Source organism: Musca autumnalis, unplaced genomic scaffold (assembly GCF_047663935.1).
Source record: "Musca autumnalis isolate F117 unplaced genomic scaffold, ASM4766393v1 scaffold_4, whole genome shotgun sequence".
NCBI lineage: Eukaryota > Metazoa > Arthropoda > Insecta > Diptera > Muscidae > Musca > Musca autumnalis.
The window spans coordinates 147,951,137-148,095,315 of NW_027411977.1; the positions used below are offsets into that span (position 1 = coordinate 147,951,137).

A 144,179-nucleotide genomic window follows, 5' to 3' on the forward strand; every position below is an offset into this window, starting at 1 on the left:
TTTGGAAAAAACGTTGTCTTTTTATCCAAATAAGTTTTTTGCCCATTCCGGTCCCTAAATATTATCCGGCCATGACCAAAATCAATAGGCTTCTTCCTCTGTGAGACCCCATTAACCCTCATAATTTCGTGACGATCCGATCAAAATTGCGACCTGTAGCGTGATTTCCAAAAAAATTATAAATGGAATGTATTACCGACTATTGCGTTATCTCCGTTATTTCGTCACCTACGCCGACCTAGTTTGCATCATTGTAAAGATGGAATCTTCTACTTTCATGGGCAGGCTATGCTTTTGGAAAGTCCTCAACCAAAGCTGTGATATTCGTTAATGTAATTAAACTCGCTAAACTGAAAAGTTGGGTTTTATTTGCGACTATTGCAATATCTTTGCTGTTTGATCACCTACGAGAACCTATTTTACATTATTAGAAATGTGATATTTTCTACTTTCATTGTCAGGTTGTACTTTTGGTGTACCCCATACAGAAGCTGAGATATTCGCTTTGGAAGAAAACGTTGTCTTTTTATCCACATAGGTTTTTTGCCCATTCCGACCCCTAAATATTATCCGACCATCACCAGAATCAATAGGATTCTTCCCCCCCGGGACACCCATCAACATCCGAAATTTCGTGACGATCCGATCAAAATTGCGACCTGTAGCGTGATTACAAGGTTTAGATGGACAGACAGACGGACGGACACACATAGCCAGATCGACTCAGCTCGTCGAGACATTCATTTTGGTATATATAAATAAGTATGGGTCTACGACCATTATTTCGATGCGTTACAAACTTTTGGCCAAAACCAACTTATAATACCCTCCCCACATAGTGGTGAAGGGTATAAAAATTCGAAATTATTTTGAAGCCTGTAGTTAATAAATTTAAAAGATCAAGGTGCTCTTTACTATATACATATTGTACATACATCTGTAGGGTATAACGTTTAAGTAGCCGTCTAAAAAAAATTAAACCTGGACCTAATGCATTTAGAGAAATTTACAACATTACTGGAACTAAGCGCAAGTCTTGTTTGAGTCAAGTTTCCTCGGGCGGCATAATAATGGATAGTTCGAGTGGGATTAATATTTTAAAGGATCATTTTTCTTCAGTTTATCAGTCATCAGTTCCGAACAGGGATGTTTCAGAAATAGAAACGACTATTAGAAGTAGTCTATCTAATACATCTGAGTCCATTTGCGTATTTGATTCTAATTCTGGTTCGTTGAGCAATACAAATTCAAATTTCACATCTTTAGGCAATTTGGTAGAAGAAGTAAGATTATTGAATAATAAAAAATCATCTGGTCCCGATAACCTGTCCAATTATATTATAAGAAAACTGCCCTCTTTGGCTTTAGAATTTTTAACCATAATATTTAATAATTGCATTAACAATTGCTACTTTCCTAATAATTGGAAAATAGCAAAAATTGTTCCGATCGCTAAAAAACCTGGCAACTGCGATATTAATAATATTCGCCCAATATCAATGCTTTCGAATTTAGGGAAATTATTCGAAAAACTAATTTTAGGGAAGATGCGGAATGAAGTTGAAGAAGGATATATTCCAGAGTATCAGTTTGGATTTAAAAAAGGGCACTCAACCACTCATGCATTACTGAAATTCCACGACGATGTCGTGAGGAATTTAAGAGAACGTAAATGTACGGTTGCTGTGTCACTAGATATCGAGAAAGCATTTGACAATGCTTATCATAACGGAATCCTCTTCAAATTGGTAAACCTGGGGTTTAACGGACATACTATTAAGCTTCTCTGCAGCTTTTTCGATAATCGGAAATTCTTTGTGGACTTAAATGGTAATATAAGTACACTTGGATGTATACATTGCGGGGTTCCACAAGGATCTATCTTGGCTCCATTTTTGTACACCATTTTTATTCATGACTTCCCACATATCTGTGATGATTCTAGAAGTATTTTATACGCAGATGATTCTTTGTTATATGCACATTCCGAGTCCCCCACAGTTGCTTTATCCAAAGTCCAAAATCACCTTTCTGTAGTTAGCGACTACTATTCTTCCTGGGGAATTAAGATTAATGTTAGAAAATGCGAAGCCTTGTGTCTCAGAAATGCTTCGGGAAAATGTGCTAGATATGTCGTGCCTGAAAGTAAGTCCTTGAAACTGATTTTAAATGGAAATGAAATTCCGTTTAAGAACAGTTTTAAATATCTGGGTGTTCATTTCAATAAGCTAGTCAAATTTAATGAACACGCCAGAATATTACTACGTAAAGCAAATAAAGCAAAAGGAGCTCTAGCCGGTGTTTTGTGCAATAAAGCAACGCCTATTAAGACAAAGCTCTTAATTTACAAGACCTGCATAAGACCTATTCTAGTGTATGCTTTTCCAATATGGTTTAGCATTTCTCCTTCGGTTGTTCGAGAGCTTGAGGTTTGTGAAAGAAAGGTGCTCAGGCTGTGTGTGAATAAGAATTTTCAGAATCCTACGAAAAGATACTCTAATTGTCACATTTACTCTGAATGTTCCATTATACCTATTGGTTTATATGCACTTAACTATCTTAGAAATTTTGTTGATAGCTTGTCCAATCACGAAAATACATTGGTTAAGGACGTTTACAATCACCAACGTGAATTTAGCTGGTCAGATACCAACTATTTGTCTCCTGTTGGCATCATAAGGGAAAATATACCGAATGATTTTAATCCAACATCTTCGCTCCTCGCTGATTTTTACACTAACACAACTCCTGGCTCTCATAGAGGCTAGTTTTTTTTTTCTTTTCTGCATCTTTAATATTTAAAAGATTTCGTTTTGTATTTATTTTTTTTTATTTTTTATTTAATTTTAAGTTAGTATTAAGTAAAATTAGTTTAAGTTGTTTTTATGGAAATATCCACTATTATTTTAGACAAAGTGTCGGGAGCAAACACTGGTAAACTACTAATACATGTTCATTTTTGAAAACTCTTCTACGAAGCAAGTTGCTATTAACCTCTCAACGAATTAAAATAATACTTTAAAATTTTAATATATCCTTGTTATATGTCAAATATTTCCTTATAATTGTGTAAAAGTCTCAATAAAATATATCTTGAATCTTGAATCTGTAGGGTATAAAAATCGATTTTTGTAGTTTTCGACTTTTGATGAAAAATTTAAATATGCGATAAAAATTTAATCATAAATGTTAGAATCATATAAAGTCAGGAATTTATTAGGAATATAGTGAGAGTATTTTCTCAATCAAAACCCAAGGGATTGACATATAAGGATACATCTATATTACCCTCCAAAGTTTTTGGCACTTTTAAAAGAAGGAACGATTGCAGGAAAACTATACGTTTTAGAGAAAAAAAGTTATTTTTTTCAAGGCTTAAAAACGTCTCGAAAATATAATTTTCATAAACAATTTTAAGTTTTCTCGCGAAGTGTTGCGGAGGTGGTACCGGAAGGAATTGATCTCTTTTGGAAATAGATCTTATAAGTCGATTCCGTATTGCGACGCGAGACGTCGCGTTGCCAAACGCAATTTTTCCATTACATATGGCAATATTCGCCTGACGTCTTCAAATTTTGTCGCCGTAACGTTCATTTTCTGGCGACAACAAATTAGCTGTCGCCGTGCATTTTTACAAACGAATAAAAACGAAAAATTGAAACGTAAGTAACATTGGCATTTATTTTAAGTGAATTTATTTAATATTATATGATTTTTTTTTGTGTTTCAGTACTTATAATGGTAAAGATTACTACAAAACAGCAATTTGAAACACTGGTTGAAAAAATGGAAGCCCACCTAAAAGCTCGTGGAGTCAGACTTTTTGGCGAAACCAAAGCCACTTTTGATGAGGTGTGGAAGGATGTTTCGGAGAAATTAAATAGTTATGGTCCACCTAACCGTACACCAGATGAATGGCGCAGAGTGTGGACTCATTTTAAATTAAACTTAAGAAAAAAATGTCTCAAAATAAGAAGAACATTACAGCTACAGGAGGTGGACCATCACAAGAAATTTTTTTGTCGTCAATGGAGCAAGCGGTAGCAGACTTCCTGCAAATGTATATGGTTTCAAATCCTGCAGGTGCGATCTACGGAACTGAAAAGACGTGGAATGATAATAACAGTGAAATTGGACAATCTGCTGAAGTAGAAAATTAAAGACCTCAAAATGAAGTAGAAATTGACTACGTACGCTCCACTCGCAGGAATCGAAATAAACCGATGACCAAATGATCCACATTCTTTACCTCACATATTAACAATTAACACTTTAGGATTTTTTCAGAAATGCTAAAATATTACTTGCCAACAAAACTTTTTAACTAAAATATCCTTTTCTATTCAGATATAAATGGCGAACATCTTTCTTTGGTCCCATTATACATACATACATATGTACATACGTGTGTTCCGTCACTGCATCCGACAACGCCCGGGAAATTTTTTTTTGAATAAAAATAGTTTTTGAAATTTTGCCTGTAAGGGCGAAGATCTTTTTTAATGATTTTTTATTAATTTTCTCGTTTAGAGTTAAGCTTGATGATCGGAAATTATTTGCAAGTGAAAAAGGAAAGCCAAGGACTCGAACCCACATAGTCACCAAATTACGTTACCTGGTTTCATTGATGGTAAAGCAAATCTTCGGACGTATCGACTATGTAATGGCTTCTTTGTCCTAGAACTTATCGTTCTTCAAATGCAAATGTGTTTTTGTACATTAACGCGGATACTTGGCCACAGAAATGTATTTTCTTCACGACAAACGCTTTTTTGCGCTGCCTTTGAAGTTATGAGTTTTGGCTTTGAACGCTAACACGCCGTGACAACATTTTTGATATGTTTTCAAGGACGTGGGTTCAAATCCCAGCCGGGCTCAGCCTGTTTTTTTATTTTTTTTTTTTTTGAAATTTTGCCTGTAAGGGCGAATATCATTTTTTATGATTTTTTTATTAATTTTCTCGTTTAGAGTTTCTTTCACTTGCCTTTTTCACTTGCAAATAATTTCCGATCATCAAGCTTAACTCTAAACGAGGAAATTAATAAAAAATCATTAAAAATGATCTTCGCCCTTACAGGCAAAATTTCAAAAAAAAAAAAATAAATAAATAATAATAAGCAGGCTGAGCCCGGCTGGGATTTGAACTCACGTCCTTGAAAACATATCAAAAAATGTTGTCACGGCGTGTTAACGTTCAAAGCCAAAACTCATAACTTCAAATGTTATGTGCGTAAATGTACAAAACACATTTGCATTTGAAAAACGATAAGTTCTAGGACAGAGAAGCCATTACATAGTCGATACGTCCGAAGATTTGCTTTACCACCAATGAAACCAGGTAACGTAATTTGGTGACTATGTGGGTTCGAGTCCTTGGCTTTCCTTTTTCCCTTGCAAATAATTTCCGATCATCAAGCTTAACTCTAAACGAGAAAATTAATAAAAAATCATTAAAAATGATCTTCGCCCTTACAGGCAACATTTCAAAAAAATAAAAAACAGGCTGAGCCCGGCTGGGATTTGAACCCACGTCCTTGAAAACATATCAAAAAATTTTGTCACGGCGTGTTAGCGTTCAAAGCCAAAACTCATAACTTCAAAGGCAGCGCAAAAAAGCGTTTGTCGTGAAGAAAATACATTTCTGTGGCCAAGTATCCGCGTAAATGTACAAAACACATTTGCATTTGAAAAACGATAAGTTCTAGGACAGAGAAGCCATTACATAGTCGATACGTCCGAAGATTTGCTTTACCACCAATGAAACCAGGTAACTAATTTGGTGACTATGTGGGTTCGAGTAATTGGCTTTCCTTTTTCACTTGCAAATAATTTCCGATAATCAAGCTTAACCCCCTGTTTTTGTAACTATTTTTTTTTCGTTCGTCTATATTCGTAATAATTCATACATCCATAGCTCAGCTCCTAGATGACATACGGAGCTAATTTTTCGTAGACGCGTTCCATATATGGTTAAGAATTCCTCTTTTAAAAATCAGAGCTCTACATTTGTGCTGAGGCGAATAAATCGATCTAAAAAATTTGACAATTCGTGTGAGAAGAATAAATACTTTTACAAAAACAGGGGGTAACTCTAAACGAGAAAATTAATATAAAAATAGTTTTTATTTTGATGTTATTCCTCTTCTGTTAATTTGGAAACAATCCAAATTTTAAACAGTTTTTCCTGTATTAACTCCAGAACTTTGCTTAATACCTTTGACAATGTGGGTTAAGCCATCCAGAGGTCTGCAAAAAGTCTTAAAGCAGCACACACTTTAAGGAGTGGCTGTATTGCTGTTGATTTGTGGATTTTTTAAAGTAATTTTTAATGCCTCTAATATATATAGCATTTCCAAATTAAATGAAACCTTTTACAAATTGAATGAAACTTTTTCCAAATTGAATGAAACCTTTTCCAAATTGAATGAAACCTTTTCCAAATTAAATGAAACTGTTTCCAAATTAAATGAAACCTTTTCCAAATCAAATGAAACCTTTTCCAAATCAAATGAAACCTTTTCCAAATTGAATGAAACCTTAATTTTTATTGAAAGAAAAAAGTCAGAATATTTTGAAAAGAGAAAGAAATAAAAAATTATATGGGGTTTCAACAATTTTTTACCTAAATTCTAATCATAAGTAGTCACATAAAAGTGCAACTCGCTGTATGTTTTGCTTCCTTGAACTTAAACATTTTATAATTTTTGGGCATCAATTAAGGTTATAGCGAAATAATGCTTAAGAGAAAATTAAGGTTTAAAAAATTGCTAATAATAACAGGGCTAATTGTATTACTTAATGAAGTGGTTGAGGATTTGCTGCTTGTGGAATTCTCATGCTATGTTCAATCACGTCAACGTTATTACGATCTATTGTCTGATCGCGTAGTACCACTCTGGTACACAATTTTATTTTTGAAAATGCCTTAACTATTGGGTTCAAAATTGCTGAATATGGCATTAAAAATTTAAAATTACACCGGTTTAATTCTATCATTATGTGTTTTCGTTTACTTATTAAGTTATTGCATAAAAATAATCCTGAAAAAACTTTCAAAAATAAAATTGTGTGCCAGAGTCGTACTACGCGATCGGACAATAGATCGTAATACCGTTGACGTGATTGAGCATTGAGCAACGCAACAAAATCGATTATTTGTCAATCAGGTCGTACCTAACATTTTGTGAGCGACATTTTAAGTACATTTCGAAGCTGAAAAAGGTCATCTTGTGGTTTTTTATATCGGTTCTTAAAATAAGGTACGAAAAGGACATTGAAGGAAGCGAGTTAGAAAGTCGAAAAACTCTACGAAAATAATCCTCATTCGATTTGACTGAAGACAAGTCATTTCATAAATAAGCTAAAACAACTGTTAACAAAGATATAACGTTAATTTCAGATGCCTTATATGGTCTTCACGAAAGAAACTTAATCACGCCATAACTCGGAACTTCGACTCACGGCGGATCTGGCCTTCGGGATTCATAATATACTCACCAAGGGCTTTCATCCCCAAAAGGAATTATCTCTGCCCCAGATTTTCACCTCCATTTTGTGTCACAGTGTTATTAGGAATTTTTTAAACCTAAATTCTCTCTTTAGGATTATTTCGCTATAACCTTAATTGAATTATGAAACATATAACATAAACATTCAAGGAAGCAAAACATGCAGCGAGTTACACTTTTATGTCACTACTTAAGATTAGAATTTAATTTAGAATTTCGATAAAAATCCATATAATTTTTTATTTCTTTATCTTTTCAAAATATTCTGGCTTTTTTCTTTCAATAAAAATAAAGGTTTCATTCAATTTGGAAAAGGTTTCATTTGATTTGGAAAAGGTTTCATTTGATTTGGAAAAGGTTTCATTTAATTTGGAAAAGGTTTCATTTAATTTGGAAAAGGTTTCATTCAATTTGGAAAAAGTTTCATTCAATTTGGAAAAGGTTTCATTTAATTTGGAAATGCTATAAATAACAGCGTCTTTTGGAAGCGGAAAATAGGCTTTAAACCTAAAAAATTAACAATTATTTTGATGAATGTTGGAAACCAAACATACACACAATACTGATGGCAATTCTAAAGGATTCGATTTATCTCTTAAGGGTCGTCTGATAGATGCTACATTAACTATATTTTCTTCACTATCATCAAAAAATAGTTTTAGAAAACTATAACTTTTGTGTACAACTTGTTCCGAAATTTGTTTCTAATTGATTCAACTTGTTATCGATGATTATTTTCTATCGCTTTACATAGAACATTTTTTTAATTTTGTCTCAGAGACGATTGACGACGCGACATGACTCGCGTCGCAATACTGAATCGACCCATTATTTTGGGGGTCATTCTTTTCACTCTCCAGTCATTTCTGTTGGTCTGGAAGCATGGACTTGCCCACGAAGAACATTATATCGCTGTAAACAGGACCACAAGGAGTAGCATGGGTATATTTTGCCAAAGGATCTTCGAACAGATCCTAAACTGCACTTAAACAAAAATGTTGCTGTTTAGTGGTGGAGGTACCCTAAGGATTAAACTACATTTGGACAAAATTTTAAGAGCCCAAATCGGTTGCTCCTTTCCATGTACCATATTAGTCATTTTTTTTCACTATTAAGAAGGAGGTACCGGAAGGTGTGGACCGAAATTGCCCATCAGCAAACTTAAGATTGGACAATGCTTGGACAAAATATTACAACTGTCAAAATTTGGACCGAATATCAAATTTTAACTGAATTTTGGATATCGTAATATTTTGTCCAAATGTTGTTTTACTTCAAAAATAGTAAAGATCGATCTTCTCCTCAGAGTACTTCCCCCACAAAAGTTCGAACGTTTTGTTTAAGTGCAGTTTAGGATCAGTTCGAAGATCCTTTGGAAATGTATACCGATCCCAAAATATGGTCTATTACCAAAATGACTATGTCAATCCATTCCTTCAGGTACCTCCTCACAACACTTTTGAGCTTTAATCCTCCTAAATACATAATTATTGGGAAAAGAATTTTGGCTGTGTAGTCGGTATGTGATTAGAATTGCCAATAGATAAAAGTTTCAATTCACACAGGCTGAGAGTATATCTTTGTCGGTAAAGCTGACTGATATTTTTTTTACTTTGTTTTTTTTTTATTATTTTAATATCGTTAGTATACAATAAGAAATATCGAAAAAATGTTACTGATAAAGCCCATATACAATTCTTCTTGTGTGAAATGAAAATAGTGTTCCTACCTACGCTTTCGTAAACAGCTTCACGTAAATTGTGGAATTTGTATCCTCTCTGACTCTTGACTCTTTCGTACAAATTCCAATTGGACGGTGATCACCCAGATGGTCCAACTATCTTTTTTTCTTCCTTATAAAAGACAAATAAAAAGGCATTAATTTCAGCTGACCCGAACTTTTTATAATCACAATAATTAGGCTCAGGGTTTAAAATGCTAACGCCATATTAGAAAAGGCACCTAATATTTGGAGCTTTGCCTGCTAAAGTTTCTTCGAAATATGTTTAGCACCAATGAACAACGGCAACATGTAGCAACAAATTTCACAAAAATATTGCTAGCGATGCTGATGCTATTTGATATTGTGTCTATAATAAAAAAGCATCGGACAAGCATACTCATATTTTGCAGCACGCATGATCAACACACATCAGAAAAGAAAATAATGGCTATATTACACCATATGCTTTTTCACATGTATGACATCAGCTGGTCTGTATATTAGAATGCCGAAAGGGACAACATACATGTGAAAAAGCATATGGTGTAATATAGCCGTAAGCAACAAAGTTTCAACGGCTTATAGCTCATTTAGACTAGCCATAAACCCTCGACTGGATTTAATAAATCCAGTACAAATCTCATTGCATTTAGATATACATTTTGGAGGATTTAAATGACAGTCAGCTGATTTTTGTTCATAGCACAATTACCAAGGTAGTTGCATCAGCCCATCTGATCGAATTTGAAACGTCAAAAGAATTTTTTGTAAATTGAATTCGTCCCAAAAACATACGTCAAATTACAAATTTATTGTTTAATACCATGGTAGAACAAGAAAAGGTAGCAGCAATACCCAGCTGACTGAACTGGGTTGTAGTGTTAGTGTCAAATTCCATTCGACATTTTATGTATTTATTTCTATGTTCGATGTATATTAGGGATATATATTTTTGAAGAACAAATTTATTCATCAGAAAAAAAACTATTTCCCATAAAGACGGCTTCATATCATTGACATGTAACCTCCTCCAGCTCCGAACGACATGCCGCACACTAAAACACCGCTTATAGAGGCGGTACAATATTTGTTAATATGTGTGGTATTTTCTTAAACTTGAAAAGAATGAAGCCCTAATAAACATGTGCTTTTTTGTTTTCAAAAGCAAATGATTGAAACATCTTCTCTTTTTTCAATGAATTACCAGCGACCCGAAACATTTTTGCAAGTATTCTACTTTCTGCGAGAAATTATGCATTTAGTGGAATGATATGGGAACATTCAAATTGAAAATCTAACGAGTTTTCATTCATGTTTTCCAAAATATTCAATAAAATGTGAAAAATTATTAGTTTTTTAAATTCCAATAATTTATAGACATTTCCTTGTTTTGTTTACATTTACGTTGACACTAAGGTTTACAAACAAAAACAAATTCCTTTGTGGTTGTTGTTCGAGTTGTATTTGTTGTAGTATTAACTTTACCTTGTATTTGTTCTACCATGGTTTAATACTGAAAATGTTAGCACATTATGCTACTAATGCTAACTAAAGAGCAATTAAGAATATTTCTATCGCAGTTTGCCCATATAAAATAAATAAACGAACTATTTTATCGTTTAGACATCGTAAATATTAGTCCAATAGTGTGATTCTCTAACTCATTTTTTGAGTTAACGACAAATGTCGGTAAAATTAAAACGCAAAATTATGAATGAAAAGTTCAAATAAAAGTTGACAACACTGTTGCTAACGATAGAACTTTACTACTACTTTCTCTTGGTCGCTAACTTACCGAAAAATATCGTTAATTACCGAATTTATAAGCATTTTAATTTTACCGATTTTTTCGGTAACTCAAAAAATGTGTTAGAGAATCGCATTGCAGGGGCTGGATTCTTGTTCTACGAAAATTTAAAATGAAAAATATTTTCTTTATAAAATTTTTCATTTGACATCAATTTCCTTTATAACCCTGCGTTTACACATGACAGGACAATTGAGTACATGTAGGCGTCCAGGCAACTGCAAAAACAGTTGTAAAATTATGAATGAAAATAGATTTCTCTTTGTTTTCCGTTCACATATTTTGTTTTTGTTTTGTTGCATCCCAGTCCTGTTGTCTTTTTTATTTGAAATGGTTTTGTTTACATTTGTTCAAAAATGCCCATGTTTACTGACTATTAATTATCTGACAGTGCCGGGGCAACTAGCCAAATGTTTGTATGTATTAGTAAATCAGAGTTGTATTTGCAGATAGTCTGTGTTGTGTAAACGCCAAGTTAAAGTTTTCATGTCAATTTTTCATAGAACAAGAATTGAGCCCATGGTTGCTTAAAATCAACTTTATACATCAAACAAATTTAATTTTTCCGCCTTGTTTACAAATTTTTACATTCTCATTATTTATAGTGTAGCAATTCACCGATGCATCTACCTTGTTTCTTGTGTCAGATTGCAACTTTTTGTATTTTCTAGCAACATGTTGCAAAAAACAGAGTTGTATACGAGGATTTATGCCAGATTTAAAACAAATCCACTCAATACGAGAATTTATTTTTGTATGGGAAATCTGGTAGATTTTGGCTGGATTTAGGAAATAAAACCTGATATTGTGCTAAATCCGGCTAATGAAATCATATCTAATACTCCGGTTACACTTGACCGGATTAACCCAGTGGGTTTGGATTTCAAATGTCAATCCCATAGCGCAAACGTCAATTAAATCCTCTCGAAGTGGGTTAACCCGGCAAAAATTCTAGTGTAACCATGATTTCAGCAAACAATTATTTTTGAGATCAGGGTTACCAGTGTAATGCATTAAAAATCACGATAAAATTAATTCCACTTTTTCGTTCAAAGGACATGTGAATTTTTGGTGAAGTCGTTCAAAATATATTTTTTTATTTTTAAACAATAGGTCTGTACGATAACCCAAAAGTTTGTTCAAATTTGTAAAAACTTGTACAGAATGCTGTTCGATAACAAACTTGTAAAGTAAAAGAGAGCGAATTTGGAGAGAATTGTGAGAGAATTTTGGAGACTTTTGTTACTGAGAACTTACAAGTTTTTGCAAGCAAAACTTTCCTTGTAAGAATTTGCAAGTTTGATCAGCTGATTTAAATTCGAATGTTTTGTGGCGGACTTTGCAATTCTTGACAAAAACATATGCTTATATTATTACACCATGGAAGCGGATATATTCGCATAAGAATTAAACCTTAAATAATCTGAACATAAGTTTTGGCCATTCCGACCCCTGAATATTATCGGACCATCACCAAACTTCTTCCTCTCGAGGATCAGAGAACTGCGTAAGAAGCTGATTTTGACACTCATGAGACACATGCTAAAAACAAGTGTATGTGCGGCTTGCTACTCTAAAAAATAAATGCATGTGTTGCTTGCCATTCTCAAAATATGTACGAGTGTTTTACTTTTTACGCAAAAGCAACGGTCTTGGTGCGTCGTAAGTGTTTTTGTGGTGGTGGAAAAAATACTGAGTGCAAGAAACCACATGTATTAAAAAGCAAAAGCCCCAAAAAACTTGTGTGTGCTCAATTGGCTTACGGGGGCAAGTGACTCATTGATGATCTCTGTCGAGGACCCCCATCAACTCCAAAATTTTGTGATTATCCGACCAAAATTCCGACCTGTAGCCTGATTACAAAAAAATAGAAAAATGGGATGCATTACCAACTTTTGCGATATCTCCTACTTTGCATTAATGTAAAGGAGATATTTTCTTCTGCCATTGACGGGCTCTCCGTTTGGAATGCTCTTGCTAGAAGCGGAGATATTCGCATAAGAATAAACGTTGAATTTTCTCCACATAAATTTTTTTGCCATTCCGACCCCAGAACATTATCCGACCATTACCAAACTCAATAGGCTTCTTCCTCTCTGAGACCACCATCAGCCTCCAAAATTTCGTGACGATCCGATCAAAATTGCCACCTGTAGCGTGATTAAAAAAATGGAAAACTGAGATATCTATTGCGATATCTCCGTCGTTTTACCACCTACGCCAACCTACTTTGCATAACTCTAAGTTGAGATTTTCTACTTTCAATGGCATTTTTTGCTTTTGAAAGGCCACCAGCCGAAGCTATGATAGTCGAGTAATTATTGCCGGGAAAGTTATCGTACAGACCTAATAGCTTGGTTCCTTTATTTTTTAATGGTAAGGGCCATTATTACATGTGTTTTTTTGCTATCTGATGGGTTTGAAAATGCAAAATAAACTAACTTGGAGGCATTAAAAATATAATTATCACATTGAAAGTTAATGACAAGAAGCTCCTCCCTGAAATTCCATCATCACTTTTAACTTTAAGTTAACCGGAACGCTATAAATCTGTTCGGCAAATCCAAACTATAACAAAAGAAGACTTATAATAATGGGGTAAAAGTAGCAAAAGAGCGAACTGTCAAAATTGCTCTAACGTAACAAGTTTGGCACAAAAGTAAAGGAACGGAAAATAGTAGATCTGCCAGCAATGTCAAAAAACAAACATGTCTGCTTCTTTTTATTTTGCTTTGACAGTGCGCTTTGTTTTTTTTTCTTTTGTCTTAATTGTCAAATAAATGTCAACTCAGCAGTTTGACAAATTTTCCACTTTTTACACCACGAAATTTTTCGAGCAGAAAGTAGTAGTAAAAAAACTTTAACGTAAAGGAACAAAGCTAATATTTACAAAATAGACGTTCCCCCATGATGAAATTATAGCTCTGTTCCAGAACTAAAAAGTTTTTACAATTTTTACGACTTTTACACATTTTGCGTTCCCGCACACAAAATTTATATGAAAATCGTTTACGACTTTTACAACTTTTACGACTTTTACCACTTTATAAAGTACGGGAACAGGCCATATATTTTTTGTTATTGTGAATAAATTGCATGGAAATGTAAACAAACATTTTGACATTTTGAAGAATTTTCGGCCAAAAATGAGTTGTTGTTGTGCGTTCACCCTGGTACATATCATGGTGGAATAAGAAGGTGTTACATCAAATCATGTCAAACCAGCGTTGCCAGTATTTTTTAGCCTCTTTTCCCCAACTTGTCCAAATCTTTTCCCCAAAATTCCCCAGATTTTATTGAATTTCCTCAAAAAAATCCCCAAAAATTTTTTTGCAAATAATTACAAAAAATCAAAAGTAGTTTTCTTTTACTGTTGAAATTCATATCAATAAAATTATTCTATACACTTATATATGAATTAAATTAAACTTCACTTTCAAGTGATTCAGAATCATCAATCTCATTGGATTTATATAAATTTTTTCTAATGAAAGCAGCAGCAATACCCAGCTGACTGAACTGGACTGTAATGTTAGTGTCAAATTCCATACGACATTTTATATATTTATTTCTATGTTCGATGTATATTAGGGATTATTATTTATTGAAGAAAAAATATGTTCATCAGAACAAAAAATATTTCCCATAAAAACTTCTTCATATCAATGACATATAACATCCTCCAAGTCCGAACGACGTGCCGCACACTAAAACACCGCTTATAGAGGCGGTACAACCTTTGTTAATAAGGTGTGGTATTTTGATAAGTTTAAAAAAATGAAGCCCTAATAAACATGTGTTTTTTTTTTATTTGAGGGCCAAACCTATAGCTCTGCGTGTGTGAAATACATGTATTTTGTTTTTGTATTTTTGAACGCACACGCAACACGCAGAGCTATAGGTTTGGCCCTCAAAAACAAAATATTGTAACAGCTTCACTTTTTTCAATGAATTTCCAGCGACCTCAAACCTATTTGCAAGAACTCTACATTTTGCGAGAAATTATACATTTAGTGGAATGATATGGAAACATTCAAATTGAAAATCTAACGAGTTTTCCTTCTTGTTTTCCAAAATATTCAAGCAAATTTGAATTTGCTCTAAAAATGTTGTGTTTGGGCGCACTTTAAATTTTAAAAGGAACTTTGTGTTCTTATTATTAAAGCAAACCTGTAGGAATAACAAAAAAAGGGTTATCTGTCAGATATCGGCCAACATTTAACTACAGAAAGGGTATAATAACGGGCCTAAGCATATTTATCTCTTTTAAAATTGGAGCCAGGGTGCCACCGTGGTGCAATGGTATGCACACCCGCCTTACACACATAAGGTCGTGGGTTCGGTTCCCCGGCCACGCAAATCAAAACACTTTTCAACGGTGGCAAAATACCCCTCAGTAATGTTGGCGACATTTCCTGAGTATTTCATCCATGTAAAACTTCTCTACAAAAGTGGTGTCTTAGACACGCCGTTCGGACTCGGTGATAAACTGTAGGTCCCATATTATTGAGCTAATATGAATCGGGGTGCACTCATTGATATGATAGAAGTCTTCCTTGTCCCTTATTGGATGTATGTGGAACAATTATTATTATAATTGGATCCATGAATGTTAAATAAAGTTTAATTTCATCATTGCCCATCAATCCAGAAATCATTTCGGCAGTTAAGTCCCCTTCAGCAGTAGAAATGATGGAAAATGTTATTTCAATTCAACCCACTGTTCTAGTACGCTGTCAGTCGTTGAACCGCATGATAACACTTCAAATCTGTCATAAATTATTACAACTGTAACTAGTTAGTATATGATGCATGTTATTTGTGCGTCACGCGTGCACTGCTACTATTCACGTACTGAAATTAAAAAAAAAAAAATCAGATAATCTGAAGTAATTAGTCAAAAAAGAAATTCCCCAAAATTCCCCAAATATTTTTCAGATTTCCTCACAATTTTCCCAATTCCCCAAGTCGAAAATTTTTTCCCCATTTCAAATAAAAATTCCCCAATTTGGGGAAAAATCCCCAATACTGACAACGCTGTGTCAAACGCCAAATTTGCTCACAATAATTCATTACTGTGAATTGCTTGTTTACATTTTGTATGTGATTTTATTAACAATAACGCATTTTGACTACTGGTATGAAGATCAGCTGTTTTTGGCGTTACACCTTATTATTCCACCATGGTACATATAAAAGAGTTGTACCCATGGAGAGAACATATGTACAAAATATTGTCAATATCTGTTCGCGTATAGGTATAGCCCCCATTGAGCGGTACGGGCCAATATAACATATTTTAAAGATTCCAAGCACATTTACCAATCTATTTGTTTGCATTTTGGTATTTTATGTTCTCCGTAGGTAGAAAACCGTTTTGCGAAATATTAGCAACGTATTTTCTCGTTTTGCTATAGCCCCAATATGAGGGGGCACCCCATTTGGGATATTTAAATGGTGTTAGGTAATTATTGCCAACCGTGTTTGGTATAAAAAACAATTCAGAGCATAGATCCTTGCTTTGGCCCCTCCCCCCAAGCATTCACATGCGTTAATAAATGAAAATGAAAATGAAAAAAAAAATGTTTGGGGATTTTTTATTTTTAGTGTAGTGTCATTGATATAACATACATTTTACAAATTGAACGATTCGACGGAGGATATGTTTATCTTATTACACGGTTCTGCAAATGAGTATATCACCTAAAAGCATCTGGTGCAACTATGCTTTGTTTTAGGTACTTAACGATGTCCTGAGAAAACTGCTCAAATTTGACCACTTTTTCTATAAAATGTGAATGAAATTCGCAAGAATAGTTAAAAACTATTAAAATCAACATTTCTTAGTATTGGTGAATCCATTTTGGGATAAACGAAACCAACATTGACGTCTAATGCCGGTTCTTCTATCAAATTTTCAAAAATATAAATACAGTATAATCTCACCACATGTTTCGGCGGTGTCCGGATTATCGAATTGTCTGGATTACCGAGTTATAACAAAAACATACAATTGTTTACGTTTAAATCATTAATAATGGACTTTTACTAGATAATAACGTGACATATAAGGTAAACAAATTCATATTAAGCTAATATTATGGGTTGCTACCATTTTCAGACCGGAACCAGCTTCCCTGGCTACAATATTTACGTCTTAATTCCTCCAGAGTATAGATGGGATTCTACCCGGTATTTACCCAAAACTTGGGTAAATACCTGCTAAATACCAGCTTCCCTGGCTACAATATTTACGTCTTAATTCCTCCAGAGTATAGATGGGATTCTACCCGGTATTTACCCAAAACTTGGGTAAATACCTGGTAAATACCTTTTAAATACCTTTTCAGGGTGTTTATTTGGGTATTAAAAAAAAACAAATTGAAAATTTTTATTTGTCAATCGTCTAAAAAAATATTTCAAATAAAAGTTAGAACCGCTAAAAAAGTATTGTACCTGTATAAAATACACGAATCTATCTGATTTATCTATGGATAAGGTATGCGTTAAAATGTGAAGACTGTTAAAAATGAAAAAATAAAATTTAATCATTTTTAAGATAGGAAGACCTAAAAATGAACGAGTATGGAAGCATTTTGCAACAAATCCAAGCAACTCAAAGGCAGTTCTTTGCAGATACTGCAACACGGTTTACAAATTCCCAAATGTTAATAAAATGGCAAAACATTTGGTCAACTGCGTCAAGTGCCCAATTACGTTAAGAAGTGAAGTAAGTGAAATGATTCCAAGTGAACAGAACACCCAATTGCAAAATTCGAACCACTACAGTGATGTTTCCACCATCAAACTCGAGCCACAAACTATGCGATGAATACAAAGATAGCCTTCAAGAGAAACTTGCCAGAGCAATTATTGTATCTGGAGCTCCTTTTTCAATGGTTGAGCATCCACTTTGGCAGCAATTTTTCGAAGAATTGAATCCTTCATTTAAATTACCAAAAAGCAAGACAATAACCAGCAAGTACTTGAACAAGATATATCGACGCCTCCAAACAATAGTATGCTAAGTCGACTTAGCATGTTTTCAAGTTCTTTACATTTTTATATTTAACGTCCTTTAACATAAATTCTGTCAAATTTTGGTAATGATCGGACAATCCGAACAGAAGTTATAAACAAATATTTACTTAGCATAGTACTCAAGGTCAAAGAAATTTCCAAACTTTTGGAGCTTGTCCTGCAAAACTCGCTTTTCAGAATTAGCAAACTATTATTTGGAGGTGTCGAACGTACTTTAACTTAAATTCTGTCTAATTTTGGTAATGATCGGTCAATCCGAACAGAAGTTATGAACAAATATTGACTTAGCATAGTACTGAAGTTCAAAAAAATTTCCAAACTTTGAAAGCTTCTCCTGCAAAATTCACTTTTTAGACTTAGCATACTATTATTTGGAGGTGTCGATATGATGAAACTTCGAAAAACATTACTGAGCAAGTGAAGGCAGCAAGTTACATGCATCTGCAGTGTGACGGTTGAAGCAATGTGCGCAGTGAAGGTGTAATCAACTTTTTAATCTCAAAGCCCGAGATGGTGTTTGTCCGAAGCTTGGCAACTGAAGACAACAAGCACACCTCAGCATATATCGCCGAAGAAATTATTAAAGTAATGAATGTATACGGTGAGCACAAGTTTATAGCTCTCACTGGCGATAATGCTGGGAATATGCAGGGTGCATTTAAAGAGGTTCAAAAGGTATATCCTCAAGTAGTACCACTAGGATGTGTAGCCCATTACCTTAATTTGCTCAGCGAAGACTTTTTAAAACGTCCCACTCTGAAGAACTGTTTTTTACTAGTTATTGATATAATCAAAACTATTTAATACTGTAAGGTCCTTTCATGGACATTTGCTAAGATCAGTAAAGAAAAAGGATCTGGAGAACAGCTAAAACTCCCAGTTAAAACGAGATGGGGCAGTTATGCTACTTCATTAAAAAGCTTAGTGAACAGTAAAGTATCCCTTCAAGCCTTGGCTGTTCATGAAAAAATAACCCTGAGTTCAACAACAAAATCATCATTACTCTCGGAAGATTTTTGGAACACGTTAGACATCAATTTACAACTCTTCCAACCTATAGCTGAATGGACAACCTTTTTCGAATCAAATCAACACAATATACATCGTGTGAATTTTGCATTTAAAGACATTCGTAATAAGCTGCAAAATACATTAACAGCAACAAACGAAATTAATGATGACGAAAAAAAAGAATTATTGTCGTCCTTTGATAAAAGGATGAAAAAGCGATTAAACCCATACATTTGCAGCAAGTTTACTTGACCCCAATAGCGTTGGGCATGACTTAAATTCATCTTAATTTTTAATTGCGATGGAATTTATTCATGATATGGGTTTAAAATTTAATGTAAATGTAATGACGGATCTAGCAAACTATGTATAAAGCTAGAGAGGATCTATAGTCAAAAGATTTTGTATGGAGCTGCGTACAAGAAATATCTCCTACTACATGGTGGAACAGCGTTTGCGTCACAAAAGAACTTAGAATGATAGCGGTTCGTATTTTGACTGCTCCATGCACATCAGCAGCCACAGAACGCTCATTCAGCACTCACAGTTTTATCCAGTCCAAAAAGAGAAACAGGTTAAATGCAGATACTGCTGCAAAAATATGTTTCATATCTCACAATTGGAATCTCTGCAATAGAGCGAAAAATCAAAGGTGTAATTCCCAGAAAAATATATGCCCTGAGGAGGAAATCTTAAATTTATCTCCAATATTGGATGAATCACCATCCACGTCCAGTGGTATTACCCACTCTACGCCTAACTCTTCCATAATTTGTATTGGGAGTGATACTGATAGTGACAGTGATGTTATGATCTAATATTGCAAAAACACTGTGTTTAAATAATATGTTTAATTGTTCATTTTAACTTGTTCTGTATGCCGTTTTAATGTACAGTAATAAAATTTACTATTAAATGGACCATGTAATATTTCAGACTGCATTTGGTCCCAAATTACTTATATAATAATTTTTACCCACAATTTGGGTAAATACCTGGGTATTTACCCATTTTTACACAATATGCCCAAAATAATGGGTATTTACCCATTTCGCAACTCTACTCCAGAGTAATTTAGGTGAATCCGATCGTCATAAAATTTCATTTCATTTTTGGGTCAAATGGATTTTCTTTTGGTCACTCTAATGTACATACATTGATTGATTTACCTTGTCCATGGGACTTGAGCATATTATGAATCGCGATAGAACTTCAGAATTCAAATGCACTCAACTCATTATGGGGAATATTTATCGATTTCTATGAACATCACTAAATGACTTCAACATTGTTTTATATAAATGTTATGGCTTACGAATAATACAAAATATAATTTAAATATATTGGTTGCATAATTACGAGAATGCAATGCAAAAATCCTTAGTTACCGGTGGTTTTGAATGTGAAAGAAAGAAAATAATTTTTTTTCGTTCATATTTATTAATGCCTTCTATCTTAATTTGATATTTACATTATTTTTGACATACAGTATGCAAAGTTCATATTCGTACACCCATAAAAAATTAATAAAATCGTTAATAATTCCATATTTTATGTGCAAATATGAAATAATTGATAGGAATTACCATAACGAAGTCAGATTTTATAATAACAAAACAAATTTTTAATTTATTCCGTCATTTAGGTATAGATGTCGCCTGTGTGGGTGGCAAAGTTTGTATTCGTACACCTATAAGCACTATATATTTGGAGTTTTTAAGGATTTTCAAAGCAAAATTCCGCAATTTGTTGTTCTTTTCTTCTTTTGGAATGCCTCTGCTATAGAAATATGTAAAAATAGCCGTAATTTTATTAAAAATGTTGCATGAATAAAAAGTCGGACGAATATTTGGAATACTTAAGAAAAATATGGTAGATATGATTAACTATTGCAATTTATTCCCAAATTTTGGACGAAAATAGCTAAAAACAGTCCTTCTGTAACAATATTCGAGGTCTAATATGAAAATAAATGCTGTCAGCGTTAGGAAATGCAAAGAAATGTAATCCGGTCTTAGGTAAAGTAAACACATTTTTGGTTTTTACTTGGTAAAAATCGCAAGTTTCGTTTTATATTTGACATAAAATGTATAGAAGTTTTAGAATACGGATTCGAAAATCATTTTATGTCGAAAACTGTGAGAAATTATGAAGAAAAATTAAACTGTAGAAGTTGTCATACTGTCTGCGTACGACTGAAATTATACGCTTACTATGAACGAGGGTTATGGATGCCAAAATTGCGAAAATAATGGTTTTTACTTCTTGAAAATTGTATTTCTTTACCGGAGGATCCAAAATGAGTACAAAAATGTCAAAAGAATGAAGTAAATTGTCCAGGAAAGAACGTGGGGTAACCTTTTGAAAAAATGCATTATTTTCGGGGAAATTTTCTTCCTTAAAAATTTGTTATTCATCGTAATTTCCGATATCTCTTGACATAAAATGATTTTCGAAGCCCTATTCTAAAACTTCAATACATTTAATGTCAAATATCAAACGAAACTTGTGATTTTCACCAAGTAAAAACCTAAAGTGTGTTTACTTTACCTAAGCCAGGATTACGTTTCTTTGCATTTCCAAACGCTGACAACATTTATTTTCATATTAGACCTCGAATATTGTTACAGAAGGACTGCTATTAACTATTTTCGTCCAAAATTCTAGAATAAATTGCAATAGTTACTCATATCTAACAAATTTTTCTTAAGTATTTAAAAAATTCGTCCGACTTTTTATTCATGCAAAATTTTTAATAAAATTAACGTTATTTTTACATATTTCTATAGCAGAGGCATTCCAAAAGAAGAAAAGAACAAAAAATTGCGGAATTTTGCTTCGAAATACGAATACGAACTTTGCCACCCACACAGGCGCCATCTATACCTAAATGACGGAATAAATTAAAAAATTGTTTTGTTATTCTTAAATCTTTCTTCTTTATGGTAATTCCTATCAATTATTTCATATTGGCACATAAAATATGGAATTAATAACGATTTTATTCATTTTTTAGGTGTGTACGAATATGAACTTTGCATACTGTAATTTAAGTATAATATTAATTCAACAGGGTTCACCCAGTGGTTCGCCCATATAGTATAGTTTTTAGATGTGGTAAAATAGTAGAATAATAAGTTATAATATAGTTGTTATGGATCATATTATGTATATATGTATGTAGTTCTCAAATGAAATCTTGTGGGGCCCTCCTTCTCAGTCTTGTGAAAGTATGGGAGGTTGACATCAAGTTTGCGGCTAAAGGGTTTGGTTGATCATCTATTCTCAATTTGTACTTTTGAATTTGATATATTTTTTCTTCATGGACAGTTCTCATGTTTAGTTCTTCGTGTAATCTCTTGTTGGTTATATAGTGAGGAGCTCCAGCAATTTTGCGCAGTGTTTTGGATTGAAATTTTTGTAGAAGTTTAATTGTTGTATTGGAGGCGGTTCCCCATAGCTGGATACCATATGTCCAAATGGGTTTTATAATACATTTATATACGAGTAACTTATTTTCAAGTGACAGTTTTGATTTGGAGCCAAGTAGAAAATTCATTTTATGGATTTGCAAGTCTAGAGCTTTCCTTTTTGTTTTTATATGAGTGTGCCATTTCAGTTTGTTGTCTAAATGTAGACCGAGATATTTTACTTCTTTTTTCTGTGGAAAATAATAGAAAATAATATTAAGAAAAAAAGAACTCATTTCCTCGTTTATGTCAACGCTTTAAATGACATAAACATTTCTAGGTAAAATATACCTGAAATACATTACAAGGACCTTTCTCACTAAGTCCTATAGAGGAAAGGACGACTCAACATCGATTTTTCAGGGAAACAGTCTACCCAACCCTAAGTTTTAAATACTGTTCAATGGTTGAACGATAGAAAAATAATTTGACAGATTCAGATAGTTAATTCCATATTGACTATATAGCTGATGTAACAGTAGATATCTAGTATGTTGAGATTTGGACTGAAAACATTGAAAAACTTAAATGTTCCTATTTATACATCAATTGCTATTGTTAAGAACGAAAACGTCTATGAAATAAATAAGAATCTAAAGCTCAAGATAGGACATTAATGTCCGGATTATCGAGATAAGAAAAATATGTGATGTCCGGATTACCAAGTCTACAATGTAAAAAATTATAGTGTCCGGATTAACGAGTATCCGGATTATCGAGACTATACTGTATATGAATATTCCAATGACTTTCTGAAAAAGTCGCATATCTCGCAAACCTGCACGAACCTGCAGCTAATTTTTGGTTTGTCTATAGAAAAATATTCTACATCTAGCAAATGTGCGATTTATTTTGCAATTCACCACAATACATTGAAAAACCTCCAAAACTTATAAAAAAATAATGTAGTAGACTTTTAAAAAACATATTTTTGGGGAACGAATAGCAACCAAACTAAATTAGATATTACAAATCTATAAACATCAAATAATCAAAAAATTGTCGAGAATTATAACAGCAACAAACACTATATTACTTAAGCAAAGCTAGAAGAAATTTTTTAAGAAAATAAATATTGTAAAACAGTAGTGCAACTTTTAAGTGCATTGCAAGTGCGGGGTAAATCGCAAAACTGAATATGAGGCATTAGTCATGGGATACTTAGCAATAGAATTCAACAAGAATCTCATTAGTTTTATGTACTTTAATTTTTGAGTAAATTTCCACTAAAGTTCCCATATTTCGGGCTGTGCGGTGCAAGAAACCAAGCTCTACAAAAACTGTAGCTTACAACGTTGTGAGGAAGGATCGCACCAGAAGTGGAGGTGGGAGATTAGCTTTCCTATTGCACCAGTTTGTCCAATACAGACCTATCTCGCTTAAGCCTGCCTCTAATGACCCATACATGGAATGTATGGGGGTAGCAGTTAGGTGTGGAACTGCCGAGATAGAGTTGCTGAACGTATACATCCCGCCGAGAAATGTCTGTATCTCAGATTACGAGCCTGACATTAGCCCGCGCATAATGAGATGTGGCATTTGGCCCTCGGAAACGAGGGATACAGCGGTGGCTGAGCAGATTGATAGCTCTACGTTTTGCATGGTCAATGAGGACGCTCCTACCAGAATTAGAGGAGAGTGTCACAGTTCGCCAGACATAACCGTCGTGCCACCTGGTGTGACAAATGACGTCACGTGGCAACCCGCCATTTGCCTTGGATCAGACCATCTCACCATTATTTTCTCCTTTAGCAGAACACCCGATTTCATCACCTCTAAACGCCGCAAGTTCGTCAATCATAGGAAAGCTGATTGGCCGAGATTCAGAGAGTTAACCAATCACCGCTTCAGAGAACTGCCCAATCTTTCTGATGTTCGGGTAGAGCAAAGGATGTTCCGAGACATCATCACTGCTGCAGCCGCTCGCCATATCCCTGCTGGTCGAATACCCGATGTAAGACCAAACTTCCCAGTAGAGGCGGCGGGATTAGAAAATAAGCGTGATGAGCCTCGTCGAGCCAACCCCAATGACCCCAGAGACAGTGCGCTGACACTGGAAGTTAACAGGCTGCTCGCCGAACATAAGCGGAACAAGTGGTTAAATCATCTGAAGAGTTGCAACATTGGAGCCGGTATAAATTAATTGTGGGCAACGGTTAAATCACTCTCGAACCCTGGAAGGATGGAAGATAGGACCTCAGTCACTTTTGACGACGTTGACGGACCCGAAGAGGTTCGAAGTTATTTCAATCGACATTTTGGCGAGCACCCCGAGAGTGACAGGGCGAAGAGGAGAGTATTACGTCGCATCAGATCTCTTCCTGCCGAGGATGAACCACCACAGTTTACAATAGATGATGTTGCGAATGCAATCAGGAACGCTAAATCATCCAAAGCTTTGGGCCCTGATGGAATCTCCATGGTAATGCTGAAGCAGCTGGATGAGCCGGGAGTGGAGTATCTCACTAAAGTTCTCAACTTGTCGCTAGCCACCCTCATTGTTCCCGAAGTCTGGCAAATGAGCCGGGTGGTCCCGCTACGGAAGCCAGGCAAGGATGCCAGCAAAAGTGAATCGTACAGGCCGATTTCGCTTTTGTCGCCCGTAGCAAAGACCCTTGAGGCCTTAGTCCTTCCCAGTATCAGGAATAGCTATCAAGTTGCCGATCATCAGCATGGATTCCGTAAGCAGCACAGCACGAAACAACGCTGCACGCCATCTCCACATATATTTGTCAAGGACTCAACCAGAGACCGCCGTGTGATAGAACAGTGATGGTGGCGCTTGACTTATCAAAAGTCTTTGATATAGTCAGGCACTCCACGCAGTTTGAGGACATTGAGCAGACAACCCTCCGGCCAAGCTCAAAAAGTTGGATAGTCAACTATATGTGTGGACGCCAGTCGTACGTGGAATTCAAAACAAGAAGTCCAAACCCCGTAGAGTGAAACATAGAGTTCCCCAAGGTGGGGTGATATCTCCGGAACTGTTTAACCTCTACCTTTTCTGAATTCCGCCCCGTCCAGACGGCATCGAGATCGTAACGTATGCGGATGACTGGACGATCCTGGTGTCAGTTTGGAAGATATTTGAATGTCGTGGTCGACGGTGGCTGAATTCTGACCACAAACTGCCCCAAAACTTTAGGGGTCACATTCGACACTACTTTCAAGTAGTGCGCGCACGCCACAGCTATCTGCGACAAACTGGAAAGCAGGAACAAGGTCCTCAAGTCCCTAGCCGGCAGCACTTGGGGTGCAGATAATGAAGCCTTGTTGACCACATATAACGCGATAGATCTGTCTGTGGTAAGCTATGCGGCTCGAGTTTGGTCCCCGGGATTATGTGATACGAATTGGAAAAAGATTCCTCAAGTCTTAAGTGGATCATCTACATGAGGAGGCAAAGATTCTTCCAGTAAAGCAACACAATGAGATGCTTTCGTTGGGTGTTACCGTGAGAGCCAACCCAATCACTAGCTGCTGGCTAGGCCCGACAGATTCAGGCTTATCAGGAAGGATATTAATGCAGTAGAGAGGGAGGTCCAACAATATAGGAGAGAACCCCTAGATCAACAGGCATATCACACAGGGTTAAATAGTATTCACACGCAGTTGCTAAGGCCATAAGCAAATATAGTGTGAATAAATTCTTCGGAGTACATCCCCCATCTATCGCAGCTGAGGAGTGTCAGCTGCCACGACAATCCAGAGTAGTTTTGGCTCAACTACGCTCGGGATATTGCAGTCGCCTAAATTCTTAGTGCGCGGAAATCGACCGCGCCGTGCAAGACATTTGTCCAGTATGCGGCATGGGCCGCACGACACAAAACACCTTTTCAACTGCCCCGCTAAACCTACTCATCTAACTCCAGTGGATCTGTGGTTTCATCCCATCGAAGCAGCCACTTTCCTTGAACTGGAGAGCCAGAGCCAGATTTAGAGTTGTGTCGTTCCGGAACAAACTAGTTCAAAGGAACTACTCCGCAAAAGGAACGACCGGTACTAGGTCCGACTATGCGGTTCAGTTAGTTCCTTTTGCTCCCTCGTTCGTTTTTCTCCCATTCTTTTTGCTCTTCTCTTTCAGTTAGTTCCATCAGTTTATATAACATCAGTCCTCTCTCTCCCTGTCTTTTAGTCATTTCTTAGTGTCATTTCGTTTTTTATTTCTTACTAAACTGATCTTGCCGAATTAAAAAAAAAACAATTGAAGTATTTTTAATTAGCAAAACGATTGTAAATTTGTTTTAAATATTTGTAATCTACCATGAAGAAAACCGAAAACTATTTTTCTCTTGTGTTGATGAAGAAGAAGCACGAACGATATGAACTGAGTGAACGAATATGAGTGTGGGTATACATACATATAAAGGTTGGTACTAAAAGGAACTATGGAACTAACTAAACGACCTAGTTCCTTTTGCGGAACGGAACGGAAAAGATCGAACCGTAAAAGGAACGAGATTGCCCAACTCCAGCCAGATTGAACAGAAGAACGAACATACAAACATAATAATAAACACTGTTACAACAACATCTACAAATACCAGAAAATGGTATATCATCACCCAAAAAATCGAAAGAAAACATTATAAAAAAATTTTATGAGAATTTATTTTCTAAAGTTTTTTTATGAATTTTTCTTTTCATAATCGAATTTATTATGTTTACATCTAGTGATATAGAAAATCGAATTGTTTTAAGATTAATTGACTTCCCTTTTTCTTGGAGAAAAAATGCAATGAAAATGATAATAAAAATAAAAAATGCTTATAAATTTGTTGTTGTTGTTTAAATAGATTGGTACTAATTAGCGGCTATTGTGCAGACACAGCAACTCGGAAACCAAAAACTATCCGTATACAGATTTTGTCCGTTTCCCTGCAGGGCAATTAGACGTTTTTGCACAAATTTCTGTTCGCATCTGGAATTATAACCGTTTGGCAATTGGCAAATATTGTTACAGGTATTTGAGCTGAAAATATAAAAAAAAATCCAATTAGAATTTAATATATTATTTACTATATACATTACATATTAACAAATAATATTTTTGGCAATTATAGAAAACATGTATTTTTAAAAATTCAAATGCCTTATTTGTTCTTTGCTTATACTCGCTTTGTTTCGTCGAGATGTGAAAACCGCCTACGACGAATATTTCGCACTATTACATGAATTTTTAGCCAAAAAACTTATAATACTGTTTCCACATTATGGAGTAGTGGAACCGAGGTCTGATTTAATATTTCAAATTCAGTTTTGGGAAGAGGAAAAAGTCAGCGGGAGTCAAGTCCGGTAAATACGATGTAAATGTTGACGGCTTTATGTTTGGCCAAAAACTCACGCACAATCATCGATGTGTGAAAATCTCTTATTGGGTTTTCCACAATTCCGTGCATATCTGACGAATTTCTTCGCGCAAACGGCGCATATCTTTAAGGCAGCATTCCTTATTGAACGTTCGTATAGATGGAGGTCGGCTCCCCACAAGAATTAACACTTATTTTTGTAGGTGATGATCGTAAAATATTTGGGAGGGAGAAATAGAACACTAGTTCAACCGATTTGGTCCAAGTTTGGGATATCGTGATATTTTGTCCAAACTTTGTTTACGTCATATCGGTCCACAGCTTCGGGTACCTCCCCCATAAAACTTAAAATTTTTTCGCTAAAATCGTGCGCACAATAACAGCCTGTTTCACTATGTCGAATGAAAAATAAAACGAAAGATTAACTACTTAACTGGTGTATGATTTTAAAATTTTGTAGTTGGTCTTTAGTCATTTACCAGATATGACTTAAGCAAGAATGCCATGCTTCTTGTATGTCGAGGCCTTAATTCACAATTTTACGAGTCAAAAGTAAGTTAACACCCTAACAAAACTTACGAAATTTTTGTATTTCTCTAACTTGGAATTCTTTTCATCGGCATTTGAGCTTATTTTCATCACATTCGAGAGTCGACCCGCTTTCGGGTAATATTATGGGTCCAGGGATATGACAACAATATCTTTCACAGATATTGACGCGATATTAATACCTAAGGTGTATATAACGGATGGTCAGGGATCTGATGCGCTCGCCCATATTTATGAATAACATGTTGCTATATTTTACTCCTATATATAAAAGATCATTAATCATAGTCTCTTGATCTGAAATGCATTAGTTACTTACAGAAAAAAATTACAGAAAGTTAAATAAAAGTCAATTTTACACCAAGATTACCCGAAAGCGGTGTTACGTATCCAATGTGGAATTATCACCGGATTTCACCAAAGCACTTGTAGATTTATAGTTTCGAATGTGAAGGAAACAAGTTTAAATGCCCAATAAAAGGCATACCAAGTTAAACAAATACAAAAAAATCATACGTTGTTTGGGTTATTTTGTTAATTTAGCACTAAATACCTAAAAAAAATCATTTATATTTTATATGTAACATACCCTTATATCAGTGAAATAATGACAATTAAAGTAAAATGTTAGGTGTTAACGTTCTTTTGGCTCTGACTGTATGTACAAGATGATGTTGAAGATGGTGTTGAAAAACTTAATTACGACCAACAAGCTATGACTGATTTATAACAAACAAGTTCGGCTGAAGTCATTATTTGAAAACACATGCTCTGTTCCAGAACCTGCAAGAAGCTACTAATTTTAATACGATAACATTTTTTCCTTTATGTTATCGAAAAAATAGTAAAAATTAGTAGATTCTTGCAGTATTGGAACAGACCAACAATTTCATGACACATTATATGCTGTTTATATTAGAGCTTATTGCGGGGTTAACCTTCATTATCAGGATTTAACTGCTTAATCTGGTCAACTTCATCAAGATTTACCATACAATTTTAAATCTTCTCATGACCGGATTTGTTTGAGATCCTGCACAAAATCTGGATACTATTGTCATGCAACACTGTTATTGTACAAAAAAATGCAACTCATTTGCCAAAGTACGAAAAGTTGCAAGTGTTTTCATAGATAGTTTGTTTACATTTTGTTTGAATGTCAAACAAAAAGAAAATTGGAATTTTGTATTAAAAAATAAAATTGAGATGAATTCGCACAGAGGTAAGTAAATATTTACTTGAATAAGAAAATAAAATAGCACTTCAATCTATTTACATGAAATGTCTGCAGAAAAATGAGCCGTTGGTCGAAAAACAAAAGATGTCAACAGCGACTACGCATTTAACCGCCAGCAGCAGAAACAACACGAACCCATGCTAGGAGGAATTTGCTTACTTCGTCCGCTTTTTACAGATTCTGGGTGATGATATTCCAATCTTACAAATCTTATTGGCACCCACCACAGTAAGATTTTCTACTGCGTACAAACTGTAAACGTCGAAAAGCCATATCATGGTAATGTACAACTGCCACAAGTTAATGGATAAAGGATGGAGACGCTATTGGACCTTTTAATAAACCTGCATTCAGCAATTTTAGAATCAACTCTGGCAGTTGTGCATAAAATTACACTGTGCTACACGAAAAATATTCAAGGGTTCTGACGCAAAAATTCCATGGTGTTGGGGTCCGTGGACAACGATAATGCCTTTTGTTCTTTTGGGTCACTTCGTTCTTTGTTTTATAACGGTAATTGTAGTGAAGAACGGGGGTTTTGAAATTCCAAAACGTGGAGCGATATGGTTCATCTTCGAACTTGACCTGCCCCGAAAGAAAAAACCCATCTTTCCAAAATTTCAGCCACCTATCTCAATTTTCGGGAATGATAGTGAGATTATCGCAGACGAACGGATGGACGAACTTGCATAAAAGAAAAAACTATGAATAGAAGAAGTCCGTTGTGAAAAATAGAAGATATGCTCGTTTGAAACTGAAAATTTCAAAAACCCCGTTCTTCACTACAATTACCGTTATAAAGAACGAAGTGACCCAAAAGAACCAAAGGCATTTTCGTTGTCCACGGACCCCAGCACGATAGAATTTTTGCGTCAGAACCCTTGAAAATTTTTTATTCAACTTTTGTAACACAGTGTTAATGACCAGCTCACTCTAGTGTGGACCGGGAAAAGAGAAACAGTCTATATGTATTTAATATTGACTAAATGAAATAGTTGTTAAGACGATGAGTGATATTATTTTTGTTTCGATTTCCTACTCCAATTTTTTCCATTTGATCCAAAAACCTCATATAGATGAATTTGTATGGCGATCACTTAACGTTAACTCCAACGATGCACTGATTCGGTAACGTTAACTCCTTCTACCAGAAGGATATGTGTTTCCATAATAAGTTGTATTTGGCAAAGGTGCATTTTCACGAAAATTCTCTAAAATTTGCATTTATGTTCCAATCGATGAAAATGTTTTACCAGTTCATTGTTGCGGCTAAAAAACTAATACTACAAAAAATTTTGAAAATCGGATCAGATTTTACATTTTTATTGTACTTTTTATTCTTTACTCTTTATTAATGAAATACAGAATAAATATTTTAAGTATGTGTATTTGTTAATTTCGCTGGTTCGGTACTGCCATCCATCAGTCTGAATATCTCTCAAACCTGCCAGGTACAATTGTTGATCTAGGGGTTCTCTCTTGTGTCTCTGGACCTCCGTCTCGAGTTCACGGAAATCCTCCCTCACTCCGAGGGCCTATCCATAAGATGGTAATTTGGATGGTCTTGCCTATAACATCAAAGCAAATATTGCATCAAAAATTGTGCCGACGCACCGGCACGATCTTGAACTCCTCATCCAAATGGTCCACTGAAGACATGAGACACCCTGTTAGTGTTTTCAGTTCTGGAAGATTTGCAATTTATCCCATTTCGTTTCATTTACGTTGGCAAACCGTCATATCGCGTTTTATGTGGTTAACAAGATATTTTTAACCACACCCCAAGTGCTGCCGGCTAGGAACTTGAGGGCCTTGTTCTTGTTTCTCATCTTATCGCAGATAGTTGCAGCATTTGGGACGACTTACACATGCTATCGAATGTGACCTTTAGGAATATGGGGTAGTTTGTAGCCGGAATTATTGAACTATCGACCGGCACATTCAGTGGGAGCTTTATTTGCGCCATCAATGTGGTGTACATTGTACCTGTTGACTTAGTGGTGATCAATGCGTTTAGCCTGTCACAAATGTTATCAACTGTGGGATCTGACGCCATGAGCGTACAATCATCCGCGTACGTAATTAACTCAATGCCATTGGCATACTTTCTTATTATTTTAACACGGGCATGCCATAGGGAGTAAGTACTTATTTTTTGGCACTTAAAAGTAAATAAATAAGTACTTTAATAAGTAGTTACGACTTGAAGTAACCAGGGAGTAACTACTTATTTATCTACTTTTTAGTGGCCAAAAAATAAGTACTTACTTCCTATGACATGCCCGTGTTAAAATAATGAGAAAGTAGGCCGATTTGTAATGAGCATTTTTGCTGGGTTGCGTATGTTCATCCTTCTATTCCATTTTAAATCCATTGTTGTCTTAGAATTTAAACAATTAAACAAACTTTTATGTAGTTTTCTTTTAGGTTTGCTGTTTTGTATGTATACACAAACAAAAATCAGCTGTCGTTTATATCCTCATAAAGGCATATATAAACGGTTAAGATTAACCCACTGGATCTTTAAATCCCACAGGGTTAACCTTCAATAGTATAAACGCCCTATTATACTCTTTCAATATACATACTATTTTAACGAAGCTCTTGCTAATTATGGCAAATACACACGAAGGTACTGTAGAACCCAAATTTCAATTACCATGTGTGTCAAATGCGTGTCTAGCTGTAGAAATTCTTCAACTTTTTTTTACTCAGAAGATGTTACTAGCGAACAATATGTTTTGGGAAGCCTTTAAAAACTCAGATCTGAGTTAAATTTTAAACTTATGAATGTCTTAAGTCCTTTATACGAAAGAGTACGAAATTGCATTTATTTAAAAAAGCAAACATATTTATACCCAGAAATCACATCATTTTATTAATATTGTTTATAACGACTACAGCTTGTTGTGTCCGAATTCCGTCGGTCCCTTGACCGACGTTACAAGCGATTTCAACTGTACCTTCATATTAGGAATACACCAAAATATGAACCTGTATTGGTTGATCATTTTCTTCATGGAGCTCGTCCACCCATTGAGAATCCGAAATACCAACTAACAGTCACTACATTAGTTAATCGTTTAAAACACTTCACATCGAGCGGTATCGTAGTACCTTTCAATCTAAGAACCTGCAATACCTCTTTTATGGGGGCTATATTAGAGCTGGCAAACTATTGATAATCCCAATAATGGAATAATGAGGCTAAAACCTTTAAAATTCCGAAAGTTGGGTCGGCAGGTCACGTACTGATGTAGTTCGGTACTATATCAGAACGTGGACCTGCACTGACAAATTTCTGGCGGAGAGTTTTGTAGTCCCAACGAAGACTAAATACCAAATTTCAACAATTTTGGTATGATAATGTGGCTCAAACCTTCAAAATACCGAAAATCGGGAGTGTTATGTGGGCTATATCAAAACGTGGACTCATAAAGTCAATTTTCAATACCAAACATCCTAAGAATAATTGAAACTTCTGTACCAAATTAAAAAGCTCTATGTTAGATAGCTGCGGGTTTACTGAGGGGCCGTTCTAGGGGGTAGAACGGGTGTGGGTTTCTATATTGAAGACCAGGAAACTAGGATCTCCCTTCGACTGTCGGATCATAATACGATCCTCCAGGCCGAAATCCGAGCAATTACAGAGTGTCTGAACTGGTTTAAAGCTAACACAAAGGCAATCACTGTAAACATCCTAACGGACAGTAAAGAAGCAATTAAAGCTATAACAAGCAAGACGGTGAAATCAAAAACTGTCTTGCGGTGTAAAAAGTGAATCAGCGACTACTGCAACCATGGTTCGGATAACATTATATGGGTACCGGGTAGCTAGTGCCTCGTCAACACACGCCAGGGAGCAAACTACGATAAGCCTAGATATTGCTAACCCATTAAAAGCGGCGCGTCTAAAGTTAAAGTTAAACAAGTAAGCAAAGGCTATAGTCGGACGGGGCCGACCATGTGATACCCTACACCACAACCTCTACGAATTAGCTATGTGCAACCACTTTGCACGCTGAATGTCCGGGTATGATCCCCAAGCCTGGCCACATCAAATCAAACGGTAATAATGCCGATACTTTTTGAGTATTTCAGCCTTGAAAAACTTCTCTACAAGTGGCAACTTAGGACTCGCCTTTTGGATTCGGCGATAAAAAATACGTCACATATCAATTACATAACATGAATCCATTGGTATAAGATAAGCCTCCCTTGTCCCTACTGTGATATTTGTGGAGAAATTATATAAATTATACATTTCTAAACAATATGCCAAAACTGGAAATTTCACATTGATTGTGGGTTTATTAAAGATCTATCGTCCTCACATATGCTTGGTAATGCAAGCAGTTTTGGCATTTCGAAAATAGTTTATTGTGGTTATATACATATTTTATATCGATAGAAATACCTAATAATGAATAGAAATTCAAATAATTTGCATGCAAACAAATTTATAAATCCCAAAATTATTCATATTCAATTACACACCAAGTAAGATAGTATAAGTCAGCTCCGCTAACGGTGATATATGTATGTATGTATGTACCTTCAGCATCTGACCAAAAAAGAAACAAACACAATAATTATGCCGTATAAAAAAAATTATAATTTTTTTATTTTGTAGGTAATCAATTGTAGTAAGCTAGCTTCTGATTTTTGAAAAAGTTTGAGAATTATTTTTGGATATTTTGGACCATTATCTCAGGAAGTATGGACTTACTCCGTAAAAATTGTTCCGTTGCAATAGGTACCGTGAAGAGAACCTTCTTCAAACAATTCCAATAGATCCAAGACTGGTCCTCAAACTGCATTTTTCCCAAATTTTGTGTAGGAGGTACTCGAAGGACGGGACTGATATAATCCATATTCCAACCTGATACATTATTAAATGAAATAATAGGATTTGCAAAGTTTGGACCAATCAGAAAATCCCCTTGAGAGTTATCTTGCGGATTTGCCATTTTAGTTAGGTTTCTTGCTTGTTTTCAGGGTTTCTTGGACCTTTTCGGCCATAATCTCTGGAGGTATGGACTTGCCATTGCAATTGTACCGTCGTAAAGGGGGCCGCAAGGACAATCTCCTAAAAAAATCAAAACGATTCGATAGGACTCTTAAATTTCACTTTTCCAAATTTTGTGTGGGAGGTACTCGAAGGTGTGGACCGATATAGTCTTACCCGATCTATATCTAGAAGGAATATTAATTAATGGAAAGTTTGGACCAAATCGATTTCGCACTTCGACAGTTATCGTTCACACAATTTTTCAGACAATTTTTTAACTTTTGTGGGGGAGGTGCCCGAAGGAAATTAAACTATGTTTGGGCAAAAAAATACGAAGTGCAAAATTTGGTTTGAATCGGTAGATCCGTTCGGGAGTTATCGTGCGCACCAGTCAGCTAGACAATAAGACAGATGAAAGGACAGTGCTAAATCGACTCCAAATTGTTTGAAACGAATTTCGTCCAAAAAATAAATAGAGGGCGAAGCGATCCCATGCTGCAATATTTGTATAAAAATTCAATTGGACAACTGAACTGAAAATTTCTATGTCATGATTGAGATAATTTGTAGTATGAGAGAAAATTGTGGTTCTCTACACAAAACCCATTATATATTAGGCAGTAGGCCATAATTGCGGCCTGGAGTTTGATTACAATTTATAATGGACAGACGGACACACGGACGGACGGACACACATCTCAAAATCGCTTTATCTCGCCGAGATATGAAGATTGGTATACCACATTGGGGGTCTCCGACGAATATTTCGCAGTGTTACATGAATTTTTACCAAAACAAACTTATAATAACCTTTCCACATAATGGTGTAGGGTATAAAAATGCCCATATATCCCTCTGAAACATTGAAGAGAAAGGAAAAAACTTAAAAATCCTATGGGGGAACCCGGACGTGGATAAAACAAAGGAACTACTTATAATGAGTAAAAAAGACATTCGTAGACTGACAGGTATCCTTGCGGGACACCTACAAACGCACCCGCACAAGATTGGTTGTGCAGGAAGCAGTGAATGCAGAGCATGCGGAGAGGATGAGGAAACATTGGAACACTACCTCTGTCATTGCCCAGCTTTCGCGACGCTATGAAATCAATTTCTGGGAAATAGCACAATAAAAAGAACTCAACCATATTATCGCAAGCGAGATCAAAAACTTAAGAGATTACGTCAATGGCACAGAATTTCTAAACTGACAAATTGATTTATTTTTTTTTTTGTAATAAATTAACCAAAACAAACATTATCTCAAATTTTGGCTTCCGTAATTAGCGCGCACAACAGGCCTACCCTGGCTTAGGTGTATGTCCATACGTTGATGTGGCGATTCTTATATCGTCCCTCTTTTCAACCTAACCTAGCCTAGGGCGGACATAACGCCCAATTATATTTTAGGCATAAAGTCCGGGGTCAGCGCGGACATAACGCCCAAAATTAATTTTGATAATTGATATAGAGAAGATCCACTTTGTTCCATAAGTTTTCAGATAGACATCATTCAGGAAACGACCATATGAGATGCAAAATTGTCAAAAATTAAGTAAAAAAGTATCAGTGAGCTGTTTCGACAGAGATATACCCTCAGCATCGGATCTAAAAAAGGAGTAAACACAATACTTCTGAGTTTTTGGGCCGATTTCTGAGGAAGTATGGACTTGCCCCCGAAAAAGACATGTTGCAAAAAGACGAGTCCTTAAGCTGAACTTTTTAAACTTTGTGTACCTCCCGAAAGAGTGGTCCAATGTAGTCAGTATTCCGATATAATTCGAGACTGTAAGAAATAATACGATGGCAACGTTTGAATCAAATCGGGTTCTCTCTTCGAGGTTATCTTACGTACTACCAAGTTTAGTTGGTGCTAGCAGGCTTTTTTGGAGCTTTTGGATCATTATCTCAGGAAGTATGGACTTGCCCCCGAAAAAAACTGGCGTTGTCGTAACAAGGCTCTTTGGAAGAACTTGTTGCAAAAAATGTTAAAGCGATCCGAGACGAGCTGTTAAAATGTTTGAACTTTTGTGGCGGATGTACCGGAAGGAGTGGGCCGATATGGTCTATCTTTGAACTTATACTAAGTTTGGACAGAATATTACGATACCCAAAATTTGAACCAAATCGGTATTCCAGCAAGGAACGATAAAGCTCTTGTTGAAATAGTACGATAGGCGGTTGTGACCCTTAGTGGGCACATCCGATGTACTTTTCCTTTTTAATTTTTAATTAAACAAACTACTGTATTATATCTCTATTATTTTCAGATGATGTCACTACTTCTGAAGTGTTCTTTGCATGCTGAAAGCCCGAACACCATTACATTTTCAGCTGTGGCAAAAACCCCTCAGCGTAAAGTAAGCGTCATTTCCAGAATAGTTTAGCCATGTAAAACTTGTCCACAAGTGGATCCGTTAGTCGCCAGTTGATATGCAAGAACTCTTTCTAGTCCCTCCAGGCATATTCATGTGAAATATCTACACATTTAAAATAGGAATATAGATTGAAATGCCATATGTATTTATTAAACCAGCAGTAAAATCGCGACTTCACATTGCACGACTTCCATTTTTGCTGGGCAATGGAACTGACAGTCTATATTTCGAGCATTACTAACTAATATTTAAAGTAAATTCGCTCTTAGTCCGTATAGGAAAATATTTGTATTTTATCCGACATAACAATTCCAATATTTTTTACATTTTGAAATTGCCAAGAAATATTATTAAACTAATAAGCAAATATACAATTATGTTGGCTAGTGTATAAATTAGTACTTACGCGCATAATTCAGTTTTGACCATTTGTCGGGCCGTACTTGCTTCGTTGACCACAAACATCCAGTTCCCTTATAAAAATAATGACAGAAAAACGAATAATATGAGATTAACAGTGATAAATTCAGTTTGTAAATACAAAATACCTTTACTGTTTAATGCTGCTTGAGGTGTTATAAATCGTGATGTCGTCGGACAAAGTGTCATACGTCCAGGACTTTGCCGTCGAACGCGCGACTTGCTGCCCTTATCAACACCCACAATATCCAAGAGATCCATGTTGAGCGATACATCACGGCTCGTTACGTGATGTTTTGATGCATCTTCACCATCGATGGTATCGATAATTAGAGGGCTTTCCGTTTTGTTTGAAGTGGCCTTCTTACTTATGTCACGTACTATCCGCTTTAACCACAGCGTGGGATTGTTTGGCGTTGTCTTTGTATTACTACTACTGGCAAAGGAAGACATTTGATTTTTATTGAAATTTAGACGTTGGCCTGCTGATGTGTACAGCAGAAATCTGAAAAGAAACCAGAAACAAATTATCAAGTTGAACAATTTATCTTGATTTCAAATCACTCACGTAGGACCTTCAGTTGTTGAGGATTTCGTAAATTGATAGGGATCGTCAGTGTAGTGATTGGATGTACCACTTCCACTGCCATATGGCGGCGTATCGTAGTTATAACCACTGAAATCTTTGCCATTGTTGTGTTGAGGGAATATGTAAGCCGGGTCATAAAACACTGGTGTATCATGCCATGCCACTGCTGCGAAGTCATCCCATGTCTCATCGACCAACAGGTTTTTTGCTTCGTATCCCCACTTTTGTACAAGGTGTTTAATTACATACCTGCAAGAAATAAAGTAACTTTACATTAGACACAACTTTCTGTTTGGTTGGATGAACATAAACGCTTACTGATTGAAAATTACATGGTTAGCCCAATGCATTGGTCACGCCTTCAAACCAACACTCATTTATGAGCGCTAAAGCAACACTCAGTCGCATTTGAATAGGTTGGTCGAAAACCAAAATAAAAACTACATATTTCCTAAACGAATAACTTCTCAATAGAAATACTACCAAATAAAAATGACGCTTAACAATATTGTTTGGGACAGCGAGTGTGTCGACTAGTCGTTCGACGATCATTCATGTCACGTGCCACATGATGAGCATAAGAAAGTGTGCTTGCCTGTATCCCCCCTGTTGTTCGAATAAGCCGGCTCTTAAATTGTTGTATTTAAATTAACTTGTTTATCGGCAAATAAACATTTTGGCTAATTTCTAAATTATTAATATGCACCGTGAGTCTGAGCAGACGTTTTGTGTTTTGTTGCAAAAATAAACTAAGGCAATATAAAGAAAAATGCCTCATTTAGCATCATTTTAAGATCGGCCTTATAACGAAGCACTGTTAAATATTTATGTGCGAAAGAAGTGGGTGTCATAGAACTCTACCCACTGAGGATCAAAAGTTCAGTAAAGCTAATTCAGATAAAAATATGATCAAGTCAAAGTCAAAAAGCCTATATCATTCAAAATTCTAATTAGTATTAATCGAAACCTGTGCAATATTTTCCTGCCGGTAGAATTTGTGAAACATCCCTACTTTCGATTTTTTACGTAAGGATGATTTTTGTAATTTGAGCATCTACTCAGTACAAATCGTATAAATAGCGGGTTTATACATTCACTATTGCATATCGTCATTTTTCGTATCCCACAAGTAAAACTAATTAATAAGCCCGAAACAAAACAGCAATCTTTAGAAGAAACAATTGGTTTGAGTGGATACAAAAGTGTAGTATAAATTATGCTGGAGAATACTTTGATACTTTGAATAAAACCACTTTTTATAATAAACTAGTGGACCCGGTGAGCTTTGTCTCGCTGACGGGTATTGATTATGTGAGTTCAACTATGCTTTCTATGAGATTGCTATCACCTTGCAGAGGTCAAATGCACATTGCAGTTAATTGTTTGATTTTAAGTATTTAGGACGACGTAGAATGTTTGCTGTATTATTAGGTGTAATTTGTAAATTGTGCATTATGACTTCAATATATTTCTCGTCCTCATATATTTAAGAACCGTGATCTTTTACTCAAGAAATTGTAGATATTGTAAGTAAGAATTATGTTCAGAACCACGTTGAGATTTGTGTCGAAAAAAATGGTTTTATCCAACCGAATATTTAAATGTTAATGTCGGATGAGTGATTCGGCAATATTTAAAAAATACAGTCGCTATTCCAATTGAGGGAACTACCTCCACGATGTCCATAATGTCGTCCATCTGTTGAAATGAACATAAAGCATACAACATTTAAGATAGAGCTTTCAGAGAACATTATACAACTCCTACGACTTAAAATCTATATTGCTCCTAGGAATTTTGGTATTGAAGACGGATTATATCGGTCCATGTTTTGAAATCACCCATATAGAACGACACGGCCATATATCCGGTATTTTGGTGCTATATGCTCTTTTGTGGGGGTAGAAACCTTTCTTATATAATGTTTTCGGTAAAGCTCCACGTTGCGATAAAGCATCAATAAAATGACATTGCCCGATATTTTGTATTTGGTCTCCGCAAAGCTTTTTTACACAAAATTGTAGGTCGAATTCTTGAATCACGAAATCTGGTAAATCTTGGACATCTTTATACAGTTCACAGATATAATTTCGAATTATCTGACTCGCGGGACAGCATTTCACAACACAAAGACAATTTTGTCAATACATACGTTTACAGCATGTGAAATTAACACCAACATGTTTTAATTCCCCAATAATTCACCGAAAATCATTGCATTGACCGAAACCACTAAAAATCTTTTGCAATTTGTAATTTTTCATTTAAATTATTTCAATGCAAATTAAATTGATTGCTGTAAATAAAATATTTTTAGCTTTCATGTATTGACAAAACTGATGTATAAAATATGTACATTTTCGCTAAGAAATGCAAAAATCATAAGTCAACAATAAAAGACCCAATTAAATCTGTGGAGACAATTAATTTTCTTAAATTTTTTGCAAAATTTTCGAGAATTTTTCGCAATTTTTTTAAGGTTTATCCTTTTCTGCCATGAGACCATTCCGAATTGATGCGAATTATTAAAATTACTTCTGCCGTTCTTGAGTTATAAGCGTTGTAACTAACACCACTCCTTTTATATGTAGATATGAGGGGTGTAAATATTAGAAGCTTGTAGATCCTATCTTATCCCAATCAATTTTCCTGGTTTATAATCATTAGTTCAAATATTTTTTTTCTCAGGAAAATATGTTGAAAATCCTTTACAGTAGCTTCAAGTTTGACACAGTACGCAGTGCATTGATTTTAATATGGTATTTCTAGTTCTTCGTGTGTGGAAACTAGGGTAATGACTTTTCTACTTTTTTTCTCAAAAAATATTTCCTGTTGCAAGAATAAACGAACTTTTGCAAATTAATGACTAAAATAACGTTTATCTCATTTAAGTATTAAAACCAGTAAGGAAAGGAACAAAGGGCGGGACCGGGTTTGACACAGTACGCAGTGCATTGATTTTAATATGGTATTTCTAGTTCTTCGTGTGTGGAAACTAGGGTAATGACTTTTCTACTTTTTTTCTCAAAAAATATTTCCTGATGCAAGAATAAACGAACTTTTGCAAATTAATGACTAAAATAACTTTTATCTCATTTAAGTATTAAACCAGTAAGGAAAGGAACAAAGGGCGGGACCGGGTGGGAGAAAATAATGGAGAAAAATGTATTGTTGTGCTTCCTAAAGTGCTAATATCTACTATAATTTTGAATTTTTTCCTATTATTAACAAAGTTGTAGCTGAAAACAACAGTAAACTAAATTAGTGCTCATATATTGGTTATATGGTATTAAAATCTACTGTAATAATATCCTTTGTTTGTTTGTTTTGTCGAAAATTCATATATATTCGTCGTAAAGATAAAGCGATTTTGAGATGTGCGTCCGTCCGTCCATTAAAAATTGTAATGAAATTCCAGGCCGCAATTAGGGACCAATCGTCACGAAATTTTGCATGGAGGTCGTGTTCCCACAAGAATAGAAACGATTAGTTTTTGGTGGTGATCGTGAAATATTTAGGGGGTGAAATGGACCAAAAACTAAATTCTTATCCGATTTTGTATCGGTTCTGTAGGTCCCAATGATGGCCTGATCGCGAAATGTTAAGTAAGGTTTGGGTTTTCGAAAAAGATGAAGCCTGCAATTTGACATGATGATCAGATAATATTTAGCGGGTGAAATTGACTAAAAATTTGTGTGAAAATTGGTACATTTTTTAGCATAATGACTATATCTTTATTCCTGGGAGATATGTTCCATGCCCTTAAGTTATATTCAGAAGAATAAATCTTGAACGTTCCATTGATGCCAATTACGCTTATACATACAGGGATCCCATAGTTTTAATTGTGTGTAGTGTAACCATAACCACGCTGGTTATATTTATTATATCGCAGTTATATTTTAATACTGACACATTTTTGCACGACGTAACAGGTTTGGTCAAGGAAGATGTCAATAATTTTGAAAAATAATCGGAAAGTATTTATCGGGTGAAATTGACTATTGACCATTGTTGGAAAAATATCCAAATTCTATTTTTGGTCCAAATTTTAAATTCTGGTGCAATATTCGGACAAATTACGAACACGAAACATGGAAATCAACTCTTGACCTCTCCTTCGATTCAAATTAAATCAATAAAAAAGTATGCAAAAATAGCAATTAATAATTATTTCAATAACATAAGGTGTCGCAATCATATAAAATAAATTCCGTGGAAAACAGTGCTCAGAGGATGTGGTGTAGGGTATCACATGGTCGTCTTCGTCCGACTATATCCCGCTCCTACTCGTTTGTATTGTATATATCTCAACCTTTAGGCTAACGACAAAAATGTACCTTATCGAAATAATAGTCTCACTTTTCATATGTTTTGACGAAATTCGCTTCAAACAATTTGGAGTCGATTTAGCCCAGTTCCTCCACATTTTGAATTTCGCAATATTTTGTACAAACTTTAAGACATATCGGTCCACTCCTTCGGGCACTTCCCACACAAGACTTCAAAATGGTGCGCAAAATAACTCTCGAAGGTCCAAACCGATTAGGTTCGAATATGGATTATACCGGTTCCCACACAAAATTAAAAATATCCGATTTCACCGAAACTTTTCCTTAAATTACTTCCAAACATACATATATCAAGTACTTGATATTTTTTGAATTTTGAACGGTTTAGTGTGTAATCAATTTATGAAGCCGAGAGAAGAGGAAGAAAATCGCACTTGTGTTGCTATTTTGACCATTGAGAACCGTTTCTACAGAGTTCGTATGTTCTACACCATTTTCAACTGTAATTCAGAAAATAGCAGTTGTAATTCAGAAATTCCATTTTAAATTCAGGTATTTTATTTGTAATTCAGAACTTCCATTTGAAATTCAGGTATTTTATTTATAATTCAGAAATTCTATTTGAAACTCAGATATTTTATTTGTAATTCAGATATTCCATTTGAAGTTCAGATATTTTCTTTGAAATTCAGATATTCCATTTGAAATTCAGATATTTTATTTGTAATTCAGATATTCCATTTGATATTCAGAAATTATATTTGATATTCGGAATATTGCATTTGAAATTCAGAATATTTTTTTTGAAATTCAGAACCCTTCAATTAGTTTTTCAGAAAATAATCAATTTATGAAATATAATTTATATATGATGTGGTTTATTTACATCATCAGAGAGACATGCTAGAGTAATAAAGTAATTCTGAATTTCAAGTGAAATATTCTGAATTTCAAATGAAATATCTGAATTTCAAATGGAATTTCTGAATTTGAAATGGAAATTCTGAAATTCAAATGGCATATTCTGAATTTCAAATGGAATATCTAATTACAAATAAAATATCTGTATTTTAAATAGATATTCTGAATTATAAATGGAATTTGTGAATTAAAAATAAAATATCAGAATTTCAAATGGAATTTCTGAATTACAACTGCTATTTTTTAAATTACAGCTGAAAATGGCATAGAACGTTGTTTATTGAGATGTAAGGTACATTTTGTAATTGGTTGTTTGCTTAAATATTGATCGATATCACCGTCCGACAATTTTCAAAAAATTTGTTACTCTTGAACCGGACTATATACGTTTGAAAGTATAGGCAAAATGGAGTATAATGGTATTTTTAATTTTTCGTTTTCTCATCGTTTTGACCTTCTAGAGGTCAAACAAATTTCAAAGGTCAACATTTTTCAAAAAAAAAAAATATTTTAAATACTTGTAATCGTCTTACGATGCTGGTATTGATGTCGTATTATAGAGGAGAGTATAGGCTTTATATAATAATTATAAATTATAGCATTCCAGGATAAAAAGGACATCAAAAATATCCTTGAAAAGTTAAGTCAAAAGTATTTAAAATATTTTTTTAAAAAATGTTTACCTTTGAAATTTGTTTGGCCTCTAAAAGGTCAAAACGATTAGAAAACGAAAAATTAAAAATGCCATTTTACTCCATTTTGCCTATACTTTCAAACGTATATAGTCCGGTTCAAGTGTAATTTTGGCCGTCGGACAGTGTTTTAAAACTGTAGACCAAAATCCGAGAAAAACTCATAACGATAATTTGACCTTGGCGATTTGTACCTTGAAGATGAGGTTGAATGGATTTTATGTGTTCGCAATTATTATTCTTTAAGACGAGAGCTACAAATTTGCTTCTACGAGTGAATCCAAATTCTTAGCGGTTTAGAAGATATGAGCCTGACATATGATCCCTTTTGACATCAAGGCCTCAGGTTGTCGGCCCCATAGCCGCGAAAGTTGAAGTGATAGGGAAAAACATCGGGACACGTGTCTTCTTATTTGTTTTCTTCTATCACGCTGCGGTATCAGAAAATGGTTAATAATTTTCGTGTCGTATAGTGTTATCCAAAACCGAAATAACCCGGCTTTCACGAAAAGCCGCATAAAATATAAACCAAATCAGATATAGATCGTAAAGATCGATGAACATGTTTCATTTTTATTTATAGTTAAGTGAAGGCATCTAATTTTGAGTCGAATGTATCTCTTCTGATTCTCACAATTAAAGAAAATTAGTGAGATGCAAAACGATATGTCATTTTTATACCCTCCACCATGATATGGAGGGTATATTTGTCATTCCGTTTGCAACTTATCGTAATAATCATTTGCGAAGCTATAAAATACATATTAAGGTGGTTTTAACACAAAGGGAAACAATTGATTGGTGTGTCTTTTTACTTACTAAATGTTCCTGAAACAAATTTTTCAGCAACTTTTCCTTTATATAACTGTCAAATTTTGAAACATTTGTAATAATTATGATGTCGTAATAATAGGCATGATGTCGGATTTTTTAGTCGGCACCCTCATAAATTGTTTAGTTTTGTTAGATTTTAAGATTGTTAAGGTTTGAGCACAATTGGAATATGTTAACACGTGCCACTGGGTCGTCGAAGTTTCCATGGTAATTTGTATGGGACTAGAAACGAATTTTCATGAAATAGCTCTACAGACAACGTTTATTGTCCTATCGATGAAAAAATTTTGTGGCTAAGAAACTAATCTTAAAAAAATTGTAAAAATCGGCTCGGAATTTAATATTAGCAATATAGGGCCCATGGATACTTTAAGGCCCCAGTGGCACATGTTAACATATTCCGATTGTGCTCAAACTTTGGCAATTTTAAAATCTAACAAACCTAAAAAACTTAGAGGCACCGCCTAAAAAAATCCGACATTGATTTTTAAATCCACCCTGGTACATATATTCTGATCAGCGTGAAATTCTAAGTCGATTTAGACGGATACGAAAATTACGCACATCCGATTTTGTATACAGCGAATCAATCGCTTCATATATCTATGCAAATTGTGCGATGTTTCACTCAGCGGGTAAAATGTGCCGTCAGTTGCTTCACAAAAATGCAAAAACCTTAGAGTGGGTAAATCCGATTTCAGTAGCACCTCCGATTTCAGTAGCACATCCGATTTCACACCCTTCAAAAATACGTCAATATACACATATTACAAATAGATTCGTCATGAACCGCGGATGTGCCTAAGCCACCACCATTTATAAATGTGTGTACATGTTAGAGATAGCCAGTGGGCGCTTACTGAGAGCAAGGGAGCGTAAATTTCAATGTAAAACACATTGAAATGTGTGCTCACTTGCTCTCAGTGCATGTGTTTGTTTTTTTTTGTGGCTTTTGGGTTTGTATTTGTTTGCACCCAAACATATACTTGTTTGCAGGACCCAAACATATGTTATGTTTGGGACTGATTGCAAACAAATATATGTTTGCTGCAAAATATGTTTGGGGCATATGTTAGAAAGGCCTTTTTTCCTCCGTGTATTTACAAATCAACTTTACTTTAGCAAGGGCATATCGCACCGAATAACTATTTATTCTAAGGCCACTTGCAATTGAAAAATAATCTAAAAACACTCTCACCTCTTCAGGGAAAATGTCAAAATGTTTAGTTTTTACACCTTTTTTTGAACAATAGTGGAATTCTGTAACTAATCTTTTGTGTTACAGACAAAAATCGGTAAAATTTAAATGCAAAATTATGAATGAAAAGGATGAATGAAAGTTGTCGGTAGGAATTAGCGACAAATTTATTTTGATCGCTAACTTACCGAAAAAAATTCGTTAATTACCGAAATTATAAGCATTTTAATTTTAACGATTTTTAACGGAACTCGAAAAATGAGTTACAGAATTCTACTACAGGTGCGATATGATCTATATTTAAAACAGTTGAGGTGAATTTGAGTTCAATTTCAACACACTCCACATTTTATTTTGCTCTCTGCTGGATTTGAACATGCGAATTGTGAACATACACACTGTGCCACGTGCACTTCTTCGTATTTTTGCTTGTAAAAAATTGTTTGAAACGGTGAGCGTTGAACACGCAACTTTCGTTTTTATAGTCGGACCGTACTTTTTTAGTGTGCCACCGTACTCATTACATAGTAATGACTAAGGTAAGTAGTTTTGTAAAATTTAAAAAAAAAAAATAAACCATTATTTTTCAGCTTACTGTTATTGTAGAATGTATATAATGTGGCTTCAAAATTTTTTGCTGGAGAATTGCTATTGGAGTTCTTTTGTGGTAGCCAAGTTTCATTTAGTAAGATTAATCAGAAAGCGAATTCAGGTCTTAGACTTCAGTTGCCGTCAAAAGCTTTGTGCGATGAATCCACCAAAGAAAGAAGGAAACGATAAAATATGCGTCGCGAAGCTTGAATAAATATATAAAGATAAATATTTGTTTTTTAATTAACTGAATTAACCGAATACTTCGTATCTTCAAATTTGCAATAATGTCCGTATAAATAGAAGTTTTAAAACTCCGCCGTTGTCTTCTAGCCATTCACATCCTATGTGCCAGATGAGCTGAAAAACCACCAGCGAAACAATCTTAGCATATTGGTTGGGTGTGTGGGACTTCGCAAGAATTCACTTTTTAAATATAAACTCCTTAGGTCATGTTAGCTCGATTAATTCAATTAATTAAACAAAAAAATGTAATAAATAATTACCTCGGTCCTAATAAACAACAATAAATGAAATATTTGTTATTTATTTGTGATTAAAAACATGTTTTGACAGCAAATGAATGCCGGTATCACCTTCCGCCTTGGATAGCCTAGTAGCGGATAGCAGAGTAGCACAGTCAATTTGAGGGGAAAAGGAAAGTCAAAGTTTGGACTATATGTTAGGGTGGATTGTTGTACAGAAACCACGAACCACTACAGAAGAACAATACGTTTTTCTCGACATTAGTCTTTTGCCCATTCCGACCATGAACATTATCTGATCATGTCCAAAACCAATAACTTTCTTCCTATCTGGGACCCATCAGCCCCCAAAATTTCGTAGCTTGATTACAAAAAAAAAAAGAAAAATGGGATGTGTCATACGTTGTATTATTGTAAAGGTGAGATTTTCTACTTTAATAGGCATTCTTTGCTTTTGGAAGGTCACTAGCCAGAGCTGTGATAATCGACTTTGCAATTGAAATACCAAAAATGAAAACTAGGGTTGGATTAGCGACTATTGCGATATCTCCGTTGTTTGTCAACCTGCTCCAACCAACTTTACATTGCTGTAAAGGTGAAGTTTTCCACTTGCATTGCTTTGCATGTGGAATACTCTCAATAGTAGCGGAAATATTTGCATTAGACCGAAACCTTGTGTTTTCTCCACATAAGTTTTTTTGCCCATTCCGACCCCTGAATCTTATCTGACCCTCACCAACATCCATAGGCTTCTTCCCCTCCAGGACTCTCATCAATCCACAAAATTTCCTGACGATCCCATCAAAATTGCTCCCTGTAGGGTGATTACAATGTTTAGGTCCGTCGGATGGACACACATAGCCAGATCGACTCAGCTCGTCGGGGTCGGAATGGACAAAAAACATATTTGGAGAAAAAGTCAACGTTTTTTCCAAAGCGAATATCGCAGTTTCTATATGGGGTATACCAAAAGCAAAACCAATGAAAGTAGAAAATATCACCTTTCTAACGATGCAGAGTAGTTTGTCGTAGGTGGTTAAAAAACGAAGATATCATAATAGTCGCAAATAAAACGCAACTTTTCATTTTTACGATTTTAATTACAATGACGAATATCGCAGCTTTGGTTGGAGACTTTTCAAAAGCAAAGTCTGAATATGAAAGTAGACAATCCCATCTTTACAATGATGAAAAAAAGTAGGTTGGTGTAGGTGGCCAAATAACGGAGATATGACAATAGTCGGTAATACATCCCATTATTCCATTTTTTAATCACGCTACAGATCGCAATTTTGATCTGCTCGTCGTCTGAGGGTTAATGGGTGTCCTATAGAGGAAGAATCCTATTAACTTTGGTGATGGTTGCATAATATTCAGGGGTCGGAATGGGCAAAAAACTTATGTGGAGAACATTCATTTATTGTAATTGTTCCACAAATATCCCAGGCGGAACAAGGGAGACTTCTCTCATATTAATGAGTGTACCCCGATTCATATTATCTCAATGATATTGGACCTAAAGTTTATCGCCGAGTCCGAACGGCGTGTCCTAAGACACCATTTGTAGAGAAGTTTTAAATGGCTGAAATACTCAGGACATGCCACCATCATTACTGAGGGGTACTTTGCCACCGTTGAAAGTTTGATGTTGCCTAGCCGGGGAATCGAACCCACGACCTTCTGCGTCCATGGCGGGTGTGCATAACTTTGCACCACGGAGGCAACGTTTTATTCATATGCGAATATCTCCGCTTCTAGTAGGCGTATTTCAAAAGGAAAGCCCGTCGATGGAAGAAGATAAGATTTCCTTTGCATTGTTGCAAAGTATGTTGTTGCAAACAAAGGAGATATCGTAGTAGTCGGTAATTTTTTCACGTCGCAATTTTGATCAGATAGTCACGAAATTTTGGTGGTTAATGGGGGTCCCAGAGACGAGGAAGCTTATTAAGTTTAGTGATGGTTGCATAATGGGTGACGTAGGGGATGGAAGATACCAAGGAAAGGTCCTGGCCGGTTTTAACATGGCAAAGCCCAGGATTTATCTTGGTCCCTCTTTCATCTCAAGTGGATACTGGCCTCCCCGTGGTGTCACCTGGGGAACTGCTTTTAACATCCGTACATGTGCCGCGCGTTCACCCATAAGAACGTTAAAAACTTGGGTTTGGGCGTCGGGTTAGTAACCCTCCCCTAGAAAAAAAGCCTACTATGAAAAAACGAAAGAAAAGAAAAATAAACCCCTCTTATGTTGACGAACAGTACAAGGCCGATATTACTGCCGTACAGGAAATACGATGAATTGGGAAAGGAGTCACAACAACACCTAAAGGTGACGCACTGTATTATGGCTGACATGACGTAAAGCATGAGCTTGGTTGCGGATTCGTAGTTAGTCGGAGGCTAAAACATCTGGTATCAAGCTTCACCCCAGTGAATGAAAGACTTGCTGCAATTCGAATAAAAGCTAAATTCTTCAACATCAGTTTTATTTGCGCTCATGCTCCCACTGAAGAAAAGGACGAACAGACCAAAGATATATTTTACGAGCGCTTAGAAGAAACATATGACCGTTGCCCTGCCCATGACATTAAAATCATTCTAGGCGATTTTAATGCCAAAATTGAAAAGGAGAATATCTTTGGCTCAACAGTCGGGAAATTCAGTCTCCACAGTGAAGCATCTGACAACGGTATGAGGCTGATAGACTTTGCAGCTGCAAAAAACATGGTAGTTAGCAGTACCAGATTTAACTTCTCGATATTCATAAGGGCACCTGGCTGTCTCCAGATCAGAAAACAAGAAATCAAATTGATCATGTTGTGATAGATGGAAGACATTCATCGAGCGTGTTGGTTGTACGATCGTTCGAGGCGCAAACATTGATTCGGACCACCACCTTGTTGCAGCAAAGGTACGCACCCGCTTAAACATAGCAAACAAAGTACGAACAGACACAACGCGAAAGTTAGACATCGGTAAGCTGCAATCACAACAGATAGTCACAGCATATTCCACTCAACTAGCCCAATTGCTTAATCAAAGCACTGCTCATTCCGATAACATATCAGCGCAATGGCAAATCATTGCCCACTCCATGCAAACAGCCGCAAAATCCATACTTGGATACCAGAGACCTCCACCAAGCAATCCATGGTATGATCAGGACCGTCGCGCTGCCGCCGAAGAGAAAAATGCGGCATTTAGGGCTACTTTACAATCCGTAGCAACGCGTAGCGCACGAGGGTGATACAGGGAGAAAAGGAGAGAGGAGAAATGTCTTTTCCGCAGGAAAAAGAGAGAGATGGAAAAGCGGGAGTGTGAAAAAATCAAGATGTACAGGAGCCAGAATGAAGTCCGAAAATTCTACCAAAGAGTCAAGCATCAAACTGATGGTTTTGTTACAGGCACATCCTCCTGTAGAGACCAGCAAGGTAATTTGGTAACTGATACATATAGTGTACTCAGGATATGGAAAGAACATTTTTCAAAACTGTTGGTATCCAATAGCAGCGAAGACGACGAAGAAACCACAGTCCCAATCCCACAAGATGGTATTGAATGTATACCGCCCAGCCAAGATGAGGTAAAGACAGCAATAAATCGGCTGAAGAATAATAAGGCAGCAGGAGCCAATGGATTACCAGCCGAGCTGTTCTAAACCGGAGGCGACGCTGATAAGGTGTATTCATCAGCTAGTTAGCACCATCTGGCAGGAAGAATGAGTACCCGACGATTGGAACCTGAGTATCCTGTGCCCCGTCCACAAGAAGGGAGATAAGACTGTATGCTCTAACTATAGGGGCATAAGTCTACTCCCTATTGCCTACAAGATCGTGTCAGGGATATTGTGCGAACGACTAAAGCCTATGGTCAACGAGATAATTGGACCATACCAATGCGGCTTTAGACCTGGCAAGTCCACCATTGACCAGATATTTACCCTGCGACAAATCCTGGAGAAGACCCAAGAGATGCAGATCGACACCTACCACCTTTTTGTCGATTATAAAGCAGCCTTCGACAGCCCGCGGCATTCAAAGGTATTCCAAGCCATGTCTGAATTTGGTATCCCCGCAAAGCTCATCCGGCTTTGAAAAATGACTTTAACTGACACGAGGTCCTCAGTTAAAATAGGAAAGAACCTCTTCGAAGAGTTTGGTACCAAAAGAGGTTTCAGACAAGGAGACAGCCTTTCGTGTGATCTCTTCAACATCCTGCTGGAAAAGGTTATACGAGAGGCAAACGTCAAAAGAAGTGGCTGATGATATAGACATCATGGGCCGATCAGTAAAAGAAGTAACTGATACCTTTATGAAGGTCGAAGGAGAATCTGCTAAAGTGGGTCTGGCGGTAAACGATGAGAAGACCAAGTTGATTGTGTCGACGCTCAATGCGTCCATTTAGCTCGGACCGACTATGGAAGTTGGTTCCTATAATATTGAGGTAGTAAAAGACTTCGTCTACCTCGGCACCTCCGTAAACACAACAAACGACATCAGTTGTGAAATAAAAAGAAGAATTGTATTGGCCAACAGATGCTACTTTGGTTTAAGTAAGCAATTTAAAAACAAAGCCACATCTCGTCAAACAAAAATAGCGCTCTACAAAACACTGATGCTACCCGTGCTGATGTATGGCTCCGAAGCCTGGGTACTTGCGCAAACAGACATGGCGGTGCTTGGTGTGTTTGGGAGAAAAATTCTTCGAAAGATCTACGGACCAATCTGCGTTGACGGTGAATATCGACGTCGCATGAACCACGAGCTGTATCTGCTATACAACGACATCAATATTGTTAAACGTATCGAGATGCAGCGATTGCGTTGGCTAGGCCATATCATAAGAACGAGCGATGATGAACCCGCTAAAAAGGCGTGTAAACACGGACCGCTTGGCGGTGCACGCAGAATTGGCAGGCCAAGGAATAGATGGCGCAAACAAGTGGATGATGAGATGAAAAGGCGCGATATTCCAGAGTGCGAAGCAACAAATAGAGAGAATTGAAGATCTTTTCTTAGTTCCGCCTATGGAACAAATGTTCTGTAATGGGCCAGCTAAGTAAAGTAAGTAAAGATGGTTGCTAATATTCAGGTGTCGGTATGAGCAAAAAACGAATGTGGAGCAAAATTCAACGTTTTATTCTTATGCGAATATCTTCGCTGCTAGTAGCGGTATTCCAAAAGGAAAGCCTGTCAATGTAAGTAGAAAATATCACCTTTACAGTAATACAAGTTAGGTTGGTGTACATCCCACTTTCCACTTGTATACCCTACACCACTATTTCAACATTTTGTTCTATGCAAAAACCTCCTCTCCTAGAAGCAAATGCCTTTCAATAGAGAAAGAAACGTTCACCTTTACAAAGATGCAAAGTAGGTTGTCGTGCTATTTTTTTAATTGAATTGTAATGACGAATATCCAAGCTTTGGTTCGGTGCATTTCAACAAAAGAACAGTCACTAACATTCTGAGGTTTAAATTGATTTCTATTGTGTTACCAAAGTGGTCAAATACTTGAGGTACAGAGACTCTCAGATATCCCTATTTCCAATTTGTGGAATTGTATTTCCAAACGGATATCTGTATTGGCATTGAGGGTAACATATCAGAGTTATTGCAAAATGCACTAAGCTATCCCAATTTAAATATTTTGAAGTATTTTTTTAATGACAAATAACTTTGCTTCTCTTATTTTTCTCTTCTACAAAGCTTCCAATGTATCAAGTGCATTGTCGACCGTAGTCAAATATAAAATTATTAATTATTTTGGTTCAGTCAGCCCTAAAGCAGTTGGTATAAAAGCTCCATTAAAATGTTACCATTGAAAAGCTTACGAGTATGCACAGGGGTAGTGTTGAAGGCTATCACATAGTCGGCCCCGTCCCGACTATAGCCTTTGCTCACTTGTTAATTTGGCAAACGTTGCCTACACGATACTAGAGTTAGTTATAACGTGCACTCAAAGTACTTGTACTTTTCAAGTATTTGCTATATTATTATGCACAATGGGTTATTTCTTATCCAGAATATCATATGTGAGAAATGCGTAACTTGGTTTATGCCAAATGAAACAGTTTTTATCGGCATGCAGGTATCTAATATGAAAGATATGGTGAATTGCATGCATTGATTGGGACTAAACCAAACGCATTCCGGTATGCATACGAGTACATATGTATGTATGTACTTAAAAATATGTCTGTAATGTAGTAAGCACCTGCATTGCTGTGAAATTAAATCGTCTACACCATTACTAATTCAATTTCTCTTGGAATTTCGGGTTTACAAATTTGTCGTGTGCCCACATACCTCACGACTTGTCTCGAATGCCATTGACGTTTTATGCAAATCACTGTCAACAAAAACAAATCGTAAATATGTCATGTTCGAGATCGTTTCAAATAAATACCGATCGTCCAAGAATGTTTATCGTCGCATATGCTTACCGTGATTTACTAACCATAGCCGTATAAATAAAAATATACATATGTATGTATGTGATATCTAAAAGCTGTTATTAAGAAATTACCAATCAAACTTAACGTTTGCCAAAGAATATTTAACGGCCACCCATTTCATGTTTTTAGTTACTGACAGAGCGGCTGCTGCGACTGAAAATGAAATTGATATGGAAACAGGTTTTATTTTTATTTAAGTTAAAACTCTTTATAAAGTTGGCATGTGAAGGAAAATAGTCAACACTTCTTAGTTTAATTTGTACAGCAGCTACTATAAGGAAAAAAACCCAGCTAAGATAATAAATTTGAAAAACAACAAACACATATGCCATATTTTATCTGTGATTTTTCGAGCTGTCAAGTCAAGTTTAGTAGGTCAAGGAAGATTGGACAAATTTGTATCCAAGCACAGTGTTTAGAAGCGAAACAATAGATTTTTAAATACAAACTGATTCCAATTTCTAACTTGTCACATTATTGGGGTACATTATCTAATCGGGTAAAATATACATATAGGGAAAAGTCACAGCCTGTCAAAAGTCATTTACGTAAAGAAAGTTTGATAACTTTAAATGCGATTTCTACTAAGTCGATATTGTAATTATAACCTACCAATTATCAAGGACCACACCAAAAAAAAAAAAAAAGAATAAAAATTTAAATGTGTGCATGGTGGTATTCTTGTTATCGAAAATACAAAACGTGGGCTCTCCATTTGCAGTATAAACATAACAATATTGCTCAATAGAAAAAAGTCAAAGCTTTCTCTAAGATTCAATTCTACGCCGAGTCAGTAAAATGGGCGTTATGTTACGTTCTAAAAACGCAAAACTGTGATATATGTAAAATGGCAAAACATCTAAACAAACCTATATTTGAATTACCATTTTAACTTGCATTAGAGTCTTAATTAGGGTGATAACATTTATACGACCACATTTCCCAATATCACATTTTATGAGTTTTTATATAAAACCTCACGCAATGTGATTAAAAAAATAAAACAATTAAAAAAGCGGTAGCCAAATTACATTCAAGTAAAAACTTAAAAATCTCAAAAATCGGGCGGTATCGTTATACGGTATCTATTCCAAAAAGTGAACCTAATTTTAGTGAAGAAGTTATCTGACCACTAAATAGCAAAATTAAGCTAATTCGGTCAGAAAATGTACTTAAACCCTCCAAAATACCTGAAATCGGGCGGTACCGTTATGTTGTGACTATTACAAAACGTAGACCTATGTACACAATTTCGGAGGAGACATTTTTGACCACTTTGAACCCAAATGCCAAATCAGACCGAATTTGGGTAGCAAATGTCGATAAAAATTATAGCTAACTCAGTTAGAAAAGGTAGCTAAGACTGGAAAATATCTGAAAATGGGTACCGTGGGAGCTATTCCAATATGAAGTCCTATGTCTATCATTTTGGTGGATAAGTTTTTGGGTCGCTGAGAACTCTTAATGCTAAATAACAGCCAAATCGGGCAAAAATGTAGGTAAAAACATTAAAAAACTATTCTGAAATGTTGGCAAAATTACAGCCAAAACTAAACTACAGCCAAGAATTGTGGAGCAGTTATCTGACCAATAGGAACACTAAATTCCAAAATACAGCCAATTCGGTCAGAAAATTTTTTAATTTTTTTAATTTAATTTTAATTTATTTGACAAACACAGTAACCTAGCCCCTAGGGCCGTGAGCGGTTCCAAAACAGCTATACAATAACTACTCTCAAAATGTAGTTAAAAAATGTAGAAATGTACCTAAAAACTCCAAAATATCTGGAGTCGGGCAGTACTGTCATGTGCTAGATATTCCAAAACGTGTTAGGCGGAAAAGTCTTCTGATCACTAGGAACTCTTAATGTCAAATTACAGCTAAGTTGTTCAGATTGGTCCGTTATACAGTTGTGGAGAATTTTCAGGCCACTGGGAACTATTAATTACAGCCTATTTGTACTCAAATGAAGCTAAAAACTTCTAAACACATGAAATCAGAGGGTACCGTTATATGGGCACTTCTCTGAAACATTGGCCTAAGTCCACAATTTTAGATGCAGCAGTTACCGGACACATAGGAACCCTAAATGCCAAATTACAGCCAATTCGGTCAAAAAGTAGGTAAAAATTTAAAAATACCTGAAATTAGGCCGCTCCGTTAAGTCCACAATTTGTGGGGGAACAGTTTTCTGACCACTAGGTACCCTGAAATATGACTCAAAACGTAAAAATACCTGAAATTGGGTGGTACCGTTTACCACTATACCAAAACGTGGACCTACATATGTCTACAATTTTTTGTGGAGAAGTTTTCGACCACTATAAAACCTTAAAGCCCAATTATAGCTAATTCGGTGTGAAAATGCAGCTAAAGATTTGGTAAAGAAGTATTTGACCACTATAAAAACATGAAAATGCCTGAAATCGGGTTGTACCTTTAAATGGGGGCTTTTCCAAAACGTGGACCGATATAGCCCAACATCGAACTTGGACTGCCTCCAAACAAAAGACGCAGATTACCACAGTCGGACGGTGGGATGAAGAAAATATATGGGGATTTCTGAGTGAAATCGGACACTTTGGAAAAATTTGGTTTTTGATTTCCTTTATGTTTTGCTGTTTTGATGCTGCTCCTTAGCAAAATATGTCAGTACATTTTCAGATTTGTTTGGGCTAACGGTTGCGGGGATATCGCCGAATTCTATAAAAACTATATGCAAAGAAATACTCATAACTTCTTTAATATTGGTCGAAATAGAAAAAAATTGTGTTTATCAGCTATCTAATAAAAAAAGAAAAAGAATTTTGTACAGTGGGGTCGCGAATTTAATTTTTATCAATAATTGTACTCCTCTATTTTCTGGAATTTTTTTTGTATTAATTAATTTTGTATTATTTACAAAAGTGTTAAGTCCTATTCGGTAGTGTTATTCGAATAATTATTAGTTTTTCCGTACAATTCTTTCTCTATACCAGTATGAAACATTTGTAATTTTATCAAAAAATAAAAAGTTACATTTATTAATACTGGTTTTGTTGTTTTATTTAGAAATTTATCTTAAATATCTTAAAAACATTTTTCGATTTTGAAAATGGTTTAGTAATTCTTGTACCCGTCGGAAATTAAACTAACTAAACTGATAGTCAAATAATTACAGCTTGGGAATTATATGAATGGGCATCCGAGCCGAATAATCAATCTATCAAATATTTAAGTGATATGCTCTCCAGAAGATGATTATTTAAATACGAAAGAGGATTTAAATGTGAGATGTGAAATGGCTAAAACTCTCGCGGGCAACCCAAAACTTCATTCAGTAATACCCACTAATGCTAATGCAACATATCTGGGAGATATCGTCCTATGGGGGCTATATGAGGGTATGGACCTATACCGACAAATTTCATGTTGAAAGTTGTATACCCTTAACGAAGACTAACTACCAAATTTCAGTCATTTCGGTGGCATATTGAGGTCACAACCTTCAAAACACCGAAAATCAGGAGATACCGTTCTATGGGGGCTATATGAAGACGCGGACCTATACCGACACATTTCATATGCGTTTATTACCCCAAATGAAGACCCAATTCCAAATTTCAGCCATTTCGGTGGGTTAATGTGGCCACAACCTTCAAAATACCGAAAATCGGGAGGAACTGTTCTATGGGGGCTATATGAAGGCGTGGACCTATACCTACACATTTCTGGGGGAAAGTTTCAAACCCCCAAAGAAGACTTAATTTCATTTACCATTTCGGTGTGATAATGAGGATAACATCTTCAAAATACCGAAAATCGGGGAAATATCGTCCTATGGGGGCTATATTAAAACGTGGACCTATATACATATTTTATGGTAGAAATGTTTCTTAGCCTCTGGAAACACAAAATACAAAGTCACAACCGATTCTGTGGTCAAATGGGACTAATACATTCAAAATATCTTAAAGTGACGCGTACTATATATGGGGCGTTATATGGGAACTATACCAAAACGTGGACCTATATAAACAAACTTTGATAGATGATGATGTTTTTTACCCTCTGGAAACACAAAATACCAAATTTCAACCGATTCGGTGGTAAAACGGAACAATTATCTTAAAAATTCCTTAAAACGACGACGCGTCACGCTTCACTTTGTTTGGGGGCTATACGAAAACGTGGACCTACATAGCCTGCTTTCAATGCCAAAAGTCCTACGTACATATAATAGATTTTACCAAAATGTCATCCATCTACTTCAATCCGTTCGGACGCTAGAGTGATTTTCACAGACGGACAGACATGGCTATTCCGATGAAGAATTGCACGATGATCAAGAATATATGGGGAAAAACAAAAATTTTTTACAATCGATGAATCCTAGTTTCACCCATTCAGTATTCGCGAACTGTTAACATATGCTATATAGTATGATATAAATTCTTTAAAAGGAAGTGTTTTAGGAGGAATCCCATAAGGTTGACCATTAAAATTAATTTACGTGGAAGCTGTGTTGGCATCAATGTAGAAAAATAGGTAAAAATGGGTTGAAACCAACAAGTTTTTTTATGCTCCCTTCCGATTTCTGGCTTAACCTTACATTTTATAGACATATGCCCAAAGAAAGACTCAAAGAATACTTCATGGGCAATATGATACTAGTGTATCATTTTTCGATATATCCACTGCATCCACCTAAAATTGATGCTGACATTTTGAAGCCGGAATTTCGGGGTTTTTTGAATTGTTTTAATAATTTGGACGCGCAACAAGATAATATTCAAAACTCATAGTAGGATTACAAAACTCGTGGTTTTACGTCATTTAATGCATAGCTCATGAGTGTGCTCCTTACAGCATCTTAGTAAGTAGAGTCTAAAGGCCAATATTTGATGCGTGAATTTTTATAAAAAAAACTATTTTTTGCGTTTAAAATTTACAAGTGTCATTCAATTTCCTTTGTACCCCGCGTGAATTTAGTTTTTTTACGCGACGGATCTAATGAGCCCATCCGCGATCGAATCCATCCACTAAAACCGCGGATATATATACCCTGAAAATAGGAAAATCAGCAAAAATTTATTTTGACAAATCCGCGTACTAAACCGCGATTTTCTTTAACATTTTTTACATAAATGGAATCCTTTACTCGCGATTATAATATTTGCGAAAACGCTTGTCATAAAAAAACAGAGATACGCGAGTAGTATGGGTATTTCGCCAAAAATTGAATGTGGAGGCACATCCGCGGTTTTTGAAGAATCTATTTGAAATAAGTGTATATTGACGTATTTTTGATGGGCGCTGATGAAACCGGATGCGCATCAAAATCGTATGCACATTGCGCGACTTTTACCAACTTTAAGGTTTTTTGCAGTGCATGATGCAACTGGCGGCACACAATGGCCGCTGAGTAAAACATCGAAATATGCATAAATATTGAAAGAGGTTGATTCGCTTTATCCAAAATCGGATGCGCATCAACCGACTTTAACTAATTCGCGAATTACAGGCTTTTTAATTTTCATATCTTTTAAATGATAGTAATTTCAATATTACTCTTAACTTCCTTTCCTTATAAGTTATCACAGTAGCAGTTAATCTTTCACGATGGTAAACCATATATTTTGATAAAATTTTAGCAGAATACTTTAATTTATGTATTAGATTTTAGCGAAATAGTTGGATAATTCTCAAATATTTTTTTCTAATTTTTCGAAACAAACCAAAAAATATATTTGTAACAATATTTTCCAACAATGAGTTGTTTCTTTTTGTTGTTGTTATAATATGCAATTTATAAAGCCAATGTTTATAATTTTGGTTTCACATTTTTTTACGCGTTGTCTAGTTTCTGTACGTATTTTTAATTTAGTTTTTTAGAGGTTTATACGGGCTCTGAGTTAGTATAATTTAAATTTATTGCCAGATTTTTTTAATTTTTTTGATTTTCCGCGAAAATAAAAACACATTTTGAAATTTTGGCGCATCTACGGGTGGATATCAAATGCTGTTACTGATATATGCTTACCACCAATTTCGTGAACGCGAGCAGATTTGAAACCAGATTTTTTTCCTTTAACTCTATAACAATAATCGTAAATGTGCTCCCGAAAAATTTTTTTTTAATTTCTTTCAAATGGAATTGCAAAGGAATTTTGTTATTTGCCATATATAGTTTCTGGGGTCTACAATGATTATTTCGAGTAGTTACAAACGGAATGACAAAATTAATATATCCCCCATCTTATGGTGGAGGGTATAAAAATGAATACAAGAAGTTATTTGCATTTTCAGGGTTGATTGGTATTATTTAATCGTGCATTGCGGGCATCTTTCTACAACAGTGTACCGGAAAAAATTCATTTGCAAACAGTTTGCTTTTCGAGTTAAAAACTTCAATCAATCTTCCAAAGATTTTACCCATCTCATTGCGAAATTTCAGATTAGTGTATCTATGTTGACGTTTGTGTTTTCTACCCACTGTGAATACAAAACACAGAAGCACACCATGTTTAAATAATAGACACATATTAATATAATAGATTAGTAGTCTGATTAGTAAATAGTTACAACTGCTGATAATTAGTTTATAAACCCGTTTTTGCTGAGTGATATCTTCAGCTATGATGATAATAAAAACAAACATGAAAATTCTATAATCCTATGAAAATGTTTCTGTATATGCCCACTGATTTAGTTTAAGATAAGTTACCAAAGGAGCTAGATCTGTGGAACGATGAGATGTTCTTTAATGTTGAATATTTAATATGGTCATTCTTAATGGCCTGTTTCACTAAGACGATTCGAATAGAAGTTCGTTCGAAATACTACTAGACTTCGGTTTTTTTTAAATGCTTGATTCGTTTTTGTTTTCAATCAAACAAACATTTTCTAAAACAGCAGGAGTTTGGTAATAATTTGAACGAATTTGAATTCGAATCGTCTTAGAGAAACAGGCCATAAGGTTTTTTACAATATGTACAGGATCCTAATACTTTCATTCGAGGTCGGGAAAAGAAAAGACCGATCTGCTCAGTGAACCCGATATATTGTTACTGTTGTTACCATTAGTTACTGAATGCTTTATTTTACTTAAATGTTTACAGTTAGTTGCATAAATGAATACTTGCTAATATTTAATGAGGATATTTGTTCAGCAACATTGAGCAAGTTCAAATGCAAACCCATGGTAGAATCACTACAGGGTAGGGCACAGCAACCTGCTGATACCAATTTATTTCATTCTTTCAAATCAATATACATAACTTGTATATTTTTGTGTATTTTGTTGTGAAAAATAAACCCAAATATTTAAGAATTAAAACAAATCAAGTCAAGTGGTAATGTTAATGTCATTATTCCATTCTAAATCTGATTTCGATTTTAAGCTAGCTTATGGTACTGTGCCGCACCATTACACACAAGCATTACTGTTTATTTTTAAAGAGAAGAACGGCAACTAAATATGCAAATTGTTCAAACATCTAACGTTTTTATTAAGTTGATCTTACGATCGACGACGTTAACTCAAAATTCCCCAAATAGTGCCGGAATAACACGTTTTTTTGTTTATGCTTGCCCGGTCATTTATCACTTTGACTTAATGTCTTCTTCATGGGGGCGACAATGATAATAAAACGCACTCAGCCAAATGTAGAAGTGTGGTAAAGCGGTTTTTGAATTTTAGCCAGTCAAAGTTACTTTGTTGCAATATGGCCTCCAATCCGAAGATGTGGGAGCTAATGATTTACTTGTCTCCATCAAAGAATTGAATTTATTGTTTCTGGTTTCAAACAAAAAATGTTTAGATAATAATAGCTTTGAATCTATTTTTAGACACCATTAAAATTAGCCATGTAACGGAGATTACATAACTATGCAAAGAATGTGTAATAAAGTGAGTTTTGTTTGTTGTTGGCATTAACTTACGTTGGATAGTTGTCGATATGTTCACAGTAGGTTTTTCCTGGTCGCGCACACGATGGCGTCTGGCCGGGTGGTGCCGGTAAAAATTGACATGGAGGCGCACCATATAAGCCACAGGGCGGTGTTGAGTGAGCTGAGCAAATTATAAATGTAGTACTGACTAATATCTGAAAATAGAACAATGAATATGAAGAAGTTTTTAGATTGTATAAGCCAATTATATTAGTCATATCTGTACGAAAAATAGAATGAAATAGATGCGAGGGGAACTAGAAAAGTTTCCGGACTAATAATATAAACACGAATATTTATCAACAGTTATATTGTTTTCTTAAGTAGTCTCCATCATGATTTACACGCTTTTTCATGCGCTCAAACCAACTATTGAAGCACTTTTTCACCTCCGAGTAAGACACCTCCAAAACATGGTTTTTGAACGCTTCCATCCTCCATCTTATAAACGTCTTTTGAAGCACCGTTTTTTTAAGCACTTCGCAACGATCGACACGGAATCCAGCGAGAAGAGCCTATTTTGGTTCAATATCAACTGTTAGTTGGTGGAATAATGCCCAAGGATGTCTCTATCTCAAGGTATAAAACATGGTGATCTTGCGTTATCCGTTCACGCACGGCTTAATTTTTTTCTGGCACAACGGCCTTTTTTGGACCCTCTAACGACCTTCGTTTTTTGACGATTGAATTCATTAAACCAGTTTTTCATAGTGTTAAGGATGGCCCTTATCGATATACTATGATAATCCACGTCGTCCATTTTTTGGCTAATTGTTTTTCTTCAAGTCACTATAAACAATTTAACACGTGGTCGTACGTCAAACAGCTGAGAAAGTTTATGCTAAAAATTGTCAAACTTTGGAAATGGCAACACTGCGTGCTGCTTAAGGCGGAAACTTTTGTAGTTCTCCTCGTATTCATATTTGCGGATTTCAAAATAAGTTGCGGAAGTCCGAAATGTAAACCTCTACTAAGAGCAAAAATAGTATTTATTATTACTTTCGATCCCTGAGAAGAGTTTCATATTCCTAGATGGTGGGGTCCTATTTCACCGTTCGGACTAAATACTAGTCTAGACTAGTTAATAGATTATACAATACGTATAGTACATTGAGTCTACCAAAAATATGGTTGTAAGTGATACTTCATACAAGTATGTTGATATAAACGATATTGAAGCAATCAGAAACTAGATCGATCATGTTATGATCGACAATTAGAATTTACAATGTTTTAAACGTCCGACAGGTTCAATATGTTTTTCCAGGTTGAACTCGTTTTAATGTGGGAAATGCAAGCACTCGCTAGTAATATACGGGAAAGAGAGTGTGGTATAACGGTTCCCCAGACGATGCTATTAAGTTATCAATGAATAGCTTGCAGAATAATAACACCAATTCTACAGCGGGGCTTCTACGACAACTACTCTCATCGGCGGCTATCTCAGTATACATATCTTCGCATTCAGAACGATATATCCCCAGATGTTTGTTCTTGATACTTTTGGTACGTGTCGAGACGGAAATAAGGGTTTGAAAAATCTAGATCAATATGGGTGTGTTCCGTCTTTTATATTCGTATTCAAACAAACACACTTCAGTGAAACGCAACATCAGATGTAGAAAGCTTGTGTATATATGATCTAGCCTAAGTGATGGAAGGGATTACAACTTTCTCAAATGTAATTCGAAACATTTTACTTGTAATACGAAACATTGCAGTTGTAATTCGAGAATTCAATTTGTAATTCGAATTCTTTCATTTGAAATCTAATCTATTAAAAATCGATATAATCGATGGTAAGCACTCCCGTCGTGCACTCTGAAGGTCGTGGCTATAAACAGTAGGTCTCATATCATTGAGCTAATATGAATCGGAGTGCACTCATTGATATGAGAGAAGTTTCCCATCTCCCTTCTGGGATGTTTGTAGAACAATTTATTATCATCATTATTATTATTATTATTATTATTATTATTATTATTAAAGTTCAGAATGTCTTCTTTAATATTGGTAACTTTTGTTGAAATGCGTCCAACCAAAGCTGGGATTTTCGTCGTTATAATTCAAATAAAACAAGTAAAAAGCGTTATGTTTGATACCCTCCGCCATAAAATAGTAGTTAGTTTTCTTTCCTGTCCACATTTTTATCATCAGAAAATGTATCAAGAAATGTCTTCAATCGGTTGGCTCTTTTATATGAGGGCTACATCAAAGTGTGCGAAATTTTTTTTTGTGAAGAAGTTTTGTAATCACTAGGAACCTCAAATATCAAATAACAAGCTATTCGAACAAAAAGTAGCTAAAATTCTCAAAATACTTGAAATCGGGAGGTACCGTTATATGGGGCCTATACCAAAACAAGGACCTGTATCGGTAATTCCAGTGGAGAGATGTTGTGACCGCAAGTAACATCAAAAGGCAAATTAGGCTAGTTCAATTGAAAGTTGTATCTAAAATTTCCAAAATAACGAAAATCGGTAGGCATCGTTATATGGGAGCTATACCGAAGCATCGAACTACGCTGCGTAAATTGTTCATACTCGTACAGGTTTATTCTGTGTATCGTGGTTATCTTTTGAGATATCACAAACACATTTTATACCGTTAAAAGAAAACTACCGAATAATAGAAATCCAAATAATTTGTATGAAAAAATAATTACAATGGCAAAATTATTATAATAATTAATAATTGTTCCTCAAACATTTTATGAAATATGTTGAGGTGGGTGTATTAATGTGAAAAATTCTGTCGTTTTCAATTTAAGTTGTTTATGCCATAGATATACCACACTATAATGTGAAGTTAAAATCGAATGTTATGCTAAACGTATCTTATTTTAGTAATATTATGATTTTTGTACCTAAATTAAAGTTAACTACTTCAATAAACTTCTAGAATCTGTTATTTTTTAAATTTTAGAATCATTTTTGATTATGCAATAGAAAACATGTTCCTTTTTATATAATTCTGATATCTAAGGAAGAAGTGTGGTAAAGGACGGTTTTAGAGTCCTTTGGTGTATGCAGCATGTCGATGGCGAAGCTACACCATGGGTGGCTTCGCCACATTTTAGACATTTTTTAAATTCTCAAAAATAATATTTTAAAAACAAAATTATAATTATTTATATATCAAAAGTTATAGTCAAGATATGGTAATATTTTTACCAAATATAATATTTGATTTAACGGTGTCGATATGTGCCGAAGCTGGCCCATGCTACCATATATGGGTATTTTATGAATTTTGTATGCCAGATTTATGACCACAACGGTTTCAGCATTAATTTTGGAACACAATTGAATTGTGTTTCCGACCCTAGGTACATATTTGGAGTCAAAAAAGGGAACCACGTCCACTTCTCAAATAGGTTATTTAACAAAAATTGATGACCACGTCCACTCTTTTCAATACATTATTTTTCCAAAACTACTGAACCTAATTTCATGAAAATTTCAGAAAATGTTCAGGTATAACCCTTGGTGCAAAATGCTATATATTTGTTGATAAATTTCGTCGCTATATTTGCTAAATTTATGAAAGAATCGGCTTGCAAGCGAATTTTCGAGGCAACGGTGGTTGCGATCAAATGTTCTTACTTTGGGTCCCGAAGTCCCCAGCATGGGCACTTTTTAAGTAAAAATCTTAAGTGACCATATAAGTATATCTCGAAAATTAACGAACCGATTTCATGAAAATTTGTGGAATGTGCCGTGGTACACGTAGGCATGAATTTCGGAGGTGACATGGTATCTCCTCTATTAAGAACAAGTAAGAACGGCGTTAAGTTCGGCCGTGCCAAACTTTTTATACCCTCCACAATGAACTGTATAGAAGTGAATAAGAATAATTAGTTTCCTTTCGTTTATGAAAGTACTACGCTCTTCCGCTTATTACAGGAGTAGTTTATTCCAATTAATAATACTCCCTTCAAAAGAACTCATATGGGGCGTCATTGTAGTTCTTTGGTTCTCATTTATGGAACACAGTTGTACAAATGTACGTTCAAAGCGTGGACAGAAAAACCCATTTTCAAAAGCAAACATCCTAGGAGTAATCGTAACATCTATACCAAATTACAAAGATCTGTCTGGATCTTGATTTCAACAAGCGGACTTAGAATTTTATGCTGATCAAGAATATATATACATTATAGGGTCTGTGACCAATATTTCTATGTGTTGCAAACGGAATAACAAATTTAATTATACCCTTCATGTTATGGTCTAGTAGGTAGTGTGTTCGGCTACAAAGCAGAAGTTCGTGTGTTCAAATTCAGTAATATAATAAAAATACCGATCTAGGGCGCCAAAAGTGAAAAAAATCACATACGCCAATTTAAAACTTATTAGTGCAGTATTGATCTAAGGTGTCCATTGAATCTAACGGAAGTTAAAATAATTTGTTTTCCATCAGTCAGAGCGGAATAACGGTTAATTTTTTGTTGAAAATTTATGAACTGGTTTTCATAATATATTTTAGTAGTAAATTGGCGATCGTCTCTTGCAGTCTTCCTACAAAGTAATTTTAAAGCTTTATTGTAATAAATATTTCTTGAAGACAGGTGAATTAAAATATATTGAATATATGATGTTATTTATTTTAAGTTGGATTTTACACTTAAAACATGTGACATCCGATTTTTTTTCTACTTGAGTACTTTGTTAAAGCTATAACTAGGGAGTGTCGCAGGATGGCGCCTAGATTTTTTATTTCATTTTTAGTACACATAGTTATTAACAAATTTGCAAAATTTTAGCTGCAACAAACTGCAACAAATTCTTTTATAATCAGTTTTAGAAAAATGTCAATTATGCTATTATTTTGTATATTTCGCACCATATCTCCAAAACTGTTACATTTTTCGTTGACTTTCCTTTATAAAAAATATCCGCTTTACTGTAATTCGTAACTCTTCAGAACATTCCATTCTTGTAAAATGCCTATATCACGCTGTTTTTGGCACATTTTTCAAAGACAATTTGATAAATATATCAACAATGCATTGATATCCCAAATATGAAAATAAACAGCTTGTGAACATTGCTTGAAATATGTTTTGCATAAACTATGATACGAAATACCGCCTAAACAACATGAAATAAATATTTCAGAGTTTCAGAATGTTCTAAAGAACTACTGAGCACATTATTTTAAAATTTTTTGCTAAAGGTTACTTGTTTGAAGTCCCAATAGTTTAGCTGCTACTGACCATAATTTCAGAAATAAGATAAACTTTCGTATATTTTATCTATTATATAATAAAAACTGTCATATATATTAATAAATTAATTAAAATGATCCTGTTTGAACTAAAATTATCCATGTCATGGATAAACATACGATAAAATATTTATGTTTAGTTTTGGCGCGCTAAATCGGTACTTTTTTCCACTGTGCCACGCCTTCATATAACCTCAATAGAATGGTCCCTCCCGAATTTTGCTATTTTCAAAATTTTTCCTCAATATCCCACGGTAATGGCTGAAATTTTGTATTTGCTCTTCGTTCCAGTTATATAACTTTCTACTTGAATTTTGTCAGTATCGGTGCACGTCTTCATATAACCCCATAGAACGGCCCCTCCCGATTTTTTGGTATTTTGAAGGTTTTTGCCTCAATATCCCACCGAAATGTGTTTCTTCTTCGTTGGGGGTATACATCTTTCCACCAGTATAGCCACGGTTACAAAACAGTATAAAGTTTTGCTATGACTCCATGTAGGGGTACTACCCGATTTAAGATTATTTGAAGAATTGGTTGTTAATTGGAATTTTGTATTCGGCGCAGATAGAAAACTTACTCGCAAAAAAGTATCCATATATATGTATGTGTGATATAGACTAACCCCCATGGACCAATTTTATATATTTCGAGTGTTTTTGTCAAATTTTCGAACCAAGATTGCTGCAATTTGGTATTGTATGTAGTCAGAGGATAGAAAGAAAAATGATGACGCCGTGTGGCCTCTTTTAAAGAGTGTTGCTATATTTTCCTTCTGAAGTGATGTAACTTTGTATTTTGGAATCACAATAGTATTTTGGAATCCACACAGAAAACTTCCAGTATAAAGTATTATCATCAGTTAAGATATTATTCTCCTCCAAGGAATTACGTTTAACGTAGAGGAAAAGCTTCGTACCTGAGAAGTGTTTTTGAGAGAAAAGCTTCGTACTTGAGAAGTGTTTTTGAGAGGAAACTAATTTGTGGTTGTGGATGCATTGATAAGCGCAATGGAATGGTTCTGTTTGTTTTTGTTGTCAGTTAAAGCTCATCAATAATCCTATGTGACCAATAGGGTTATGACTTTTTGACATTTCTCCTCAAAAATGATTTCCTGTAGCAGGGATGAATGAACTTTTGCCTATTAATCACTATGCTATGCTAATGGAATAAACGCATTGAAATATAAAAAAGTTCACGCACAAATCGATTTTAAAAAAATAATTTTTTGAAAAAACATGAAATTAAAAAAAAAATCAAAAAATTATTTTTTGTTGCACGAATGAATAAAAATAAGCCTACTAATAACTATAATAACGTTTATTTCATTCAAATATTAAAAAAGTCGCGAAAAAAGTCACTTTGAAAAAATTTTAAATTTTTTGTTTTTTGTTAAAAAATTATATTTTTGAATAAAAGCGTTTACGACATTTTTACGATTCTTAGAATTGAAGAAAAATAGTGAGAAATAAATTTTATGTCATTTTAATTATCTCATGTGGCTCTAAATTTTAATTATATATCTGTTTTCAGTGACTTCAAAAATTTGTCCATAATTTTGATAAATTCAAATTTTAAAATCACTTTGTGCGTGAGGTTTTTCACCGAACCACCTTATAATTAAGATTTTATGTAATCTTATGGCAAAACTCATCACGCTAAGATACAGGGATGAGAATTATATAACCAAATCAAAATTTTCAGTAACAGATTTTCTGGGCTGACAATAGCGTTGCACAGTGTCCGATTTTCCGAAAAACCTGGCCAAAACTCTAAAAATGAATGGATTTTGACCTAACCTTTGGTTCTTATCAATTTTTACTATAGGTCCTGGAATACACCAAAACTCTATATCTTACCTTAACTCGAGAAATATGCAAATTAGAAAAACATTTTAGGGTTAATGTCGTACTTCATCAAAGTTTTGGCAAAATTGTCATACAAATCATCATTTTAGAAGAATGGCGTCAAAGACAAAAATGTTCTCAGCTAAATTGCACTATAAGTACCAAAGAAATGGAATCTCTATTTGCATTACATACCAAGGAAATATCGGTATTAATTTTACCAAAAAACCAAGAAACTAAAATAGGGGTGCAAGCTTCCACAATTTCTACAGTTTTGGAAATATTTGAGTTAAGATCACTTGGAATCCTTGCACTTTAGATGTATAATGTCTTTGGGAACTTTACTGACAAGAATGCAAGGAATATTTGTTTAAAAAAAGGGGTCCTCTTGGTCCCTTTTTCCACAAATCTTTAAAATCTCCTATAAAATGTGGTCGGATCAGACCAAAATATTCTAGAAATTTGTTCGTCATAAAATTTTACTATAGGTCTTAAAATATATCAAACTATAAATTATGCCCAAACGCCAGAAAGTGACCCTATACTATATTCTGACATTCTGAATGAAAGAAAATCTGTATATCACCTATATTTTTGAAAATTTAACATAGCTGAAGCCAAGGTTTACCCTTTCAGAACACGCGACTTGTGATTGTATATTATACAAATTAAGTATTTTTGGATAAAATGAAATGTTTTTGGACGTGGCAAAAAATATTGGCCTTAAAAGATAATTTGCGGGGAAGCTGTGGCTATATTTATGTTAAAAAATGGGTTGAAGCCAACATGTCTTTTTTTGTTTTCTCTCGATTTGTGAGTAAACCACACTTCTCTCGATTTTCCTGTCAAAGAAAAAGTAGAAGCAAACTAAATAAGGATCATCTCACTAATGTATTACTTTTCAAAATTTGAACTGCTTCTAAATGATGCTAAATGATGCTGACTTTTTGAAGCCAGATTTACAGTGTTTTTTGAAATTTTCTTCTAAACTCATTCCGCAAACAGGTTTTTCAAAAAATCGTATATAGGATTGTAGTACTTGCGATTCTGAGGTATTTGATACGTATATTGTGAATGTAGTCTGCACAGCTTCATAGAAATCTGCATCCAAATGCGGAAATTTTGTGCGAACATTTTTCTAAAAATCATAATTTTCGGGTCTCATATTTGTAACATTTTAGTTTTTCACGTTCCGGATCTAATAAATCTTTCCCCGTGAAAATCCATCTACTAAAACGCGAGTTACGAGAAATTCCAAAGTAGAAAAATCACCTAAAATTGGTTTTGAAAATATCGCGTATTTTATCGCGTTTTCTGCGGATCGTTTCCACTGCAATGAAAACACTAGTGCAGCATTTTCGTTTTAGCGAAAACAGAGATTTGAAAGCTTCACTGATAAGGAAGCTACATTCATTTTATCCCAAAAAATGGTGTTTGATGGTACACCCACGGTCCTTGATTGATCGCCTACAAATAGATATATATCGATGTAGATTTTCATGTTGGACACTGAAATCGGATGCGGACAAAAATTTTATGCACTTTGCGCAAATTAGCGATATTTTATAGGTTTTTTAATGCTAAGATGCAGCCGATGCTACATCTTAGAGTTCAAATTATATTTCGAAAAATATATACAACTTAATAGATATGGTCTTGCTGTACATGAAAATCGCATGCGGACAAAATGATTTTGATAATTACGCGATTTACACGTATTTTAAAATGCATATAAATTAAAATGGGTTATTTGACCTCTATTTTCATTTCAGAAGCTTCGTGATATATCCTCATCAACCCAATTACCTTCCCTGATGGGAAAGCTTTAATACGAATGTCAATAAAGCAAAATCCGTCTATTTTATTTTGGGATTTAAGCAATATGAGAGAAGTATTCCTATAGATTTTTACAATATATTCTACTACATAATGCATGTGAAAAAATATTTTTTCAAACAAAAACTTATTTTTTTGACCAAATTATTTGCTTATTTTGGCTGTAGCATCGAAACTGGAACACCAATCTGTATGATTGTAGTCTCATTTGATTCGCCGTGAAGTTTTGATCCACAAAACATTTTCATGAAATTTTATGACCACTAAATGGGCCTTAATTTTGAAAAAAGTTGACTTATATTCAATAATTTATCAATTTTATGCACATTCCGCGAATTCTGTGTAACATTTTGCAGGTATTATGCAATCTACTCGCTGAAGTCACTTCGAGAGAACTTTTTTGTAACAATTGTGATCATTAAAATAATAAGCGTTTTTATAATATTTTCTTTCTTAGAAAGCGAAATAAAAGCGGCATAACTTTTGTCCGCAACAACCAAAAATTGGCTCGCGACCAGATTCGTAATGGGAATTTTTTTCTTAACCTACATATCAAAAATCATTGATGTAACGCGAAAAAAATGTATCCTTTTTTCTGAAATGGAATATGAAATAATTTACAATATTCGTGATATACCTGCAAGACAAAATATCACATAAAAACGAAAAGTGCAAATATGTGCAGGATGTTTCGATGGAAATTGGTAAAAAACCCTTCCATTTTTATGAAATGATAAATTTCACGGCCCAACTCGATCTTACTCACAACTATTTTCATAATTTATTGTGAAAATTGATCTTGAAAAAAATTAACAAGTACGGACATCAATTATTAAAGAAAGCACAATTCATTGGCGACACTGAACATCTTAAATACGTTTCACATACCTTTTATTATAATTACAAAAAGAAAATATTTAATAACCGTTGTTTATTTTGCAAATTATCATAGATTTATAAACAACTTAAATATTAAAAGAAATAAAATTCCAAATAGGGTCACTTCGACCTGCTTTTATACCCACTTATTAAACAAGAAATGTATATATTTTTTCATAACTACACGTACTGGGATCCTATAAACAATATCTGACCCTTTTTAGTGTAAAGTGATAATTATACCCTACACCACTATGTGGGGAGGGTATTATAAGTTGCTTTTGGCTATGTGTGTCCGTCCGTCCGTCCGTCTGTCTGTCCGTCTGTCCATCTAAACCTTGTAATCACGCTACAGGTCGCAATTTTGATCGGATCGTCACGAAATTTTGCATGTTGATGGGGGTCCCGGAGTGGAAGAAGCCTATTGATTTTGGTGATGGTCGGGTAATATTTAGAGGTCGGAATGGGCAAAAAACTTATGTGGATAAAATGACAACGTTTATTTCCAAAGCGAATATCTCAGCTTCTGTATGGGGTATACCAAAAGCAAAACCTGACTATGAAAGCAGAAAATATCGCCTTTCTAATGATGTAAAGTAGGTTCTCGTGGGTGATCGAACAACGAAGATATCACAATAGTCGCAAAGAAAATCCAAATTTTCATGTTTGCGATTTTAATTATAATGATGAATATCACAGCTTTGGTTGGGGACTTTCCAAAAGCAAATCCTGACTATGAAAGTATAAAATTCCATCTTTACAATGATGCAAACTAGGTCGGCATAGGTGACCAAATAACGGAGATATCGCAATAATCGGTAATACATCCCATTTATCCATTTTTTTGGAAATCACGCTACAGGTCGCAATTTTGATCGGATCGTCATGAAATTTTGCATGTTGATGGGGGTCCCGGAGTGGAAGAAGCCTATTGATTTTGGTGATGGTCGGATAATATTTAGGGGTCGGAATGGGCAAAAAATGAAAAGACATTGTTTGTTTCCAAACCGAATATCTCAGCTTCTATAGGGGGTATACCAAAAGCAAAACCTGACAATGAAAGTAGAAAATATCACCTCTTTAGAGATGTAAAGTAGGTTTTCGTAGGTGGACAAACAACGAACATATCGCAATAGCCGCTAATAAAACACAACTTTTCATTTTAACGATTTTAATTATAATGACAAATAACACAGCTTTTGTTGGGGACTTTCCAAAAACAAAGCCTGGCTATGAAAGTAGAAAATTCTGTCTTTACAATGATGCAAAGTAGGTTAGCGTAGGTGGCCAAATAACAGAGATATCACAATAGTCGGTAATACATCCCATTTTCCACTTTTAAGGAAATCACGCTACAGGTCGTAATTTTGATCGGATCGTCACCAAATTTTGGGTGTTGATGGTGGTCCCGGAGGGGAAGAAGCCCGTTGATTTTGGCGATGGTTGGAAAATATTTAGGGGTCGGAATGGGCAAAAAACTTATTTGGATAAAAAGACATTGTTTTTTTTTCAAACCGAATATCTCAGCTTCTATAGGGGGTATACCAAAAGCAAAACCTGACAATGAAAGTAGAAAATATCACCTTTTTAGCGATGTAAAGTGGGTTTTCGTAGGTGGACAAACAACGAACATATCGCAATAGCCGCTAATAAAACACAACTTTTCATTTTTGCGATTTTAATAATAATAACGAATATCACAGCATTGGTTGGGGAAAAGCAAAGTCCGACTATGAAGGTAGAAAATCCTATCTTTACAATGACGTAAAGCATGTTGGCGTATATGTCCAAATAACGGATATATCGCAATAGTCGGTAATACATCCCATTTATTAATTGTTTGTAATCACGCTACACGTCGTAATTTTGATTGGATCATCACGAAATCTTGGGTGTTAATGGGGGGTCCCACAGAGGAAAAAACCTATTGTTTTTGGTAATGGTCGGATATCATTCAGGGGTCGGAATGTGATGGTTGATGGTTGGCGAACTTCCCACTTTTGCATTTTTTATTTGAGTTATTCTGACGATGCACTTAAATGCGTTTCAATAAAATTGACCTGTATTATTGAAGACATTCAGAGCAAAGGCGCTAAGCTTTTCTAATTTTAATATTTTGAATGAATTTTATCGTTCAAAAGCTTATGCACAGGGGTAGTGGTGTAGGGTAGCACATAGTCGGCCCCGCCCCACTATAGCCTTGGCTCACTTGTTTTTTTCGATTTTTGGCCAGGTTTTTTTGGAAAATCGGACACTGTGCGTTGGTAAAAATTCTAGATTATGATAGTTCCTAACATCGGTATTGTTAATGATTTTTAAAATATTGCGGAATTTCGCAACTTCTTTTTGTTTCGTGTGTTTGGAGCGAAAGACGGTATTTTTCTATTTATAATTACAATGCTTGGACAAACCAAATAAATCGTTGGAACAAAAATAGACATTTTTGTTTCAACAAAAGCCAACAGCAAGCGAAGAGCAAAAGAGAAAATGGAATGGGTTATTATTTTTGTTCTGTTTGGACGTTAATGCGAGAAAGGCTACGAGCATTTTTTTAACCACTGGCTTGTTGAATAAATAAATCAATGTTTTATATGTTTCTTAAAGCAATGGTGCTTTTTAGTAAATAAAATGTCCAACACATTTTATAATTTGAATTTTTAAAATTGAATCGAAAATGGTGAATGGAAATATTTTATTGGACAAAGAAGAAATCGCATTTAAAAGTTTTAATAACAGAAATGCATTTATCGTACCTATTTATTACATTATATAATCATTTGATTCCAGATACCTATTTCCCGCTAATGAGTTTATCGTTGACAGGGGAATGTGTTTCATTTCACAATTAACGAAAGGCGTTCAACGATGTTTCTGTATTTTACAATTATAAGTTTTTTGTTTTCTTCTTTCTAAAGGTGTTACACTACATTATTATTTCAATAAGTGTGTTATGAATTTCTTGTACGATTTAGAAATGTGTATGTACGTATGCATCTGTTGTTGCATTTCTATGCATTTCAATAAAAGAAATAACCACCATCATTTGTGAACGAGTGTGTTTGCTTCTGTTTTTTGTAGCATTGGGGTTTGTGTTTATTTTAAATCCAAACATGATTGTTTAAGTCTGGAATACTACCCCAATGGATATATATTTTTTTGCATCCAAACATATATTTATTTGTTTGGCCTTAAACATATATTTTTTGTATACTAGTTTGTAGGACCAAGCATATGATATGGTAGGGACTGTTGCAAACATATATATGTTTGTTTCAAAATATGTTTGGGACATATGTATGTTAGATCGACCTTTTGTGCTCTGTACAATCGAGCCCTATGTGAATGAAAAAATACGTATTCAAACGATACAGTCGTGTTTTTTTGCAAATAATGCGTTTCTGAAAAATAGGCATAAGATTTATGTATATTTTCTGAAAATTTTAGGAATATAGGAAGGACCTCGTTTTTTCTTCATAGTATGTTGGCTCAGACCCAGAGCAATAACAATCACCTGATATTTTAATGATTAACTTATCTAAATGCCATCATTGAACCGTATTATGGAATAGAAGTCGTAGGAATTTGAAGTTTCTCGATCAAAAATACCCCATTTTCAGTAAAATTTCAAGTTTATTGTGCACCATCTCTCTTCATTCCTTCTTTTTTTTTTAGTTTTTTTTTTTTTTATAAAATTAAAAAGAAATTGTCAGTTTATGCCAAATTGTTAACGTATTATAGACAAGCTTTTATAAGGTCTTATTTCCCCGGTATTAAAGTCATAGTTCGACCAATTTTAGCGTTTTAAACTTGAAATAGCTTTTATTTATTCCAATTTTAAAGAATTGTGACATTAGCATTCAAAATTTACATTTTTACTCAAGTTATTAAAAAATGTGCTATTCCGATGAAACAATTTAAACTGTACAACTTTTGGGCTGTTTGAAAGAAAATTAAAAAAAATTATAACGGTACGTTATCGAAGCCAAACCTTCTGTTGAAAGATACTTCATAAAATTACAAACCAAGATATATAAACTTTCCCGAGGTTAGTCCGCGGATATCGACTAAACTGAAGTAACAAAAAGCAATTTGAAATGTTCTATTGACATGAAACAGAGTGTATATAGAAAATAATAAAGTAAATTCACTTATGTGCGTAAGTAGCTATTATAGTAATATTTTGAGCTTTTAGAGACTTATTTACGGTGGGCGTAAAACATGAAATCAGTTGAATTAGAATTAACCTAACTATTATAAGCAATTGGGGTATAGAGGCGTGTTTCATTTAACATTGGCTAGTATTGTAGCTAAATTGCTGGCCAGCATAACCTGGAATGTTTAGAAAAGTGGATTTTTTCCTAAAAGGTAAGGAGAATCTCAATCTTCAACTATTTGGCGTATATGCCGCAAGAGATGAAAATACCAAGTTGAAGATGATATCACAAAACGTGGTATTCGAAATTGGTGAAGTAAAGTAGAAGATCGACGCGTTTGAAAATATATTCCTAGTTCGTAAATACATTGTTGTTGTTTTCTTAGACCATTGAGGAAGTACTTACCACATAAATTAATGTTAATCCATTATAACTAAAAAGATGACAAATAATACTCTTCATTGTTCATACATGTGTCTGTCTGTATATCTGCATTGGTATTTGTTTCGCGCCTAATCACCTGCAAAATAAAAGAAAAACGAGACATAAAAATTTCAAGAAAACAATAGGTAAAACAATTAACTAAATGACAATAATTAAGTTGGCGATACAAAAAGACCTTTTATTTTTATGCAAATGGATAGGGCACAATATTAGCTTCCCATACATTCACACATATGTATATGTATTCATATATACATACATATATATGTATATGTGTATGTGTAAATGTGCCTTCACAATAGCAATGGGTGATCAATTGTGGCGATCTGTAAAAAATCAATCAATCAATCAATCGCCCCCATTGAAAGAAAGAAAACATTGGCAAAATAAGGTGTTAATTTGTTCGAGGCAATAAAAGCCACAAAGTGCGTTAATGTGTCACACAAGGGAACCAAATGAACGTTGGAACATAACAAAATAAAATGAAGCAAAGTTGGCGTTTATTTTCGAGTTTAGTGCTCGTGAAAACTAATGAATGATTGGCTTCCAATTTTGTTTGTCTTTTGTCCAATTTAAAACATTTATTTTTTTATTTTTAATGTGGAACTGAGTTCCATATGAACAGCCCGTGTTTCTATACACTCAGCATTTATGCTAACGAGGCAAAATAACTCAAGAATTGATGAACGGGTTTGGTCCAATATTTGAGCCAGATTGGTCCACTCCTTCAGATACATCCCCCACAAACGTGAATAAATGTTCGGAAAATTTGTGCGCGCGATAACTCTTGAAATAAGTAACCGAGTTTGTCCGTACTTTGCACATAATGAAATTCTTTTGGGTACCTCCCACACAAAATTTCGGAAAAGTTCACTTTTAAACCTCTCGAATCGCTTCGATTTTTGTTGCAGCCACTTGTATTCGCTGCCCCCATTACGACAGTAAAAGTTTTTAAAGGACATGTCCATACTTCCTGAAAAAATAGCCCGAAAGCTGTAAACAACCCCTACGGTATTATGGGGCGCAAGATTACTCTCGAACGAATCAGCCGGTCGCACGGTGGTCGAAAGCACTGATCTAGCGGCGCGAAATTAATAACTTGCAAACGTATTGAGATACGTCACTGAAATTTGGCACAAACTCAGTTTGTACCTGTGGGTAATAATGGGCCAAATATGAACAATATCGGCTGATGTTTTGGTATAGCCCCCATATAACGGTACCTTAAGATTTTCGGTATTTTGAGCATTTAAGCCACAATTTCGTAGCAAATTACCTGTAATTTGGTACTTAGGGTTCCTAGTGGTCAAAAAATAATTTCACCAAAAATTATGGACATAGGTGCACGTTTTGATATATTTTGAATATCATGACCACATTTTTAAACAAACTTGGCTGTAATTTTGCATTCCGTGTTCTCACTGCGTATAAAATCTTCTTACAAAACATTTTCAACACAGATTTATGTTTCGATGTAGCCCCTTTTATGGTACCCCCGATTCGTTAAATTTGTACTTGTTATCCCATATTTAATAACATATTTAGCTATAATATGGTATTATAGTGTCTCCGGGGGTAGAAATCCTCCTTGCAAACATTTCTCAAGATAGGTCCATATTTTGATTTAGCTCCCATACAAATGCACAGTTAAATTTGTATGAATTTCATGCAAAATCTCTTTTTTTAAAAGTGCAGTCATCAAAAGATTTGCAAATATTTGCAGCCCAAATGTGGTTATTCCGTATCCAGAGAGTCCAATTTCTTTCCCCAAAAAATAATCGAACATAAGTTCGGCTAAGTTTACAAGATCCACTCTATGGAACAAGCGCGTACAACCCATAAAAACACAAAAAAATGAATTTTTTGAAAATTTATTGCTATATAACTAAGTACCTCCAGACACCAAACTAATTTTTATAATTTAAATCTCACCCTCTGCTATTAATTGAATATAAATCTTGTCCAGTTTCATTACGAATGCATTTAACATTTAAACAAATATGAAGTTAATATTTTTGCAACAATTTTTTAAAATCTGATGCAACAAAAACTCTTGCATTTGATAGTGAATAACTGAGTGAGTGTTTACAACAACAAAAATTAATAAACAAAATCTTTGTCTGCGAAGTGTCTGTAATCGATACAATGGAAAATAATTCGCAATTTTATAGTTCGATTTTTTGACTTTTGCGCCGCTAGATCAGTGGTTTCGACCAGTGTGGGTCGGTCCGAAATTTGTCCTTCGTAAACTTTTGACCAAATTTAGTATAAGTTTGAAGGTCAGCCCCACTCCTTCGGGTACTCTCCCACAAAATTTTAAACTTTTCGATAAGATGGTACGCGCTATATCAGTTCTCGAAGCACCCAATTTGGTCCAAATATTAAATTTCGTAATATTTTGTCCAAATATTATTTGGTTTCGAATATGGTCCATATCGGTCTTATCCTTAGGGCATCTTCCCCACAAAAGTTCAACATTTACGTTTAAGTGCAGTTTACGGTCTGTTCGAATATCCTTTGGCAATGTATTCTGATGGTACTCTTTGTGGTCCAGTTTACAGCGACATTATGTTTTTCATGGGCAAGTCCATGCTTCCTGACGTAGTGGTCCGGTGACTAACTGAAATGACTAGAGGGCGCGCTATCTATCGAAAAGAAATTACTCCCCAAATAAGATCCACTCCACGTTCAGGTACCTCATCCGAAAAACTTTTGAGCTATAATGCAAATATATACTTTCTTCGGCAAGTTGGTACGTTCAAAACGGGCAACAAAATCTGAAAACCTCCTAAATACATAATTATTGGGAAAAATGATTTTGATTGTGTAACCGGTAGTTGATCTGCCCACAGATGTAAGTATAAATTCACATAGGCTGAGGGTATATCTCTGTCGGCAAAGCTGACTGATACTTTTTTACTTGTTTTTTGTTTAATTTAAACCTTTACCGTACTATGTGTTTATCACTTGTACCGACCACAAAAATGAGACACACCCGTTCTTCTTAGCGATTGACACTAAATAGACCTTAAAGCAGGTAAAATTGAATTTTTCTATTGTTTTTATTCTAAAATATACCAAGAAAATAAAACAAAATCAAAATTCTACATTTTTTCAATACACTTATAAATACGAATTGACATACGACATAATCATTTTTTTTTTAAATAAGACATAACTGCCTTAAATGGTTTCTGCTAATAACATCAATTAATAAATCAGATTTAATGCAGATTAAATTACTACTTTCATAAATCTGATAATTGTAAACAGGTGATAATAAATATTTATCAAACGACAACTATCATTCACTTTAATTGCAGGTTTTCAACACAGTCACAATTGTTTCCACAACGAGATTATTGAATGTGAATTATTGCTGTCATAGCACCCAGCACGCTTCTTAGTAGATTATCAGCGATTTAAGTTAGTAGGAACCCAGCTTGGTTGCTTGCATCCAGACACTCAGTCATTCAATCAGACTGTCTGGTATGTTCAGTCAATCAGTGTTCGTATTGTCAACGACACTTTGTCGTTTTATTCAATGGAATCAAACAAGTTTAAAGTATACTGATGCTGCACAAATCTGCATATTAGAAAATTTATAAGATTTAGTCGTGAAGATATTTTTTCTGTGATTTCATGTTGATGATTAATGAATGGTATTGCAAATACCAGTGCAAATAACTAAAAGATGATGTATTCACAGGTAAAGATGAAGCAATAACGATAAGCATACAGAAATCAAAGTGTTTATAGCTACATATTTGGATGCATTTAACGGAAAATGATGTTCATACATTTTCATAACTATGTGTTAAATTGCATAAAAGCTACGGTGTGAATTTATCACACAGTGCATGGTTGAAGCATTTGAGAGGCCTGGGAGAATGTTATACTTTAAAATTATTTAAATTTTCAACTGAAAAGAAGAAAATTTCAGAGTATAATGTAGAATTTCAAAGTATACCAAACTAAGGACTAAACTTAACCATAGCCGGAAATGCAGAGAATTTTAAGATTACACGCAGAAAAATTTATGTTAGAAATATGTTTGGATCCAAACAAATTTATGTTTGGGACCGGTTGCAAACAAATATATGTTTGGATCCAAACATAATATGTTTGGGTCCAAACAAATATATGTTTGCAACATTTTGTAACATATTTCAATTTGATATGTTTGGGTAAAACATATTTTTTATGTTAGAACATTTTTTTCATGAGTGGAGAGAGGATGTTTGTCAATGAGAGTAATAACAGTGCTCTCGCGTCTTCGGAATGCTGTTTTATAATAAAGAGTTGTGTGTATTGTATAATAGAAGACGTAGAAGCGAAGAAGGGGGCTTTGGTGCTTTGATGGCGTGTATGCGTCAAACTCGTGTGTTTCTTGTTTTGTTGTTGTTAAGAGCAGGCGAAGAGGATAAGAAGAAATGGTATGAATTATTTTGTTTTTTCTTTCTTCAGTGTTTTAGGTGTCTTTGTAGAGTCAAGACGGTAAAGTGAGTGAATAAATCAGTGTTTTTTGTTTTCTTAAAGAAATTGTGCTTTTTAGTAAATTAAATGCCCAATACATTTTATAATTGAATCGGATAGTTGAATGGAATTATTTTATTGGACAAGGAAGAAATCGCAGTTAATATTGGTAATTACATACATACTTATGTATATTTGAAATACGGCATATCCATATTTGTTTATTACATTACATAATCATTTGATTCTAGATGCCGATTCCCCGCTGATGATTTCAACTATGAGGACAATTTGTTTTATTTCACAACTAAGGAGAAGCGTTCAACTACGTTTCTATATATTTTTCCTTTTTAAATGTGTGACTATTTACAAATTATTTCAATCAGTTTTTCTTTTATTAAAGTGTGTTATGTATTTCTTTGGAATTTTGTATGTACCTATGTATGTGTTTGTTGTTCTTTTGCCTTTCAGTAAACAACCTCAACATTTGTGTGTATACTATAGAGCACTGATGGGCAAATTGCGAGAGACTCATGTATTTTTTACACTTTTGTGTGTGAGGCAGAGCATTTCTGCCCATCAGTGCTATAGAGATAGCCAGTGAGTTCTTACTGAGAGCAATTGAGCACACATTTTAAAGTGTTTTACATTGAATTTTACGCTCCCTTGCTCTCAGTAAGCGCCCACTGGTGCATGTGTTTGTTTTTTTTTTGTGCCTTTGGGCTTGTATTTTTGTGCACCCAAACATATAAAATGTTTGCACCCAAACATAAAATTGTTTCCACCCAAACATATCTTTGTTTGCACCCAAACATATATATCTTTGCACCCAAACATAAATATCTTTGCACCCAAACATATATATGTTTGCACCCAAACATATATATGTTTGCACCCAAACATATATTTGTTTCCACCCAAACATATATTTGTTTGCAGACCCAAACATATATTATGTTTGGGATTGTTGCAAACATATATATGTTTGCTGCAAAATATGTTTGGGACATATGTTAGAGAGGCCGTTTTTTTTTTGCGTGTAGATAACACTGTACAACCTAAAAAATAAATACCATATGAAAGGGCAGCTTATGAACGAAGGCCCTTAAATAGAAGACAGGTGTGTGTTGAAAATTTAGGTAATGGTAATTTTTTTGAAAAAAAAGCCAAAAATTTGTTAATGTCTGCCAGATATTTGTACTATATGTCTTTGAATCCATCATAATAAAAAAACAAGTTCGAAAGGCGTTAAGTTCGGCCGGGCCGAACTTTTTATACCTCCAACCCACACTGTATTGAAATGTAAATATGAACAATTAGTAACTACTAAGCGCTTTTTCAACGTTAAGTATAATTCCTTGGAGGAGAAAAATATCTTAACTGACGATAATCACTTTATACGGATAATTTTCTGTGGGGAGGTTTTCTACCCATTGATATTCCAAAATACCAATGTTGCAACACGCTTTAAGAGAGCTCATCGTTGTTCTTTCTATCCTCTGACTAAACACAATACCAAATTACAGCAATCTCGGTTCGAAAATTTGACAAAAACCACTCGAAATACATAAAATTGGGCAATACCGGTCCATGGGGGTTAGTCTAAATCCTACATATATGTATGTACATTAGGGTGGTTTTAAAAATCGATATCGGAGTTTTTTTTTTTGCTTTATTAAATGTTATGATTGCCAAAGTTTGAGCACAATCGGAGTATGTTAACACGTGCCACTGGCGCCTCAAAATTTCCATAGTAATTTGTATGGGTCCAAGGGTTAATTTTCACAAAATTGCTCTAAAGGCCACATTTATTGTCGAATCGAAGAGATATTTTTACTAGTTCATTTCTGTGGTTAAACAACTAATCCTAAAAAAATCTGAAAATCGGCTGGATTTTAATATAAGGCCAATTGGCCAAATATGATGCTATTGGAACAATAACAAATTCTTATCCTATTTTCATAATTTTTTATAGGATTAATTGTTTTGCAATGCAATGAACTGGTAAAATGTTGTCATCGATTGGACAATAAATGTTGCCTTTAGGACAATTTCGTGAAAATTCACCTTTGGTCCCATACAAATTACTATAGAAACTTTGAAGTCCCGAATAAAAAATCCAACATCGATCTTTTCCCTTTGAGTTAAAACCAGTTTAATGTACATGGATAGTCTTGTTGCTAGTAAGTCTTCTATCTTCTGGGAACATACAAATTCAATTAACAAAGAATTCGGTAGGAAAATGTGACTAAAATCTTCAAAAAAATCTTAAATTGGGTGGTACACTTACATGGGGTCTTCGGCAAAACGTGGACGTGTGTTGTCTGATTTTTTGCAAGATTTTTGCACCCAACGCAGACTAAATACTAAATTTCAGACATTTCAGGGCGATATTAAGGCCACAACTTTCAAAATGCGGAAAATCGGGAGGTACTGTACAATGGGGGCTACACGCAGAGAAAAAAATATGATTGATCCAACAATATTCGAAGAGCAAAATATGTATTGTAAAGACATTGTTAAATTCCAAATGTAGTATAGTGATTCCAACAATTGGATTTTGTTAAATCCAAAAATTGTTTTTGTCAACTGGACAATAGTTCTCTCTTTTCTTCGACAATTTTTTCTCTTCTCTCGCTATTCGATGCCGTGTTGAAAAAAACAATTATGGAGAGTTTTGTTTGTATGACATGATGCCTTTATCTTTGTTTTTGTGTGTATGTATACCAACAAGGAGACTCTTGTTTTTATTTGTTTCTGTTTTGTTTCATTCTTCTATCTTCATTGTGCTTTGAGGTTTGGTGTTATACCGGAGTTTGTTATGGTGTTTAATTATTCCTTATGTTGTGGTGGGTGCTTGTGGCTTTTTGTTTGTCTTTGTTGTCAGCCAATGCAGCAAGCCATGTATTGTGTTCATCAATGATTGCAATATTATACGCGACATTTATATCCAAGTTATGCGAAAAGTGTATATGAGAAGTATATACACTCAAATCAAAAATTTCTGGGCTGGTTTTCTGGGTTGACAATACTTTTTGTAAACAAAATTAGATTATAATAGTTCCTACAATCGGTATTGTTAACGATTTTTACAATATTGCGGAAATTCGAAAGTTGTTTTTGTTTTCTATTTTTGGAACAAAAGATGGTATTTTTCGATTTGGATTACAATGTTTGAACAAAACAAATACATTTTTGGAACCAAAACAGATATTTTTGTTCCAACAAAAGCGAAAAATATTTTTTCTCTGCTTGTATATGAAGACGTGGACCTATACAAATTTCAGGTGGATAGTTTTATACCCCTAACGAAGACTAAATACCAAATTTCAGTCATTTCGGTGGACCTTCAAAATATTGAAAATCGGGGGGCACCGTTCTATAGGGGCTATATCAAAACGTGGACTTATACCGACAGGAATGGCAGATATTGCGGCTAATAAATTACTGGAAGAATGTGTTGTAGCCCCAAAGTTGACCACATACTAAATTTAAGCCATTTCGGTAAGATAATGTTGTTAAAATCTTAAAATAACGAAAATCCGGAGGTACCGTTCTATGGTGACTGCATCCAAACTTGGACCTATTCAAATACAAATTTTTGTGGGAAAGGTTTTTTAGCTGTGAGATAATGTGCTTAAACCTTCAAAATATCAACACGTGAACCTATACTGACAAATTTCTGGGAGAAAGTTTTGTAGCTCCAAAGAATATTAAATACCAAATTTCAGCCATTTCGCTTAGAGAATGTGCTAAAATCGTCAAAATACCGAAAATCGGGGGCATCGTTCTATGGAGGCTATATCAAATCGTGGACCTACACTGCCAATTTTTTGGGGGAATTTGTTATGCCCAAAAAGAAGACTAAATTCCAAATTTCAGCCATTTCGGTGAGAAAATGGGGCTAAAGCTTTCCAAATACTGATAATCGGCAGTACTTTTTTATATCAACACGTGGACCGATTGGTGGGGATTTCTAGAGTAGTTCTCAACTATTTTGAACTCCAAATGCCAAGCTACAGCCATGTAGATAAAAATATCAAAATACCTTTAATCGGGTAGTATCGCTATATGCGGGCTATAGGAAAAAATAGACATATTGGCTTTGGTTTTATATTCATGTGTTTTCATACAAATCTGAAAAGTAAGCAAAGTTTTAGTTCGATTGGTTAACTGCAACTGTGTAAAAAGAAGTTACTAGATTTAAACAATACAGACAACAAAGCAAGTTAAAGAAAACACTGTAAAAACAGAACAGTTTCGTAGTATACTGGAAAATTTGATGTTGTCTAGACGGAAACTCGAAGCCACAACAATAATTGTGCCAAGCGGACATGCTAACCATTGCATTTACTTTTCCGTGTAAAAAATCATTCATTTGTACGATACTACAACATTTCAATGTCAATTGCATACTATCGAATTGTGATGAATTCATTTGAAATCATTTATAAAAATTGGTGAATGCTTTACTTTATTTAGTTTTGCTTTGAAGATGTTCGTTTTCTTTATGGTGAACATAAAAAACATAAATTTGTTGGTAATACCATTGATTGGTTTATGACTTCTAACATAGACTTCGTATGCATTTATTGAAAAGATTCCGTCCGCATGGTTTTAGATATCACAATTGGTTTTAAAAATGCCAGTGTGCATTTCTATTTCATAATTCGTATTTTGTTTATTTATTTTTTGTAGGTAGGGTACTGTAAAACAAAACCATTGTTTTAGTAAACATCTGGATACAAGCCATGTATGGGTCTGTGTACTTTTGTGACACGTACTAACTTGGCTGTAAATGTAATATTTTTAACAGTTTGTTATTAATCGATTCCGTTGTCCCATTGGCGGTAAGCGATTTCTGATGTTGAGTTTGTTGTTGTAGATTCTTTATATTAAGTGATTGTATGAATGCAGATAGCGCCATTTTTTCGTTGGGCTCGGGCTGTTGTTGGTTACGTCTAGTGCATTGAACTTTACGTTAGTTTCTTCATATTTTATGAGTTTGTTTTTTATTTTTTAATTTTTATTTGTGGCGTCTTGCAGAGAAACCTGTTTATTCTGTAGGTGAATTGTTCACGATTGTCTACGGTACTCGAGCGTTAAATTTTTGGGATTTTCGATTTTTTTGTTTGTTTGCGACATTGGGAACTTCCGAGTTTATTGCGAAGTGGATCTGTTGAACAGTGTTATTCTCTATTTTGTAGTTTACGTGGGATTTTTTGCATTGTATGGTAAAATGATTTACATTAAACAAGTTTGAACATTTTCCCATGACTCAATGCAGCACGTTCGTTACTGGTTCCGCAAAAAGAAAGTGTGTGTGTTTGTATTTGATAATGGAAGCAAAGTAAGGTTTTGTCGATGTCAAAGAAGATGAACTGATATACAATGAGTGGTGCTGAATTTTGTTCGATGTCAAGTTTTGTGCAATTGTTGATTATAATCCTATGTTTGTAAGATAAATATGTAGTTAAGGAGGGAATACCAAAGCCACATTTGAAGTTTTATCTGAATTAACTTAAAAAAATGCATGCTTATTATTTATCTCTGCCTTTAGAGATGTAAAGTTATCTACCCAGCAAAAAAAAAAATCCTACCAAAATAATGGGTTTTTATAGTACTTTTTGGTACTCGTTATTCTATAGCCACTAGAAGTTGAAAAATAAGCTACTAAACTTACACTCTAAACTTTTTCTGTTGAATTTCACAATGATAATGATAAGCAACAAGATGAGACACAAAAATGAGTAATTTTCAACTGCTTTGTTCTTGTAAGATTTTACGCAAAATGTGTTTAAAATTTACACACTTTCAGTTGCGATTTTAGACACAAAAGCAAAGCAAAAGTACCCAAATAATTTCTGAATGTGTTTAATAAAACTACATATTGAATACGGAGAAAAAATTGTTTTATTTATGTAAAAACATAACTTATTTCATTTATGTAATTTAAAATACTAATAAAAGTAAATATATATGTATAAACTGTGTATATTTAATTATATGTATATAAAATCTGGTTGCAGACTTCTAAGCCTTAATTAAAATTATTTATTAATTTTTGGCTTTTCCAACCCAACAAAACATCAAAAATAAAAAAGTTACGTCATTGGCAAAAAAAAAAAAACAAAAGTAAAATTATTTACGACACTAAAAAATATTTTACTCTTTAATGCACAACTTTTTCGGCTTTTTAGCAATTTGTTACAATTTTGGTTGACTTTTATATTTACTTCTTCTTGAAATGTAATTTATTAAGAAAAATATCTTCACAAGCTTTCGTCCGCTTCGAACAAAGAACAGCGAGCAACTAACACGTGCTTTTTGAGTTTTGTTTTTCTTCTGCTTGAGTAATACACATTTTTGGTGTGAATGAATGAATTTGCTGCTGTTTGTGTTTAATTTCAAGCACTTTCTGTTACAATTAAAGATTTTGCAACACTTTACGTTGAAATTATGCATTTTTTGTTTACTTTCAAGCATATTCTGTTGACATTACTGTTTAAATATAATTGCTCTATAATTTGTTAATTATTACGCACCTCCTAAAAAATCAAAAAAAAGCACAGTGATTTTCATTGCAATTTTCAACAAATAATTTAGAGTGTATGTTCTGTTTTTAGAATACTTGCGGTGGAATTCGTTTTCAATTTCAACACACTTCGTATTTTTAGTATATTCTATTCCGCTGTCGGCTGGATTTGATCCTGCGAACAACAGCGGAATAGAATATACTAAAAATACGAAGTGTGTTGAAATTGAAAACGAATTCCACCTGATTCCAATTCTGATTTGTAGCCGAACACACTACACACTAGGCCACGCGTATGGACATTAAGGGTTATTGAAACGCCTACATGTGCTTGCATGTGCACCACCAACTGTTCTTTATTTTATTTATTACTAGCTGAACCCGGTGCGCTTTGCTGCCCCGACTACGATAAAATATAATGGAATGCATAATTATATTAACGTTTTTAATATTTTAACGAATAAATATAGGAGATATGAAGGCGTTGTTATGGAGCTACATGGTATTTTTGTATGTTTCAGGAGGTAACACTCCTCCGAAAGCCTTTCCGCCTATAAGTATTCCTAATGATTTAGATATATCATAATAAAACATAAATCTTAAGAAGTCTCTCAAAGATATGATACTTAATAGCTGTAGCCTTGGTGAATTCCTTCCCAACCATAAGTACTTGTGTAAATAATGATGGCTTCTACTGACTGCTAAGTCTTCAAAGTTTCATTGAAACAAACGTAACAAAAACATGAAATCGACCGAAAATATATATGGGAGCTATATTCCTATATGAACCGATCTCGATATAATTTGTCAAATTTATTTTTAGACCAAATCCCGTCTGACATTCCAAATTTCATTGCAATTGAACATATATGGCGTGTTTTGTGCATAGAATACAGAGAATCGGCCGAAAATATATATATATATATAGGAGCAATATCCAAATCTGAACCGATTTCGATATAATTTGGCACATTTATGTCTAGACCAAATCCTGTTACGCATTCCAAATTTCAGCCAAATTATACATAATAGCGATTTTGGTGCACAAAATACAGGAAATCGGCCAAAAATATATATGGGAGCTATATTCAAATCTGAACCGATCTCGATATAATTTAGCACATTTATTTCTAGAACAAATTCCGTCAGACCCTCCACATTTCAGCGAAATTTGACATATATAGCGTGTTTGGTGCATCAAATGCGGAAAATCGGCCGAAAATATATATGGGAGCTATATCCAAATCTGAACCGATTTTGATATAATTTGGCACATTTATTTCTAGACCAAGTTCTGTAACATATTCCAAATTTCAGCGAATTTGGACATATATAGCGTGTTTGGTGCATCAAGTGCGGAAAATCGCCCGAAAAAATATATGGGCGCTACATCCAAATCTGAACCGATTTCGATATAATTTGGCACATGTATTTCTAGACCAAGTTCAGTCACACGTTCCAAATTTTATTGAAATTAGATATAAATAGCGTGTTTGGTGCCTCAACTACATGAAATCGGCAGAAAATCTATATAGGAGCTATATCCAAATCTGAACCAATTTCGATATAAATTGGCACATATATTTCTAGGCCAATATCCATCACACATTCTAAATTTCAGCGAAATTAGACATATATAGTGTCTTTGGTGCATAAAATAAAGAAATCGGCCGAAAATATATGTATATGGGAGCTATATCCAAATCTGAACCAATCTCGATATAATTTGGCACATTTATTTCTAGAAAAAATTCCGTCAGACATTCAAAATTTCAGCGAAATTGGACATATATAGTGTGTTTGGTACATAAAATAAGGAAGTCGGCCAAAATATATGTGTATGGGAGCTACATCCAAATCTGAACCGATTTTGATATAATTTGGCACGTTTATTTCCAGACCAAGTTCCGTCACACATTCCAAATTTCATTGAAATTGGACATAAGTAGCATGTTTAGTACATAAAATAAAGAAATCGGCCGAAAATATATGTATGTGGGAGCTATATCCAAATCTGAACCGATATGAATATAATTTGGTAAATTGATTTCTACATCAAATTCCGTCACACATACAAAATTTGGAGATTGTATCTGTAATAGTTCTAACGATATTTACATACAAAATCTAAATTTTTTGGAGGTACCTTCGGTTTTGATGCTATATCGCCAGATCATCACGAAATTTCAAATCATTCCAGGTCATGTAGCAATGTATTCTAAAAATTTCAGTAAGATCTGTTCAGCGGTTTTCGAGTCTATAAGGCACAAACAAACGTACAAACAAATTTCATTTTTATACCCTACACCACTATGTGGGGAGGGTATTATAAGTTGGTTTTGGACAAAAAGTTTGTAACGCATCGAAATAATGGTCGTAGAACCATACTTATATATACCAAAATGAATGTCTCGACGAGCTGAGTCGATCTGGCTATGTGTGTCCGTCCGTCAGTCCGTCCGTCCGTCCGTCTGTCCATCTAAACCTTGTAATCACGCTACAGGTCGCAATTTTGATCGGATCGTCACCAAATTTTGGACGTTGATGAGGGTCCCGGAGGGGAAGAAGCCTATTGATTTTGGTGATGGTCGGATAATATTCAGGGGTCGGAATGGGCAAAAAACTTATTTGAGGAAAAAGACAACGTTTTATTTCAAAGCGAATATCTCCGTATCTTTAAGGGGTATATTAAAGGCAAAGCATGCTAATGAAAGCAGAAAATATCACCTTTACAGCGATGTATGGTAGGTTGTCGTAGGTGGTCAAACAACGGAGATATCGCAATAGTCGCTTATAGAACCCAAGTTTTCATTTATTCTATTTTAATTCTAATGACGAATAACACAGATTTTGTTGGATACTTTCCAAAAACAAAACCTGGCTATAAAAGAAGAAAATCCTGTCTTTACAATGATGCAAAGTAGGTTAGCGTAGGTGGCCAAATAACGGAGATATCACAATAGTCGGTAATACATCCCATTTTTCCACTTTTAAAGAAATCACGCTACAGGTCGTAATTTTGATCGGATCGTCACCAAATTTTGGGAGTTGATGGGAGTCCCGCAGTGGGAAAAACCTAATTATTTTGGTGATGGTCGGATAATATTTAGGGGTCGGAATGGGCAAAAAAACTTTTTTGGAGAAAAAGACAATGTTTTTTCCAAACCGAATATCTCAGATTCTATAGCTGGTATGCCAAAAGCAAAACCAGCTAATTGCAACGACGTAAAGTAGGTTGTTGTAGGTGGTCAAACAACGAAGATATCGCAATAGCTGCTAATAGAACACAACTTTTCATTTTTGCGATTTTAACCCTCCGTCATGCACATGTTCCAATAGTCACGTACGTAGCGCATGTATCTGGCCAGATACAGTATGTATTTCAGTACATTTATACGAAAAATATGCTATTTTAGTGATAATATTATATTCTTGTATTGTTATCATGCCAGGCAGATATATATTTTCACTTTTTTTGATCTTAGTACATGCTTAACCCGTGTAAAAAAATATGAGAAATAAAACAAGAAAAATTGTATTTTTGTGTTTACTCGTAATGTCAAAAAACTAAGAAGAATTGGTATAAAGTTCATTTCAATTAAATTTAGTAGTTATAAAGTAAGTTTTAATTAATTCTTAATTAAAAAAGTCTCACAAAGCTTCAGGTAATCAACTAAAACATGTATAATCTGATTTCGATTGTTGTAGGCATACCGGATTGGAGCAAAATGTGTGTGTATCTGGTCAGATACATGCGCTACGTATACGATGTATAGATGAAAAAATCTACATAAATTTAGATTGTTGTTGTTTTTTTAAAGTGTTTTTTCATAAAACGATACCTTACAATATTTGTAGAGGGTACCTGGAGACTCAAACCCCTAGCTATATCAGAAATATATTTAAATCGCAGTTGAATTCGTAAAATATCTGGCCAGATACATGTGCATGACGGAGGGTTAATAATAATGACGAATATGACAGCTTTGGTTGGGGACCTTCCAAAAACAAAGTCTGACGATGAAAATAGAAAATCCCATCTTTAAAATGATGCAAAGTAGGTTGGCGTAGGTGGCCAAATAACGGAGATATCGCAATTGTCGTTAATACATCCCATTTTTCCATTTCTTTGTAATCACGCTACAGGTCGCAATTTTGATCGGATCGTCACGAAATTTTGGGGGTTAATGGGAGTCCTACAGAGGAAAAAGCCTATTGATTTTGGTGATGGTCGGATAATATTCAGGGATCGGAATGGGCCAACAACTTATTTGGAGAAAAAGTCAACGTTTTGTTTCAAAGCGAATATCTCCGCTTCTATAAGGGGTATATCAAAAGCAAAACCTGCTGATGAAAGTAGAAAATATCACCTTTGCAACGATGTAACGTAGGTTGTGGTAGGTGGTAAAACAATGAACATATCGCAATAGTCGCTATTAAAACACAACTTCTCATTTTTGCGATTTTAATAACAATGACGAATAGCACAGCATTGGTTGGGGACCTTCCAAAAGCAAAGTCTGACTATGAAAGTAGAAAATCCCATCTTTACAATGATGTAAAGCATGTTGGCGTATGTGGCCAAATAACGGAGATATAGCAATAGTCGGTAACACATCCCATTTTTCCATTTTTTTGGAAATCACGCTACAGGTCGCAATTTTGATCGGATCGTCACGAAATTTCGAGAGTTAATGGAGGTCTCACAGAGGAAGAAGCTTATTGATTTTGGTGTTGGTTGGATAGTATTTAGGGGTCGGAATGAGCAAAAATTTATTTGGAGAAAAAGTCTACATTTTATTCCAAAGCAAATATCTCAACGTCTATAAGGGTATACAAAAGACACTTGAAAAGAAAGTAGAAAAGATCACCTTTACAAAGATGTAACGTAGGTTGTCGTAGGTGGCCAAACAACGAAGATATTGCAATAGTCGCTAATAGAACCCAACTTTTCATTTTTGCGATTTTAATTATAATGACGGACATCACACCTTTGGTTGGGGGACCTTCTAAAAGCAAAGCCTGACTAAGAAAGTAGAAAACCCCATCTTTAAAATTATGCAAAGTAGGTTAGCGTAGGTGGTCAAATAATAGAGATATCGCAATAGTCGGTAATGCATCCCTTTTTTCTGCAACCACACTACAGATCATCAAAAAAATTTCTCACAGAAATAGAAGCATATTGATGTTGGTGATGTCGGTAGTAGTGAAATATAAAATTAAATATTAATTATTTTGGTTTAGTTCGCTTTAAGTCATTTGGTATAAAAGCCAGATAGGTGAAAACTTTCGTATCTCCCTAAAAGAAATGTCTTCGTGTGAAAAGATTATGCATAGAGGTAGTGGTGTAGGGTATCACATAGTCGGCCCCGTACCGACTATAGCCTTTTCTCACTTGTTATATATATATAGATTGTCTTTTTAGGACGAAGGCCATTATTTATGTAAGTTTTTAAGTAATTAACTGAATTAATCGAGCCAACATGGCCTAAGGAGTTTGCACTGAATTGTAATGCCTTCCATTTCGGATAATTCGAAGTACAAATAGAATAATTCGAATTTCCAATGGAATAATTCGAATTACAAATGGAATACTTTGAATTGCAAAAGGAATAATTCGTAACATTTTAATTGCAAATCGATTATTCCATTTGCAATTCGAAACAATTTAATTGTTATTCGAGAAGTCTATTTGTAATTCGAATTATTTTATTTGTAATTCGATTTTTTTCATTTGTAATTCGACTTATTCTAATTGTTATTCGAATTATTCCATTTGTAATTCGAATTATTTTATTTGTAATTCGAATTATTCTATTTGAAATTCGTATTATTTTATTTGAAACAAAAAATTTCGAATTACAAATGAAATGTTTCGAATTACAAATTGAATAGTTCGAATTACAAATGGAATAATTCGATTTAGAAATAGAATAACTCGAATTGCAAATAAAATTATTCGAATTACAAATGGAATAATCAGACAAAGCTCGATTTTTGATACCCTCTATTTATACAAATTTATTGCTTATTTGGAAATGTGAAGTATTTTTGAAGTCTTTCTTCTATCAAGTCTATAATCAGTGTCTTTTCTTCCAAAATGATTAAATTTTATTTTTTATTTTAGCGGAATTTGTGTACCTATTAGTACAATATTTCTCTCTTATTGTAGTAGTAAGTACTAAAAGGACTAATATTTTCTAAAAAGAAAAAAAAAGTAACTTAAATCTGCATTTCCTGGGTGATGGTACCACGGCTATATGCGCTAGAACCTTACCTTGGTGGCGATAATTTGTGGATGTAATATGTTCGATGAACACCTTCTCTCGATTTCACAGTGATCAATTTAGATTCCAAAACTATACATGTATTTCTGTTCCATCATTGAATATATTTCGGTGGTTTAATTGAAGTCATCATCAAAACCCCACACTAGAATATAAATAATGTTGTTTTTGATGCGAATTTGACTAGGAAGAAGTTTTTTACTGGAGAAAGATTTATGAAGAAAGTAGAAACAAACATATATGCAAAAAAATGTGCGATTCACAGTTAAATTTCATTAGTTTTATTTTAGAAAATCATGATATAGATCCAAGCCATCTCCACCAATTGAAATTCAAAACACATTCCAAAATACTTTGTTTTAGGTTGTTGAATGCAAAATGAAGTGTTTATGTACATTGAAGATAGTTTGTTGACCCAATTGCGTTAAGAATACATAACAAACAGACGGTGACAGTGTTTGACGTGTAAAGAAATTGTATTAAGGTCATTGGTAAATTATGCGGCTACAGTCTTTGTTGTAAACTAATCCTAATTGCAAATACATATGAAGAAGAAAACCTGGTTGTGGGCTTCATCAAATTGAAAGTTTTGATCGAATATACTAAAAATCGATGTTTGATTGGCGGAGGAATATTTTTAGGTAATGAAACAACAGTACAACGATGAATGCAATTCCCCGAATTTGAACTTTACAATATATTCTTTAGTACACAAGTAAACCCGCCATCAACTTATAACAATTACGAAGAATATTGTTTTTTTTTGTTGGTCTGTTCCTTTACTTTTGAAAATGGTAAAAGTAGTAAAAGTTGTAAACTGCTCCCATGTGAATTTTATGGTGTCGGTAGTAAAGGAACGCTTTTCGAGTAAAAAGTTGTAAAACTTGAAGATTCTTTCACGTAAAGGAACAGAACTTATATTTCCGATTTGATTTTGGCAAGTTGTGGTACTGACATAACATTGGTCTGTCTGGTTACCCTAAAATTTGTAACAATTGGTACCAATTGTTGCTGGAAGTCGTCTGTTAACACAAAAAACAGCAAAAGAGAGCGATTCGAGAGAGACATTTTGAGAGTTCCTTCACTGAGAGATTGCAAATTCTTGCTGGACAAATTTCTTCTAGCAGCAACTAGCAATTCTTCTTCTTCCTGAAAACAATCAATCATCTGTTTTTAATTTGTTGTTGATTTATGTTTGTGGAAATTAAAAACAATTTTATTGTGGAAATAACATAGTCTAATTGTATTGTTTTATGGAGAACAAATTTGTAAAGTGGAAAAATACTTTTTTGTTCCATTTTCTTTTTTATTTTTAATAAAATACAACGTGTTTGCTTCCTTTATTGGCGGACAAATTGTTCTGTTTTGGCAAGCCAGCTGATTGCTTGCTGGTTTTTGCTGGGAAGGTGTCTGTTTACTTTTTACAATTTTCTAGCAAAAGAGAATAAAAATCCCTTACTCTCTGAGAAAGTTCTTGCTGGGAAAGTAACCAGACAGACTTAATATGTCAGTGGAGTATTGATGAGTTTTTATCTAAATTCACACTAATACTTAATACGATTAATACTTCTTTCTATAGGAAATCGTTTTGAGAAAAAAGGTCAAAAAGTCATAACCCTAATGTACGCACTATACATTATCATAAATACACTCCACGTCAGTAGAATAGAACACCTAATTTTTTGCTAATGTTAGCTTATTTATCCCAAAACGAATGAATCTGCATTTTTAATCTTGTGGGGATTTAAAGTCTATGATGTTCCGTATCAAACACAGAATTAAATATGTTGCTAGCTCTTCGCGTAATGATTTTCTGATCAATTTTCCGATAGTACTATGAAAAATAGGCATTTATTTTTGGTCATCAGGATAGAACAGTCACTATATTTTCGCGAATTGTTGAGATATTAACGCCGAATTTTCTTTCAGTCGATAAAGCAAGGCTTTCTTATCATTTTTACCAAAGAAAACCTATAACCCTCAGTGTATTAAAATAGCGGTTGTTTTCATATCAGATTAGTTTCCTCTAAATCTGGAGCATATTTCCGAACCTTTAAACGGCAGACTTTTTCGCGGAAAACCCATTTTATTGAACAAAACATCATCGTTTTTATAAGAAATTTTGACGTTTTTCATAATTATTTTGAAAATGTTCCATTTTATCAGCATCCGAAGCACTCGATTGTATCCGTCGAGGTTGTCAGTGTCACATTCTATCTTATTGTGAAGAAATATGACATAACTGCGCGACTCCTATTGATATTCCGAGATGTTTCAAATATCTGTCAATTAAAACCCTTTAACGCTGTTATTTCGGTGCCCGCGGAATAATTTATAGGGTTTCTTTGGTAAAAATGATAAGAAAGCCTTGCTTTATCGACTGAAAGAAAATTCGGGGTTAATATCTCAAAAATTCGCGAAAATATAGTGACTGTTCTATCCTGATGACCAAAAATAAATGCCTATTTTTCATAGTACTATCGGAAAATTTATCAGAAAATAGTTTCGCGAAGAGCTAGAAGCATAATTGTTTCTGTGTTTGATACGGAACATCATAGACTTTAAATCCCCACAAGATTAAAAACGCTGATTCATTCGTTTTGGGATAAATAAGCTAACATTAACAAAAATTTAGGTGTTCTATTCTACTGACGTGGAGTGTATATTTACATACACCCAGAGGAAAAATGACACCATACGTGGCCAAACTAACCATATCCGTTGTCGATAGTGTATCAACATCGTTTGTGGTCGAAATGACCACGACGTTGACAATTTGACAAAGAGTTGGTGTCAACGGTGTCGTGATATCGCAGTTGATATCGGAAATTACTCCCAAAAATTTTGACGGACTTATGTCCTTTTTTCAATTTAAATAATTTTGTTTTCAAGTTAAAAGTTAACGAAAAAGCATACCTTCGGCCGGGATTTAAGACTTCAAACATTTGACAGATACCAAATTCGGCTACGCCTTCAAAATCTTTTTTGCCTAATAAACTATTTTATTATTATTAGATGAAGTAGGGATTTGAGACTCAACTCATGGATTGGATAGATGCCAATGAGCGCAAAATTTTCTTCGAAATGTTTTGGGTATTATGTACGCAATTTTTTGGGCCAAATCCCAACAAATTTTGGGAGTAATATCCGAATTTATTGACGCACGTAAATCCCAAAATCATTTTGGAAGTTATCTCCGTGCATCATTAAAAAACTATAGATCGAAAATATTTAAACGCATTTTCTGCAATTACAACTCAAATTTTATTGAATAAATATTTTGGGGTGTAAATGCGTTATTTGGGGCCTTTCTGTATTGTGGTGTTTGGGAGTTTTGAAAATTGCACCCCAATTTCAAACATGCATATTGGTCCGAATGAAATTTTGGTGCGTAAATGCAATATTTTTTCGGGTCAAACTTCCTAGTTTTGGGCGTTGTTATATTGAGACCATTTTTCAAACAATTTTTAAAATTTTTTCAAATTAAAAAAAAAACACTCCAAAAATTGGGTTCCATTTTCGTTTTCGGTAGAGGCGTTTTTTCATGGGACCTTTTTTCTATACTACTGCCCAAAAGTCAAATTTCGCACATTGTATTTTCCCTTATGTTATGTTACATTCCTTTAAAAAACACTTCAAATATAACAAACTTACATTTTGTTTTTGTATAAGGAATTATACCGTTACATGGCAAGCTTTAAAATTGTCCAAGTATATTTAAAAACTTGTTAACGAAATAGGGTTACTTGTATACGTTCAGGATTAAACAAAAGCTAAATAATTATACGAGGTGAACTAGAAAACTTTCTGGCCTATTAATGAAAACGCGAACATTTACCATCAAAAATAGCTTTATTGTATTCTTAGATAGTCTCTTCCATGATTAATACACTTTTTCATGCGCTCAATCCAATTGTTGAAGCACTTTTTCTCTCCGATTTAGACACCACCAAAACTTGGTTTTTGAACGCTTCAGCAGCATCTTCTGGCGACGAAAATTGTTGACCACGCTTTTTTCTTGATGTTCGGGAATCAAATGAAGGGTGCCAAGTCAGGTTTGTACGGCGGATGGCCCGTCAAATCCAGGTTTTTGTGCTGTCAAAAAGGCGCTGGTTTGAATCCATGTGTGAAAACTCGCATTGTCATGGTCAACAATAACACTGTGAAACAAAATGGAGGTGAAATTCTGGGGCACGGAAAATTTCTGTTGGAGAAGAAAGGCCTGGGTGAGTATATTAAGAACCTCGAAGGACAGATCCGCCGTGAGTCGAACTTCCGCGTTATGGCGTGATGAAGTTTTTGCTAGAGACCCTGTAAGCCGCCAGGAATTAACGTTATATCTTTGTTCACTGTTGCTTTACCTTATTTTTGATATGACATGTCTTCAGTTGAATTGAATGAGGATTATTTTCGTAGAACACTTCGACCTTCTAACTCGCTTCCTTCAATGGCCTTTTCGTCCTTTATTCCAAGAACCGTAATAAAAGTACCACAAGTTGACGTTTATCAGCTTCGAAATGTTCTGCAAAAATGTCGCTAGGTACGGCTCTCATTGACAACTATTCGATTTTGTCGCGTTTTTATAGTCATTTTTTGACATTTGGTCAGAAAAAAACTGTGTTTTGTGTTTTTGTATGTTCTGTAACGAATATACAAAAAATAAAATATAGTCTTTTTCTGAACAAAAACAGGGTAAATGAACAAAACGACAACGAAACCGCGACAAAATCGATTACTTTTCAATGAGAGCCGTACCTAATTTTTCTAAGCGGCATTTTTGCAGAACATTACGAAGCTGAAAAACGTCATCTAGTGGTACTTTTATAGCGCCTCTTAAAATAAAGGACGTCCTTGAAGGAAGCGAGTTAGAAGGTCGAAGTGTTCTACAAAAATAATCCTCATTCTATTTGACTGCAGACATGTCATCTCAAAAATAAGCTTAAACAACAGTGAACAAAGATATTACGCTAATTACTGATGCCTTACAGGGTCTCTAGCAAAAACTTCATCACGCCATAACGCGGAAGTTCGACTCACGGCGGATCTGTCCTTTGGGATTCTTAATATACTCACCAAGGGCTTTCATCTCCAAAAGGAATTATCTCTGCCCCAAAATTTGTGTTCACAGTGTAATTCCTCTCCTCATGGTCGTTTTTCAAAGCAACACGATTTCGTATTTATTTACAATTTCTTTGCACAAATCGACAAGAGCCTTTTTTTGAACGATTGTCGAATTCTGCGCGATCTTACCAGAAAAATAAATTTTTGCGGCCCGCTGTTCATGCAATATCAAATGTTAGTTGGTGGAAGAAATGACCAAGAATGGCACTATCTCACGGTATATAACATGGCGATCTTGCATTATCTGTTCATGCACGGCTTAATTTTTATACCCTACACCACACTGTGGTAAGTGGTATTATGTCTTTGTGCATTTGTATGTAACATACAAAAGGAAACGAAATAGACCCATAGTTCCTTTTGGGGATATACAAATAATCACTTTCTGAGTCGATTTATGCTTGTCCGTCCGTCTGTCCATGCATTTTTGTTCGCAACGTACAGGTCGCATTTTTTGTCCGACTCAGCTGAAAATTGGGGATTTTTTTAGCCATAAGAAGAACGCTACTGCTTTTGGTGAAAAACGGTTCAGATTTGGATATAGCTACCATATATATATTCGCCCAATTTCACGTATTTGCTGCACCAAACATGCTATATACGTCCAATTTTGATGAAATTTTGAAAGTGTGACTGAATTCGGTCTACAAATAAGTGTGCCTAATTACATCGCAATCGGTTCAGATTTGGATATAGCTCCCATATATATGTTTTCGGCCGATTTCACGTATTTTCTGTACCACACATGGCCGATTTCGATGAAATTTGGAATGTGTGGCTGAATTCGGTCTAGAAATAAGTATGCCAAATGCCGCTTCAGTGACATACAAAAATTTGATTTGATCTGTGCACTCTTGCCGTGATTATCCACGTAGAAATTTGTGAAAAATTATCGGACGATAATGTTCACAAGTAAATTCTATTTGCGAAGCGATTTTTTCAAGTCACTGTAAACAACGCAAAACATGGTCATATGATAACCTGCCCTGAGTACGCTTAGGCTAAAAACTGTCAAAATTTCAAATGGCGCCTGTCAACAGAAACTTTTCTAGTCCCCTATGTATGAGTAGCGAATTGATAAGAAAGTATTCGATATCTACTGATCAAAAATGTGCTTGTATCTTTATTTTTGTGTATAAATTTTCATTAAATCAGTTTTCAGTTTTGGACCCCAATGCGTTAAGGTACTTTTTATGCAAATGTCCCGTTTGACTTATAATGCAGTAGTAAACTAAATGACTAGTAGACTAAATGAAGGATGGAAGATTTTATTGACGTAGACTGCGTCAGATCTGCCTTTAACACCCGTTAAAGGTAGTGAGCTAACATGTGCCGCGCGTTCACAGCTTACTATGAAAAAACGAAAAACAAACCCCCATAAAGTTGACGAGCTCCGCAAACGTTTTAAGGACCATGATCTGCTAATCTGCACCTGGAATGTTCGCACTCTTCGCAGTTTACGTGCTGGCAAATGTACTTGAAAAGTACAAGGCCGATATAACTGTCATACAGGAAATACGAGGGATTGGGAAAACGTCACAACAACACGTATAATATAAACAATAAGTATTGATAAACACAACATATGGCTATGATACAATATACAAGACAACAATGTTTATCAACAGTTACAAATCGAATCGCAAACATAACAAAGAAATAAAGACGAAAAAGGCACGTAAGTCGAAGGTCACACTAGAGTGGTTTTATTGAAACTTTTAGGTATTTATATGCTCCAGTTTGGAATCGATCAAGAAACATCAAGAAACTCCAACAATAATGTTTTTCGCCACAATAGTAAAAACTATCCTCAATCATTTGCTAATAATATCGTTAACGATTTGCTAATAATATTGCGACGAGTGAATCGTTTTTAATTCATTTTCGTATGTCGTTCCCGAACAAAATATTCACAAAACTATCGAGAAACATTCGAAAACGATATCGATTTCGATAGCAATGGTATGGTGGGATGACAAAAAGCATGAGTTTGGTTGCGGTTTTTTAGTTGGTCAGAGGTTAAAACATCTGGTCTCCAGCTTCATCCCAGTGAATGAAAGACTTGCTACGATACGGATAAAAGTAAAATTCTTCAACATTAGCTTTATCTGCGCTCATGCTCCAACCGAAGACAAGGACAAATAGACCAAGGATATATTCTACGAGCGCCTAGAAGAAACATATAACTGTTGTTCTGCCCATGACATTAAAATTATTCTACTCTACAATCAGTAGCAACTCGTAGAGCGCGAGAGAGGTATGGGGAGAAAAGGAGAGAGGAGAAACGTCTTTTCTACAGTAAAAAGACAGAAATGGAAAATCGAGATGTACAGGAGCCAGAATGAAGTCCGAAAATTCTACCAAAGAGTGAAGTATCAAACTGATGGCTTTGGTACAGGCACATCCTCTTGTAGGTAATTCGGTAACTAATACAGATAGTGTGCTCAGGATATGGAAAGAACATTTTGCCAAACTGCTGGTATCCAATACTATCGAAGACAATGAAAACACCACAGATCCAATCCCAGAAAATGGTACTGAATGTATACCGCCCGGCCAAGATGAGGTAAATACAGCAACAAACAGGCTGAAGAATAATAAGGCAGCATGAGCCGATGGCCTACCAGCCGACCTGTACAAATTCGGAGGCGACACACTGATAAGGTGTATGCATCAGCTAGTTAGCACCATCTGGCAGGTAGAACGAGTACCCGACGATTGGAACGTGAGTATCCTATGTCCAGTCCAGAGGTTTCAGGCAAGGAGACGGCCTGTCGTGTGATCTCTTCAACATCCTGCTGAAAAAGGTCATACGAGACGCGAAGGTCAAAAGAAGTGGAACAATATACACAATATACTTATGCTGACGACATTGACATCATGTGTCGATTGGTAAAGGAAGTAACGGATACCTTTGCAAAATCCGAAAGGGAATCTGCTAAAGTCGGTCTGGCAATAAACGGTGATAAAACCAAGTTGATGGTATCGACGCGTAATTCGCCCACAGATCTCGTACCATCTGTGAATGTTGGTACACACACGCAGAAAAATATATGTTAGCAATATGTTTGGATTCAAACAAATATTTATTTGGGACTGATTGCAAACAAATATATGGTTGGATCCAAACATAATTTGTTTGTGTCCAAACAAATATATGTTTCCAACATTTTGTAAAATATCTCAATTCTATATATTTGGATACCAACATATTTATACCCTCAGCCTTTAGGCTAAAGAGGGTATTTACACTTTGATACGACCAAAAATGTGCCTCATCGAAATAAAGGTTTTAGACCCCAAGTATGTTTGTACGATATCCGTTTCAGACAATTTTGAGTAGATCTAGCAATGTCCGTCCGTCTGTCTGTCTGTCTGGCAGGCTGGTGCGCACGATAACTCTCGAACGGATCAATCGATTCGGTTCAAATTTTGGGTATCAAAATATTTTGTCCAGATTCGATTTAAGTTCGAAGTTGGGCCATATAGGTCCACTCCTTCAGGTACCTCCCCCACAAATGTTCAAAAATTGTCGCAAAACTTGTGCGCACGATAACTCTTGTAGGGAATAACCGATTTGGTCCATACATTGCACATCGTGTAATTTCTACCGAACTTAGATGAGGTTCCAATATGGACCCAATCGGTCCACTCCTTCAGGTACCTCCCACACAAAATTTCGGAAAAGTTCAGTTTAGGACCTGGTCTCGAATCGCTTTGATTTTTGTTTACGCAAGTTGTATTTGCTGTCCTCTATACGACGCTGTAAGTTTCATTAGGGGCAAGTCCATACTTCCTGAGAAAATAGCCTGAAAGTTACAAAAAACCCTATGACATCGTGTGTAGTGGTTGGAGCGCAAGATAACTCTCGAACGGATCTGCCGATTCGGTCCAAAATTTGGCTTTCGTAATATTTTGTCCAAACTTAGTTCAAGTTCAAAGATGGATTATATCGGTCCACTCCTTCCGGTACCTCCCCCACAAAAGTTCGAAAATGTTCGGAAAATTTGCGCGTACGATAACTCTTGAAGGGAATAACCGATTTGGTCCATACTTTACACATTATGAAATTTCTCCCAGACTTAGATGAGGTTCCAATATGGACTCAATCGGTCCAATCCTTCGGGTACCTCCCACACAAAACTTCGGATAAGTTCAGATTAGGACCTGCTCTCGAATCGCCTTGGTTTTTGTTTTACCATCTTGTATTCACTGTCCCCTATACGAAGGTACAAGTTTCCTCAGGGGCAAGTCCATACTTCCTAAAAAAATAGCCTGAAAGTTCAAAAACAAACCCTATGACACCATGTTTATGGGTGGAAGCGCAAGATAATTCTCGAACGGAAATGCTGATTCCGACCAAAATTTGGCCTTCGTAATATTGTTTCCAAACTTACTTTAAGTTCGTAGATAAGCCATATCGGTCCACTCCTTCAGGTACCTACCCCACAAAAGTTCAAAAATATTCGGAAAATTTGTGCGCACGATAACTCTTGAAGGGAGTGACCGATTTGGTCCATACTTTACACTTTCTCATAGTAATTACCAGATAGAGATCAGGTTCGAATACGGACTATATTTGTCCACTCCATCCCGTACCTCCCACACAAAATTTTAGATAAGTTCACTTTAAGACCTGCTATTGAATCACTTTGATTTTTGTTGAAGCAACTTACATTCGCTGCCTCAATTTCGATGGTAAATGTTGTTTCAGGGGCAAGTCCATACTTCTTGAGAAAACAGCCCGAAGGGTGTAAAAACCCCCTATGGCACCCCCATGGTCTATGTCGGTCCATTCCTTTAATTACCTTTTCCGCAAAATTTTTGAACTTTAATCCTAATCATCATTTTTGTCGGTTCATACGAGCAAAATTTTGAAACCCCCTAAATACATAAGTTTTTTTGTGAAAAAGGTATTTCAATTTGCACAGGCTGAGGGTATATCTCTGTCGGCAAAGCCGACTGATACTTTTTTACTTGTTTTTATGTTTGAACATATTTTTTATGGGTGAAGAGGATTTTTGTCAAAGAGAGTAACAACAGGGCTCTCGCAGCTGCGGAATGATGATTTATAATAAAGAGCTTTTGCACGTGTGTTTCGTGCTTTGTTGTTGTTAACCAACGTAGCAAGCGAAGAGGAAAAGAAAAAATGGTATTAATTATGTTAGTCTTTTTTCTTCAGTTTTCTTGAGACAATCGTTGAGTAAAGAGTGCCTAAAGCAGTGTTTTGTATTTTCTTAAAGAAATTTTGCTTCTTTGAATGGAAATATTTTAATGGACAAGGAAGAAATCGCATTTAATATTGGTAATCACATCAATACATTTTTCATATATGTACATACATACATATATATATTTAAAAAATGCATCTATTTATTTATTTTATTCTGTTTTTTCTTTTTTTTTAAGTCTGTTTTGCCTCTCTTTGGAATTTGTTACGTACCTATGTGTCTGTTGTGCTTTTGCTTTTTTATGCCTTTAAAAAAACACCACCATTTATAAATGTGTGTATATGTTAGAGATAGCCAGTGAGCGCTTGCTGAGAGCAAGTGAGCATACATTTCAGTGTGTTTCACATTGACATTTAAGCTCCCTTGCTCTCAGAAAGCGCCCACTGGTGCATGTGTTTGTTTTTTTTTTTGGCTTTTGGATTTGTATTTTTTTTTTTGGTACCCAAACATATAATTTTTTTGCACCCAAACATATAATTTTTTTGCATCCAAACATATAATTTGTTTGCACACAAACATATATTTGTTTGCAGGACCCAAACATATGTTAGGTTTGGGACTGTTTACAAACAAATATACGTTTGCTGCAAAATATGTTTGGGACATATGCTAGAGAGGCCTTTTTTCTGTGTGCACAATTTTGAGGTAGTAAAGGACTTCGTCTACGTCGGCACGGCCATAAACACAACAAACAACATCAGTTGTGAAATACGAAGAAGAATAGTATTGGCCAACAAATGCTACTTTGAGCTAAGTAAGCAGTTTGAGAATAAAGTCACACCTCGTCAAACAAAAGTAACACTTTACAAAACACTGATACTGCCAGTGCTAATGTATGGGTACTTGCGCAAGCATATAAGGCAGTGATTGGTGTGTTCGAGAGAAACATTCTTCGAAAGATCTACGGGCCATTTGCGTTGGCGGCGAATATCGACGTCGTATGAACAACGAGCTGTATCAACTATACAACGACATCAATATAGTTGAACGAATCGGGATACAACGATTGCGATGCTAGGCCATGTCATAAGAATGAGTGATGATGAACCCGCTAAAAAGAAGTATAAATATGGGTCGCATGGAGGTTTAGGCAGATAAGGAAGGAAAAACCTTCGATGGAGCGAACAAGTGAAACGAGACATCAGAAAGCCGCATATCCCAGGTTGGGAAAATACAGCAGCAAACAGAGAGGATTCCAGATCCTTTCTTAGTTCGGCTAATGGAACAAATGTTCTGTAAAAAGCCAGCTAGGTAAGTAAGTAGGACTGCGTTAGAACGGTAAGTAGATGATTTAACCCAATCCCTGCGGAAGATTTTAGAAAAAAATTTAAATTTTCACTTTATCGTACATTTAGGGCATGAAGTGGAACTCGAATGAACGGAACATGAGAACAAGTCGACAACGGGATTCCTTTGAGTTACAAAATACTAATATTAATAAAAATATGTTCAAATTGTGAATTTGTTGTTCTATAGAGTAAACGATTACAAGCTTTACAAGTGGTACCATTTGGTACGATCTAAAATATCCATCACAAACCCAAAAAAAATGTTGTCTTATATCCATCTTAAAATCTGGCCCTGTAAGTTTAAACATGATAATGTATTAATTTACAGCGTTACAATACGAGTTTGCATCATTTTGAGTGACATTCACGGCACGCTAAGGGTATATAGAGAACTAGAAAGTATCTAGAGTATTTAGTTATTGGGAGTTTTCAATGATCTTGATAATTATATTTATTACAAAAATATTAATGGATTTCGTTAGAGTTTGCTTTAGCCCCCGAACAGATGTTAAACTAGGCTTATTATCATCATCATAAAGTTAAAATAACATGTCTGTATATTAAACGAATGAATATTAAATAAACGTATGTCGATATACATATTTAGAGTGGCATGTTAAGTGTAACAAATAATAGCTCGATAGGAGTTTTATAGCTAAGGTGGGCATGCAATTATGGCATTATTAAAGTCGAATGTAAACATGTAAATTTAATTACCCACTACTGCTGATCGAAATGTGTTCATAATTCAATTGAAACCGGATGCAAAATCTGTGAACCATGAGAAACTGTAACACGGAACAATTTAAACAATGCATCAAGCCAGCTTCTATAGTTGATTGGTTGGTATTTTGCCTGTCCAAACGTTGCGCTCCAAGACATGTTCTTAAATAAGACATTTTGCTATTTGCAGTTGGTGGTCAAGTGGTGGCTAACTCGTAGATTAGACATATTGCACTAAATACATTATTTATAACACATGCGAACAGCAAACGGACAGACAATCGTAGTAACAATTATTTACGCGACGAATGTGATCCAGTAGATGTGATAAATATTGTCGCAATTTAACAATTACAAGTTCGACTACCTGCTGACATTTTTTGTTCTTGACGTTTTTTTTTTAATCTGAAACATAAATTGAACAACAGCAACAATCGTACAATCTAAAATACAAATCTAAGTTTCACGCTTAAAAATGTTCTATAACAGACAATAAAAGTTAATGATCATTTTTTATTGTTGTCCACTTTGACGGACAGCGAGCTAGAATGGAGATTTGTTGTACGGAAACATTTCATTTGAAAAACAAAAATTATACTTGAAGTGGTTGTTCTTGATCCGGGATCAAACGCTTGATTAACGCCCTAAACGTTACCATTCCGCCATATTCGGACAATTGAGAACTTTGACAACGATAGCAGGTTGCTCCAAGCAATGTATTTCACAGAAAAAAATGTTTATTTATTCATCAATCAATCATCGAAATTGGCTACAATTGTGCTCTGATTTTAATGACAATGTTAATGGTAATGCGAGCTATATGATTCGCAGTTCTATATTTTTTGTTACTACTAATCGCTTTGTATTTGACAGCAATTGTCCCGATATGTGTGTACTCGTACACATGTTAAGATGGAATTCGTGCTAAATAAAAAAAAATAATATTTTCAGAAAATATGTTGCTGGTCTGATTGACATGACATAGTCTTTTATTTGCAATTTTATAAAAATCATTGTCAAGTGTTTCGATTGCGTCATTAAAAAGTATGTTAATTGTTATGAACAAGTTTCAATTAAAATCGAATATTGGTGAACGTTGCTTCTCACTTCTTTTATATAAAGAAGTCTATGGGCCATTATTGTATGTTTTCTTTTACTATTTGATGGATTTGAAATCGCGAAATAAACCAATTTGGAGGAGGATTATTAGACATATTTTTCACATTAAAAGTTAATGCTAAGAAGGTCCTCCTTGAAATTGAATGATAACATTTAACCGTAAGCTAATCGGAACGCCATAAATCTACTCCAAAATCCAATCAATAACAGAAGAAGACTTGCAGCAACACTGTGGTACACAAAAATTATTTAAGGGTCCTGATGTATAAATTCTGTCTTGTTGGGGGTCCATGAAAAAATAACTTTGGCTGCTTTTGTCGCTTCGTTTTTATATTTCATTATAATGGTAAATGTAGAGACAAAATGGGGTCTCATAAATTTTCAACTTTAAACGGACATAGCTTATTTTCTCCACAAAGGATTTCAATTATTTTGTGTAAGGGGGCTAATAATATCTTTCCTTTAAAGTGTAGGCATAGACTAATGAATGTATAGACAGAGAAATTGTAATGTGCGTGGTTTTTTGTAGGGGTCGCCTTTACACCCACTACACAGTGCAATTGCATTTTGTTTTGGGGTAAATTGCAAGATTTTGTTGAACTTGTTTATGTGTTGTCTTTTATCAGAATAAATAGTTTAAAATCTATAGTTATTGCTATATTAAAAATTGACTTCATAGCCAACTGACTCAATTCACACTCAGTGAGAGAAATTCAGTGAGAGGATTTCTCTGTCTATACTTTCATTAGTCTATGGAGTACCGTGCATTAGATACCAAGCAACAAATGGTCCTGGAGAATCTATTGAAGAGGAAAATATATCCCTCACAATAAAACATTTGAAACATGGTAGCCGACAGACTTCATATATCTTCACATTCAACGCGTTGTGATAGATGCAATGTATTCATTGTTTTAGACAGACGTTCAATTGATCGGAGGAAAAAACAGCATTTCGGATCAAAACTCTGTTGCAGCGAACGTTTACACCCCCGACCGTGTGATACCCTACACCATATCCTCTGGGTACTGTTTTCCACGGAGGAAAAAACAGCATTTCGGATCAAAACTCTGTTGCAGCGAACGTTTACACCCCCGACCGTGTGATACCCTACACCATATCCTCTGGGTACTGTTTTCCACGGAATTTATTTTGTATGATTGCCACGCGTTATGTTATTAATATAATTAACTGATATATTTGCATCATTTATTACCGATATAATATGCATCAAAGGAGAGGTCAAGAGATTGTTTTCAAGTTTCGTGTTCGCAATTTGTCGGAATTTGGACGCAGAATTTAAATTTGGACCAAAAATTAAATTTGGATATTTTTTCACAATGGTGAATGGTCAGTATGACCCTCAAAATACAATCCGATTATTTTTCAAAATAATTGGCATTTTCCTTAACCAAACCTCTTACTTCGTGCAAACATTTGTCAGTATTCAAATATAAATGCGACCTCTAGCGTGATTATGGTTGCACTACACACAATTAAAACCGCCGGATCCCTGTATATATGTACTAGGCTGTAACTATTTTATCTGACCACGTATGTACATCAACATAATTGGCACCCATGGAAAGCTCTTGACCTTTCCTCTTCTAAATATAACTTAGACATAGTCATTATACTATAGATTTTACCAATTTTCACAAAAAACTCTTGGTCTATTTCACCCGCTAAATATTATCTGTTCATCATGTTATATTGCATGCTCATTCTTTGTCGTAAATTCAAAACTTACGTACAATTTTGCGTCGATCGGACCATAATTTCGCCCCCTAAAAATTTCACGATCACCATCAAAAACCAACCGTTTCTATTCTGGTGGGAACCCTACCTCCATACAAAATTTCCTTGCGATTGGTCCATAATTGTGGCCTAGAGTTTCATCTCAAAATTGCTTTATCGCGAAAAACAAACTTATAATAAATTTCCACATTGTGGTTAGCTATCGATTAGGATAGTGCGATACGTATAAAAAATGTATCGGAAGCATATGTAGGACTCTTTTCCGACCGAAAATGAGACAAGATGGTATATTACAACCACAGAGGAATAAGTCCCTTCCCATCTCCTACAATCCAGCAAACCAAATGCTGCATGTCCGACACCTCTGAACAATTTCGAAAGCTTCCGAAAAAATCGTTTCGATTTGGTTTCCATTATATTCGATTTTCGTAAAGAAATGTTCACCCATTTCGTTCCTAATTCGGTGCGAAATGTTGGACATAAATTTTCTTTTAGCTATTTCAACTTTTTTTTCGATTTCGATATAAACGCGGAAAGAAATCCATCCGATGTCTCTCCGACATTTCCTTGGCAAATCATGTCATACAACTTTTTTTCCATGGACCCTTTATATAGCTAATATTAAAATCTTACCCGATTTTCAAAAATTTAGGATTACTTGTTCAGCCACAACAAAGAACTGGTAAACTGTTTTCATCGATTGGACAATAAATGTAGTCTGTAGAGTGATTTGGTGAAAATTCGGTCCCATACGCATTTCGGTCCCATATACATTTTAAAGAAATCGCTCTACAGACCACATTTATTGTCCAATCGATGATGACAGTTTACCAGTTCTTTGTAGTTCTAATGTAACCTATTACAAAGTAATGTAAAGAAAAAGAACTATTCATGTTACTCCTTACTAAGTTATGAGTACGGTGGCACAGAGCGTGTGTATCCGACTACAAATCAGAGGGCTGTTTGTTCAACGCTCACCGCTGTCCTGGTACTTTTTGTTAAACAAAACAAAGAACAGTTGGTGGTGCATTTGCAAGCACATGTAAGCGTTTAAACAACCCTTAATGTTCGAACGCGTGAGCTAGTGTGTAGAGTGTTCGGCTGCAAAGCAGAAGTTCGCAAGGTCAAATCCAGCAGACAGAGGAATAAAATATAATAAAAATATGAAGTGTGTCGAAATTGAAAAGAAATTCCACCATGTTTCCGGTAAATATTTGAAAATCATGAATTTTATGTGTTTTATTGTTAACGGGAATCAACTACCCACATACATATGTATATCGACAGGATTAGCTACATAATAGCCCCACTAATATGATTACCAATTGGACCAAACAAGTACCAGGTCCCATTAGAAGTAAACAATGCCCTTTAGGTCTTAAACTGGGAATATCTGAAAAACGAAACGAAAATCCGTGAATGCCGTTCTATGGGGGCTATATAAAGACCTATACATACTTCTGGTGGAAAGGCTAAATATACAAAATTTCAGCCAATTAGGTGGGATATTTGGATCAAAATCCTTCAAAATACCGAAAATCGGGAGGTACGGTTCTATGGGAGCTATGTGAAGATGTTGTACGTTCGATACAAACAGTTTTTGAAATTATTACAGTGAATATATAACGAAAAAATATAGAAAACATATGACGGACCTTGTAAAAATTGCATATTTTGCGCACTTTAAACTGTAATTGCGTCATCGGGGGAAGTCATAGGATCTTCATATGACAATGCGGATATGCATAGGGTGTCTACTATATAGTTCAGTATTCAAATATATAATATAAAGTTCACAGCGCCCATGATTCGGCCATAACCTAAAAATCATCATGAAGACTGCCATTGAAACGTAAATGGCTTATGTGGTAATGATATCACTGGTAAATGATTTCCCTTTAGCAGTCTTCATGGCGATTTTTAGGTTATGGCCGAATCATGGGCGCTATGAACTTTATATTATATATTTGAATACTGGACTATATAGTAGACACTCTAAGCATATTCGCATTGTGGCAAAATATCCCTCAGTAATGTTGTCGACATTTCCTGAGTATTTCAGCCATGTACAACTTCTCTACAAAAGTTGTGTCTTAGACACGCCGTTCCGACTCGGCGATAAACTGTAGGTTCCATATCATTGAGCTTATATGAATCGGGGTGCACTCATTGATATGTATGAGAGAAGTCTCCCTTGTCCCTTATGGGATGTTTGTGGAACAATTATTATTATGGTGGAATAATTGGTTCCCTATCGTTTTCAGTAGTTTTTGTCATTGATTCCTATAGAAAAAATTATGTCCCTGACGTAATTATGTCATGATTGCAAATAACGTCCCTTTGTAGGCAATTTGGCTAGAAATTTCTAGTATTTAAAGTTATTTTCCAAAAAATTACTATGAAAAATCATAAAGGGTTATGTCGAGAGTACGTACAAAGAATCTAATGACACATGGAAAGTCATGTATTAGCAAGGCTTGACCTTTATTATGGTAGTCTTTAACGGCGTTGCCCTGATAGAGGTAAAAATCAGGGCATAGAACAACATTTTTTGCACTTTTCTTTGAAAATAGTTCTCAGAAATATTTTTAACAATGTTTTGACCATGTTTGCTTTTATAAAAATAAAATTTTCAACACCTTTTGTTGTCATTGAAGCCCAAACAATAATACTTCTTACGAAGCGTTTTGATAGCGACAGTTTATTTATTTAAACGCTGGTGTGTGCTGCTTTCTTCCATAAGTAAACATCGATTTTACACCAGTATACACTGGTCGAAACCACTGATCTAGCGGAGCACAGTGTCACGACCGTGGCCAAAAATGGTAAAAACTAAATACTTCGTTGAACAAATTTATTGATGGGGAGTGATAGAAAACATATTAATTAAGAAGAATCTGAATTTTGGTACAGATACGTGAAGTAGTTTTTGCTATATGAGGATTTAAATCCGACAATTTTAGTTAATACGTATTTTTGTGTTTTTTTTTTCTAAAATTAATAAATTATATTATGCGTTAATATTTAAAATTTAAAAGTAACGGTGGCTGCAAAAATTATTCCTAAGTTCTCTTGGGATGTAATAAACTTGGCTACACTTTTGTTTGCATGTAAATATTAATCATATGGTGTTCACTTTTACCCGAACATGTATTACTAAGTTTATTAATTTTCTGAAGCAAATTTTAAATTGAGTGGAGTGGGAAAAATGGTATAAAAAGGTATATCGATATTTTTTGCTGTATGAGTAGTAAAAAGTGAGTACTTCAAATATATAAAGGTCCCAGCTGCAGAGGTTTGCAGACGAATGTGTCATATCTCTTTTTCAGCGACCACCTCACTGAGATGATACCCTCTTTTTTAACAAATCGTTTTGTGGTGTTGGCTAGAGCGCGAAAACGAATGAACCGACCATATATATTTTTGTGGGCTTATTAAGTACCTAATAATCTTGCTTTAAAACGAGATAATTTTAAAAATATAAATTTTTAAAAAAATTGTGAACAGGCAAAATCAAAATTCGATTTTTACAAAAAATTTACCGTTTTTTGACCACTAATCGGTAAAAAAATTTTAAAGGAAATTTCTCATATATAAAAACAAGAGTTTGATATATTCAATATGCTCACAAACAATATGAAGACTAAACACCAAATTTCAGTCATATCGGGTGGATATTGAGGTCACAACACTCAAAATACCGAAAATGAGGAGGCACGGTTCTATGGGGGCTTAAGGAAGACGAGGACCTATACCGACATATTTCTGGTGGAAGGTTATAAGTCCCCCAACGGAGACTAAATACCAATTTTCAGCCATTTCGGTGTGATAATCAGGCTAAAACCTCCAAAATACCGAAAATCAGGAGATACCGTCCTATGGGGGCTATATGAAGGCGTGGACCTATACAGACAAATTTCAAGGTGAAGGTATAATGCCCCATACGAAGACTAAATACCAAATTTCAGCAATTTCGGTGTAATAATGAGGCTAAAATCTTCAAAATACCGATAATCGGGAGGTATCGTTGTATGAGGGCTATATAAAAACGTGGACCTAAGCCCACAATTCTCTGTTGGAATATTTGATACCTCTGCCGAAGACTAAACACAAAATTTGAATACTTTCGGTTGGTCATTGTGTCTAAAACATTCAAAATACCGAAAATCGGGAGGTACGGTTCTATGGGGGCTATATCAAAACGTGGACCGACCAACCCAATTTTTTGTCCTGAAGATTAAGTCAATAATAGGTACGTGTACCAAAATTGATGCCCCTACGACAACTCCTTCTATTTTTGGCCACAGTTAATATGAACTCGCGAAATTGTGCGGCGAGAAAGTCAAAAAATCGAACTATAAAATTGCGAAATATTTTCCACTGTATCGATTACAGACACTTTGAAGACAAAGATTTTGTTTTTTCATTTTTGTTCTTGTAATTATTCACTCAGTTATTCACTATCAAATACAATAATTTTTGTTGCATCAGATTTTAAAAAATTGTTGCTAAACAATTAACTGCATATTTGCTTAAATGTTAAATAAATTCGTAATAAAACTGGACAACATTTATTTTTAATTAATAGCAGAGGGTGTGAATTAAATTATAAAAACAAGTTTGGGATCTGGAGGTACTTAGTTATATAGCAATAAAAGTTTCAAAAATTCAATTTTTTAGTGTTTTTATGATTGTTCCGATTGTTCCATATAGTGCATCTTGTAAACTTGGCCGAACTTGGGTTCGATTATTTTTTGGGGAATTAAATTGGACTCTCTTCATACGGAATAACCACGTTAGGGCTGCAAATATTTGCAAATCTTCTTATGACTGCACTTTTAAAATAAGGGATTTTGCATGAAATTCATACAAATTTAGCTGTGCATTTGTGTGGGAGCTATATCAAAATATGGACCTATCTTGAGAAATGTTTGCAAGGAGGAATTCTAATCGGGAGGTACGGTTACATGGGGTCTATATCAAAACGTACACCTAGTCCATCATTATTGGTGGAAATATTTTGTGACCACTAGGAACCCTAAGTACCAAATTACAGCTTATTTGCTACGAAAATGTGGCTTTAATCCTCAAAATACCGAAATTCGGAAGGTACCGTTATATGGGGGCTATACCAAAACATTAGCCGATATTGTTCATATTTGGCCCATTATTACCCACAGATACAGACAGTTTGTGCAAAATTTTAGTAACGTATCTCAATTCGTTTGCAAGTTATTAATTTCGCGCCGCTAGATCAGTGGTTTCGACCACCGTGCAGTAGTGGGATTCTGTAACTTTTTTTTACCGAACCGATATCGTTAATTAACGAAAATGTTCGGTTGAAATACGGAAAGTGTTGTTCTGTAACTCAATGTTATCGATACAAAAATGTTAGCGACGAATATCGGTAGAATGACGGAATTTTAAAAAAGATACACGTCATTTCAAGATGAAAAGAGAAATGGAAAAAATCACACTTTAAACGAAATAATGCGCATTCAAAGTTAACATAATTCAAATTTCTAATGAAATTATTTAAGTCTATATAAAATGATTGTTTCAAATTACATGTAGAAAAATTCCACCTAAAAATTAAAAAATCGTAGTTAAAACTATAAATATGTGTTTACATGTAGCAATATTATTTATTTTTTTAATACAGTGGATTTTCATTGTCAAATCCATTGCGCATACGTATAAATTCTCACAACACGACAAGTTTTAATCTAAACATTTGTAATATTCGACAAATTGGATGAATTGTTTTTTTTTCAGAATTTTTATGATTTAATTCGATCGAATATATACTGAAATGGAAGATGTAAAATCCTAACATTTAATATGTATATTTTGAACAGGAATTATTAAATTGTTAAATATATGACGACCATGGGGATATTCTTCTTTTATTGTTGATGCTAATCGATACCACCAATACATTTTTATATGGGTAGCAACTGTTACGGAATATATTCTTAAAAATATTTTGTTCGTACTGAAAATAGTTATTATTTTCTCAGAGATTTTCGCCGCAATTTTATTTTATTAAATGTATCCCTTTTCAATTTGTAAAGTGTCATAAGCTTTCTATTACTTACATTGAAAGGATCCTCCATATGTCGCAGAACTTTCTTTTTTTATGCGTAAAGAAATGTATCTCAACTTACGTTTTTATTTGCCAAAATCAATTCTTAAAAATTTCATTTTCATTGATTTTTTGGTTAAAAATATGAAAATTATTTTATGTCGGTAGACTTAACAACTCCTTCGACATTTGTCGTTAATTTCATCGGTAGAGAGTTAAAGAATCGCACTACAGATATATTGATTTTCATCCGAAGTAAGAATTTTACACCACACAATGCCCGAAAAAACCCATACCAAAAAATAATTGGAGTGTTTCTATGAAACTCGTCGAAGGGAGTAGTATTGTTTGGGATTGAATGGCAACATGGGGTGTTAAAATTATTGTTTTTATAAAAGCAAACATGGTCAAGACATCTAAAAACTATTTTCAAAGAAAAGTTCAAAAGCTTTTTTTCTATGTCCTGATTTTTTTCCTCTATCAGGGCAATGCCGTTAAAGATTAGTCTAATATGGGGCAAGCCTGGCTGATACAGGACTTTCCATATATCAGTAAATTGTTTGTACGTACTCTAGACATAACCCTTAATAATTTTTCATAGTCAGTTTTTGGAATATAACTTCAAAAACTAGAAATTTTTAGCCAAATTGCCTACAAAGGGACATAATTTGCAAACATGCCAAAATTACGTCATTAACATCATTTTTTCTATCAGAATCAATGACAAAACTACTGAAGACGATAGGGAACCAATTATTCCACCATCCTGATTACTTGCAATTATTAATCGATTATTGTGGTGTATCATTTTCAATGCTCAATATAAAAATTCCCATTTTTTGTTTCCGGTAAAATTTTAGTATATTTAGTATACAAAATTGTTTTTCGAATTGTTAAAAAATCTCAACTCGTTTCCGATTTATCAACGTTAACGTTTTTTATTTCAGGTTGCATAATTTTCCGGGACAGTCACTTTAATACAAATTCCATGGAAAACTAGTACCCAAAGGAAGTGGTGTGGGCACATGGTCGTCCGACTATAGCCCTCTCTTATTTGTTTTTCTTTTATAAATGTATATAGTTTTCCAAACTTTTATGTACTGGATCACACGCAATGTATTATAAGTTCTTTGGAACGTATCGAGTTGTAACGATTACGCCAGCTAGATCAAAAACTGCAGCGAAAAAACTGCGATGGTAATACTACGTGGAAATGATATCCTGGATCACGGCAAAGTAAAATGCAGAGTCAGTTTGTTATAGATTTAAATAGTTTCTCTCAACCTGAAGCTAGAATTATGGCGGATGTGTGAGATTTACGATGAACCTATAATGGACATAATAATAAATGACATAACGAAATAGTTTTTATTTCACTCTGTACTACTACATGTTAAATATAACATTATGATTATTTTTATCGGGAATGTGGATAAATCTATCATAATTGAATCAATTCCCCACTCTGCAACTCAACTTTTTCACTACCAATCTGCCATAGTTATTATATTTAGCGATGATATACATCAGTTCTAAGCTGTGAATCATATTAAACAATGAACACATTGATAACCCCTACTGTGCCAAACATTAGAACTAGCCCCAAAAATTTAAATATCTGCAAAACGATGCAAGGGCATCAACAATGCTTGACTCACAAAAAAATGAATTTCGAATAGAACTGGTTAATTAATCTTCATCGTTTGTTTTTACCAATTTGTTCGTATATTTTCTAAACATCAAATCGAAATTCATAAAATGCTGCACACATCATTGGGTCATTTCCTGAATCTGAGCGAACTAGGAATCTAAACAAAGCTCTACGACACATACAACTGAAACAGAAAAAGACAGACTACGTTAAGTTAGTACAAAGTCATCTTCATTCGCATTTCTATATCTTGAAATAAGTTCATTATTTAACAATTACCAACTCTGTGTGAATGAATGAATCTTTTACTCACCTTGTTTTCAGCGCAAAATAGCAGTAAATTTTATTTCATTGAATGCTAATGAATTGGCGGGTAACAAATTTTGTTGTTATTGTTGTTATTTTTGCTACCAGTGCACCAGTTACGGCTCTGACTATCGGATTGTTTCCTAATGATAAAAATCAATCACGTTGTAGTTTTGTTTTGCTTGGAATTTCTGGGGCAATCTTTGACACTTTTCCTGATCTTAATGGGCGAGCATAAAATTGTACTGCCGTTGTTTTTTTATTTCACTATGTACAAATGTATGGATGGTATCTTTCTAAACGAAATAAGTTAGAAAAAATGTGTGTAATTTATTTCTTGTATATAACAAACACTATACGCAATTTTATAGTCCGGGCACGTTAACTTTCGAAAACTGTATCATCGCCAGACCGACGCGGACACGGACCTAAGTAGAAACTTATTAACAGTGCAGAAATACCTTACCTACCGAAGTATATCTATCAACTACAACAAACAACAAATTCGATAAAAAAAAATCGTAAAACAAAAGAAATAATCACAAGAAAAGATAACACAAAAATGGAAATTTAACGTAATTTACGTAAACGAAAAAAATCGAAGATTTGCCGTGGATTTGTACCTTACCGTACCGAACTTAAATCAAAACTGAATGCGTCAGAGTTTAAGCCATGGCTCAAACGTTTTCTCTAGCGAATCACTTATCTACCACTACATGGAACGACAACGAAATTCAGGCTACATGAGAAATCTCACACAGTGCTTCGAATACAGGTTTCATGAAGTCCGAAAAATAGACTCTGTCTGCAATGCAGCTCTTTGAGCCCGGTTATCTATGAAGTGCTAACATGCATTCCTCTCTCTCCCTCATGTCGAATCGTTTATTCTCACAAACATAACAACGAAGGTAACAAGTATGACCACTAACTTAGCTTCTAACACGCTCTGTAACTCAGCTAATCAACTTCACTTGTTTGTTGGTATCCACATTGGGAATAATTGACGTTTGATTTGCTTGTTTGGTTGATAGCTAAAGCAAAAATGCCGGTTTTCATTTGTGTTTGGTTTATTGTTGTTTTTATTTATAGCAGTACGAATCAGCTGTTTCGAATGGCTTTGACAGTAGCAAGCCTAAGATATACAGTGGGAGATTTTAAATTTAAATAAAAATTCTTTGAAGGGCTTCTAAAATAATATTTTAAAAATCGTATGTGCCAAAAATTCAAGTAAAATATAGGGCTTATTTGTGTAGCTCCCTTAATAGCAATGTGCGACAACCAAAACAATGACAAGGAAAACTGTAGTGCGAGTCTATAACTCTCTACAGATGGAGCGACAAACGACAAATGTCGATAGTTAGCGATATTTGTCGGTAAGTGCTATTCTGTATACAAATTTTACCGATTTTTGTCGGTAGTTTATGTCGGTAATTATCGAACATCAGGGGTCAGTTACCGACGAAAAAAGAAGTCGTTAAGTCCACCGACATAAAAGAATTTTCATATTTATAAAAAAATCAATGAAAATCACATTTTAAAGAAATGACTTTGGAGTGTATTTCATTGCAAATAAAAATGGAAGCAGAGATACATTTCTTTACACATAAAAAAGAAAATTCTGCGACATATGGAGGATCCTTTCGATCTAAGTGATAGGAGGCTTATGACACATTACAAATTGGAGATGGATACATTTTATGAAATAATGGATGAAATTGGGGGTCATTTGGAAACCTCCAGAATTGCTGGAAAGATCTCTGAGAAATTATTTTCAGAACGAAATATTTTTAAGGATATATTCGGTAACAGTTGCTACCCATATAAAAATGTATTGGTGGTATCTATTAGTATCAACAATAAAAGAAGGAAGAATATCACCATGGTCGTCATATTCCCTGATAATACGTAATTCTGAAATAATTGATCAATATACACAATTTAAAAATTAATGTTTAATATATACATATGAACTGTTAGGATTCTACATCTTCCGTTTTAATAAAAAATACCCCTCCCCATCATTAAAATTCCGAAAAAAAAAAACAATTCAACCAATTTGTGGAATATTACACCATTTTTACATTAGAGCTTGTTAGGTAAACATCCTTTATGAGAATTTATACTTATACGCAATGGATTTGAGAATAAAAATGCCCTGGATTTACTAAATATAGTTATATATAAAAACGTACATATATAGTTTTAAGTGCGTTTTTTTAATTTTTAAGTTGAATTTTTCTACATGTAATTTGAAACTTAGTCTATCTATATATATAAAATTGAAATTTGTTTGCACGTTTGTTTGTTTGTGCCTTATAGAATCAAAACCGCTGAATAGATTTTCCCGAAACCTTTAGGGTACATTGCTACATGTCCTGGAATGAAAATAGGCTATATTATTTTTTGAAATTCCGCGTTGTTCTGGAGATATAGCATCAAAACCGAAGGTACCTCCAAAAAATTTAAATTTGTATGCAAATATCTTTAGAACTGTTACGAATACAATCTCCAAATTTTGTATGTGTGACGGAATTTGATGTAGAAATAAATTTACCAAATTATATACAAATCGGTTCCGATTTGGATATAGCTCCCACATACATATATTTTCGGCCGATTTCCTTATTTTATGTACCAAACATGCTATTTATGTCCAATTTGAATGAAATTTGGAATGTGTGACGGAACTTGGTCTGGAAATAAACGTGCCAAATTATATCAAAATAGGTTCTGATTTGGATATAGCTCCCATACAAATATATTTTCGGCCGACTTCTTTATTTTATGAACCAAACACGCTATATATGTCCAATTTCGCTGAAATTTGGAATGTCTGACTGAATTTGTTCTAGAAATAAATGTGCTAAATTATATCGAGATTAGTTCAGATTTGGATTCGATTTCCTTATTTTATGCAGCAAACACACTATATATATCCAATTTCGCTGAAATTTAGAATGTGTGATGGATATGGGCAAAGAAATATATGTGCCAATTTATATCGAAATCGGTTCAGATTTGGATATAGCTCCTATATATATTTTCTTCCGATTTCATGTATTTGAGGCACCAAACACGCTATTTGTATCCAATTTCCATAAAATTTGGAACGTGTGACTGAACTTGGTCTAGACATAAATGTGCCAAATTATATCGAAATCGGTTCAGATTTGGATATTGCTCCTATATATATTTTCGGCCGATTTTCTATATTTGATGCATCAAACACGCTATATGTGTCCAATCTCGCTGCGACAAATTATATCGAAATCGGTGCAGATTTGAATATAGCTCCCATATATATTTTCGGCTGATTTTCTGTATTTTATGCACAAAACACGCTATGTATGTTCAATTTCAATGAATTTTGGAATGTGAGACGGGATTTGGTCTAAAAATAAATTTGACAAATTATATCGAGATCGGTTCATATAGGAATATAGCTCCCATATATATTTTCGGTCGATTCCATGTTTTTGTTACGTATGTTCAGTTTCAATGAGATTTTGAAGACTTAGCAGTCAGTAGAAGTCATCATTATTTACACAAGTACTTATAGTTGGGAAGGAATTGGCCAAGGCTACAGCTATTAAGTATCATATCTTTGAGAGACTTCTTAAGATTTATGTTTTATTATGATATATCTAATTCATTAGGAATACTTATAGGCGGAAAGGCTTTCGGAGGAGTGTTACCACCTGAAACATGCAAAAATACCATAGTAGCTCCATAACCACCCTGAATAGGTATATAACGCCTTCATATCTCCTATATTTATTTGTTACAATATCAAAAACGTTAATATAATTATGGCATTCTATTATATTTTATCATAGTCGGGGCAGCAAAGCGCACCGGGTTCAGCTATTATATGTATATAAAAGAGCTTGGTGATGAGTGAGTGACTGACAGATCATCGCCCAAACGAAACGGCTGAAGCTAGAAGCTTGAAATGTGGGTGTGGGTTGTTGTTGGTGTGTAGGGGTGAGATAAGGCTGGGTTTTTGGAAATTCGAACTAGAAGAGTACGAAAAGTACTAAAATGTACTAAATATGGTACCCTTTGTATTAGACAAACGGGAAGAGCTAGAATTCTGAAATTTGGAATGAGGGTCACTGATGGAGGATTGGAAAGATGTACTAAAGGGTTTTTGAAAATTCGACCTAAAAATGTACCAAAAGTACTAAAAGTTACAAGATTTAGTACCAATTGTATATTTTGAAAGGAATTTGTTATGGAAATCAAAGTTAGGATGTGGTGTTTATAAAAGGAAATGGTTTTGGAAATTCGTACTTACGTGTACGAAAAGTACTAAATGGTACTAAATTTAGTACAATTTGGATTAAGGTGAACGGATAGACCTGGAAACTTTAAATTTGGAATCACGATTACTGTGGAAGCATAGGATGGTTTTGGAAATTCGTTCTTATGTGTACGAAAAGTACTAAATTGTACTACAATTGGTACAATTTAAATTTGGATGAGCGGATAGATCTGCAAATTATATTATATAGTTAGTGTGAGAAAAGTACTAAAGTGGAATCCTGATTTATTATTTATTTGTCAGGTTCACTGTTAGAGGTGGTAGTACAATAAGTGTACTAGAAGTACTAAATAATACTAAATATTGAAGCACTGGTATTGAGTAAACCGATAAATGAATTTTGTTATGAGAATCGCTGTTAACATTGAATCAGAATGTTTATGAAAATACGTCTTTAAAATGTGTCAAATGTTTCTACATGTAATACCGAGGATTTTTAAAATTGTACGGAATAGTGTACTATTGCTTTCATGTTAACGCGAAGGTGGTTTCTAAATAATGCACTAAAATAAAAAACCAAAGGTATCCTTTTAACAAAATTGTTATTTTTTTATTCTGAACGTTTTAGAAAGTACATTTGAAAACGTAGATCTAAGCGACAATTCTTTTACAAGAAGGGTTTACCCCCTGAGAACAAAAAGGTATAAATTAAAATGACTAAAAAAATTAAGTGCTATATAGGGGCCATGTCAAAGCGTGCGCATTAAGTAACATTTTTTGAAAAAAGATTTTCTACATTTTCCGAAATTGGAGCTACTTTGATTGGAAATTGTGGATAAGATCTTCAAAATACCCCTACCGCTCTAATAAAACGTGTACAGAAATTTAAAGTGTTGGTCGGTGTTGATTTTTAGGAGTGCGATAAGATCTTTGTTGGATATTCGAACTAAAGGAATACGAACAGTACTTAAATTAAACTAAATTAAATTAAGCATCAATTAATTAGGTATTATTACATCAAAATTTTCAGTGTCCACCGTTTTTATACATATTAAATATTGTTTATTTGTATATTAGTCCCTTTCCGCTTACGAAGTAGCGGGCATTTTGCTAGTCACTTTATAAACAGTAGTAATTTTAATAATTTCATTAGAAAGTTGAATTATGTTAATTTTGAATTCGCATTATTTCGTTTAAAGTGTGTTTTTTTCAATTTCATTTTGAAATGGCGTGCATCTTCTTTGAAATTCCGTCATTCTACCGATATATGTACATACGTCGCTAAAATTTTGGTATCGATCACTTTGAGTTACAGAATAGCACGTTCGGTATTTCAACCGAACATTTTCGTTATTTAACGATAACGATAAAGATAGAAAAAAAGTTACAGAATCCCACTACTGAGTAGATTATGAAAGTAGAGCTAAATATATGAGACACGTGTATCGGCGTTTTTAAACTTTACATCGGAATGTAACCAAAGTAGGCGGGGAAAATTCCTCCCATTTCTAGTTTTTTCGAATTAGTCGAGTTCAGATATCTAGGACTCCTTCCATTTTAGGTGTATAGTGTCTTTGGCAACTTTACAGCGGAGGATGTGGGGAATATTTTTGTTAAAAATTTTAACCCTCATGTGGTTCATCAAAGTGGTGTTTTTGGTTCTTTTTTCGAAAATCTTTCAAAAATTCTTTTAAAATGCGATCATATCAAATCCAAATATTCTACAAAATTGTTCGTCATAAAATTTTACTATAGGTCTCAAAATACACCCCATCTGTAAATCTTATCTAATCGTCAGAAATCTCTAAAACAAACGCGTTATATGGTTAAAGTCGGACTTCATCTGAGTTTATTCAAAACTGTCCAACAAAACATAATTTTGAGATGACGTTAAAGACAAAAATAATCTTCGTCAAATGTCAGTATGGTTCACCAAAGAAATAAAATGTATATTTTCATTATATATCATGAAAATATCAGTATCAATTTTGCTGATTAAACATGAAAATATTTCCCAATTTTTTTTATGAAATTTTTTCCAACTTTTTTTGAGTTGATGCATAAAAGTAATATGAAACTTGGTTTTAGGTGAAAAGTGTGAAAAGGAGTAAAATTCTACATAAAATTTTACTATAAGTTTTGGAATGAACCATATATCAGTTATAATATTTTCTTAAGAAAATTAGTTTACAAATTTGTATATTTTAGGATAAAATTATTTGTTTTAATTTTGGACTGTTAATTTTACATAATTCCATGGTGGATCAAAATCTAACAACATCTCTCATTTCTGGGGGATATTATTAAAAAGGAAATGTCCCAAATATATATATCCCAATATATATGGGCTCTTACATACACGATTTGGCGTGGTCCAAAATAATACAATGATGGGAGTACTTCTGCTTTGGTGACATTTACGGAATTAACCCTAGAAATTTACATAAGTAGCTGTATCATGAATGACCATAACAAATCCAGTTAGGATATAGCCATTTACGTCAATTTCTAGGGTTAATTCCGTAAATGTCACCAAAGCAGAAGTACTCCCATCATTGTATTATTTTGGACCACGCCAAATCGTGTATGTAAGAGCCCATATGACACCTATATTTTCACAGGACTACGAAGGCAGTTCGGAAACTTCTTAGCCTAGCACAAAAAGCGCGGTATAAACAGAAAAAAGTTAAATGTTTTGGAAATTTCCATCTCTGTTATGAACACCTGTTAAATTTTGTTTCGATCTGGCAACTCCTTCATATACAAACAGGTGTTCAAAAAAGACGCATCCGCAATTTTTTTACAATGGAATAATTAGAAATGCGTGCTGTCATTAAATATTTACATAAAAAAGGTTTATCGGGACAAGAAATTCATAATGAATGTGTTAGGTGAAAGTGCTCCTTCATATGCAACAGTAAAAAATTGGGTTGCTGAATTTAAACGTGGTCGTACAAGCATTGAGGATGAACCACGTAGTGGACGTCCAAAAACAGCAACAACCACAGAAATTGTAGCCAAAGTGCATGATATGGTATTAAATGATCGACGAATAAAAGTGCGTGAAATTGCTAATATCATGGGCATCTCAAATGATCGAGTCCATTTAATTTTGCATGAAGAACTACAGATGAAAAAGCTTTCTGCAAGATGGGTGCCGCATTTGTTAAAAGTCGATCAAAAACGCATAAGAATGAACATTTCTCAAGCTTGTTTGGATCCTTTTAAGCGAAATAAAATGGATTTTAAGCGTCGTTTCATAACTGTTGATGAGACATGGATCCAGAGACAAAAGAACAATCCAAACAATGGACTGAAGCTGGAGGAAGTGCCCCAAAGAAGGCAAAAACAATTCAACCGGCTGGTAAGGTTATGGCAACGGTTTTTTGGGACTTCAAAGTTATTTTATTGATTGACTATCTGCAAAAGGTTAAAATATTAAATTCAGAGTACTATTGCAAACTTTTGGATCAATTAAATGTACAAATTCGAGAAAAACGTCCTGGCTTACAACACAAAAAAATAATTTTTCATCAAGACAACGCACCAGCGCACAAGAGTGTTTTAACAATGGCTAAAATCAACGAATTAAAGTACGAGTTGCTTGACCACCCACCTTATTCTCCTGATTTAGCTCCCAGTGACTTTTACTTGTTCCCAAATCTAACAAAATTCCTTGCTGGCAAGCGTTTTACCTCAAATGAAGATGCAATTACAGTTGTAAACCACTATTTTGAAGACCTTGAGGAAAACTATTTTAATCAAGGGATAGAATTGCTAGAAAAGCGTTGGACTAAGTGTATTGAAGTTTCAGGAGATTATATTGAAAAATAAAACTACTTTTGAAAAACTAACTATTCTCTTTCATTGATAGGCTAAGAAGTTTCCGAACCGCCCTCGTATAGCCGTAGACCTCTCACGTATTTTCACATACAATATAAACAACCGATGGCTTATCCTAACTACGTTATTTAAGTTAAAAGTACTAAAAATACGTAATTTTGCAAAGTCCGATCTGAGTTTTCTATATTTTTCAAATAAATATACACCACAAATATTTCTAAACCGTTGTGAAAATCTCGTTGTCGAGTTAACCACGATGTGCTCAATTAGAGCACAAACGTTGTTGCTACACAATCGACAAGGATGTGCTCAGTTTTTTCTCTGGGTGAATGCAACATTGAAACCAAAATGTATTAGCGATAAAAACACTATAACTTATTAAAAACAACCAACAAATAGCTTTATTTGATAGACACGAAAGTAGTCTTCGGTAACAGCAATGAAAAATAAGAAAATTTACGGTTCAAATCCCAAAAAGCCCTAAATGTCATTCGCAAAAGTAAGTATGAACCGGGGAACCGATGTGGAACTGTGTAAAAATTTCTTGATATTTTTAAACAAAATATAACAAAATTTGTTTTCAAGATCCTCAAGAGGATATTAATTATTTTTAATGGCTGTTATAGTAATTGTAGTGACAAATCCACCGTGCACTGGATCATAAATCCCTGATTAAATGGTCATCTATAAATACAACTTCTGCAACCACAAAATTCCGGTATTATGTGCTGTTTGTAAGTTCTTAAGCCATGAAAAGCTCACAACAGCTTTAAAATGTGGTGATCTTGATCGAGTTTCAACTTGTCCCGGCACTTTTTGAAGGAAACCCAAGAACAAAAACGAATTGCTCCGCACAACAAATTATGGCGTTTGGAACAAAAAATTGCCCAATTTTGTCAAAATACGAACAATGTGGTATGGCACAAATTGTTTTAAACGACTAGGTTTAAATCTAAATATTTTAGGAACCAAAATTAATTTTTTATTTTCGCTTAAGTTACAAAGTTATAAAAATAAATTAAATTTCAGACATGAATTAAAATAGAATTTTCTAGCCACCACCAAGAGTTTAAAAAACAATTGTTTGATTAAGTAATTGTTTGAATTTGTTATTATTTATGTTTTTCGAACAGAATTAAACATATAGTTTAAGGCCTCCAATTTTTTTTTTATTTTTCTTTAATGGGTTAATCCCAGTCGTGTAGACAAAGCAAAAAAAAAAACGTTAGTAACTAAAAGACCCCCTCGTTTAAAGATAATATGTTGATGTGCTCAATAAGCCTGCAAAAATATATGAAGATACACTCCGGTTCATCTGATTAGAACCAACCTGATTGAATTTCCAATTACCGTTATATCTAACGGTAGGAGAGGAATTGTTAGTTATATTTTTGTGGACATGTAGAGTATATAGTAACCGAAATGTTCAATACCTAACATGTTTGACATTTGCGTTATAATGGTGCATTTTACTAGCTTTATTGAAATATATGCATATTTTAACAGTTTTACATGGTTCACCGGAATATAACCTTGCTAAATATTTACGGAAATCGATTGTTGTTCGCGGTTAAGTTTTATACAAAACCGAATATTTTTATTTTATTTATTTATTTATTTATTTATTGAATGCCTACACAACAAGAAAATGATCTTATAGTTACAGTGCAGGTTTATTGATACAATGAAATATCCATCTAATATAGGTATAATAAGATTCGACAAAGTTAATGTTAATAAGACATATTCGTGGTACATATATAAATATAACATTTAAAGGGGGGGGGGGGGGGGGGGGGGGGGGTAAATTATAATTAAAGAGAAATAAAAAAATAATAAACACATAAAAAATATTATTTAGGATTTTTTTTTTTTTTTTTTTTTTTGATAATTTGATGTTACATTGATATTAAATGAATGACAAGTTTTTTCTTAAAATTGAACGCGTTGCTGATGGTTTGAAGTTCGTATGGTAGTGTAGTCCAAAGACGTATTGTATTTATGAAGAACTGTCTGTCAGAAACACGATTACGTTGGTTAAATTGTACTATCCTTTTACCTCTAATAGATCGATTAAACCTTAGTTTGCCGTATAGATATACAGGTTTTTTTTTAGTAATGATTTTTTGCATGAACAACAACGATCTAATTTTAAGAAGAGATTTAAAGCTATAGCCGTAGAGAGAATTAACAAATTGTGAAATATGATCGGTCCTTTTCAATCCATATACATAACGAATGATGTTATTGAATGCAACATTTAATTTCCGTTTACTCCGTGACTCACAGTTACTGAAGAGTTCGCATCCATATATTAGTCCTGGGACAAGGAAAGTTTTTGCAAGCAGAACACGTACATTGAATGGTGTGAATGATTGGGTGATCCATAGTGTTCGCAGTTTAGCGTAAGTTTGACCAACAACCACATTCACATGATTGGACCATGTTAGTGAACTGTTAAATATAACACCTAGGTTCTTTGCTTCGGAGACTATAGTTATTTTTTGATTATTAATAAAGACATCAGGAGTTCTTATTGAGATTTTTTTGTTTTTATGGAGGACTAAACATTTGGATTTCTGGGGATTTAACAGCAAACCATTAGCAATAGCCCACTTGTATACTCTCGAAAGATCTTCATTTAGTTTATCAAAACAATCACTAATATTATCGATAGAACCGCTTCGATAGATTTGCACGTCATCAGCATACAAGACAATTTGACTGTGTACCAATTGATTTGGGAGGTCATTTGCGTACATAGAAAACAAAAGAGGTCCCATTATTGACCCTTGTGGAACTCCCTTTGTTAGTTGTACTGGAACAGATATATTATTTCCAACACAAACAGATTGATAACGGTTGTTAATATAAGATTTAATTATTTTTATAGCAGTTTGACTGAAGTTAAAGAATGTTTGGAGTTTCATACATAATATCTGATGATCAACAGAATCAAATGCTTTGGAATGATCGAGAAGTACTAAAGCACATACCTTGTTATCATCTATATCTGCCCGAATGGATTCTGAAACTTCAATCAAAGCACTAACGCAGCTGTTATCAGCACGGAAACCAGTCTGCCTTTCCGATAGCAAAGACTCGAAGTTGAGATAATCCGACATTTGTTTATGTAAAATTTTTTCGAATACGTTAGATAGATAGCATAAGATGGAAATTGGACGGAATTCAGTACCAGATTTCGGGATAGGAATAATTTTCGCATGCTTCCAAATGGTCGGATAGGAACTAGAACACAGAATAGTGTTAAAAAGATGCGTTATATAAGGAAGAATTTGAGGAAGAATAATACGTATGAATCTGGGGTCAATGTCGTCAAGACCCGTAGCATTCGACTTTACTTTTGTAAAGCTAATAAAAACTTCTTCATTGCTTACACATCTGAACTCAAATCCTCTGTCAATTCTAAAGTTATCTTCAGGCAAAGAGTTATAATCGTAGAAGGATGTGTCTGAAGGTAGTGTTGGTATGTTAGCGAAAGATTTGTTAAGCTCATCTATATCACCCTGGTACGTGAACCTCGATTTAGCTTTGCCAAGACCAATATCTCGAATTACCTTCAATTTGCTTTTCGAGTCTATTGCATTATTATATTTAGAAGAGAAGTAATCCAATTTAGCTGCTTTTATTGCATTATTTGCTCGTCTTCTCGATGTTCGAAATTCCTCATGCAACTCAGGTGTTCTAAAACGCTTCCACCTGGAATATGCCAGGTCTCTTTCGTTAATGAGGTTCTGAATGTTGGAGTCAAACCAGGGTTTTGTGTGTGATCCAATTTTTTTATTTTTAATGGGTACCGAAGCATTGTAGATACGAGTAATATTATCTTGTAAGAAACTCGTTTGTTGATCCACAGAGATGAATGTGTAGATTTCACTCCAGTTCACTTCACTGATCTTATTATATAAATCTGAAAAATTTATGTTTTTGTAAGCACGATAAGAGATATTTTCAATCTGCTCCTGTACACTAAAATTATATACCAAAAAATAAGATCATGTTTAGAAAAACATGGCGCAGAAACCTGGTCGTAGAGTAGTATATTGATAGGCTTGTTTACAAAAAACAGATCTAGCAGAGTACTTGCGGTAGCTGTAAAATGTGTAGGATTTGAGACATTAGTAGCTGAAAGACCTAGTGTCAACATTATATCAGTAAGGGAATTATCCACCAGAGTATTGGAATTAAAATCTCCTGCTACAACAACATCACTGTAATCCCGTGTTATGAAATCAAGAACATCATAAACTTTTTTAATGCTAATAGAATTATTAGGCCTATATATACAACCTGCAAGAATTTTGGTTGTGTTTGAAAAAATTTCAACAAAAATGTACTCAATTTGATCGCTGGTATTAGAATTATAACAAAGCTTTGCTTTTAATTGGAGTTTCGCATATATTGCAACCCCACCTCCACGACTTCCTCGATCAGATCTAAACACATTATATCCCTCTAAGTTAATAAGGTTATCAGGTATTCCAGAATGTAACCACGTTTCTGACACGCAAATTAAATCTATACCGGAGTTTTCAAATATGTATCTAAATTCGTCAATTTTGTTCACAATACTTTGTGCATTTATGTGACAGATTTTTAGACAATTTCTTTGATTGGCCATAATTTTAATTAAGTTCCTGGTAACGTCTTTGGAATGTCGATAATCTCTACCTATGTGGGGCATTAATAAATAAGACATACGTAAGGATTTTTACATCAGCAGCGCGTAATAAATGCGAGTTCCCTATCATAAACAAATTAATGAATTTTCCGAAAAAAACATTTGATAATGCAGTTATAAAGGTAACAAAATATAAAGATAATAATGTTATAAAAATAATAAAATATTTAGTTAATATATAAAATATGACTGAAGTTGATAATAAAATGTATACTTCTACGCTAGTTCCTTTTATCGGCGACCAACTCATTTTGCAAAGCCTGGATTTCATCAATGACCTTGGCATGGAATATACATATTGGCTCATTGCTGTTGTTGGTCTTAACATAGACGAGGCCACGAAAAGTATATGCCGATTTTACATATCCTTGTTTTTTCAGATGAATCGCATCTTGCAGCAGTTGATAGTTGGTATTGGACAAGTTTTCATTAATATAGTATTGTGAAGTGGAGTTAAACCCAATTGAATTCAACAACATCTTATTATTATGCTGCTTCTTGAAACCAGCAACAGATTTTAAAAAGAAATTCTTGTCATATTGAGACATAAACTTTGTTATTATGACGCCATCTGGTGAATCTATTTTTTTTGTGTTGTTGCGATTCTGAAGGCGATGAATACTCTTTATATAAGGTTTATTCATGTTTATGCTACTGCAAATTTTTCCAAATACATCATTCAGATTTTCACCAGATTGAAATGGTATTCCATTTATGCGAATTTCGCAGGAAACAGGAGCATTTTCCTGCCTCAAAAATTGCATTCTCAAATCATCTATCTCAGATTTAGCTATCTTATAATCCTCAGCAATCTTCTCAAGGTTTCCAACACGCTCTTTAACAAGATCCAGATCAGTTTTCACCACTGATAGTCTCTGGTCAATCTCTGTTAATATTCGGCTTTCCGTCTCTTGCAATATAATTCAAAATAAAGGCCTTCCTTCCTTCCAACGCTCATGTCTCAGTCAATTTTGTTCCGATCGAATTTTTTGCCACATATTCTATGCTATTTATACTTCAAAATAAGCCAATAAAAAAATCTCGATTCTTCAAAAGTGAAAATTGGCAATGGGTCAACCCCTTAAATAAATGTAAAGGAAAAATGTAACAAAGCTCCCTAAAGTATTTCTTTTCTCATACAACTGTTTCATTTAAACAACACAATTGACGATATGTCTACAATTATTGATGGGCAAGTTTTTAACCACTGGGAACCACATATACCAAACGACATCCGATCTTGCCGAAAATGCGAAAGAATACATCAGAACTCTAACAAAAATATTCTCCGTTAAATTCTAATATAAATAACCGAAGAATTGAAATTCGTTTCGTTCATATTTCGAGGTGATGCATGAAAGTAACATGAAATTTAGTTTTACACAAATAGTACCAAAAGAAGAAAAATTTTACATAACATTTCACTGCAAGTCTCAGAATAAACTACTTATCTAGGTATAATACTTTTTATGAAAATGACACTCGAAATTTATATGTTAAACGTAGAAATTATTGGTTAACATTTTTTAATATTCATTTTGAATGTTTCCATACAGAGTCAAAATCTCACAAAATACTTCACTTCTTGGGGAAAGTATCAAAAGAAGAAATGTTCCAAAGCAAATTTCAATATGAGTCTCTGAACAAAAGCAATCTGTAACCATAATATATAACATCTTTAGCAGCCCCGGTTTTTTATATATAGTTTAACCCACTTAGCTCACAGTTTTTTTTTCGCGAGAAAACTTAAAATTGTTTATGAAAATTATATTTTTGAGACCTTTTAAGCGTTTTTATACCCTACACCACTATGTGGAAAGGGTATTATAAGTTTGTTTTGGTAAAAATTCATGTAACACCGCGAAACATTCGTCGGATACCCCCAATGTGGTATACCAATCTTCACATCTCGACGTGATAAAGCGATTTTGAGATGTGTGTCCGTCCGTGCTTCCGTCCGTACGTCTGTCCATTATAAATTGTAATCAGGCCGCAATTATAGACCGATCATCACGAAATTTTGTATGGAGGTCGGGTTCAGACCAGAATAGATCCCTATTTTTATTGGTGATGATCGTGAAATATTTAGCGGGTGAAATTGACCAAAAACATAATATTTATCCTATTTTTGTTGCGGCTCTGTAGGTCGCAATAATAGTCCGATCGACGCGAAATTTTAAATAAGGTAAGGGTATATGACGAAGAAGAAGCTTGCAATTTGAGATGATGATCAGATAATATTTAGAGGATTAAATTGACCACAAGTTTTGTGTGGAAATTGTGAAAATTATTAATATACATCTTATATCTTTATTCTTGGAAGACATATTCCGGATAAGTAAGATATACTTGGAAAATAAACTTTTGACCTTTCTATTGATGCCAATTTTGTTGGTGTACATAATAAGATGACAGAGTTACAGCCTTATATATCCAATTATTTGTTTGTAGTGTAATAATAAACACGCTAGAGGTCGCAATTATAACTCAATAGTCACGAAATTTTGCACGAGGTAAGACTTTAGGTCGACAAAGGTGACTACAATTTTGGATTATGATCCGATATTATTTAGCGGGTGAAATGGACCAATACTTTTGTATGAAAAATATAAACATTTTAAATTTGGTCCATACCTTAATTTCTGGAGGGCATATACCGCCAAAGTAGCCTACATATGGAAAAGAACGACTGACCTTTCCACTGATACAAATTGCAATAATGAGTTTGGTAGATAACGAGGCTACTGCCTAATATAAAGTGGGTTTTCTGTACAGAACCACATTTTCCTCCCATGCTATAATTGTGTCTATCATGACAGAGAAATTCCCAGTTTGTGCATTATTGCGAATTACGTGGAGCCCAGGCGTATTAATTGTCCAATTGGATTTTTTATACATATCGCACCTGTTCAACAGAAGGGTAGTAACTAAAAATTTTAACTTTCTATTAAGAAAATGAATTACCCTACCCACTGTAAAAATCTGCCATTTCTTTGTCTATTCTTTCGTCAAAAATACCGGTATTTTGCTTTTCATACTACTACTTATGTACCCACAGTTTTTCTCTACTGAAAAATAGAAAAGTTTGAGTTACTACCTATTTGGTGAACAGGTGCGATATATTGCTGTATGGGGTCGCTTCGCTACGTTTTTTTAAATGTACTCAGTGTGGCAACCGTTAAAGTTTTTTTGACCTCTTCCTGGCGTATAATTTTGGGAGTTATACATACAACAATTTACCGCCAAGTCCGAACGGTGTGCCCTAAGACACCACTTGTAGAGAAGTTTTTCATCGCAGAAATACTCAGAAAATGTCGTCAACATTACTAAGGGATATTTCGCCACCTTTGATCGATTCCCCGGCCAGGTAACTACAAACGGTGGGAAAATACCCCTTAGTAATGTAGGCGACATTTTCTGAGTATTTCAGTCATGTAAAACTTCTCTACAAGTGGTGGCTTAGGGCACGCCGTTCGGACTCGGCGATAAACTGTAGGTCCCCATATCAGGAAATATGAATCGGGGTGTACTCATTGGTATGTGAGAAGTCTCCTTTGTTATTTAAGCTTGATGTGATAAGATGACAGAATCCACAAAGTTCTTTCTTACAATAAGTTTATTTGTTCCATAAATGAATTTTGATTTGCTGAAAGCTAATTTCCAGGGGTAGTGTTGTAGGGTATCACATGGTCGGCCCCGTCCGACTATAGTCTTTGCTTACTTGTTTAAAAATAACTTTTTTTCTCTAAAACGTATAGTTTCCCCGCACTCTTTCCTTCTATTAAAAGTACCAAAAACTTTGGAGGGTAATATTGGCTGGCGTATCCTTATGTGCCAATCCCTTGGCTTTTGATTGAGAAAATACTCTTACTATATTCCTAACAAATCCCTGACATTATATGATTGTAACATTTATGATTAAATTTTTATCGAATATTTAAATTTTTCATATAAATTCGAAAATTACAAAAAAGTCAATTTTTTGAATAGCTAGGGTTTTAGCCAATTGCGTGGAAATTCATAGGTCAAATGAAGCTTTATAGGTGTGAAATGACAGATAACAGACAATACTATAACAAAATGCAAAAAAAAAACAACAAAAATATTCGAAAAAAACCAGAGTTTTACGTAAATTTTTGCAACCATTTTTCGTGGCGTTTAAACGACCAGTGGCTTTATCGGGGTTAAGGCCATTTTTTACGAGCTTTTTTCAGATTGGACATTAGAACAATTTTATTTATGGTTTTTCGTTATGAACTCTCCCAGAAGATGTTTTGCGCTCGATTTAAACAGTTTTTGCTATATTTGTGTTGAATATATATTTAAATATTGAAAACTTGAATCGGACTTTGCAAAATTACGTATTTTTAGTACTGTAAACTAAAATTACTCCTCCGGTATAAGCTATGGGTTCTTGATATTGTTCGTTAAAATGCGGGGTGGTCTAGAAATATCATGGCGTCTTCGACTCCTGCGTTGAGGAAATTTGGGGAATTAAACAAAGATATTGATGTAAATGGCTCTATCCTTAATGATCATAACAAATTTGATTTGGAACATTTCTTCTTACGACACTATCCCCAAGAAGTGAAGTATTTTTTGAGATTTTGGCTCTGTATGGAAACATTTAAAATGAATATTTACGTTATCTACGTTTAATATATAAATTTCTAGTGTCATATTAAAGTATTATACATACCTAGATAAGTAGTTTATTCTGAGACTTGTAGTGAAATGTTGTGTAGAATTTTTTTTCTTTTTTTTTACTATTTGTGTAAAACTAAGTTTCATGTTATAGTAGAATTTAACGGAGAATATTTTTGTCTTTGATATCATCCATATAGAATGATGTTCTGTGGGACAACTTAGCATAAACATAGATAAAATACAACATATGACCCTAAAACGTGTTTTTGATTTTTTGTATAATTTTGTAGAATATTCGAATCCGATTCGATGATATTTTAAAGGAGATTTAAAATGTTTTTGGCAGTAATATTGCCACAGACACTATATGCGTAAAACGCAAGGATTCCAAGGTATCCTAACTCGAAAATTTTCAAAAATTTACAAATAGGGGGAACTTCACCATCGCATTTGGGGTACTTCCCGACCTAAACTTTCGAAACGCCGATATATGTGGTTTATATTTTTCGGTACTCTTTCATACCCCCATTATTATAAGTCTCCTTTTGTTATAGTTTGGATTTTCCGGAAAGATTTATAGCGTTCCGGTTTACTTTAAGTTAAAAGTAATCATTAAAATTCAAGGAGGACCTTCTTGGCATAAAATTTTGATGTTAAAATTATATTTGAAATGCCTCTAAATTGGTTTATTTTGCGTTTTCATATCCATCCAATAGTAAAAGAAGACATGTAGTAATGGCCCCTAGTGTTATTGTTAAAACAGTACATGTCATAGGAAAAGAATACATTCCTTTTTAATTTGCAAAGATAGCATTCTAATATGCATTCTTTGTAATGCATTAATTCAATGTTTAGTAGGAATGTATCATATAATTAATGTATTGTAATGAATGAAATTGCTTAGAACGCCGTCGTTTATAACGTCATATCGCTTATAACGTCGAAATCCAAAAGTCCCGAATTTCTGCCCTTTATATTCCACACAAATAAATATCGCTTATAGCGTCATATCGGTTGGTTCGTCGGATTTTTGGGAAATATTTGAATTTTGCTATCGGTTATAACGTCGAATGTTACAAGGAAGAACAATTTTTCTCAATATTTTGCTGTATGTATTTTTTTGAACTCAAACAACAAACCACCAAACATATGCACAACATGTTCGAAGTTGGTGTTAAACAACTTAATTAAGACTGTCATATAGGCGATCTCAAGTCAATTAACCTTGGCTTTTTGCCACCCAATGTCACATCTGTTTTACAACCCATAGACCCAGGAGTAATAAAATCATTAAAATCGCAATCGACAAATATCCACTATTCTGGCAAGAATAGAAAAGGAAGAAAGTACGAAATTAAATGTGTTGGATGCAGTGCTATTGCTAGATGAAGCCATGAAAAATGTAGCGTCTTCTGTCATTGCTAATTGCTTTCATAACATTGTCATTTTTGATGAATTAGTTACCATCGACGGCATGTATAATGACGACGACAAAATAATGGAAGTTTCAGATGAAGGCAATTCTACCGAAGAAATTGAGGATCCTACCGAACCAGAATTTCAATTACCGCCAGTGTTAGAGGCATGCCTAACAGTAGAAACTCTTTAAAATTTTATTTACTCAGAAGACGTTACAACACAGAATGTGTTTTGGAAACCCTTTCAAAACTCATATCGGTCCCTTGAACGACGTTATAAGCGATTTCGACTGTATATATGTATGAAGATTGGCAATATATATGAAGATTACATATTAATTAATATTCAAGTCCATAAATCCAATTTGGCGAAGACTATCTCCATTTTAAGTCAGTAATCCTCTCGTAGTAGCATGTAAGCAACACACATTTCCTTTGTAAAACCATAAAAATTATGATAAGAAACAGAAATTTGCGTAAGAATAAACAAATATACATACCGAACGAATTAACTTTTCCAAAGATGTGTTCTGTGAAAAAAGATATGAGACATTTTATACAATAAGTTATTTTATACATATTACTTGCATGACTCCTTTTTTACTTACTTAGCTGGCCCATTACAGAACATTTGTTTCATAAGCCGAACTAAGAAAAGATCTCCAACTCTCTCTGTTTAATGCTTCGCTTTCTCGAATACCGCGCCTTTTCATCTCTTCATCCACTTGATTGCTCCATCTAAGCTTAGGCCTGCCAATTCTGCGTGCACCGCCATGTGGCACGTATTTATACGCCTTTTTAGCGGGTTCATCATCGCTCATTCTTATTATATGGCCTAGCCAACGCAATCGCTGCATCTCGATACGTTTAACTATATTGATGTCGTTGTATAGCAGATACAGCTCGTGGTTCATACGACGTCGATATTCACCGTCAACGCAGATTGGTCCGTAGATCTTTCGAAGAATTTCTCTCAAACACACCAAGCACTGCCTTGTCTGCTTGCGCAAATATCCAGGCTTCTGAACCATACATCAGCACGGGTAGTAGCAGTGTTTTGTAAAGCGTTGTTTTTGTTTGACGAGATGTGGCTTTATTCCTAAACTGCTTACTCAGCCCGAAGTATCAACTGTTGGCCAACACTATTCTTCTTCGTATTTCACAACTGATGTTGTTTGTTGCGTTTACGGCGGTGCCGAGGTAGACGAAGTCCCTTACTACCTCAAAATTATAGGAACCAACGTCAACAGTTGGCCCGATCTCTATGGACGCATTGCGCTACGACACCACTAACTTTGTCTTCTCACCGTTTACAGCCAGACCCACTTTAGAAGATTCCCTTTCGACTTTTTCAAAGGTATCAGTTATTTCCTTTACCGATCGACCTACGATGTCAATGTCATCGGCATAAGCAACTAACATATGGCTGTTTGTATATATTGTGCCATTTCTTTTCAGCTTCGCATCTCGTATAACCTTTTCCAGCAGAATGTTGAAAAGATCACACCACAGGCCATCACCTTGTCTGAAACCTCTTTTGGTACCAAACTCTTCGGAGAGGTTCTTTCCTATTTGAACTGTGGATCGAGTATCAGTTAATGTCATTCTACAAAGCCGGATGAGTTTTGCAGGGATACCAAATTCAAACAGGGATACCAAATTCAAGTGTCGATCTGCATCTCTTGGGTCCAGGATTTACCGTAGGGTAAATATCTGGTCAATGGTAGAATTGTCAGGTCTAAAGTCGCATTGGCCCAATTATTTCATTGACCATAGGCTTTAGTCGTTCGCACATTATCCCTGACACTATCTTGTAGGCAATAGGGAGAAGACATATGTCCCTATAGTTCAGTCTTATCTCCTTTCTTGTGGTCAGGGCACAGGATGCTCAGGTTCTAATCGTCGGGTACTCGTTCTTCCTGCCAGATGGTGCTAACTAGCTGATGAATACACCTTATCAGCGTGTTGCCTCCGGTTTTGAACAGCTCGGCTGGTAAGCCATCGGCTCCTGCTGCCTAATTATTCTTCAGCCGATTTATTGGTGTGTTTACCTCATCTTGGCTGGGCGGTATACATTCAATACCATCTTCTGGGATTGGATCTGTGGTATCTTCGCCGTCTTCGCTACTATCGGATACCAACAATTTGGAGAAATGTTCTTTCCATATCCTCCTTTTTTACAATGTTGTATAAATTGTAGGTGATTCATGACGACATGAAGGCGTTTGCAGAAAACTAGATCCTAAAATCAAGAACAATCATGAAACGCTGGAACTTTGCAGTAAAGTGGGTAATAAATATAAAATGTTTGGCAAGTGGACTTACTCGCTCGATTCTTTTGAATTAACAATGTAAATTAATTACAGTCGAACCTCGATTAAACGCAATGATCGGGACCGGAGGCATTACGGATAATAGAGTAACACATGAGAAACAGATGTGTTTTAATAAACAAATATGGGTTCTTGCAAGTATTTGTAAATAAAATCAAATTTGAATTTAATGTGGAGTCTAAAAGATTAAAACTGATCTAAAATAATTAATTCTTGCATTGCTTTTGTCCACTGAAATTTAGTCGGAAATTCCGGATCATAAAGATGAACAAAGAATTCTGCGTTTTCCATTCTCGAATAATGGAGGTTTACGGATAATCGAGGCTCGACTGTATTATAAAGCATTAAGTAATTTATTGTAAATGTAATAGTACGTTTTTATATAACCGGATTTAAAAAACCCACTGGGTTTCAAATGTCAATTTCATTGCTTATGTTTCAAATAAATCCTCATAAAGAAGGTTATCCCTGCAAAAAGCTATAATATAAACATAGTCTAATAAATTTTCTAATTTCCCACTTGGAAGTTGTTATTGAGTACAACTTCATTCGTTCATTCAAATGTGATTATTACACTCAGAAATTAACTAGCAAACTTTATTCCAGATACAAAAGATCGTTCTGCTCCAAACCTCCATCTAAGCTAATCATCAGATTCTCCATTAATTATTCATTAATTCCTATTATTCGATAAGAGACGATGAAATAATAGTTGAGTGAAAATTATATTCCCAGAGAATGCTTTATTTAAAATATGCGTGAAATGAATTAATGGTAGCAGGCAAGTTAATTTAATATTTTCTAAGTACGATGCTATAACTAGCAACTTTATTCGAAAGGGGAACTAATTTAATCGATATATTTACGGGAAAATTTTTTCCGTTTGGGTATTTTGTGGTAAAAATTATCATAACATTGAGAAACCGAATGCAATTCCCAAGCAGTTTTCAAGGATTAGATACATATCTATTAAATATGTAGCTTCAGATTCGAACAATGTTGGTAATATTTTGCAGTAAAAATCTTCATCTGAAAATTATATAATATATGATTTATATTTTCGTTAAGTAGTTTATTGTTTTTACGGCTTCCTTTTTAATACGTTTTAAAGTTGTTCCAATTGACGAACTAGTTCATTACGTGTATACGTAATTTCATACGTTAGTTGTATGGCCTCATTCATACTTTTTATACTCTACTGTTGTGTATTTGTATGTAACATTCTTAAGGAAACGAGACAGACCCATAGTTCCTTTAGGGATATGCTTAGAATTACTTTCTGAGCCGATTTATGTCCGTCCAAAAATTAAGGAAAAACATTTTTAGCCATAGGAAGAATGATATTGCTTTTGTTGAAAATCGGTTCAGATTTGGATATAGCTACCATATACAATGAACAAAATATTTGTTATAGTTTCCGAGAAATAGCTATTTCTTTCCCGATAAATTTGAAAAAATTACGTATTTTCCAAAATTGCGAAAAAATGGTCTTCTATAAGAGCACGCCACGCCCACTCCTTCCAATATTTTGACCTATTTTTTGGTTTCTTTAGTTTCAATATGTTTACTATCGAATCCCATATAGAAATTTAAAATCGGTGACGACAAAAAATTGGGGTTTTGGCCAGGAAACTTTCAAGACGCCGATACATGTGGCTTTATTTTTCGGTACTCTTTCATAATCTGTGCAGAATTTCTTGTAATTTTAAAAAGTGTTGTATAGTGTTATGACTAAAAGAACGATATTGCTTTTGTTGAAAATAGGTTCGGATTTGGATATAGCTCCCATATACATTTTCGGCCAATTTGAAGTATTTGATGAACCAAACACGGTGTATTTGGTCTAGAAATAAATGTGCCAAATTATATTGAGATCGTTCGGTTCACAGTGGTGTAGGGTGTCATATAATCGGCCCCGCCCGACTTTGGTCCTTTCCTTAATGATTTAATATTTAGTTAATTTTTTCATTAATGGGTAAAGGCTTATTCGTTTGGTACTACAGAAAATATTTATTGCGAAAAAAGTCAGAAAGTCATTACCCTAATGGTTTGTAGAATGTGGTTTTAGTCGACACTATACTGTGGACTGGGTGTTATGTAAGTGTCTGTGAAATTGTATGTAACAATTAAAAGCTAACTTGGCCACAGAAATGTATTTTCTTCATGACAAACGCTTTTTGCGCTGACTTTGAAGTTATGAGTTGGCTTTGAACGCTAACACGCCATGACAACATTTTTTGATATGTTTTTCAAGGACGTGGGTTCAAATCCCAGCCGGGCTCAGCGCAAAAAGCGTTTGTCATGAAGAAAATACATTTCTGTGGCCAAGTATCCGCGTTAATGTACAAAAACACATTTGCATTTGAAAAACGATAAGTTCTAGGACAGAGAAGCCATTACATAGTCGATACGTCCGAAGATTTGCTTTACCACCAATGAAACCAGGTAACGTAATTTGGTGACTAAGGACTCGAACCCCTTGGCTTTCCTTTTTCACTTGCAAATAATTTCAGATCATCAAGCTTAACTCTAAACGAGAAAATTAACAAAAATAATAATTATTATTCTTTAGGTTCTACCATATGATGGAGGCATTTTGACATTAAATGACACCTTTTTTATTACTGCGTTTGCAACTCTAATCGCAAAACCACCCTCAGTTACTAATTCGCGGCGACGAATGGTCAGCCGATTGCAAAGTATGTAGCGTGGTTGTCGATTAGGCCTAACGAAAAAAAATTAGGCGAAAAAAAAGAAATAAGCAAAAATGTACAGAAATAAATATGCGTTCGGTTGCTTATTTAGCCGTGTGTGTCAATATTGTGCGTACAGCTAATGCTAATGTGTTTAGATGCTGGCTTTTAAACCCTGGATATACATACAATCACATTCTGATTGCATTTATGCATGTCCGTCCAGTTGTTGGCAACGTACTGCTCGCATTTATTGTCCAATACGGGTAAAAAGTGGGGAAGATCATTTTTATACCCCACACCACTGGTCGTAGACCTATACTTATATATACCAAAATTAATGTCTCGACGAGCTGAGTCGATCTGGCTATGTCCTTCTGTCCGTATGTCCTTCTGTCCATCTAAACTTTGTAATCACGCTACAGGTCGCAATTTTGATCGGATCGGTCACGGAGGGGAAGAAGCCTATTGATTTTGGTGATGATCGGATAATATTTAGCGATCGGAATGGGCAAAAAACTAATTTGGAGAAAAAGTCAACGTTTTATTCCAAAGCAAATATCTCAGCTTCAATAATGGGTATACAACAAGTGAGACCTTGCAATGAAAGTAGAAAATATAATCTTTCTAACGATGTAAAGGTTGTCGTGATTGGTCAAACAACGAATATATCGCAATAGTCGCTAATGAAACCCAACTTTTTATTTTTGCGATTTTAATTGTAATGACGAATCTCACCGCTTTGGTTGGGGACCTTCCCAATTAAAATTCTAATTATGAAAGTAGAAAATCCCTTTTTGACAATGATGCAAAGTAGGTTAGCGTAGGTGGCCAAATAACCGAGTTATCTCAATAGTCGGTAATACATCCCATTTTTTCATATTCCAATATCTCCGCTTCCAAAATAAATGGAAAAATATAAAATGAATTGTATTGACGAGTATCTCAGCTTTGGTTTGATGCGTTTCAACAATGAAGACATTCTGAGCTTTAAATTGTTCCGAATTGCGTTACCAAAATTGGTGAAATGATTGTGATGTTGAAAAGGCGCTGATTCCAAAGAGAGAGCTCGATATTGAAACTAAACCATCTGAGATTTAAATTAAAACAAATTGTGGCATTGATGGTAAAATATCAGAGTAATTATGCACAGGGGTAGTGGTGTAGGGTATCACATAGTCAGCCCGTCCCGAATATAGCCTTTGCTCACTTGTTTTACCCATAGGATCGGTTCAGATTTGAATATAGCTTCCATATATTTTCGTTGGATTTCGTCTATTTTATCCACCACACACGCAATGAAATTTGAAATGTGTGGTGAAATTTTGTCTAAACATAATTTAACAAAATTATATTGAAATCGAATCGCATATATTTGTTGAAAATTGCAATCAAAATCACGTGGTCTGTTAGGAAGTGCGTAATAATTCACAAATTGTGGTGCAATTTATGGAAATGCGTAATTTCAAACACAAATTTTTGCAAAAACAGTAGTTGCAACAGAATATGCCTGAAATTAAACACAAACTGCTTATTTTTAAACAAATAAGTGTTGCATAATCTGTAATTGCAACAGAATGTGCTTGAACTTAAACGCAAACAGTAGCAAATTCATGTTCGAACAACAAAAAATTTCATTAAGCAGAAGAACAACAAACCCCAAAAAAGCCCGTGTTAGTTGCTCGCGGTTCTTCGTTCGAAGCGGACGAAAGATTGTATAGATATTGTTTTTAATAAATCACAATTAAAATAAGAAGTAACTAAAAAGTCAATAAAAAATTGTGGAAAAAAATGCTTAAAAGGCGAATGAGTTATGAATTAAAGTGTAAAATAATTTTAATTTCATAAATGATTTTAATTATCATAAAGTTTAGAAGTCTGAAGAAGGGGATTAGGGTGGTTTTGAAAAATCGATGTCACATTTGTCAAAATCCACCATTAGCGCCATACAATTTACAATGGAAACTTTGAGGCCCAAGTGGCACGTGTTAAGATCTTTCAATTGTGCTCAAATTTTAGCAATCTTAAAATCTAACAAAACTAAACATTTAGCAACCTAAAAATCCGACATCGATTTTTCCCGTTTTTTTAAAGTGATTCGTGGTTTCCTTTTTTTTTGCTGTATTGATGCTTCTCATCATCAAAACATTTAAGTGTATTTTCAGATTTTTTACTAACGGTTGCAGAGATATCGCGCCTTGAAAAATCAAATTCTGTTAATACTATATGCAAAGAAGTACTCCTATGCTCTTTAATATGTTTCTTGTATTTTTGGTTTTTTATCAGTTATCTAATAAAAGAGTGAAACAATTTTGGAAAGTGGGCATGAATGCATTTTTCGTTAGTTATTATTTCAAATCAATTTTTATCAGTGATTCGATTTTCTTTGTATTAAACTACGATCAACTGCAATAATTTTAAGTCATATTTGTTGAAGTTTTTCCTTTATACCAGAGTGAAACATTTGGTATTTTACAAAAAAAAAAAAAAAATAAATAAATAATAATAATAAAAAAGTATCACGTATAAAAATTTGTTCTGATGTTTTATTATTCCATAAATAAATCCTAGAGGGATATATGTAACTCGAGACATTAACCTACTCCCACTACTACTGTCGATAGGAATAAAAAATTACGCTCTGTTAGATGTCATTAATTAATTGTGTGTTTATGAATGAATAAGTAAAGAGAAACCTGAAAAAACAAACAAAATAAGGAATCACAAACAACTTGAGATGGAAAATGAAATCAGCTTAAAGTGCAAAAATAGGGAAAAATAGTTTTGGAATGCTTCAAATCAAGGTGAGTATAAAGAGAATTGATTTAATGGTTTCCCCATTCCGAGTGATTTACTTTTTCCTTACAGAAACGTTAAAAAATGGGTTCTAATGTTTGGTAGAATTCAGTCAATTGTATAGGCAGAGATGATCCACAGTGATGCCTAGGTGAAATGACTAGTGATAGCTTAGTGATTGAAGACAACCAAAATCGACTGAAGCAAAAATATATACATACTATTTGGCTAGAAATAATGTTTGAAATAGCGTAAATGTGTGTTCTATGATGTTTCGAAGGTGGTCCCAATAAAACGGAGTTGGATGATAAATCTATCAAAAGCGGATATCGCTTTCGTAAATAAACCTCCTCCTGCTATTAATAAATCTGTTACTGCAGATAATAAAAAAAGGTCTAGCAATAAAGAATCTGTTCCTGCAGATACTATCAGCCATTCAAATTCCGGGAACCAAACTTCTCTTGTTGTTAATGAAATTTCTGTTCCTGCAGAAAGCAATAACTTAACTGAATCTGCTATACCTTCGTTTACCGATCAGCTTATTGTTGTCGCGCCGCGTAAGATCATATTTATTTCCAGGTTGCATGCTGCTACCACGACCGAAAACATTCGATCGTATTTAAAGTCAAAAATACCAAATCTTCCTGATAATGATATACAAATTTTTAAATTTAATCCCTCTCTTCTTCTTCTTTATTTGCATATCCGTTGTCCGGATGTTAAGCGATCATACATTTTGTTACATTCTTATTGGAAATATTTGTTTTATGTGGAAAGCGATAGTTGTCTGTTTTTAGCTGCTGTAAGAAGACTGAGTTCATCACGGTATCCGGTCCAGTCTTGAATATTTTTTAGCCAGGACAGTTCTCTTCGACCTCTACAACGTCTTCCTTCAACTTGGGATTTGAGAATTATCTGCAGTATCTTATATTTATTGTTCCTCATCAAGTGTCCCAAATAAGAAATTTTTCGGGTTTTGATGGTTTTCATTAACTGTCGTTGTTCATTCATTCTTCTTAAGACTTCGGTATTTGACACTCGATCGGTCCATGGAATTTTG

The 144,179-nt window shown here is 34.5% G+C and overlaps 1 protein-coding gene across 8 annotated transcripts; it reads right to left on the reverse strand.

Moving 5' to 3' along the window:
* Positions 1-27,156: 27,156 nt before the first annotated feature.
* On the reverse strand, positions 27,157-117,159 carry spz5 (spatzle 5 Toll-1 receptor). 8 transcript variants are annotated; one of them, XM_073980731.1, is made up of 8 exons: positions 116,894-117,159; positions 116,431-116,719; positions 75,804-75,918; positions 61,445-61,608; positions 38,033-38,302; positions 37,593-37,969; positions 37,451-37,517; positions 27,157-27,532 (listed from the first exon to the last, which is right to left on the reverse strand). In XM_073980731.1, the coding sequence occupies exons 3-8, from the start codon at positions 75,858-75,860 to the stop codon at positions 27,364-27,366; spliced, it is 1,104 nt and encodes a 367-aa protein (XP_073836832.1). In that variant the 5' UTR covers positions 75,861-75,918; positions 116,431-116,719; positions 116,894-117,159; the 3' UTR covers positions 27,157-27,363. The 8 variants fall into 8 exon arrangements, with proteins under 8 accessions (XP_073836832.1, XP_073836835.1, XP_073836834.1 ...); XM_073980734.1 differs by having other exon boundaries at positions 116,431-116,715; positions 116,894-117,137; XM_073980733.1 differs by having other exon boundaries at positions 116,431-116,715; positions 116,890-117,102.
* Positions 117,160-144,179: the final 27,020 nt, after the last annotated feature.

Coding starts and splice junctions, on each gene's coding strand:
- spz5 (XM_073980731.1), bottom strand. CDS start 75,860: ATGAAGAGTATTATTTGTCATCTTTTTAGTTATAATGGATTAACATTA. Junction 61,609..75,803: donor GATTAACATTAATTTATGTG/GTAAGTACTTCC, acceptor TTCTATTTTCAG/ATATTAGTCAGTACTACATT. Junction 27,533..37,450: donor GTCAAAACTGAATTATGCGC/GTAAGTACTAAT, acceptor TTATATTTTCAG/CTCAAATACCTGTAACAATA.